This window comes from Tasmannia lanceolata, unplaced genomic scaffold, assembly GCF_043159265.1.
Source record: "Tasmannia lanceolata isolate RefF3 unplaced genomic scaffold, GAP_Taslan_0.1 ptg000023l, whole genome shotgun sequence".
In the NCBI taxonomy this organism is placed as follows: Eukaryota; Viridiplantae; Streptophyta; class Magnoliopsida; order Canellales; family Winteraceae; genus Tasmannia; species Tasmannia lanceolata.
In genome coordinates this window covers 11,166,943-11,311,121 of record NW_027518700.1, presented here as the reverse complement: position 1 = coordinate 11,311,121, position 144,179 = coordinate 11,166,943, and the positions used below count along the sequence as shown (strand labels likewise).

General features: G+C 39.1%; 2 protein-coding genes and 1 long non-coding RNA gene across 7 annotated transcripts; 1 reads left to right on the top strand and 2 right to left on the bottom strand.

The window, feature by feature from the left end:
- Positions 1-689: 689 nt before the first annotated feature.
- LOC143855682 (uncharacterized) lies at positions 690-1,632 on the bottom strand. The gene is made up of 3 exons (XR_013238056.1): positions 1,487-1,632; positions 1,131-1,389; positions 690-991 (listed from the first exon to the last, which is right to left on the bottom strand). It is a non-coding gene; the product is annotated as an uncharacterized LOC143855682 (long non-coding RNA).
- Positions 1,633-36,699: 35,067 nt separating this feature from the next.
- Positions 36,700-76,942, top strand: LOC143856096 (calcium-transporting ATPase 5, plasma membrane-type-like). 2 transcript variants are annotated; one of them, XM_077366152.1, is made up of 34 exons: positions 36,700-37,139; positions 41,494-41,610; positions 41,698-41,740; positions 45,236-45,348; positions 45,451-45,582; positions 45,685-45,774; positions 48,476-48,545; positions 51,174-51,244; positions 51,339-51,422; positions 51,515-51,592; positions 51,705-51,776; positions 59,704-59,787; positions 59,866-59,948; positions 60,039-60,147; positions 60,493-60,548; positions 60,644-60,686; positions 60,770-60,853; positions 62,141-62,278; positions 63,640-63,705; positions 63,789-63,887; positions 63,996-64,106; positions 64,193-64,363; positions 67,674-67,733; positions 68,234-68,398; positions 72,920-73,036; positions 73,333-73,431; positions 73,524-73,661; positions 73,772-73,872; positions 75,303-75,348; positions 75,427-75,561; positions 76,123-76,230; positions 76,316-76,407; positions 76,522-76,640; positions 76,744-76,942. In XM_077366152.1, the coding sequence occupies exons 1-34, from the start codon at positions 36,987-36,989 to the stop codon at positions 76,779-76,781; spliced, it is 3,285 nt and encodes a 1,094-aa protein (XP_077222267.1). In that variant the 5' UTR covers positions 36,700-36,986; the 3' UTR covers positions 76,782-76,942. The 2 variants fall into 2 exon arrangements, with proteins under 2 accessions (XP_077222267.1, XP_077222266.1); XM_077366151.1 differs by having other exon boundaries at positions 45,233-45,348.
- A 3,086-nt stretch (positions 76,943-80,028) lies between these two features.
- LOC143856077 (choline monooxygenase, putative (CMO-like)) lies at positions 80,029-133,279 on the bottom strand. Of its 4 annotated transcripts, XM_077366124.1 has the most exons (12): positions 132,911-133,279; positions 118,842-118,887; positions 106,386-106,521; positions 100,977-101,051; positions 100,631-100,843; positions 99,451-99,546; positions 88,235-88,356; positions 88,046-88,139; positions 86,217-86,267; positions 86,079-86,146; positions 82,250-82,380; positions 80,186-80,321 (listed from the first exon to the last, which is right to left on the bottom strand). In XM_077366124.1, the coding sequence occupies exons 1-11, from the start codon at positions 133,218-133,220 to the stop codon at positions 82,287-82,289; spliced, it is 1,305 nt and encodes a 434-aa protein (XP_077222239.1). In that variant the 5' UTR covers positions 133,221-133,279; the 3' UTR covers positions 80,186-80,321; positions 82,250-82,286. The 4 variants fall into 4 exon arrangements, with proteins under 4 accessions (XP_077222238.1, XP_077222239.1, XP_077222240.1 ...); XM_077366123.1 differs by lacking the exon at positions 82,250-82,380 and having other exon boundaries at positions 80,029-80,321; XM_077366125.1 differs by lacking the exons at positions 80,186-80,321; positions 82,250-82,380 and having other exon boundaries at positions 85,908-86,146.
- Between the last annotated feature and the right edge of the window lie 10,900 nt (positions 133,280-144,179).

Sequence of the window (144,179 nt, the reverse complement as noted above, 5' to 3'; positions counted from 1 at the left end):
AATTTAAAGGAAAAAAGACATGAAAAATACAATTGGGTAGGTGGCCTTTGTAAATTGGGTTCTGTGTCGGAACTCCATTCGTTTAATATTAGCACTCTTTTGCCGTTCCTTCATTTGATATTAAATTGCCATTGAATTGGCCAGTTGAAAACAAAATGGCAAAAAATTCACATTACTGATCAGGTATCCATTGATTAACCCCAACTGGTGCGATTTTTGTCCACGTCACTTATAAGGTGGATATAGAGAACTAAAAATTACATCTAAAGCTCTAAGAGCAGTAGACATTATGAGGATCTTCACTGTGAGTTAATCTTAAAGAAAGATTGCATTTGGTTTTTAGCTAAACTAATGTGTGAAATTGATAGCTAAACTAATCTCATAAAAGGCTTTGTAATATTTTTCTTTTTTTGTAATATCTCGGCCTATAAAATACAACCTACCATATCTTTGAAATTAGATCAGTTCACCCCATTTAATCTCTTTGGATCTTTACAGTCGCTTTTAAGCACAAGGAAGAAGCTTTTTCAAGTCTTGGCTATCAATTTTTTTAAAAAAAATGAAGCTTTTTTTGAACGTCAACTGTAATTAGGACCCACTTACATGTCCCACATATTGCATGGATCCTTATCCAATTCGGTTTTCCTCTATGTGATGATTTGAATTAAAAAATTAGATTAAATGAGCTATGATAACAAGAGTCCAATTAAACTGTACTGATCTTGATCAGAGAGCTTCAGCAATGATAAACACAAGAGTGGTTTTCTAGAAACCTACACTTAAATCCTACCCCCAACCAAAATATCGCTTAAACAGAGACGAAAAATTGGAGAAGAGAAGCCATGGCTGGCCTCCATCTAAAACACTCGATCTTCAAGAGGAAAACATCCTTTCTTTCATCTTCTGGATCGACTTTAAGAACAATTTTAAGCAATTCGTGAAGGCTGCAAAATGCGGGAAGTAGGTGTCATGGCACATTTTCTTGATCCAACTGTGAAGGGAAAAAAAATTACATAAAGAAAAAAAATCAAATAAAAATAGCAATTTACAAAAGAGCTACGCCATATATAATATGTAGATACCTCCATCAAGAGAGAGAGAGAGAGAGAGAGAGAGAGAGAGAGACTTACAACTATTGAGAAGAAGAAAATATGATAATAAATTAGAGGGATCTTCGGAAGGGGATTTTGGTTCACAGGTGAGGCCCTAAGTATATGAATAGGGAGTTCCTTTTCCCAGCCTTCAATCTTCCTTTACGCCTTGTTGGAGAAGGCTAGTGGTGGACACGGCTGTTGGCGTTTGCGGACATCAGCCAAAGAAAAGCCCCGATTGCGGATATGGTGCACTTGCTTATGCAAGGGTCATTTGTAGAATTCGACGGCATAGTGCCTGGACAAAGAAACAATATAAGAAGACCCATTAGTCACAAAGAAAAAGGAGCAAAAATTGAAAGGAAAAGATAAAAAATAGAGAGCTTAATTTCCACCAGACGCTTCTCTCAATTCTGGATCTTTGTCTGCAAGAAAGAGAAAATGACAAAAATTCGAACAGAATAGTGATTAACACCATTGCTAATATATGACTCCATTTCTATGGTAAACACCAGTACAGGTTTTTGGCTATGTTGCATAGATATTACCCTTCGCAAAAGGCTTCTTTTCTGATAAGGATTGGGCGAGAATATATAGGAATACAAACAAATTTGGGGACGTGGGAACGTCTGAAATCATGGAATATGAAACATCTTGTTTACTTTTTTAGGTAGTGAAAAACCAGGTAAAATCGGCAAAATATTTTTCCTAGTACATAGATGCGTGAATTTAGGCCTTTTTATTGAGACGTTATAATTTATAATGGACAAAATCAGAAAGATTTGGAAATGATTTTTGCGCTATTAATTAGGGAATAAATCTGGAAGATTTGGAAACGATTTTGCGCTATTAATTAGGGAAACAATTTGCGCTATTAATCAGGGAATAAAGCTAGAAGATTTGGAAACGATTTTGCGCTATTAATTAGGGAATACATAGAAACGGAATACATAAAAAACGGAAATGAAAAAAATTATGAAACTCATTTTAGAGAAAACGGAATACATAAAAAACAGAATTCATTTTAGAGAAAATGACTATTTAAAGCCATTATTGCCTTTTATTTGAAAGGCATTATTGCCCCTAATTACACGTTAATTGCAATTTTAGAAACCTTTGTAATAAACGGGATGAAGAGGGGCTGACACGTGGCAACACCACGGCTTAGAGGATTCCGCTTTATATATATATATATATATATATATATATAAAAGATTAGTTAGGTGCTTCTGAGCGGAATGGATTATATAGTAATTTTTTTTCTTTAGTTCTTGAATCTTTGGTTGAGCATTAGAAATTCAATTATTGATTTTGTACTGTGTGATAGTGAAAGGAGTTTTCATTGTTTCCTTCCATCTTTCGGCATCTTCCTATTATATGTTTACATGATTTGTTCACGCATGATGGTGTGTCTTGCCCACTTTTTTCCCAATGGATTGAAAATTTCTTTTGACCTATCTGTGATTGAAATCAACGATTTCCTACTTGTCTATGCAATTCTTTCGGGGGGTGCTGCCTAATTTTTTCCATTCAAAAAAAAAATCACATCTGATAATTCATTTCATAATTTAGACGGCAAGCAATATGTATTTACTTATGCAAAAAAATTATTGATTTTATAAAGTAAGTTATTTGATTTAAGTCATAAATATATTCATTTGTTAGCTATATGTTCTTTCCCTTTTCTATTAAATAACTGTAATTATACAGCTCTAAGGGGGAAAAGTAGTTCTATCACTATCTTCTTCTCTGTATGATAAGTTTGAATGAATTAAATTGATCCTATTGTATTGCACTATCTTATGTAGTGATCTTTGGACCTATGGTTCTTATTGCCTTCATCCTTTTAACTTTGTTTAATGGGACGATGTGGGTGCGCCATTTGGCACCCCTTCTATACCCAGTTTCCTTTCCTCACAGGATTCACACGACATCAATCTTTTTTCGTTTATGTAAACTCCTCCCAAACGCATCGGAAAGCAAAATTTTCGGCAAATTCCTTGCCAAAAAAATAGCATCAAGAGACTCCTAAATAGTAAAAGAAAAGAAACCTCATTGAATCGCTAAACGAAGGTTTGGCATTGCTTTCCTTTTCCTTTCTAATTCCTCTCTCTCTCTCTCTCTCTCTCTCTCTCTCTAAGTCATTGAAACACTTTTTGAAAGCAAGTTTCATGTAGAAAAGCAAAGGAGATATTGTTACATGGAATTCTATAATTGTAGCACTTTTAATGGATGTTTGGAGAAGGTGCTTGGTCAGTTTTCTCTTATCGCTGATCCCAGGAGTTATTTTTGGTCTGGTGTTTGGAGTTATTTTCTCCAACAGTTGTTTGGAGAAGTTACTTTAATAGTTTGAGGCCAGGGTTGATAAGCTACATCAGATGATTGTGAAGTGGGTCCTCCATAGAGATATGGTGGTTTCAGAGTTGCTTGCAGCCGACATTGATAACAATGGCTTTGTGTTGGTCAACATCTTTATCTACTGTCTTTCCTGTGAGATTTGATTGCATGACATTCAGTTGCCAACCAAGGCCTATTGGCATCTCAACTGTCTTTTTGTACGTTTGATGCTCCATTTTTTTTTTTCATGAAATCCTTATGCCAATGGTCCATCTCATTAACATTGGGTAAGAAACTAGTCTTTATTTACTTCTAATAGATTTATGTAAACAAAATCTCGGCCATCATTTAATCCTAGCCCTTTATCTTGATAATCGCACTCCTATTATATGAAGTTTGAGCTTTCTTTCTATGGCTCCAGGCCTTGATCGGGCTGTACACCTCTCTCTCTCTCTCTCTCTCTCTCTCTCTCTCTCTACAACCCTATCTATTATTTCCCCAAACCCATTTCCCTCTCCCTTCGAAATCCCTCTCCACCAAGGCGACAGATTTCTCTGATTTTTTCATCACACAGGTATCTTTCTCCCTCTGTTTCAACTTTCTTTTTTTGAATTTCTCTTATATCAAAATATTATTCGGGTTTGAACCATTCATCCTCTAAAACCAATTCTAGGGTTTGACACATGAAACATTTGTGCCTCTTCTGATTCTGGGGTTTCTTTTGTCTGCCATTCATGTGATCTCTACACAGAACATGTCATCTTTGTTACTTCTCCCAACATTAATAACAGTCTATATATAGATAATAGCTTCGAAAACTAGCCCAAAAACTAAAATTCCCATCTACGAAAAATGGAACTGAAGGAAGAGCTTAAAGAGGAAAAGAGAGTAAAAAGAAATACAGTCAAATCTTCAACAGTAGTATATAACAGCCTGTATTATGTTCTTTATAATCTGAAAAGCCAGACAATTCCAAGCTGCCCATGTGGTCGGAGGCTTCATCTTCTTCTACATTGGAGCCACCTCTGCTTCTGAGTTGCTCTGTTTTCTGTTCATACGTTTTGGTTATTTTGTTATAAGTCAGTTTCCATGTCCTATTGTGCTATCCATTACAAGACCTAATAGATAAATGGTTTAGATTGAACAAGTGGGCTCTATTTATACTATTAGCTGGTCATATTTTTCGGATAAAAATACGAGCATGCATTATATAACAACTCATATTTACTAGTTTCTTGAGGCATTTAGTTATTACTTTCTCTGTTTTCATTTACCAAAAAATTTGCTTCATCATAATATCTCCCCAAAAAAATTCACACAATAGTACATTTCCTGCTTTCAACCATATGTGTAATGCATATACCACCAGCAACAACAAAAAGACTTTGCTTAAAAAAAATGAATGGTACTGAGATTAACGAGTTGCCATCAACCATACACATGGCGGCATGTTTAGATGCATACGGACATCATTCCCAGTCCATCATTGACAGGCCTCCAAAATTGCGGCTTATTTTCAAATAAAATTTTTTTTTAAATGATTCGGAAATCAAATTACTTTAATTTAATCATAGTTACAAATGGGATTTTAAATCTATTTAGAAACCATTAACTATATCATTTCTAGGACTATAATAATCAATGCTGGCAAATAATCATATATGGAGAGAATGACATTCATGGATTTTAGGTTTTGCAGTTCTTGATTGCTTCTGATATTTTTGCCAACAAATTTTATGGATTACAAAATCGGGTGTGTGCACCAATAGAACAACACTTAATCTCCAATTATTCTCATTATTTTTCTACAAGTGTGCTCTCTTCATACAATTGGTATCCAAGTAGTTATTTTTATTGAGTTAGGGAAGTTCTGCAGGAAGTGAGATGGCATGCTATTCTTATTGTATTAATTAGTTACTACAAATTAGAATTTTTAAATGCCATTTTGATAGAAAAGATTATGATGATTAAATCCCGATCAATTCCGAGTTTTAGTGCCTCATTGAATGCCACAAAAATAAGCCTTTATTTTGCAAATGATTGTAACAGAAATTTTGAAAAACAGTCTCATCAAATCTATTTAGCCCCAAAGATTTGTAGCTTCTTTTTTTTAAATTTGATGATTTGAGATGATTGATTTAATATGTTTGTCGCTTCTGTGCATCGCACGGGATTTTTTATGGAAACCTCTATAGATTGGAGGGCTAGGATCAGCCTATGGAAATGATTATTGGGGCACAACCTATTTATGTTGTGTTCCATCACATGGACGGTTTGGATCGCAAACCAACCTATGATGTGGTCCGTATAGTTCTTTGTCGGCCCGTGCATTGCACGGGGTTTTTTACTAGTATATATATATATATATATAGCATAAGAGAAAATGAGAGAATTATTTGAATTTCTCCCAAAATTCTATGAAAATTACGCATTACTTTTTTTCTACTTCTTTTAACAAAGGCACCCATTCAACCCTCATATTTTCAATCCTACCCCCTCCTTTATGCTTTTAACAAAGGCACTCATTAAAGCCACATAATTTCAATCCTACCCTCCTCCTTTATGCTTTTTTAATTATGGAAACCTCTATAGATTGGAGGGCTAGGATCATGGTTTTAAATTTTGACCGAAATCCAAAATTTCGGATTCGGTGGAGACCGACACTGAAATGTCACTTTTCCGAAATGGTATTTTATTTTGGCCAAAATTTCAGAATTTCAGGCGAAATTTTGTTTTTTTTTTTTCGAAATTTCAACCAAAAAACCTGTTTTTTATTATTTTAATATATGACTGAAATTTCGACCGAAATTTTGGTAATTTCGGCCCGAAATTTAATATTGAATAAAATAGGTCTCTCTTTTTTTTACCGGATTTTGACCGAAATTTCAAATTTTCATGGGTCCAAAACTGGTACTGAAACCGAAATTTTAAACCATGGCTAGGATCAACCTATGGAAATGATTTTACGAGCACAACCTATTGATGTTGTGTTCTATCACATGGACGGTTTGGATCAACCTATGATGTGTTCCGTACAGTTCTTTGTCGACCCATGCATCGCACAGGGTTTTTTTACTAGTATATATACACACACACTGGGAGGGCATCACCCTTGATATTTGATCCAACAGCAGCCCACTTTTTACTAGTATATATACACACACTGGGAGGGCATCACCCTTGATATTTGATCCAACAGCAGCCCACTTTTCCAACTGGCAGGGCATCACCCTTGATATTTGATCCAACAACAGCCCACTTTTCCAACTTTTAAGGGGATTCTGTTGGATCAAATATCAAGGGCAGATGCCCCGCTAGTGTACGTGCCCGATTTATCAGGCACTATATAATTTCTCTATATGAGATATGTGGTTGGAATAAAATATTTTCATTTCAAAGTGAGTAGGAAAACAAACCCAATTTATCAGGTCTGTCGTTGGACTCATGTCAACCTCAAAATCTCATTAGAGGCCAGCTCTTTTTTTTTTCTTTTTTTCACATAATTAATTCTGTAAATGGATTTGGCCCATGGTAGTTACTGGATGCGAGAAGTATGAAAGATAAAAAGTTAAAAAAATAAAATAAAATTATACGACTGTATTTTTTATTTAATTTCTTAGGGAGTAGCAAGTGTCTTCTGCTACGGTCCCTAGCAAATCCCTCATAAAAATAATAAAATATTTGCATAATAAAGATTTTATTTTTATTATTATTTTCTAAAATGTTGTTTCTAATTTATTAGGCCCTGTTTGTTTTGGACTTCGATAATCGATTGTGAGACCAAAGCTTAATTATTGGACTCAAAATTTAAGGTGAATTTAAGTACAATTAACTAACGGTTCTCAAAATTCAAAACAAGCAAGGCCTTAATGTCAAACTAACACTACTAAGGCTATTCGTTTTAGATTTGACAACCAAATCTGGGCCCCAAACCGAGTATTGGATTCAAAATTATGATGTCAAATCTAAAACGAATTAGACTCGGTTTATTTTGAATTTTGAGAACCAATTGTGAGTCCAAAACGATTATTGCCGTGTTTGTTTTGGATTTTGAGAACCTAGAGAGTCCAAACCAGATTATTGGGCTGAAAATAAAGGTAATATTGAGTCTGAAAATAAACATAAAATTGATTCCAATAATCTGTTTCGGACTCATAATCAGTTCTAAAAATTCAAAACAAAGATGGCCCAAATATATTATTGCCTGTTTGTTTTGGATTTTGAGAACCTAGAGAGTCCAAACCAGATTATTGGGCTGAAAATAAAGGTAATATTGAGTCTGAAAATAAACATAATATTGATTCCAATAATCTGTTTCGGACTCATAATCAGTTCTAAAAATCCAAAACAAAGATGGCCCAAATATATTATCTCAAGTAGTGGTGCCAATGGACCCAAATGGCTCCGATGGACCATCTGAATCCAAACTTAAACGAACAAGATCTAGACACATTTCGGGACCCTATCATAGGATCTGAAATTCTTATCAATCGGATCCAAAAAACCAACAAAAGCCCTTGTGACAGTCCTAAATCTGATTTTATTATACTATTTTACAAAAATACCCTCTAATTTTTTATGACTTTAAGTATTATTTTGGGGGTATTTTAGTAAAAATAAGTCATATGCAAATTTTCAAATGATTCCCATTTTTAGTATTTGTTTAATTCATATCTCTCAAATCTCGAATCACTCTCTTCTCTTCCTTCTCCAACCATCGGACCCTTAGTCCCTATATCATTAGGCTGTCGCCGCTGCAGGTCACCCTAACATCTACTGGTCACGTTTGCATTTGCCCTCTTTTGAGAATTTTGTCTTTGTAAAATGTTAGGACATAGGAAGTAGGATCCGAAGAACACTCCAAATCCAATCCGATCGATAAGAAATTTGAATGATTTGTCACAATTCAAAGACATAGGTGGATCTGTTGATACCCCTATTCTCAAGTGTTTGTTGCGTATTTGAAAACTAAAATCTCTAAAATTATAAATAATGCAGCTCTATTCACATAACTTTTTTAATTACAGATATTCAAAAAATTATAAAATGAAGAAGGTGAAGGAGGAGAAAAAAAAGTTAAATAAAATAGAAAATCAGTTTCTTAAATAATAAAACAAATTTCTAAAATATAAAAAAAGGGTTTTAAAAATTAAATAATTGATTCCTATCCGATGACCCAAAAAGAATTTCCAGTTCATATGGGCCGGACATCATTAAAGTAAAGAAATGGGTTATTGATATTGGCACTACCATGTTTTGATAATTGCACAAACTCAGCTTGTCTTCTTCTATTTTAATTGGCTTATGAGAGCTTTTAATGCCCTGTTCGTTTGAGATTATGTCAACCGATTGTGAGTCTAAAGTCAATTATTGGACTCAATATCAAACATAAATTTGAGTCCAATAATTGGTTTTGGGGTCACAATTGGTTGGCATATTCTTAAATGAACATGGCCTTGTAATCCCCTTTAAGGAAAAACAAACAGATATACTAAGATAAATCAGAAGAGGGTTATCAATTCCTAAGAAGAAGGGGTTCTCAAGTCCAAAAAAGGGCTTATCAAGTATCTAGAAGAGGGCTATCATGTCCTAAGAAGAAGGGGTTCTCAAGTCCAAAAAAAGGGCTTATCAAGTCCCAAAATGGGTTATCAAGTCTCTAAAAGGAGTTCTCATGTCCTAAAAAGGGGATATCAAGCCTCTAAACAGGGTTCTCAAGTACTAAAAGGGCTTATTAACTATCTAATCAAGGGTTACCAAGTCCAAAGAAGGGGTTCTCAAGTCCACAAAAGGGTTTTACAAGTCCTAAAAATGGGTTATCAAGACTTTAAAAGGGGTTCTCAAGTTGTAAAAAGGGGTTATCAAGCCTTTAAACAGGGTTCTCGAGTACTAAAAGGGGTTATGAAGTCCAATAAAGGGCCAAGTCCAAAAAGGGGCTCATCAACTCTCTAAATAGGTGTCCTCAAGCATCTAAGCAGGGGTTCACAAATCCAAGAAAGCGCTTATCAAGTAGATAAATGTAGTTATCAATTTCTAGAAGGGGGCTCTCAAGTTTAAATAAGGGCCTATCATCATAAAAAAGGGTTATCAAGTACCTATAAAGGGACTCTAAAGTCTCTAAAAAGGGTTTATCAAGTCTCTAAAAGGGGGTTATCAACCCTCTAAGTGGGGGTTACCAAGTCACTAAAGAGGGGGGGGGGGGGGGGGGGGGGGGGGGTGTTGGTTGTTCAAGTCTCGGTAAGGGGTTATCAAATCTCTAAACAGGGTTATCAACCAAAATCATCCACATAAAATACATAAACTCTATCTGTTTTCTTCTTCTTCTTCCTCCCACATAAACCCTAAATCATATGAAAAACCAGTTAATCATAGTGACGAAAATAATAAAAAACAATGAATATTTTAAAAAATAGAGCAAAACCCTAAAAAGAAAGGCAAACTAAACCTAGAGAGTAAGAGAGAGGAACGAACTCTAAAAGGGGTTATCAACAATAAAAAGGGGATTATCAACACTCTAAAAGGGGTTTTCAAGTATCTAGAAGCTGGTTATCAACACTCTAAATGAGGGTTATCAAGTCTCTAAAGGGGGGTTATCAAGTCTCGAGAAGCGGGTTATCAACACTCTGAATGCTGGTTATCAACACTCTAAATGATACCCTAGCTCTAAAAGGGGGTTATCAACACTCTACAGAACCCATTTTAAAAGCATCTTCATATAGTAAGAAAGGCAAAAAAAATAGGAATCTAACTTCCAAAAAAATGATTAGAGAGAAGAAAAAAATAGGAATAAATGAAACCCTAGCTCTATACCTGAGAGAAGTTGTTAGTATTTTAATACTAAAAATAAAGAAGTCTTTTTACTTTTGAAAAAGATACCAATTGTTTGGGTTCCCCACCAAATTTGAAATATTAAAAAAGATTCTCTCTTTTTTTAGGTTTCCACCAAAAATTCAAAGTGCTTTTGAGGGAAGTTGTCTCACCTCTTAAAAAGTTTAGTCCAAGATGGGAAAGTGAGAAAGATTCCTCCATCCATATAAGAGGGATTTTTTAGCAAAGGCTTGGGCCTTTCAAGGGCATTCAATTTGTTTACCTTGGGAGTTTTACAAAGAACAACAAGAACAAATAAAAATAAAAGCACGCGCGCGCGTAGCCGAGCCGAGCCATGTCGGGTCAGGGCGTGGGCATGGGCGCGTGCGCGTGCGGGTTTGGTTGGGTTTGGGTTTGGGTTTTCCCTAAACGTATTTTTAAACCCAAAAGCCATATCTCTTCAAATGTGACCGTTAAAACCCTTTTTTTTAAAAAAATATTTTAACAAACGACTCTATTTTTTAAATAACGTTTAAAAGGTTGTGTGTTTACGCTTTAAAGGGTATGTTTACAATTTTAAAGGATGTGTTTACTATTTTTAAAGGGTGTCTTTGCCTATAAATTTGGATCTTTACCAACGTTTTTTACACAATCATTCTATGTTTCTCTCTCTGTTCATAGCAGAGAATTGATTTCTTTGCTTTTCTTCTTTCTGTTGTTAACAGAACAGTGCTATCTTCTTTCTACCGTGATAAAAAACAATACTCTACGTTTTCTTCTGTCCTTCTTTATTTTTATTTTTATTTTTGGGCAATTGGAGTGTTCCCCGTTTGGTTCAGATCTATCTGATCTTGCACTTCAGATAGATATTGACGGTGCATCAGACTGTTGTATCCTGGAGGTGATTGCGTTAGGATCTGTTGCACCGGAGGCTTTTCCACATAGGCGCAAAATCACCTTAAAGAGAGTGACTTGGTCCGTGCCTCATCTCGCCGCATCGAAAATGTTCTACTCATCAGTTTTCTTTTCTATATTTGGCAAAAATACAGGTACGCCATATTTATATTTGGAGAAAAAATTTACAACAATTTTAAGGTGATTTTCGTTTCTGTTTTCCTCTTTCTAAAATATGACATCCCATGATGACATTATGTCAGTTTCCTCAAATCCGAATAAGCCTTTTCGATTCAGTGGTGCTAATTTGAAGAGATGGAAGAAGAAAATGTTTTTCTTTTTAACCATAAAAAAAGTAGCCCATGTTTTGGAAGACCCTAGGCCTTGGCGATCAAAACTTGAACCGGTTAAATTTATTTTGAAAAAGAACTGGAAAGATTCTAATTTCCTATGCTAAAACTTTATTTTCAATTGCCTCTCCGACGAATTGTACGATTTTTATAGTAATTGTAAGGATTCCATTACCCTTTGGGAAGCCTTGCAAAAGAAATATGATACAAAAGAGGCTGGGTCTAAGACATATGCGGTTAGCAAGTATTTTAGATATCATATGGTGGATGGGAAGACGATGATTTCTCAAACCCACGAGTTGCAAAAACTTGGTCACGATATCCTTACAGAAGAAATGACAATAAGTGAACAATTTCAAGTTGCAGCCGTGATTGATAAATTACCCCCTTATTGGAAAGAATTTAGAAATTCCCTTCTTCATAAAACTAAAGAACTATCGATGGAGGGTCTTCTTGTTCATCTTCAGATCGAAGAAGAAAACCGTAATCATGATAAGAAAGAAGGGAATATGGAAAATGTAACAAATGCAATTGTTATATCTGTAGTTTAATAACTAAAATTAGAAACCGCAAGTGAATCTGAAGCCCAAAAAGAAGTTGAAGAAAAAGCAACAGAACCAAAATCGAGGTACCTTTGTAGACACCCCATTTTGACCATACCCTGAGCCATCCAATTTTGTGCAAAACCCCCATCAAATCTTTGAGCTAGGGTCCCAAATTCCACCCTTAGCTAGGTTAGGGTCCCGGCAAGGTCCCTGCAAAATCTCGTCAAAATCCAAGTTCGTTTGCCTAGCGAATGAGTCGAGCAAAGTCGCAGGTCAAGTTCAGAAGAGGGGGGTGTGTTTATCCTGAGAGGGGGGCGATTTTTGTTCTGGAATGATGTAAATTTTTATCCGAATGGGACGCGCAAAATCGCGCGCCCATCAAAGGGGAGTTGTGTCGATATCAGCACCATCATTTTCTATAAAAAAAATCTGTAAATCAGAAGAGGGGGGGGATCATTTTTTTTGGAGGTTTCTCTGGAAAAACCAGATCTGCAGAGAGAGTGCCGATTTTCTTCTCCGGCAAGCTCGCCGGAGTTCCGATCGTGCTTATATCCTCCGCGGAGCAACCATACCCTTGCTATTTTCATTTTCCAGAAAGGGGATTGAGAAAAATTTTGCAGAGAAGAAGGAGAGGGGTTTTCTGATTTCCAGATCTGAAAAAGGGAGAGGAAGAGAGAAAGTTTTCTCCGGCCAGATCCATTGAAACTCAGGCAAGATCTTGTCAACTCTATTCTTCTTTTCTTCTCCGATCTTCTCCAGCTGAAATCCGGCTAGCTCCGATCTTCTTCTCCGGGCAGTTCACACCATATCTTCCACCCTCCTTTCATTTACAACCAACGAGTAAGAGAGAGAGAGAGAGGGAGAGAGATTTCCGGTCATCTTCTCCGGTGGTTTTTCTCTGCTCCGGCCATCAATTTCCGATCTATCCAGATCTGAACCACGCCAGATCCAGCCAAATGTTTTGTGGCTCATCACCTTACAGATCTTCATTGCTAGTCTCCTTGATCTCTTGTAATCTTGTGTTCTTGGTGTTAAACCCTAGATTTTTTAGTTTTTCCTTTCTAAAACCTAGATCCCTCACCAAAAACCTAGATCCGGTTATTGTGATCCTAAATCCGGTTATGATTTCTGCAAAGAGGAACACAGCCCTCACTTCGTGCCTCATACATTTCAATTGAAAATTACAAGCAGCGAAGCAGAGAAGAGCTTCAGACGATTCATCTAAGCAGCCTTCTATCAAATCGAATTTGAGATTTGCGAAATTTTTCTTGAGGAACTCAACCAAACAGCAGCAGGCAAGAAAGGCCAGAACAAGGAATCAGATTTTATCCAATTTTATTAGAAAAGTATAAAGGTGATTTGAAGCACCATTGCAGTCTCGGAATTCAAATTTGTCCCGGTTCGTATAATTCCGGCAACGAGAAGGAAAGAGTAAAACCAGCGGCCATGATTTCAAGTATTTTCTCTAACTCTCTTTTATTTTCCCATGGTTTGTGAGATTGTTTTTTTTTTTTTTCTTTCTTTCATTTTTAGTCTCTTTGCTGATTGATTGTTATGAGTCTTTTGTTGAGTTCATGATCATTTTTTTTGCATGTCTTAGATCCAACTTCTTGGATAATCACCAATTGTTGAATTAATATTGTTCAAAGAATTACATCAGTGCAATCACATTTGATTAGTGTGCAAGATTTTCTTGTCCTTTCCTGACCTCATTAATTTGTAAGATTTCCTTTATGGAATTGCAAGGAAGAGCTTACTGATTTCATTCTCTTGGTTTTCCCTTAGTTCGGATCCATGATTTTCATTTTTGATCATTCTGCATTGTAATCCAAATGCCTCAGAATTTCTGACTAAGGTCATTGGCATCTGTTGTCATTTGATAATCTTTTAACTGATATATCTCAGGTAATCTTCAGATGGTCCTTTGCATTTTGTGGAATTTCACTAAGAGCATGCCAGGAAAATTTCTACAGTTTATTAGTTCATATGGCTTTTCACTAGTTCATTTCTACTGGTTCAGTTTCACTGTTTGATATACACTTCACTGATTCATTTTCACTGATCTATTTGATTGTTCATTGGTTCGATCTTTCACTAGTTTAGAATGCTATTGTGTTAAATAAATGAATCGGGTAGAACATTAAAGAAGTGTATTGTGGCACACCACAAGTGTTTGTTTGGCACAGCATAAGTTCTTGTTTCATGCCCCTGGGTATGCACTAAATTTTTTACTAATTATCATAATCTTTTGATATTTCTAATACTCTTCTTATCTTAAGCATTGAGTTATATTCTGAAGACAATAATGAATGGACTGCTCAGGTGAGGCAACCTTGAAAACTTATTATATTTGTCTTTTCTTTATTTAAATAAACTGTTTTAGGAAAGAAGGAGATCAGATGACTACTCTATTCGATATTATCGACGTGAGTACTGTCTGATCTCAAGGCGGGATTAGAAATATTATCATGTGTATTTGATATCAGATGATTACTTTGGCATCATCTGATTTCATTGGAGTCCCCGTATTGGGGTTTGTGGTTGGTTTTGAAGTGTTTTGATATTGTTTTTTACTTTATTAGGCTATCCAGCGGCTGGTCTGGACTAATTAATGTTATTTATCATTTTATGATTGCCGTTAAATTGTATATTCTTCTTTGCTTAACACTTGATTTATTCTTAGAATGAAATTTGCGATTATCTGGTAGCCTTTTCTTCTCTTTTTGATAGACTAACACAGTCTTATAGATTTTGTTAAAATTCTTTGATATTAGAATTCCCTCTCGTTGAAAGGGCGATGAAGGCGCTAGCCCAAGCCCATCTCTAGGGGACTTGCGCAGTCCGAATAGCATTCTATTTTCTCAAAAGACTTGCCTAGTCTTTTAGATCCAAATCTTTGGAGACGGGCTATGTCTCATATGATAAAATTCAACCCCTTTGGAGACAGGCTTTGTCTCATTTGTCATAATTGTCCTCCCTTTCTTTTAGGAGACATGCTTTGTCTCATTAGCATCCTCCTCTTTGTGCGTCTTTTGGTTTTGGGAGAACACCTTACTCGGCTTGGCATCATACCCCGACCCTTATGGGTATTGGGTTGCACATTTGTTGCACCTTAGGGCTAGGTAGCTGTCCGGCCCGGCTGGGTGTTTTACCTTTGCCAAATATGCACAAGGTCTCTTTTTCCTTATTATTTGTGAGCTTTATCTTAGTTTGATAGTCCACTAGCATAGGAATCTGTCCTTAGTCTAGGGAGTCAGTCCTATCATCATAGGGGTTAGGATTCTATTCTACCTCTCATCGTATCATGTTTTTCTATCCGCTCCTGCAAGGTATAGGATGCTGTCCAACCCTTGCAGAGCTGTGTTTCTGTTCTTTTCCCCCGTAAAGCATAGGATGCTGTCCAACCTTTGCGGGATATCGGGAGTCTGTCCTCCCCTTATGATGATAGAATTTGTCCCCCTTGAGTTAAAAACATTTAAAAACAACAAAAACATCTGAAAAACCAAAAATCTCAAAAATCTTGAGTCATTAGGAGTAGTTAGGAAATCTGTTCCGAACTACGTTGGCTTGATCCCTTTCAACAGGGTACGTAGTGCAGCTTGGATCCACATCCCAAATCCAGCCAAACCTTTAAAAATAAGCATTTTAAATCTTTCAAAATTACAAAAATCTTTCACCTTTGTATCGCCACTCATGCTGTGAGGGATATTTATTCTTTCGAGAGTTCCTTGGTAGAGCTCTCCATTCACGTGGATGATCCATAGAGACTGTTAGCACGTGGGGCCCGTTCCCTGCCCCTCTCTCGGATCGGGGTCCACAACCTTCAAGCGTCAGAACCAAAACACAACTTCTGGAAAGAATGACTATTCCAAAGTTGTTTGTTATATTTGTGGTCTCAAAGGTCATATTGCACGAATGTGTCGACGTAAGAAGAATGTGCCAATCCCTCAAGCCAACGTGACAGAAGAGCCACTTGTGGCTATAATCACTGAAGTTAATGTTGTTGGAGGATCTGAAGGGTGGTGGGTCGACACTGGTGCATCCCGTCATGTATGTTTTGACAGAAAGTGGTTCAAGATGTATGCGCCTGCAGACAATGAGAAGAAGGTGCTTCTAGGAGACTCGCATACTACAAAGGTACTCGGTGTTGGAGACGTTGAGCTTTGCTTCACTTCAGGGCGGAAAGTGATGCTGAAGGATGTTCTTCACACACCAGACATGAGGAAGAACTTAGTTTCTGGTTTTCTTCTTAATAAGGCTGGTTTTAAACAAACCATAGAGTTTGACTAGTATGTTGTAACCAAGTTTGGATCTTTTATTGGTAAAGGATATGCATTTGATGGAATGTTCAAACTGAATGTTGAAATAATGAATAAAAGTGATTCTTCTATTTACATGCTTTCTTGTGTTAATTCATGGCATGCTAGGTTGTCACATAAATGGGAAATATGTGCATAACATGAGTGTACTAGGTATGATTCCTAAAGTAGCCTTAGAAGACTTTAAAATATGCGAAACATGTACTAGGGCTAAAATTTCTAGAAAACCTTTCAAAAGTGTTGAAAGGAATTCAGAACTTTTAGAATTAGTTCATAGTGACATATGTGAACTAGATACTATCTTAACCCGTAGTGGTAAAAGATATTTTATAACTTATATAGATGATTTCTCTAAGTATACAATTATCTATTTAATTAGACATAACGGTGAAGCCTTAAAAATGTTTAAGGAATACCTATTAGAAGTAGAGAACCAATTCAATAGGAAGATTAAGAGACTTAAAAGTGATAGAGGAAGTGAATATGAGTCATTAGAATTCACTGAATTTGTTAAGTCATTAGAAATTATACATGAAACAACCGCTCCTTACTCTCCCGCCTCAAATGGGGCTGCAGAAAGGAAAAATAGAACACTAGTGGGACTTACAAATGCTTTACTCCTAAGTTTAGGAGCCCGTTCTAACTTATGGGGAGAAGCAATTCTAACTTCCTGTTATGTTCTTAATAGATTTCCTAATTACAAAACTAAAGTCGCACCTTTTGAACTATGGAAGAATAGGAAACCCAATGTGAGTTACTTTAGGGTTTGGGGATGTTTAGCTTATGTAAGACTTCCTGAAATTAAGAGACCAAAACCAGGAAGTAGAGCCATAGAATTTGCATTTATGGGTTACTCACTTACAAGTAAGACATATAGGTTTTTAGACCTTAATAACAGTGTAATAATAGAGTCGGTGGATGCTGAATTCTTTGAAGATAAGTTTCCTTTTAAATCTAGACATAGTGGGGGTACTGTGACTATTGGAGATAGTGGGAGTACCAAGGCTAGGATTGAGGCAAATCCTGAAGTAGAAATTGAACCTAGGAGAAGTAAAAAAGCTAAAATTGCTAAGGATTTTGGCTCTGATTTCTATGTCTTTAGTTTGGAGGGAGATCCTTCTTCTTTAGAGGAAGCTTTGTCCTCTTCCGATGCCAATTTTTGGAGAGAAGTCATCAATGACAAAATTGAGTCTTTGATGTCAAACCAGACTTGGAAACTAGTAGATTTACCACCAGGATTTAAGACCATAGGATGTAAATGGGTTCTTAGAAGAAAATTGAAACCAGATGGATCTATAGACAATTATAAAGCTGGGCTTGTTGCTAAAGGCTTTAGGCAAAAAGAAAATATAAATTTTCTTGATACATACTCTCCAGTTACTAAGATTACATCCATTAGAGTTTTGATTGCAGTTACTGCAATTCATAATCTGGTAATTCATCAAATGGATATAAAGACTGCATTTTTAAATGGTAGTCTAGAAGAGGAGATTTATATGGACCAGCCTAGTGGTTTCATAACTCCAGGTCAAGAGAATAAAGTATGTTAGTTAATGAAGTCACTGTATGGACTTAAACAAGCACCAACACGGTGGCATGAGAAATTTGATAATGTCATTATATCAAATGGTTTTAAAATCAATGAAAGTGATAAATGTATATATTATAAGTATATTGATACTTATTGTATTATTATTTGTTTATATGTGGATGATCTTTTAATTTTGGTTCAAACTTAAAAGTGGTTAAAGAAACCAAAAATTTGTTAATGCAAAACTTTGACATGAAAGATCTAGGAGAAGCTAATGTAATTTTAGGGATTACAATTACAATAATAGAAAGTGGTATATCTTTAAACCAATCCCATTATATAGAAAATATACTTAAAAAGTATAAGTACTTTGATTGTAATCCAGTATGTACTCCTTTGTGGACCCCGATCCCGAGGACGGTGACGATGATACGAGATCTTCGTCAATCCTCTAAGATCTCCACAATGTGAAGGAGAGCTCTACCAAGGAACTCTCGAAATGGTGCCACTGACAGCATGTGTAGCGATATAAATGAGATACATCTTGATTCAGGGACTAGCTCGGAACCAAGACTTACCTATAACAAAGAAGAGTCGTCATCCAAGGAAGTCGGCCCTGGACGCCATGAAATACTCTGCTGCAACAGATAACCAGAGATACAAAAGTCCATTCCTGATGACGAATGGGGAAGGTGTTAGGCGCCCCCAATTCGCCCAAGTGCAAGCACTCGATCTCTTATGCTATTTTTTATTAACTTCGAAGAATTTTGGGCGAAAATCATGTGAAATGGGAACAAGCATCCCTCAGAAAAAACGTCTACCACCTAAGCATGCCTGACCCAGGGATGGAAAAATAAAACAAATAAGTCATAACTCATCACATCTAATCCTAACTCAACACATCTAAGAAAGCAGTAAACAACCACATTCACAGCTACAGCTATGCAAATAATCAAAATAAGATGAACGAATAAATGCTTCAACTAAGCATGTGAATGGACAGATAAGCACAGTACTAAACAACCAAAGCAGTAGAATAAACACACTAGCATGCGAGCCTATGCAAAAGATAATGCTAAGAAAATAGTAATCAGTCCCATGCTAGAAAAGTAAGCAGGTTGAAAGTGACATATAAGAAACTAAAAACAAACACGCGATAAGCTGAAAGATGCAAGGAAAGGAATAAATCGGGAAATCAACGGTATGTGAGGATAAAAAATGCCAGAGAAAAGAAAAGGGGACATACGATAGGCTCAGGGAGCGATTCTAAAGGAATCAAGCCCAGCGGTCCTAATCCGCCAAAGATCGGATGAGTCTCACGGTCGTCATAGCCTATCGTTGGGCTCAGCGAGGACAATCCCTGTGAAGGGACCACGCTACGTCGTCACCGGTTCTAAAACCCGATAAAACGTTGGAAAACTGATGAAAAATCGAAAAACCACGATCAAAATCGAAAATAAAATGAACAGAGGGCTCCGAGTGACCTGGCAATCACCATCCTTGCCCATTTTTAGATTTTGAATTTTTTAGTTTTTTAAAAGGTTTGAAAAGGCTTTATTTGAAAGGTTTTGAAAGAATTTATCAAAAGGTTTGACTGGACTTGAGATAACGGTCACAAGCTGCCTACGTACCCTGTGGAAAGGGATCAAGCCAACGTAGTTCGAAAACAGCATTTCTGAAAAATGTTTTTAGTGTTTTGAGTTTTTTTATCGTTTTTGGATTTTTGTTGTTTTGTATTTTTTATGTGTTTTTGTGTTTTTTATCCCTTTTGATTGAAAGTGGGTTTTGGCTCAGGAGGTTTCTATACGTCGTCGCCTTAACCCAAAGAGAATGACGAAGTGTTCCCAAAATCGATGGAATCCTGAAACTCGAAAAGGATCCCGAGAAACGTGAAAAAAAAAACCCGAAAGAGAAGAGAGGCAACTCTAAACCCTATGGAAAATGATAATCTCGAAGAGGAAAGAACCCCTTAAACTTTGTAAGAAATAATGACCACGAAGAAGAGGAAACCCCTATGCCCCATGAGAGGTGAAAATACGAAAAGAGACAAAAAGGGCAGAGGGGTGGCTCAAGAAATATTCCGTCATCGCCTAAAATGGATCGACCACTTCGGTTAACTTGTTTCCTAAGAAATGAAACCAATCCGACAAAAGCGTGCGTTCTTGCTCGGTTCAAGTAATCATCTCAAGAACTACCAAAAGGAATGGGACCATATTAATAATCAAGAGGAATGGAACCACATGCAGTCTTAAGATTATATAAAGGGGAAGTTGAGCAGAGAAGTAAAAGGTGATAGGCACACAAGGACCCGAGTCAGTTGACAAATTCTATGAGCTAATATCTGAACATCATAGGTTCGAATAAAAGATGTCAAACTAAATCTACGAACCATAATATATTATTGGAAATTGATGTCCCAAAGTTCACTACAATCTGATGATCAAGAGAACAAACAAACGAGGTAGGGAAAAAACAAAGACAAGGCAAATGGGTTCTTCCACCAATAGCAAGCAGTTTAATTACATTCACCATCATAGGGCAGTATCAACATTACCAACCAAGAGTCTCTTATAGGCACTACCCTATTGCGATGATCGCATACCTCTCTGCTTTCTTTAGACCTCTAGTATATGAAGTAAATTACTAAAAAGCTGAAATTCATTAGATAGGAAATATGAAGATAAAGATTGATCATCAGGAATGCAGAGAAAATGAATGCCCTGAGATGAGCCATTTAATAGATTTTCAACTAAAAATAAAGAAAATCCCCATCTGAAGATGCCTACCACAAGCTCAAGCTTACGAATCAAGGTGCATTGAATCATAAAACACTGAGAATAGAGGTGACAAAAAGAAAACCTGAGATCTGAATTTCGAGAAATAAGCTAAAAGAATTCTCAGAGATCATACTTAAACTTCAAAACTTAACCAGACAACTAATCCCTACTGTAAATTCAGACCAAAATGCTTTAGAGGGTGAGAAATTACCTGAGTTGGGCTACCTCTTTAATTTTTCATTGCGGGTGTCGTACAAAGTTGCCAATCCGAAGACGATCCCCGTGCCACGAGAACGTAATGCACGGACAGAACTTCTCTTGGATCGAATGCAATAACAATGATGGCGATGGCGACGATGAAAGATTGGAGATCAGAGGAGAGGAAATGGTCGGATTCTGGCAAAATTGCCTGAATCGATGAAGGTAATCTCAGTAGTTGTTGGGCTGTTGTAGAGATGGTGATACAAAGGGGGTTTTAAGCTAGATGATGGGAGTAAATGAAGTGGGTTGGGGTGTCAAATTTAATGGAGCTCGCCGGATTCCGGCGGACTTGCCTGAGAAGATGAATAGCTTGGGTTCAGGTTAGAGAAATGGTGGTTGTGGTTGGATCTAGAAGGTGGTGGAAACAATGAAGATAGTGGCTCGAGGGAGTGGTGGCGAAGGTCGGCGGAAAGGGAGCTCCTCCCTCTACAATTTGAGAAAACCTAGCCGATCCCTCTTATTTTGGGAAATGATATCTTCGACCCCCTTTTTGTTCCATGGGACAGCCCTCTTGGGTGTAATTATGACCACTCTTTCACTACAAGGGGTTGGCTCGGGTAAGAATGGTCCTAAGGAAAATGATATATTCTACTTCTTTCCTTTCATTGGACAGCCCCTCTTAGTATATTTATGCGTACTCTTTCACTCTGCAGGGGTAGTCTTAGCATGAAAATGGGTTTTAGGGAAAGACTACATATTTGCTCCCCTTTTCACACCCTGGACAGCCCTTTTAAGGTTATTTATAACTAACTTTTGCACTTGGGTGGGCTGTCCCTAGGTAATAAAAGGAGCAAATACATCAATTGTCTTCACATGGCATTGATACCAACACCCTTCCCAGGTTTAAATTCACCCCCTCTTGCAAATGATACAAGTACAACCTTGCTTTGATAGTTGGCACCAAACAACTTGTCTTTTTTCTTCATTAAATGGCCAATGGGTTGATATTGACACCCCCTTCTTTGATAGGCCACCCTCCTATGGTTTGATACTTGCGCTAATTCAGCTTGTCTTTTCCTCATATCTATTCGTTTCATTTGAAAATTTTGCAACGATGCTCCTAGGGAATGACAACCTTTCGGGTAACATTTTGAATCCAAATGGACAAGGCGAGTAAGTGAAATCATCGTAGTAATGTCGTAAAATTAAGCCTCGGAACAAGGACTCAAATAGGGGTGACAATACCGAAGCTTAGGGGTCCTTTGTATTTTTTTTTAATGAAGGAAAAGACCAGGGCAACTAAACGAAGGGACGTAATGAGGTTTGAGGTCACTCAGGCTTCAAATGGATTTTGAACAACAATATGCAAATGAGGATTTTTCAGGTTTTTTGCACACTCGGGGCTCGGTTCTTCGAAAATTTATTCAATTTCAAGATTTTATTCGATTTTGGGGAAATTTGGGGTCAGGTCAAAATGGGGTGTCTACAAATGCCCCTCTTTAGCAGAGGGTGCTTGTCGCACGAATGCCAAAGCCAAAGGACGATACATTTTGATCTGCCCTGAATATTTGGTTAAAGAAGAAAAGAATAAAGAAAATAATTTTGGGAAAGATTGAACTGTTGGAAAGATCAGATGCCTCAGGGGTCTCACTCAGATTGGATGCCTGATGGGTCTTACACAAAGGGGATGCCTTATGGGTCTTTCACAAAAGGAATGCCTCGGGGGTCTTACATAGAAGGGATGCCTCAGGGGTCTTACACAGAAGAGATGCTTTAGGGGTCTTACACAGATTTGGATGTCTCAGGGGTCTTACACAGAAGGGATGCCTCAAGGGTCTTACACAAATGGGATGCCTCAGGAGTCTTACACAGATGGAATGCCTCAGGGGTCTTACACAGAAGGGATGCCTCAGGGGTCTTACACAGATGGGATGCCTCAGGGGTCTTACACAGATGGAATGCCTATGGGGTCTTACACATAAGGGATGCCTCAGGAGTCTTACACAGATGGGATGCCTCAGGGGTCTTACACGGAAGGGATGACTCAAGGGTCTTACACAGAAGGGATGCCTCAAGAGTCTTACACAGAAGGGATGCCTCAAGGGTCTTACACAGATGGGATGCCTCAGGAGTCTTAAAAAATATTCTTGAACAGTTCGGAGGAACTATCACGTGCTAACATGCCGAGAACTTAATTGAGGAGTGAAATCCTCTTGAAAAGATTGATAAGCTCTTGATTTTGATTGATTGATTGATTTGGATTGATTTCTTTGGAGATTCTTTGTCTCTCCAAAGAAGCGGGAACCTTCTTTTTTTATATGCTTGTTGGATTGATTGATTGATTTGGATTGATTGATTGAATCAGATTACTTCTTTTGAGAATTGCTTTGTCTCTTGCCGAGAAAATGGGAGTGTGAGTTCCTTGCTGAGGACTGGACTCACATGATTTGCTGGGATTTTGGATATTGACCTTTTTTGAAAGAATTGGATTTTGCTGGGAGTTGAATGCTTTGCTAGAAATTGAAGGCTTTGAGCAGTTGACAACGGACTCACCGGGAGGAAGACTCTAGACTCTACTGGGGACTGGGTTTTTTTTTTTTTGAAGAGTTAACTCTGTTGGAGAGTTGACTCGATTGGAGGTTTGGCTTGAGATGTGCTCGTGACCTCTCTTATCTCAACTTACTGGAGACATTAGCATTGATTGCCTTTGTGTGCTTGACATCTTTTATGACGCAAGTCATAAAAGATGCCCCTAGCGTATTGTGCTTCCATGACAAGGGTCTCAATGAAAGTACAATGGTGTTTGAGGAAAATGTGCTTCGTTATGTGAAGGCTTGAGGTTGCACAAGTTTTTTTTTTTTGGATGAAGAGAATAGGAAAATCACCATTATGGCTGAGTCTGAGGATATCTTTCTTGCATTGCTCACTCCTGGAGGCTTAAGGTTTCTGGTAGGTTGGAATAGGATGTCTCTTGCCGCTTCTGATACCTAAACCAGGACTAACTCTGATGATTTTTTTTTTGGAGGGCATGCTGCCACTCTTTCAACGCCAATGACTTTGACTTCGAATGGAAATGGCAACAAATAAAATAAGAGAAACGAATTTCAAATGACTCAACTAAAGAAAACTATTACTCTAGGGACTCGACTCACTTTTTACTCATCCTTGGATCTTATGAGTTATTTCTTAAGGGTATGGCCTAGCCGTTTCAGAGTATTTCTAATACTGTGTCAAAAGACATTAATCTCCTCTTTCGGTATTTCCATCATGATTATTATCTCCTTTCGGATTGCTCGGTTTCATTGCCCCTAGTTTAGAGGAGTTTCAAAGTAAGCCTGCCGGCGCTACTTGGATTCCAAGATTTTGCCCTGGTTAGAGATTCTGTCTTTGCCTCATTGATTCACTCCTTGCGGGAAGTTATTGTCATTGACCAGATTGCCTTTCTAAGTTTTCAATCCAGCGGACCGCTTGCCCTAACTTTTGCCTGAATCGCCCATTCGGGTTTTCGGTCCAGCGGGCTTAGTACCTTGACTTTTGCTTAAGATGACCTTTTGGTTGCCAACTTAGCGGGTTAATGACCCTAACTTTTGCCTAGACCGCCCTTTCGAGTTTTCAGCCTAGCGGGTCTTCAGACTCCATCATTTTTCTCTCTTCTTTCTGTTTTAGCCTCAAACCTTTGCTTGTTCACCAAAAGGACTTTCTAGGTGGGCTTGGGTTCAAGAGGGTTGGATATTTCTTTTGTTCTTACGATTTTTACCGAATCTGCTCTAGCCAAATTGCCTACGCACCCAAAAAATGGAGGATTAGGTCCGCGTAGTTCGCTTGGGGTTTAGAAAAGAATGATTTGGCTTTTAGCTCAAAGGTTGACCGAACCTGGAAGACTAGGCTGCCTATGTACCTTGTAGAAAGGGATCAGGTCTACGTAGTTTAGAACAAAATGCTCCGGTTTGTGGGTGTTTAAAAAAAACTCTGATTTTGTTTAGGCTCGAAGGTGTTTGCAAAATGATTTTTCAAACTTTGGATTTTTGGTTTTCAAGGTTCAAACGGCCAAGGATGGCCTTCTGGTGTTCTGACATAAAAACTTCTAGTAACTGAGGCTCAATGGCTTTGAACTTTTTCTTTCTCTCTTTTTTTTTAGGAATCTAGTGGCATTTCCAGCCAAGATTTCATATGTACTGCGCAAGCTTGACTAATTGAATTCCCACTTTGTCTTTGGGATCTTAAACTAATATGCGGGATTCTACGACTCTGGGCCTTTTCTGTTGCTTGAACAAGACTTGATATTTGAACCACTTTTGTCGATACCGCTTTCTGGTACTTCGACATTCCTAAGGAGTTGAAGTAGGGGTATGTTCCCTCCTCCTTTTTGTTTTTCTTCTATCTTTTTTTTTCTCTTCTCTATTTTTTGCTTGTATGTCAGGAAGGCCCCTACTCCTTCAATGCTTTGACTTGAAATTCCATCGGAATGGCCCAAGTGTTCTTTTGGGGCTCAAGTCCTACGATTGTGACTTTGTTGTCCGAGAGTCTTCTCTCAATCTTTTCATTACCTTCACTTGATAACAGGTACTCATCCTTATGAATTTTTTGCTTTCTCGACCTGATATCTAATGCTAAGGGTGTGTTACATTGAACAGTGCCAGGGCATACTCCCAGTTTATCCTCGTAGGACCAAGCATGACTTCTTTGAACCCTCTAGATAGGTGTATCGATTCTTCGAGCTCTTCGGGAGATAAAGTTTTGCCAATCCATATTTCTCGAGATTTGGATTTCGATACGACTGTCCACGGTTTCGATTTCGTCTTCAAGTGGCTTTGCTTGACGCTCTTCATCTCGTTTGACCATCTTTCAGATTTCGAGAGAACTTTCGTCGGCATCCTCATTCAAGGAGGGGGTCTTAATTTATTTATTAACATCAGATCCAAGAGTGAATATGCGGGAATATTGACAACACTGGAATCACATGCTCATTTCATTAAGAATCAATGATTTTTGACACGCCACGATGGACTCTACACCAAACTCAACAGAGGACTGGACACTGACTCACAATAAGAAAGATCAACAGGCACAACATACTCAAACTTAACACTGACACAATTATTTAGACATACCCACTTTGACAAGAGAGTTGGTATGCAGCCGACAAAGAACAAATTTTAAAGATGTGACACTTTTTTTTTGCAATGGACTAGTGCTGAAAGTTTATGGACATCATGCCTTCCTCCATGATGGCGATGACTATGGAGTTTGACCTTGGAATATGAATCTCAGAAGGGGCGACCTCTTTGATTTCTACTGACCCAGCTCAAATTGTTCTTTAGCACCTGACAATGGGAAGGCTTTCTCTAGCATGATATTTTCAACGAGTTCAAGCTATGACATCTTTCCTTTTCCTTCCCATTCATTTCCCAGCCACGAGGTGGTACAGGTAAAGGTGGTAAAATCTATGAAGGGGTAAATGGGTGGAATGGTTCCAATGATGGGTGAAAGAGGTGCAACATGGTTAAGTGCAGGGTTCTCAGAGGCATTTGAGTTCGAGAAGAATAAAGGGATCCCTGTCTATCAGGTCCTGGATTTCATCATCATTTTCCTCATTTCAGCCAGGACGCGACTCTCAGTAGGCTGAGCCATCTGGGCAAGGTGAGAGGAAATAGGTACAGCAAACTGGCGAGACCAAGCGAGTTTAGAGATGGAAGCCATTTTTTTGAGATATGATGGCAGACTAGGCCAAACTCTTGTCACTGATACCACAAACACTAAGCTCAATAAGAAGTAATCACATGGCAATGTAATGCAAGTTGAAACAAAAGGTAGCACAAACACATCTTTCCCTTGGATAAAATTCGACAACATAACTGCTGTACATGGAGATGTGGTAAGGTAAGCACAAGGTTTGTCAACAAGCTTAAAAGGATGATGACCACACTCAAGGTATTTAAAGAAAATTCGACAGCATGACGGCTATACTAGGAGGTGTGGTATGGTAAGCACATGATTCGTCAACAAACCTAAAAGGATAATGATTACACTCAAGGCTTTTAGATAAAATCCAGCAGCATGATGACTGTACTAGGAGGGTCTCAGCAACTAAACATAAAGAGCACACCGACAAAGTCAAGATGAAGTAGGCCTCTCAGCAAGAACACACACTCCAGTAATGGTAATGGCATGATAGACTCACAATCGACATGTGGAACACGATCTGATCAGGATCAATCAAAGAATTAGGCTCATGAAAAATAGATCATGGCTAGAAAGATAATGGTGTGAAACCAATGATCTGATCATGATCCAAAGGATGGATAAATAGGAAGAATTGATTAGATTATGAAGGAAAACCTAACTAAGAAGCAGGCCCTAATCTAATAATAAATATATATACATATATACATATATATCATAACCATGGGCACCAGTTCTAGTCTAATCTAGCGGAGTCAAGGAAGTCTTGACTCGTGACAGACTGATGAGTGTACTAGGACCGTGTTGTAGCCACATAAGGTGAGCCACTATAGTCTATAAATGGGACAAGGCTCCTAACTCTAGGCTCTACATGTGTAAGCAACACATGTCCGTCCCTATGTGAATGCAATATATACATATAAACACATACACCTCCTAATTGGGTTTTACTATGTCAGCAAATACATTTATATACATAATATATACAAAATGAAAGTATGGCCCCGGACTCAATCTATAGGGCACTATGCATATGACCATACTCTTCTTGTATAACTCAAGTACACCTATCCTTATATAGAGTATGTTCATTGCTCACTGGTTGCAGTAGACTCAAGTACGCCTATCGTCTATGGCCGCAGCACTAGCGCATAGCTTGAAAATAGATTCAACAGCACCATCAGGGTAATGACATCCCATCTGGCACGCACTGTATCTATCCCGTGGAGCCAATAATAAAAAACAATGAAAGAAAAAAAAATAATAAAAGAAATAAAGAATATGATAATGTATGCTCTGCAGTGTGTGAATCCCTCGTTTTATTTACACACCTATTTGGTGCCCCTGGGTTTCTAAACGATTAAGTTCCCACTCATAATGATTTTAGCCTAAATTTCTTCAAAATTAATTAAAATGGCATTTTAACAGAGTTAGGCAATATCTCGAAATATCCTCAGTGAAGTTGCCAGCCTGTGGACCCCGATCCCGGGGACGGTAACGATGGCACGAGATCCCCGTCAATCCTCTAAGATCTCCACAATGTGAAGGAGAGCTCTACCAAGGAACTCTCGAAATGGTGCCAATCACAACATGGGTAGCGATATAAATGAGATACCTCTTGATTCAAGGGCTAGTCCGAAACCAAGACGTACCTATAACAAAGAAGAGTCGACATCCAAAGAAGTCGGCCCTGGACCCCATGAAATACTCTGTTGCAACGGATAACCAAGGTGAAGGAAAAAATCACGGGACCGTAGTCCACTTGAAAACTTCCACTATAGTAAATAATGGGTTACAACATCACCTGTAGGTGGGTCTCTTACAGAGTGCATACAAACTTGTGCCTTCAGTGTATGGCTATGAGTAGCTTAACATACTGGTTCTCACTATACAGCTATCACAGAGCTGTATTTCTCTCTCTCTCACTCACTCTCCCTTCTTTCTCTGAGTGCACTTCACTTGTGCTTCTGCTGATGCTTTTCTTCCTCAGCCCTTTCCTCTATTTATAGATACGTAAAGGAGAAATCACGCATGCATTCGCCGTATATGGCCATCTTTCATGCATGCATAGTTAGACTTTCTGCACCGAGTTCGGACTTTTGCGAAGCATGCGCCGAAAGCATTCGACTTTCGCGTGTGCTTCATCGAAAGAGATAAGGTTTTGTTCATGCATGCGCGAAATACATCGATATCGCGCATGCATTTCATTATTTTACTCTTCTCATTTCCTATACATCACTTTCATCATTTATTTATTATTTTTCTTTTGTCTTTTGTCCCCCCTCTTTGTCCCCCTCTTATTTCTTATGCATCACCATCATCATTAATGCAAAATCCCACTACCATTATACCCTCCCATTCTCACCATAAGTGTGGTCGGCACTCCCAAATGGGAGGGACCCACTCTAAAAAATCTCACCCTCACGACCAATTTGAGGGGGAGGGGTCATCAAGCCTGCTTCTTTTCTGCAAGCTTTCAACTTTTCTCTGGGTATGGTCTTTGTCATCATGTCGGAGCGATTGTTATTAGTGTGGATTTTCTCAAGCTGTAATAGCTTCTATTCCAACAGATCTCGTATCCAGTGATACCTCACATCGATGTGTTTGGATCTGGAGTGGAACGTTGAATTTTTGCTGAGATGGATTGCACTCTGATTGTCACAATATGGGACATACTTCTCTTGCTTCTGGCCCAATTCTTGTAGGAACTTCTTCATCCACAGGACTTCCTTACATGCTTCTGTTATAGCAATGTATTCTGCTTCTGTGGTGGATAAGGCAACACATTTTTGTAATCGGGACTGCCAAGACACAACTCCCCTACAAAGGTTAGTAGGCCGGACGTGTTGAGTGCTGGATGTACCTCTAAGATACCTTAGTATCCATTTGACTGCTGCCCAATGTTCCTTACCAGGATTTGAGAGGAACCTACTAACAACTCTAACAGCATGAGCAATGTCAGGTCTTGTGCATACCATGGCATACATTAAACTGCCGACTGCCGATACATAGGGCACTTTATCCATTTCTGACTTTTCTGTCTTACTTGAAGGACACTGTTTCACACTGAGCTTAAAGTGACTTGCAAGTGAAGAACAAACTGATTTAGCTTTGCTCATGTTGAATCTTTCGAGAACTTTTTCAACATACCGTTCTTGAGATAGCCAGATTTTGTGGTTCTGTCTGTCTCGGGATATCCTCATCCCAAGAATCTGCTTCGCCGGTCCCAAGTCCATGGCAAAGGACTTGCTCAACTCCTTCTTCAGCTTGCTAATTTTGCCGGTATCATGGCCAACAATTAGCATATCATCAACACAGAGCAAGAGGATAATGAAATCACCGTCTGGAAATTTCTTGACAAACACACAGTGATCTGCAGTGATTTTTTTGTATCTGTGCTTCTCTATGAATGAGTCAAACTTCTTGTACCACTGTCTCGGTGCCTGCTTGAGCCCGTATAAACTGTTCTTTAGTTTACACACGAGATGTTCTTTTCCTTTGGTTTTGAAACCTTTAGGCTGCTCCATGTAAATCTCCTCGTCGAGATCACCATGTAAAAATGCTGTCTTCACGTCAAGTTGTTCGACCTTCAAATTTAAGCTGGCTGCCAAGCCAAGAACAACTCGGATAGAAGACATTTTTACCACTGGTGAGAATATCTCCTCAAAGTCAATGCCTTTCTTCTGCCCGAATCCCTTCACTACCAACCTTGCTTTGTACCGTGGTTGTGAGCTAGCTTCTTCAGTTGTCAGTCTGAATACTGACTTATTCTTGAGAGCTTTTCTACCTTGCGGTAGTTTGACTAGGTCTTATGTGTGGTTCTCATGCAAAGATTTCATCTCTTCTTGCATGGCTTTTAACCACTCATCTTTGTGCTCATCGGACACTGCTTCCGGATAGCTCTCCAGTTCTCCCCCGTCAGTGAGCATCACATACTCATTAGGAGAATATCTGCGACGGGCCGTCGTACTCTGGTAGATCTCTTTAACTGAGGTTCTGTTGGGACCCGTTTTGCAATCGGTTCTGATGTTGAACCGTCATCTGGTGGAATATTGTCACCATTTGTATTTGATATAGTTCCCCCGTCATCCGAATCCGTGGGTTGGGAGACTGGTTCCAGATTAACTGGATGATCATCTGATGATTACGGATCCTCGTGTTTCTCAAAGTCCTCGATTGTCTGATCTTTAAGAAATATCACATCACTGCTTCTGATGATCCTTTTGCTGACAGAATCCCAGAGTCTGTAGCCAAACTCTTCGTGGGCATAACCCAGGAAGATACACTCTTTCGATTTTCCATCGAGCTTGGATCTTTCATCTCTCAGGATATGAACAAATGCTCTGCATCCAAACACCTTCAGATGGCCATAGGAAACATTCTTGCCTGTTCAGACAGCTTTTGGTACGTCACCGTCAAGTGGAACTGAAGGAGAAAGGTTGATCAAGTCAATGGTTGTCCTCATTGCCTCGCCCCAAAAGGAGTTTGGCAATTTTGCATTTGAGATCATACATCTGATTCGCTCACAAATGGTTTTGTTCATCCTCTTTGTGACACCGTTGTGCTGGGGTTTCTTCGGTACTGACTTTTCCAGTCTTATCCCGAAGTTTTTGCAATACTCCTCGAATGGTCCTCGGTACTCACCGCCATTGTCTGCACGCACAGACTTCAATCGTCTGCCAGTTTCTCTTTCAACTTTCACGTGAAACTGTCTGAAAACTTCCAGCACTTGGTCTTTGGTTTTCAAGGCAAACGTCCACAACTTCCTAAAGTGATATTCAATAAAAGTTACAAAGTAGAGAGCACCTCCGAGTGTTCTATTTTGCATAGTGCAGACATCAGTATGCACCAGATCTAGAAGATTAGCCTTTCTAGATGGTGGGGAACTTCAAAATGCAACTTTGTGCTGTTTTCCCATGATGCAGTTAACACAAGTATACAAGGGTGTTCCTTTCATTCTCAGCAAGAGTTCTTTTCTGGTGAGAATCTTGAGTCCTTTCTCACTCATGTGGCCAAGCCGCTTATGACATAGCTCCGTCGGTACTTCTTTCACCATTGCATTCACTTCACCTTCACATAGCTTGGCTTCTGTGATGTAGAGGGTGTTACTTTTTACTCCTTTGGCAACCACCATGTTACCTTTGGCGAACTTCCATTTTCCTTCACCAAAGTAATTACTGTAGCATTCATCGTCGAGCTTTCCGGCGGATATTAGATTGAGGCGGATGTCTGGAACATGGCTCACGTCCTTCAAAAATAGCTTGCATCCAATTTTAGTTTCCAAACAAATATTGCTGATGCCGACTATTTTAGATGCACCTTCATTTCCCATCCTTACAAGGCCAAAGTCGCCGCTTGTATAAGATGTAAAGAAATCCTCCCGTGCAGTGACATGGAAGGAAGCACCTGTGTCAACTACCCAGGTGGAACTCTGGAATGCGAGATTGACACAGTCATCATCCTGAACAATGACAATTTCATCCGCGGCTATTGCTGTGTCATTTGTTCTGTTACCTTCTTCATTAACTTTGGATTGCTCCGCCTTGAACTTTCTGCATTCTCTAATGAAGTGTCCCGGCTTGCCACAGTGGTGACATTTTTTGTCTCGTCTGAAATAGGACTTTGAACTTCCTCTTTGCTGGTTTTGGCTATAAGGATTTTGACTTTTGCTCCTCCCGCGCCGATTTTGCTTTTCTTGTCTATCAATGATAAATGCCTCTGACTCGGGATTATATCCCTCGTCTTTTCGTCGGGATTCTTCATTTAGCATTCTGTCTTTTACCATCTCCATGGCCAGCGTTCTGTCAGGTGCTGAGTTGCTGACCGACACAACTAGTGTGTCCCAGCTCTTTGGCAAGAGCTTAATAGGAGCAATGCCTGCAACTCGTCTTCTATTGTCATCTTCATAGAATTGAGTTGATCCACCATGCCTTGGAACTCGCTCATGTGTTCCGAGACGCTAGTCCCGTCCTTGTACTTCAAATTTACAAGTCTGCGCATCAGATTTGCTTTGTTTTGGGCGGTTGTCCTTGCATATATTTTCTCAAATTTCTGTCAAAGAATGTAAGCATCGTGTTCATTGGCAAAATTTTGAAAAATGCTTTTGTCGATCCACTGTTAGATTTGAGCGGCACACTTCCGGCTGAGCACTGTCCAATCTCTTTCGAACATGGTCGCCGGTTTGCCGTCTGTCGACGTTGTCGATTTGTCATCGGTCGAGGTTGTCAGTTTTTCAGTGGTAATATGCTTCCACAGATCTTTAATGTATAAAAGATCCTCCATCTTTGGCTTCCAGATCACATAATTAGATGCTGTCAATTTAATCATGTTGCCTGATCTCTCCTCCATTTAATTTTGCACAGAAAAATAATCTAGAGCAACCAGGGCTTTGATACCACTTTGTTGGGAAAAAAGTTACTGTTACAGAATTACTGGCCTGGATAAAGTTTTCCCGAGTTAAAGCTGTGAAAATTAAATAGGATAAAATTGATATGGAAGCAAAAATAAATGACAAATAACACCAGAAATTTTTACGTGAAAAACCCTCCAGGGTGAAGGGAAAAACCACGGGACCGTAGTCCACTTGAAAACTTCCACTATAGTAAATAATGGGTTACAACATCACCTGTACGTGGGTCTCTTACAGAGTGCATTCAAACTTCTACCTTAAGTGTATGGCTATGAGTAGCTTACACTCCCTCACACACTGGCTCTCACTCCACAGTTATCAGAGAGTTGTATTTCTCTCTCTCTCTCACTCTCCCTTCTCTCTCTGCAGTGCACTTCACTTGTGCTTCTGCTGATGCTTTTCTTCCTCAGCCCTTGTCTCTATTTATAGGTACGTAAAGGAGAAATCACGCATGCATTCGCCGTATATGGCCATCTTTCATGCATGCATAGTTAGACTTTCTGCACCGAGTTCGGACTTTTGTGAAGCATGCGCCGAAAGCATTCAACTTTCGTGCGTGCTTTATCGAAAGAGATAAGGTGTTGTTCATGCATGTGCGAATTACGTCGATATCGCGCATGCATTTCATTATTTTACTCTTCTCATTTCTTATACATCTTTCATCATTTATTTATTATTTTTCTTTTTTCTTTTGTCCCCCCTTTTGCCCCCCTCTTATTTCTCAAGCATCACCATCATCATTAATGCAAAAACCCACTATCATTACACCCTCGCATTCTCACCATAAGTGTGGTCGGCACTCCCAAATGGGAGGGAGCCACTCTAACAGAAACAAAGGCTTCGTCCTAAAGGAGTGGACAACCTCAACATCATCTTCTCTCATATTTTTCTTGGGTCAAAGTCAAACTAACAACGGATAAAACTACCAAACTGCCAAATGTCAGTAATTAGTTGACCGAAACATCTAAAACATTAGATATTTGGACGTGTCACACTCACTTTTAGGCGCATATGAAATTCTGCATGAAGTCCCGCCTAAATTTTGGCTTTGGCTTCTCCCATTCCACCCACTTCTTACACTCAAACATTAGAATCGGTAGAAAAGGAATCAGATGCCGATTCTGATTCCCAGTATGATAGAATAATCTTTGGAGTTAAAAAAATGTCGACACATTCATACTGAAGGTTGGTTTCGAGTGCTTTTGCAACCTTCCAGCTCCCGATTATATGTTATTATAAATGTTAGAAACAAGAGTTACTTTTTGGCTTTTTCGGGTCTTACTTTTGTTTGGCTTCTGATATTGGCAGGTCGTACTTTTGTTTGGCTTCTGATATTGGCACGAGGAGGGGCATGCACGAGGGGCAGAGCCAGGAATTTACACTTGGGGGGACTAATTTGCACTTTGCCTGCGTTGGTCATTGGGCCCGCTTACCATTACCTTCGTTCTTGAATGCCGGTAAATGTATTTCAGCCTTTTAGCGCCGGTAAAACATTTTTTGTTGTAGTGATAAAAAAGGATTTTGCAAGTCATTGGGGCCACGGGCACCCAACTCTATATGTGGCTCCGCCTTGGCACTACCATGTTTTGGTAATTGCAGTAAGTCATCTTGTTATTACAGTTCCGAGAAAGCTCCCTTAAGCCAATTAAAAAATGAAGACAAGCTAAGTTTGTGCAATTATCAAAACATGTTAGTGCCAATTTTGTTTACTCCAGCCCCTAGGTACTAGGAAATTCTTTTTGGGTCATTGGATTGAAATCTATTCCTTAATTTTCAAAACCTTGTTTTTTATTTTTTAGAAATATGGTTTACTATTTTAAGAAACTGATTTTCTATTTTTCTTTTACTTTTTTCCTTCTCTTTCACCTTCTTCATTTTATATTTTTTTAAAAATAAACAAGTTATGAGAATATAGCTACTTTATTAATATAATTTTCAGGATTTTAGTTTTCAAATACTCAACAAACACTTGAGATAATACATTTGGGCCATGTTTGTTTTGGATTTTGCGAACTGATTATGAGTCCAAAACAGATTATGGGACTCAAGATTATGTTTATTTTGTAGCCCAATAATCAAGTTTGGACTCACTCTTGGTTACCAAAATCCAAAACAAACTGCGCAATAATCAGTTTTGGACTCAAAAATCGGTTCTCGAAATCCAAAACAAACAGAGCCTTAGTAGTGTTAGTTTGACACAATGCAATGGTTGTTCGACAGTGAGTCCAGAAACTGATTATTAATTAGACTAAAATTCACCTTAAATTTTCAGTCCGGTAATTAGTTTGGGTCTCACAATCGGTTCTCAAAATCCAAAACAACCAGGCCTATGAAATTAGAAATAACAATTTAGAAAAGGGCTATGATATTTTCACTCAGTCTGAATTTGCCCACATTTTAACATGATTTGACGTCAAAAAGCTTTAAAGTTGCCCACTGTTCACGTTATAAGGGGGGCGCATGCGTACTTGGGGGATATCATCTCCCTTTAGAAAATAATAATATTATGCTTAGATTTTATAATTTTTATCAACATTATGTATAAAGTTAGGGATTTGCTAGGGACCATTGAACAAAGGCATTAGGTGGGTGGCAGTTGCATGTGAGAGCAGCCGTCTTAGATGAATCAAATGAATAAGACAAAATCATGCCTTTATGCGAAGATCCCTAGCAGATCCCATAAAGTTATGCTTATCCCTGAAAAATGACTAAATATTGCGGTTGTATAATTTATTTATTTTTTGAGAAAAGAGTTCTTACACCCTAGTGTAGATAAGTTATCTTCACTCTAGGCTTAAAATACAGTAGGGGCCACATTGTTTAAGTGATACAAAGCAGGCCCTCACATAGATAGGGTGTGCCAAAAAAATCAGCTCCATAGGGTCATCCCAACCCTACGATTTGTGGAGGTAAAAATGGCAGTGTATAATTCTTCACAAATCTGTCCATTTTTTGCCTCCCAAGTTTGAAGGGTTAGGATGATCTTATAGAGCTGATTTTTTGGGCACACATATGATTGCCCATCCAATGACCGCTTTGGACCACCCAAACAATGTGCCCCAACTGTATTTGAAGCTAGAACTCTTTTTTGGTATAGCTGAATTAAATGAATAAGACAAAATTGCCTAGAAAATCTCCTTTTTTAGTTTTTCCTCCGTGTCGTTCACGCTTCTCCGCTTTCCTTGAAATTGCCTAGCAAATCATCTTTTTTATATAATTAATTAAGAAAGACGATATTTTCACCCCCTGCAGTATGCATTCGCCCACTTGCAACGTATTTGTCGCCAAAACAGTTAATAAGTGGGGCGAATGCGTACTGCAGTGGGGTGAAAAATATCATCTCCCTTAATTAATTGCAAACGAAACTATAGACATGGGTCAAACGACAGACCTAATATATTGGGAAAGGTTTCCTACTCATTTTAAAATAAAATAAAAGGACGATGATAAATTCTCACCCCCTGTAGGATAATTCACACCACTGTAAACGTCAAAAAGAGTTAGCCTGCACATAACTCAAGTCAAAGGGGGGGGGCGAATTATCCTACAAGGGGTGCGAATTTATCATCGCCCTTATTTTAAGCCAAACATACCTAAAATATTGGGTCACGTTTCTTCTCTTGCTTATTATAAAAGCAACCGACCTACTTATCATAGTAATTTCTTTTCTCAGAAGGGGTATTTTTGTCATAAAAACCGAAAACCGTTCATACTGTTTCATTGTAAGCTGTTTCATTGTAAGCCTCTCAGAAACATCCTTTCATATCGTGTTTTCCCCTCTCGTTTGAGAAACTTCTAGGGCGAAACTCCGTACGCCTTTCCTCCCTCAGATTTCTCAATTCGAGGCTAGGGCGAAACTCCGTTCGGTTTTCCTTCTCTTCTAAGCAGTTACAAAAACCCTTCTCTTCTATCTTCATAAAAACCACCTACATTGGATAAAAACCCATTTGACACGAAACTCTTCTTTTTTTTTATGTGTGGAAAAATCGATTCTAGGGTTTACAGATTTTAAATCTGGTATCATCTCTCCTGCGGACAAAATTATAATGAATGAACACGCCTCATTTTCGCCCTACCATCGATATCATGGGGACGAAGAGCATGGCAGAGAAATAATTGATGGAGAGGAAGGAGATGAGTCCCCTTTTGAAATCCCTCAACCAAAGAAAGCGCCGATCGAGAGGCTCAAGAGATGGAGGGTATATTAATGATTCACTTAATTTATTTCTCTATTCTGTTTTCTGATTTTTCTATAGAGCGCGGTTTCTGAATTATTATTTTCTTTTATTTGAATCTGATTGGATTGGATTTAGGTTTGTTGAGATTTTTATTTGGAAGCTATGATTACGGGTTATGGTTAAATTGGAAGGATGTTTTTGTTCTTTGATGTGTGATTCTAGGCGTTTATGTGGTTTGCTTTGAGGGAAACCAAAACCTTATAAGAGACTAATGTTTTTGGGATAGAAATTTGCATGTATTTCTTATTAGCAACTTTCATTTGTGAAACTACTAGTTACTCGCGTTATTTAATCTTTTATACCTTATTACTCCCCCTCATGTGTGGTCCCTCTTTCTAGGTTTGGCGTATACGTGGAACATGTGGCCCCTCTTTTGGGTTTGGCCATTGCATGTGGATTTTTGCACGTATTCCTTACTCCAAAGCTTAAGCTGTTGGAGAAGGCGTTATTTAATCTTTTATACCTTTAACACTCCCCCCTCATGTGTGGCCCCTCTTTCTAGGTTTGGCCTACACGTGGAACATGTGGCCCCTCTTTTGGGTTTGGCAATTGCATGTGGATTTTTGCTATCCGGGAGGTTTGAACCTAGGGATTTGCTCTGATACCATGTGAAACTACCAGTTACTTGAAAAGCTTAAGCTGTTGGAGAAGGCGTTATTTAATCTTTTATACCTTAACATCATTAAGTACTATCAAATTACAAATCAGGGAGACTCTCAATCCTACTTAACTACTCCCAATGCTTATCTCTAACTTAGATTATAGAGATTCAGAAAACAAACTTCTACGAAAATGTTGTTACTTCCACTTTATTAACTTAAATAGATAAGACCAAGATAAACCAAAATAAAATCTTTCTCTATCTCCTAAGATGTTGCTAACCAGACATGCACTTATCATTCTTTGATTAATATATGTTCATTTTGCACAGTTCATCATTCTATGAGTTTGCTATTGTAGATTGGAGATCTAATTATTGATTCTTAAAGATGCTTGGAACTTCATCTCTAGACTTTACAAGATAGATCTAGGTAGTTCTAGAGAAATCGTTGATAAATGAAATAAAGTAACTATTTAAAAAATGAAATAAAGTAAAAGAGGGATGCTAGACTCACAAGAGCCCTTGCAAAAAAAGGGAACAAGGGCTCTCCCATTGGTCAATTTCCATTTATGATGACATAGAAAATTACAATCATAACTGTCATAAATGGAAATTGACCAATGGGAGAGCCCTTGTACCCTTTTTCTGGCAAGGGCTCCTGTGAGTTTAGCATTCCTCAAAGTAAAAATATAAAAATGGACACAATTGGGGATGACCTGCACATATCAAAATGCACGGTGCGAAATTGAAGTGAACTTCTGTTATCACTGGAAGAAAAAGTAGTTCTATAATGTTTTGACAATTGACACACCTCACAATTCAGATCCATTACATTATAGGAATTCACGAAACTAGGATTCAAACTATGGATACTAGAAAAGGAAACATGACCAAGGCGTGAATGCCACAAGTCCACAACATCACCCAATCTTTATTCTTGACGGATTCAGAATGCAGTGGCATTGGAGTAGATATTTCAACTTGGTCGAGGAGATATGAAATAAATGATATGAAATAAAAAATTAAGAGAACATGAACGAAATTAAAGAAAACCATCTATCTTACTAGGACATGAATGAAATAAAATGGTCTATCTTCATAGTCATGTGATCTGAAACTTCTGAATCAATCCTGTTAGGAATGTAGTTATACACCCTCTAATGTAGTTATACACCTTCTCAAATGGTGGTAGAGAATCTTTCCCTAGGACTTGAACCCTCTAAAGCTCAAGATCAAGGTTCAATCCTGTTAGGAACTCAAATATCCCCCTTTGCTATGTTTGTCCATGCATATCCTCAATATTGTGAGCAATGGGCTGCCAAGGATCCAGCTCTTCTTTTTTGCTCTTGAGCGTCCCATAATATTCCTCAATTAACATTTTCCCTTGAGAAAGATTTGCTATTCCCTAGTATAACTAATACACTCCAGCAGTATCATTCTTATGGGAATGTGTCTTCACTACTATATTCCACACTTCTTTGCTACTATTTTTCTGATTTATTTCCTCATTTACTTCTTCAAAAAAATCCTGCAAAATAAACCCTTAGACAGCCAAAAAGTTCTTGAAAAAATTGTTTCTAACAACTTCTATGCATATCAGGATTGAATCAAATCATTCCCGTTCTCTTGATTTAAAAAAAAAATGATGGGAAGGATCAGATTTTCCTTTGAAAACTGTTATCGATTGATATAAATGATATAAGTGTCTAGATATAGCTTTTAAATATTCAGAAATCTGAATTAGCTCCACGTGCTCCACAAAATCAGTCAAAAAATTGATGCAAAATGTCTAAAAATACCTTGAAGGTTATATTCATCAAGCCATTGAATCCTTTCCCAGATGTGAGGAATGGGGAGCTGTATGGATGATGATGTTAGCTGTACGACCTAAGAATGGGTCTATCTTTTCTTCATCCAACCATCTAGACCAATCCTTCGAATCTCATTTAGGTGTAGAGAAGAATCAGATCTATCCTCTATACTTGATCTACACTTGTTCCGATACCTTGTAGATAATCGAACTACAAAGTTTTGTTGGAAGAAAGAAAGAAAAGGGAGGGAGAGATGATAGTTCTAGGGAATGAGGGTTATGCCCATTGTGGGGTATGGCCCTGTTTTATGAAGTGAATAATTACAAAATGGTAAAATTGGCCGACTTAAATTATATGATAGAATATGAAAATAAATCGTAAACTCTAATATCTTTCAACAACCATCACCTGTTGAATCACTAATGGTTATCCATCTTGGGTCGATATTATTGTTTCGATCTTCTACACGATCATCATTATAGTGCGGATCTTCCTTGGAGTCTCCATACTACTGATCACTTCATCTTTTTTTGGAATGGTACTGTCACTTCATCTTAATTCGCCAAATCATAACACGAGGGCTGAGGGCATTCAAAGGTGAGATTTTCATACCCATGGCACCTATAACACTTAATAGGGATGATCTGCTACGATCAGTCCCATGCTAGCTCGAACTAATCTTGCTGGTCATGCGGCTAGGACTAGAGGTATTGCAGTCAATCACTTGAACTTTGACTTCTGGGTATCTTCTAACTTCAAAGTCAACCGGGAAACTTCTTCCATATAAGAGACCCCAAAGGCCACCAACTATTCTTGATTTTGAGGATGAAGGTTGGACACTGACATTGAGCATGTATACCTGGTTGTCACTCAAACTGTTGTGGAAGGCAAGCTATTGAAACTTTTCTGTATACTCTTTCACACTTTTGTCATTATGATGGTTCTGAAAATGGCAACAACGAGTTTCCCAATAATCAATTGGAATGGATGTTTCTTTCGACTTCTTCTATGACGGATGAACATATGGCATGTTGGTGTGGTGATTCAAAATTGATCGTGTCTGAATTTAAAAAAAAAAAAAAAATGATCGTCTGTCACCACGAGCCTTGGTTCTTTCATAGACATAAGGGGGCAACATATTCAAATGAGTATTTTAATCTTGGTTATGGTGCTCTACTAACTTAGGCTTTTATTGTGGTAACTTTTGACACAACAATGGCATTTTGCTATTTTCCTTGAAATATTGATGGGTTTTAAAAAAATTTGGAGAGCAAAAGAAGAAGACAAATATTTAATAATAACTTAATAAGGCAGTTTGGGGCACTTCAGGTGATTAGAAAAAGGAAATGAAACCACCAATTCACAAAACAAGTGTCTTTTGAATATAAATACCCATTTTTATATTTTAAAAACATCCAACACCTCCATTCAAAAGAAAAAAAAATCCAACACCTAACCCTTCTTATACATATATATGAGCCCTATGTCACTTCATAAATGTCTTATTAGGAGTAAAACCGCAACACACTAGACAGCATAGTACATTAGAAGGCATAGAAAAACATTATTACATATCATATGCTTCCTTGACAAACCTTGAAGTCGTTTTAGACAATGAGCGTTTTTATGACTATTTCAAGAACTACAATGGTGCTTGTTCATTTTAAATATGTATGGTATCATGGCATTAGCAATGTAGGGTATGTTGGGATTGGGAAACCTCAATTACTTTGACCTTCTTGAAAATTTGACATTCATGGCTGTTTTAGGTAACATAATCTTCGATCATATTTAGGAGTGTAATGTGTCTTATCATTGAATGCTAATGATTAATTATTTGAAACTGAAGCTTTCATTGTTATTGCCTGTATTTGTTTTCATCAATTGGTTTCCTTCTATGCAGCAAGCGACCCTTGTGCTAAATGCTTCTCGTCGGTTTCGATACACTTTGGACTTGAGAAAGGAAGAAGAAAAAGAACACATAAAAAGGAAGCTTAGGGCACATGCCCAAGTCATACGAGTAATGGTTTCTTAGCAAATAACTATGGTGTTTATGTCGTCGATATTATTTGCTTTGGTTTTTGACGTTGCTTTCTTACTGCACCAGGCTGCATCTCTTTTCAAAGAGGCTGGGCAAAGAGTGCCACATGGTACTTTACTATATCTTCAAATTCTTTTGATTACATTTACCCTCAATTGAAATTTAGAGCAGTGTTGTTCGAGAATTAATAGAATTTTTCATACAAGTAGTCATTTTTTTAATTTTTTTATTTCTTTTTTATTTATTCTGAGAATACTTTTGTTTCATTCTATGTGAAGAGAAATTACAATTGCTTAGCCTAATCGTTGTTTTAACTTGGGCTGGTAGAATTTACTAGCAGGGTCCATCGTTTGATCTTCTCGACTGTTCATCTCGTGGACCCCACCTTGGATGGGCCATGACCCAAGATCTCCCACAACGGCTTGCATTAGTCATTGGGGGGGGGGGGGGGGGGGGGGGGCATGGCCATCAATCTATCCAAGCATGCATGTGCATGCCGTGTACCATAAAAGAGATTTTGCTAGTCACTGGGGGGGCCATGGCCCCCCTCATGCTATATGTGCCTCCGCCCCTGTCGACACATATCAACACTCCTTTCAACACTAGTAATATTGACATTTTTTTTACCTTGTTTAAGTGAAATATTATTTATTATTGAATATAGTGTTTACCTCATCTTTTATCATTAACTCTTATTTTATTATCCCCTCCCCCAATATATTCATTGTATCGTATTGGTGTTTCTTTCTCATATTGGAGACTGAAGATAACTAGATTAGATTGATGAATGCATTGTTATTTTTTATTTTTTTTGAAATATTAAAAAGTGACAAGGGTGCAACACGAGGACTTCCCAGGAGGTCACCTATCCTAGAAATATTAACTAGATTAGATTGATGAATGTACTGTTATTTGATAATGTCATGTTTCTTTGATACTTAATAGTTGTTTAATCATAATATTTCTTGGTTTGTTAAATGAATACCATATTTATCTTGCTGCAAATTATGATTAGTAATCAGTAATATATATATTTATATATATATATATATATATACATATATATATATATATATATATATATATATATAGAGAGAGAGAGAGAGAGAGAGAGAGAGAGAGAGAGAGAGAGAGAGGAGAGAGTTCCTACGCTCGAACGCAGATAAGCTTATCTATGCTCGAGTGATGGAAACATGGTGGGCCCACATTTTTTTGGGTGATCCTAAGCATTCATTTGAAAGGCCCCGTCATGTATGGGGTGTGTACCGAAAATCAGCTCCATTCGATTAACCTAACCCTTCCATTTGTGGGGTGAAAAAATGGGCAGATTAGTGGACAAACAGTATCTGTCCATTTTCTCACCCATGAATGGACACCCTAAGATGATCCAATGGAGCTGAGTTTTGGTACATACCCCATCCATGATGGGGCCTTTCAAATGAATGCTTAGGATCACCCAAAAATGTGGGCCCACTCTTGTTTCCTGCACTTGAGCGCAGATAGCTTATCTGAGCTCGAGCGCAGGAACTGTTTGGTTATATATATATATATATATATATATGGGCGTGTCTCTATTTCTAGATTTTTCGGGGTTGCTGTGCCAGCCACCTCGTATCCATGTCGACACTTAGACACACGAATTTACGTCCACAGATCATATCTTTTTTATACTGTGGGCAACATAATCATTTCAATCTTCTTTATTGATTCATGTCATTTTAGGCAAGAAACCCTATAATTTATCCAGATTTTGTTTATAAGTCAGTGAAATAATGTAGCAGATCAGATTTTGACGTGGAATTGGAGTGGCCTGTTAAGATGAAATCCTGTCGGAAAAAAACTGAAAGAGCGCTTACTAATTGCTGTTTTCTGATTTCTATTATATTGTATATTGTGTGGCTCTGTTTGGTTTTTTAGTGTTGTGCATGCCCTTTATTCATATTGTACATAGGGCCATAGGGGTAATGAGGTCCTCCTCATTTTCTATGAGTTGGATTAGTTTATTCTCGTATTTAATCTCAGCTAACCTAATTAGGAATGCTGAACTATGATGATTCATTCTCTCAAGTTTTGAGCATTCAAATATCTTGATGCTATCAAAACCCTAGACTGTATCCACTGATTCAGAAGACAATATTGCTTTAGAGTAACAAATTCAACTCAAAGGTTTTGATTGTCTTCATCTATGTCACAAATATCGTTATCGGGAATTTCTTGGCAAGGGAAAATGTCGGGTTATTTTAATTTTTTTTATTTTTCGGGTTTATATCTGGAAAAATGATAAAATAAAATAATTTAAAAATATATATAAATTAAAAAAAATAAAAAAATATAGTAAAATTATGATAAAATTATCATGATATCATCGCAGAAAATGAAAAGATCGCTATCTTTTTCAATTTTCGGGATTATTTTGGAATTTTGTCATTTTATCTAAATATCATGATAAAATTGCTATATTTTGAAAATATTGGAGATATTTGTGACCTAGGTCTTCATCAAATCTTTGGATTAGAGGCTTGATAATCACTTTTTTTGTCTATTTTTATGGGTGGTGGATCCTCCTGGAGCAGATCTGTTGGGAAAACTATAATTTGTGAGATCCGAATTTATAATGCATTTTGGTGGATTTATTTGATTTTTTTCTGTGCTGTTTGAGGATAGTATTGGAGCTTCTGTTCTGAAAAATCGAGAAAGTGCAGTTTGGATCTGAGATGCTTGGGTGCCTGCTAAAAGAAAATTACTTTCCCAATTATAATGGTGGGAAAGATCTTCATCAGCTTTTTAAGGCATTCTTATCTAAATTTGATGTGTAACATTCAGTCATTGATGAATTGGGACTTTCATAACAATAGGTAGAGTTGCTAACTGAGGGTCAAAACATAGCACACGTATACCTTCTCAATTTTCCTCTTCATAGTGTCAAGTGTATATTAATATAGGGAAGTGATATGTCCGCTCCTTTTGATTACCTGGGACACCCAGCAGCAGTGTATCAATGACTGCAGAGGGGCTGATGTACTTCACGTCAGAAGCATTCGATGGGGCTGATTGCCATGCACACTGCTGCTGGGAGTCCCAAGTAATCCAAAGGGGCGGATATATCACTTCCCTTAATATATTGTGGTCTTCCCTGCTATGTTGGTCTCCAATATTCATGGCTAAAAAAACCAGCAGTAATTTTCTGCTTCCAGATCCTTTTCCTTACTACTACAGAATTTGAAATATGGCTTCACATCATTCTTTTATTTGTTGAGCATTTTTTGTGGCGGAGTTTGGGTTCAAAGTATACGATGTGTTCTTTGTTTAAGTAGTTTAAGATGCCCTTCTATTGCAGTAATTTACATTTTGTACTGCTATTATGAAGTTGGATCTATTTTGGCATTCATTTCATTTTTTGTTGCACTGGAGATCTTTTAGGTTACTACTTAATACTTTAACATAGCCCCAGTGACATTGTAATGTTTTCCTAGTTGCATGATTATATGCCCATTTTGCATGTCACCAAAAGTTACTTGTGTTTTTTTTTTTAAAAAAAAAACTTTGCTGCTTATGCCACTATGATTTGACCCTCTACACTCACATGTGCCTTTTCATTTAGCAGTAGATACTTCAGGAGGGTTACCTATTCCCGGTAGTGATTATGGAATTGGACTAGACCAACTTTCTGCACTGACTAGGGATCGAGATTTTTCTGCTTTACAGGAATATGGCGGGGCAAGTCCACATCACATCTTACACTCTCATTTATTTCCTCCTATTTTGTTCCATCTATCGTATCTTTGTGTGTTGCCTTATCTAATCATGTTATTACATCAGGTTAAAGGGCTAGGAAAATTGTTAAAAACAAACATTGATAAAGGATGTGGAGGTGATGATAGTGAATTATTGCAACGAAGGACTGCATTTGGAGCAAACACGTATCCTCGGAAAAAAGGACGGAGTTTCTGGGTAATATTGACTTTCTAACTGCCATTTTCTTGTTCATTACTGTCCATCTGCAGAGATTATGTTGCTGAGAACAATTTATGTCACGTGCTTTACTCAATGTAGATTTTCCTTTGGGAAGCTTGGCAAGACTTAACACTTATCATCTTGATGATAGCTGCGGTGTTATCATTGGCATTGGGCATAAAAACAGAGGTGAGCGTTGTTAGAAGGGTATTTTGGACATTGTACATGTAACCCTATTTTTTACATATACATAGTTCATTTTACGTGGGAGCTCCCTAAGAGGGACTCTCTTCTTCTTCCTCATCTCTTCTTCTTCTTCTTCTTCTTCTCCTCTTGATATAATGTTGCACTTAATAAGCATGATTTTAGGACAAGCATGACTTCTTTGTTGGAGCCATTATTGAGTTCGTTGCTGTTATACTGAGTTGTATCTTTAGCTTGAGGATGATTTGTCTCTTTTCACCATTAACTATGCTAATAAATTAGTTTGTATTTCCTTAATATTGTTGGCTAGGTCCTTTGAGCTTATCTCATACAATATAGATGAAGGGTAAATGATTGATGCAAACAATTATTTAAAGTTTCTAGACAAGTTGGCACATGTAACCTATGTCACAAATATCTCCGATATTTTCAAAATATCACGTTTTTATCGTGAGATTGTGATAAAACAACAAAATCCCGAAATAATCCTGAGATTTTAAAAATAGAGCGATATTTTTGGTTTTATTAGAAAATATCGTGATAATATCACGACAATATCACGATATAATCCCGATATTTTTGTTTTATATTTTTTCTTAATTTTTATATACTTTTTAAATAATTTATTTTATCATTTTTCCCGATATAAATCCGAAAAAGATAAAAACAATTTAATATATCCTGCGATTTTTCCTTGCCGAGAAATTCCCGAGAACGATATTTGGGCCATAGCATGTAACCAGATGGTTGAACTTCTGGATTTGCATTATAGTACTTTTTCCATTCCACGTATATTCATCTTGAAGATGAAAAATTTACAATGCAAGCTTGCTTGCAAATGTCAGCACTGAATACTAGTAGCCTTGGTAGTGACCATAGTTTTAAATTTCGACCGAAACCAAAATGTACCGAAACCGAAATCTCCGAAATTTCATATCAAATTACCGGATTTTGGCCGAAAATTCAGAATTTCGGCTGAAATATCGGTTTTGGCCAAGGTCGAAATTGGGACTGAAACCGAAATTTAAAGCCATGGTAGCAACTTTTATATAAAATGACAAAATAAAAGAAGATCCGAGCAAAAGCTGTGCTAAAAAATCTTTCTTGCAAAAGTAATGTTTAGTTTCATACTTTAATATTCTTTGGGCGAGGATATTTTCAGCCCCTTGCAGTATGCATTCACCCCCCTTTCAACGTGATTTGACTTCAAAAAGCGTTAAACTTGGCCACTGTTCACGTTATAGGGGGGTGAATGTGTACTGTAGAGGGGGTGAAAATATCATCTCCCTATTCTTTTTATATTTTATTTCTCTCATATCTAAATAGTCACTGTAGCGTACTACGTTTAAGTCAGCCTTCTCATTCTTAATGATACATAATACTGCAAATCATTTTCTTGGTATTGTGAGTGCTCCTCTTTGCATTTCTAATGTCATTGTGGCCAAGTTGTACGCTTATGTTTATTTGATATATTTTGTCCTAGCGGATTTCTTATCAGAGCTTTCATCTCTGCTATCTTTCAGTTTGGATAGTTGGTTCTTCTCTTATATTCCCTCATGGAACATTAGAAAATAAAAATAAAAAGTAAAGAAGAATTATAAACCTAACCAGAAAAGTTATGTTGCTGAAAAACTCTAGGTTGTGTTGTTCTCCGCACTGCACTTTACTATGTGCCATTTCTTCCTCATCTGTGAATCTCATGTCCACTTCGGCTATATATATATATATAGGGGAAAGTGATTGTGAGCGGCCCCTCATATAAGCTTATATGAGGTGACCGCTAAAAACATGGTGGGCCCACATTTTTGGGGTGATCCGAGCCGGTCATTTGATAGGCCCTGACGTAGATAAGGGGTGCCCAAAAAATCAGCTCCATAGAATCATCCTAACCCTTCGTATTGTGGAGGTGAAAGAGGGGGAAAATGGATGGGTAAGTGGGCAAATTTATACCCGCCCATTTTCCCCTCTTTCACCTCCACAGTTTGAAGGGTTGGGATGATCCAATGTAGCTGATTTTTTGGGCACCCTCTATCTAAGTCAGGGCCTATCAAATGACCGGTTCGGATCACCCCAAAAATGTGGGCCCACCATGTTTTTAGCGGTCACCTCATATAAGCTTATATGAGGGGCCGCTCACAATCACTTTCCCCATATATATATATATATATATATATATATATATATATATATATATATATATATTAATTCTGTTCTGCTACATAGTGACAAAATATATCTGATATCTTGAAAGTCTTGATATTTACATGAAATTTCAAAAGGTGAGGTTCATGAAAGATCTCCCTAGAAAATCCCCTGATATTTTCCATATAATATTGTGATATCAACTTATTATATTCACAAGATTGTATAATATTTATCTTTATCTTTATATTTTTTATTTTACATCTTTGCTTTATTTATTTTCTACAAGATTCTCAGATAATATCATGACTGTGAGCCTGAAAATTTTAAAATCTCTTAGAGAAATGCTAAGGAAAGATGTTCTTGATAACAATACTTGTTACTATGATCTGATGTATTCTGATCTCCTTTTGGTCTATTCGTTTGCATGGTTACATAAGGCTTATTGTTTTGGATCTTCTCCATGATGCTACTTGGCATTGTATCTCCTATGTTAGAGGTTATAACTGAAGTGTTGAGTCTCTCATTCCAAATTTTGATATAGGGAATCAAAGAAGGATGGTATGATGGCGGGAGCATTGCTTTTGCTGTTATTCTTGTTATAGTTGTAACAGGTATGGAACTTAAGGATAAGGATAGCCCTCGGAATAGTTTGATATGCAATGCTGTCCTTTTGCTTTTATGGTTAAATACTTAATTATTTGCTTTTATATGTCTAGAACAACAGGACAGGCATCTTTATTTGCATTGATTTTCAAGTTTGTGCAATTGTATCCTATTGAATACTACCGAAACAATTTTTTATTGCATTACTCTCTGAGCGTACCTATAATCATAGTTTTAAATTTCGGATTTCCCAAATTTCGGAAATTTCGGAAATTTCGAGAAATTCAATTTTTTTTTTAAATTTAATATTATTATGAAATTTCGGATGAAATTTCCAAAATGATTTGAAATGATTATTTAATTATTTTTTACTAGATTTCGGACGAAATCGACATTTAAATCCATGCCTATAATTGTGATGTGTAGGATGAGAGTACTTTTCTAGTCACTTACTAATATCTTAAGGGTCCGTTTGGATGCGAAGAAGATTTTGATTTGGAATTCTCACATTTGCAGCCCTTTTTGCAATGACATTTGGATCCGATCAAATCCTTGAATTTCCAAATCAGCAACTGACAGTGAAAAAAATCAGATTTCCAAATAAGCTGTGGAAATAAGAAATTCGAAATCCACATATCTGGCTGTTTCCGTCACCCTCTTGGCTCCTCATTCTCTCCAATGCAGCAGGAATTACCCCCTTCCTCTCTCTCCCCCTCAACATGAGCTGGCAGATCTATTCATTTTGTACTGAAAACTCAATTTCAAATCCAAATACAAAATCTGAGGTATCCAAACTGGCCCTAAAATTTTTGACTGGTACAATAAATGCATTCTAAAGATTAGATGAAAAGACAAATTGATGTAGGACCGTAAAGAGAAATTGAGGAAAGGGGAGAGAAATAGACGAAAGGGGATAGAATTAGAAGAATAGGGGAAGAAGAGACGAAAATAACCTGAAGAAGAGACAAATTTAGGGAGAAGTAGAAGAAGAAGAGAAGAATAGACGAATTTAGGGAGAGGAGAAGAAATCATAAGAGGGAAGAAGAAAACTAGAATTAGAGGGAGAATAATCTTTATTCAATAATCATCAAAAGTTACAAAATAAGCTGTAAAGAGGCCTATATATAGGCAAATAACAACTCAAAAGATAGAAACCTACTAAGATAAGAATTCCTAAAAATAACATGGAAAATAAAATCCTAGAAACTATTAACATGGAAATAAAAATACTAGGAACTAAATAATGCAAAAATAAATCCTAATATCTGTATCACCAATGCCTCCAGACATCTTATATTGGTTATGGAAGTTGATCATCTTTCATTGGCTGAGGAGATTGTACTACTAGTAACAATTGTTGTGCATGGATTATTGTTTGGGAATTAATGCTTGTTCTGCACCCTGGATTAGTTATTATTAATTTTTTTGAATGATATTTAGTATTATACCTAACATGCAACTCCAAACGCCTGACTTCAAATTATTATTTGATGGTGCAAGTCACTCTGCTTTTTTTGTGGCCATGTTGAAGTTTAGCCATGTTTTCAATTTTTTGACCAATCTCTGTAATTAGGGCATTTGAGTTTCAATTATGTGGGGTTGATTGTCAAATACTTCATTTATTATTTAAAATAGTAAACAACACATTTTACGTAGAGGAACTGTAACTTTTGTGGTTTAATTTGCGGTCTTGAAAGTACAATACTGATTAAATTATGCTTCTATCGCCTATCTGTATACATTTGAAAAATTGAATTATGCAAATACTACTCTCGTGGCAATTTCATGTTTGCCTAGGTTATTATATATTCACTGCTACATTGTGTAGGGTTCCCATTCTCTTGATCGTATTGAAATTCTTACTTCTTACTGGTAATACCTCAATTCACATCGTCATTACCTAAAAGCCACTTGATAAGAATCCAAGACGGCCCTTGAAGGTCTACTAGAGAAGACCCAACTCCAATGCCTCAATTCTCATTTGGCATGAGATTGATGGAGAAAGGCCTACATGGGGATTCCCTAGCTAAAAAGGATGCATTTCTCTTTCTTTTTGTTTTAAAGGTAGTTTGATCCTTTATTTTTAAATCTCTTATGTTGTAAGAGGGGCCCACTTATAATTAAAAGTTCACATAAATTATTGATGTAAGGAGGGCCCATCTTTCACTTGTGGTGGATTTCCTGGTTCAAGAGGGTGTTCTTGACAGTTGTCAATGTCCATCTATTTTTTAGTTTTCTATAGAATCCTTTTTGCCTTTTGTTTTTTTTGTACCTCATCCCTTTCTTAGTTTCTCTTCATTGCTCATCATATATTTTTCATTTATTTTCTTTCTTTTTACTAAATTCTTCATCACTATCTTTCAAAAATAAAAAAAATGTTTAAAATGTTTGATACTTGGGCTACTTATGTTATTTAGTACTATAAAGATCCTGTAATGGGGAGAATAACATCGGGAAGGATATCGTAGCTAATGTCACCATGCGGTGAAGACCATCTTACACTCGTCTGATGTTTTTTCTTCAATCTTCATGATAGGTTTTATGCATGTGAAAGGAATAATGGACAGTGGGCTGTTTTGAAAATCAAACTTTTTAGATTTCATATGCTAATTATCGTTACTATTTTTTTCCTCTAGCTATCAGTGATTACAGACAATCACTTCAATTTCAAAACTTAAATGAGGAGAAATGGAATATTCGAATGGAGGTGTGTGCTATAACTTGCATATGGTTTCCCTGTTTTTTCTTGATAGCTTACTAATTTGATCCATCTAAGTACATATGATGTATCTGATGCGCAGGTTATTAGAGGTGGAAGAAGAATTGATATTTCAATATTCGACATTGTTGTTGGTGATGTAGTACCTCTCAAAATTGGTGATCAAGTAGGTGAACATTAAGTATTCTGGATTGTTTTAATTGAATATTTTTGTTTCGGAACTAAAATTTTGTTGGCTATGTGGAAACTTTTGTCTAGGTCCCTGCCGATGGTATTTTAATTGCTGGCCACTCACTTGCAATTGATGAATCTAGTATGACCGGCGAGAGCAAGATAGTAAGCTCTTTTTACTTTCGTTGCTAATTTCTGCCATTTCATAAATAATGCAAGGAATTCTTAATACAATATTATCATTAAAAAAAATTCTTAATACAATATTCTATTGTAGGTCCACAAGGATCATAAGGCACCATTTCTGATGTCTGGATGCAAGGTGGCTGATGGCTATGGTACTATGTTGGTAAGCATTATTGCAATATTTTACTCTTTCAGAAAATTTTCACGAACTTCGATACTCTCATTATGTGTCTCTTCTGACATTTCTAACTGATAGCTGTACTTTCTTGGTGCATGGGTTATATTTCCATTCATTCGTTCAAGTGGGCATTTTGATACCTACCCAAAAAGAGGGCATTTTGTTGGGGATTTGTGTGTTGTCCTTAGGTTCATCTTAATCTTGCACTTATGATACCTGCATACCTATTTAGGCATATCTTGTGTCTCATCTCGGCGTGTATATTATGTCTGCATACGTATCCTTATCCTACTTTCCAAAAGCATTGAGTCATATTTCCGCTCTCATACATGTGCTTGCATATATATATATATATATATATATACCATAGCTTATCATGTATATCTGTATTTGTTCCCAAAATTTTTAATAATTTTTTTAGTTTTTAAGATTAAAATCTCGGGTTGGGTCGGGTTGAACTCGGGTTGGGTCAGGTTCGGGTTGGCATAAAGGGCTGCTCGGGTCGGGTCGGGTCAAACCTAGTCGGGTTGGAACTCGGGTCGGGTCGGGTTCGGGTTGAGTAAATGGTTACTCAGGTTGGGTTCGGGTTGGCCTCAACCCGAACCCGACCCGCCCGAGTTGCACCCCTACTTCTTGTTCTGCTCGCTGTGGATGCATCAATGGAATCAAATCTTACTTTGTTGGAATATTTTCAGAAACTATCTACATTATAATCTTGCTAGCTCATTATAACTAACCAATTGATTAAGATATTGAGATCATTGTGAAGGAAAGGAATCACACATTTCATTCGTCTCTTAAGTAGACAGAGTTAACTAGGCAATTAATTAAGATATTGTGATCAATTTGAAGGAAAGGAACCAGAGGCTATAAAAAGCGGTCCAGCTCACTTTGTGGTTCTCAATTTTCAGTGAATTTCATTTGAATATGACGAAAGGGGATCTTGTGGAAGAAGCTCCTTCAAGCTTGGGAAGATTTCATCAAGCTACAATCGTCCAATAAAGAGAGGTTTTTGAGTTGGATTCTAAACTCTTCTCTCTTTTCTTTTGATCGAAAGGGAATTTCCTGATTGTATTCTAATTGAGAAACAGGAGGTACCTTAGAGGGATATCTTTCGCTATCTTGGTTCAATTCTACATAAGGAAGGAGAGATTGAAGAGGATGTTAACCATAGAATAAGAGCAGGTTGGTTGAAGTGAAAGCTTGCCTCAGGAGTCCTGTGCGACCGTAAAATCCCAACCAAGTTGAAGGGGAAAGTTTCATAAGACAGCTGTGAGGCCAGCCATTCTGTACGGCTCAGAATGTTGGGCCACCAAGAAGCAGCACGTGCATAAGATGAGTGTAGCGGAGATGCAAATGCTTAGATGATTGTGTGTAGGGCTGCAACTCGGGTCGGGCGGGTCGGGTTTTGGAGAACCCAACCCTACCCGAGAAATATCTCGGGTCGGGTCGGGTCGGGTTTTTTTTCGGAAAACCCACGATTCCCAAATCCGGCCCTACCCATGATAAATCTCAGGTCGGTTCGGGTTTTTTCACGTTGACGCAATTTTTTAAGGAAAATTCTTGTTTGGCAAGGCAACTCAACTCATAGAAGTAGAAATTACACTCACACTACACTTGAATCAAACAATGATGTAATTACACTCACATTACACTTGAATCAAACAATGCTGTAATCAAACAATGTTGTAATTACAATCAAACAACGCTGAATCAAACACTTGAATCAACTCAACTCATAGAAGCAGAAATTACACTCACATACAATAACAGTGGGTGCGTGGGTTTTCACTTTTAACTTTTAACTAACAATAGAAAAAAATGTACATACTATAACTTATGTAACTCGGGTCGGGTCGGGTCGGGCCCCTTCAAACCCGGCTCGACCCGAGATTCATGCGGGCTTTTGAATGCTCAACCCGGCTCGACCCGAAACCCATGAAACCTGAACCCAACCCACGCTATTTTCGGGTCGGGTCGATGCGGGTCGGGTAAAACCCGGCTCGTGTTGCAGCCCTAGTTGTGTGGCCACACAAGGTTAGATAGAATTAAAAATGAAGACATTCATAAAAAGGTGGGGGTGGCACCAATTGAGGAGAAGATGAGAGAGCACCGCTTAATATGGTTTGGACATATCCAACGTAGGCCTTTGGATGCTCCGGTGAGAAGAGGCGACTTGTGCAAAATTGATGGAGTAAAAAGAGGTAGGGCAGACCGAAAACAACTTGGGTAGAAACAATTGAGGAAAGACTTGATAGCTAGGAACATAACAGAGAACATGACTTTGGATACGATAGAAATGAAGAAAATGATCCACGTAGAAGAACCCAACTAGAACCAGGATTAGAGCCGGGTAGATTCCTTTTACCTTCATGAATTTTTTTATAAAGGATTCATTTAGCCGATCCCAACTAGTTTGGGACAAAGGCTTTGGTGAGTTGAGTTGCGTATTCTAGCTGAGAAACAGATCTGTGAAAGCTCATCTGTTAATGAGATCACTGTGCTGCTTGTACTAATTTTCTCCCTGCATTTGAAGCTGCTCTGCTCATGTATTGATTTTCTTGAACGGCACTGGGTTCTAAGGAAAATCCCTTGTTATTAATATCTAGGTAAGCTGATTCTTCTATTACATGTTGATTTCAAAGATTATATGAAGTTAGACGACAATTGTGTTGGAATTTGCTGGTTCAAGACCAAATTCTTTAGATCTGAGCCTTTAGTTGTATTCTGAAGCTTATACAACTGAGAACTCATTTCCTTATTCTTGGAGCTTCATTTTGTTCTCACGTAAGGTTCTGATCTCTTGATTCCTCACATTGAATTTAGAAAACTTATAGTGGTTGTAGATCTGAAAAACCAGAGACTCGATTCCATCATTTGAGCACAAGAACAAGTTCATTGGTTTGGTCAAAGTGTTTATCGATATACAAGCAAAGCAGTTGTGACACGTTTTATTCTTTTGAATATAAGCTGGATCCATTTTCAATTGAACCTGTCTATAGATTTCCCATTTCAACTCAACACAAATATTCAGATAAATCCTCCTTATTAGAACTAGCTTTGCATGCTTGTTGCTTGACAAATTGCATATGAAAGCCTTTCTAATTTAGCATCCCTTGGAATTTGATACAGTCACAATCATTTCATTTCTTGAATATCTTAGAAGAAAACATTTCTACTAATGGTTTCATTGGGTGGATCTCTAGTTCCTTCCTAAGGAAAGCGAATGTTTGAACCGTTGATCAGTAACAAATCTATTTGGAGGCCGTGTGCAAGCCAATTGACAGATACAAAGGATTTTAGTACAGAGACAAAGCCTTTGCTTGTTGGAGTAACGGATTTTCAAAGCCTTTGCTTTTACTATCCACAAAATCTCTTAGTCTCGTCACTTCCATTTTTTGTTACCATATTCCGACGGAATATCCTTCCTCAACACTCTTCAGTCTATCATTCCTCTGATACTACTGTTAGTTTCGTTGTAACTTATTATAGTCACATAATTCGGCAATGTAAAAAAATAGAGAGAGTTGATATTCATAAAAAAGATTTAGCAACATATTTCCTACCCAAAAGAAATAACAGCTAGACAAAATAAAATACACCAATCAGAAATCCACATTCCTACTTCATAATATTGTAAAACCCAAAAAGTTTAGCTAGACAAGTATATGACAAAAGATATTTCATTGGCACATCAAAAAGCAATCGTTTAGTGAATTGGTTGTTGAGCATGCCAAATATCATTCTTCATTTATTTTTTCAAAAATGTTTACTAACTGGAGGTTGTAGTGCTTCATGGATGAGATTGGCCTGATCACTGACCATTCTGAGCTTCTTTATATGCACTTTCATATTCATCATATCCAATTCCTTTCACTGATCCTCCCACTCTTTGAGCTTTGAATCCTCGATCAAATTCAACCCTTGTTTAATCTGACTCTCATCCAAACGTGACATATCCATAATATTAATGAGACGTACGTAGAGATACTCTCGAGGCATCATGGCCATGGTAGGACTGCTCTTGCTCCGTGTAGACACAACCTTTTTTGGCCTAAGACGAAGTGTAATATTTCCAGAATTGCATTCTCGAGAAACATTACCTTGGCCATTATCATCTTTCTCGGCCCCCCATATAATTTTCCATAGCTTAGAAACCTTTTGATCATGGCACGTTGCAAAGATTGGGTCTTGCCCCTTATTTGCAGCTCTCAACATCTCGTACTTGGTTTTGGTCTTGCGAATTTTATCGTATAACTTCCTCTAGGTAAATTCAAATGGAATATATTTCTTGATGAATTGATAAAAAGGCTCAATGTTACCTGATGATGATTTAAGCCTTTGTCTGTGAATTTGATAATGCCTTCCAAGATGACAACCTCATTCTCATAGCTCAAAAAACGTTTAGACTTCTCAACTTTGGACTTCCTCATAGCCATTGAGGAAGTGGTCAGCGGGAGGAGAGGTCGAGCGTGGGGGGGAGGGGGGTGGAGAGGGAGGAGGGGGAGGGGGGGGGGAGGAAGTCCAGAGCTGTGAAGTCTAAAGCTGTGAAGTCTAACATTTTGGAGCTATGAGAATGAGATTGTCATATTGGAAAGCATTATCAAATTCACGGACAAAGGCTTAAATCATCCATTGTCAGGTAATATTGAGCCTTTCTATCAATTCATCAAGAAATCTATTTCATTTGTATTTACCCAGAAGAAGTTATATGATAAGATTCGCAAGACCAAAACCAAGTACTAGATGTTGAGAGCTGCAAATAAGGGTGAAGACCCAATCTTTGCAACTTGCCATGATCAAAAGGTTTCTAAGCTATGGAAAATTATATGGGGGACCGAGAAAGATGATAATGGCCAAGGTAATGTTTCTCGGGAGTGCAATTCAGGAAATATTGCACCTCGTCTTAGGCCAAAAAAGGTTGTGTCTACACCGAGCAAGAGTAGTCCTGCCATGGCCATGATGCCTCAAGAGTATCTCTACTTTCGTCTCATTAATATTATGGATATATCACGTTTGAATGAGAGTCAAATTAAACAAGGGTTGAATTTGATCGAGGATTCAAAGCTCAAAGAGTGGGAGGATCAATGGAAGGAATTGGATATGATGAATATGAAAGTGTATACAAAGAAGCTCAAATTGGTCAGCGATCCGTCCAATCTCATCTATGAAGCACTAAAACCTCCAATTAGTAAACTTCTTTGAAAAAAAATGAAGAATGATATTTGGCATGCCCAACAACCCATTAAGTAAATGGTTGCTTTTTGATGTGGTAATGAAAGATCTTTTGTCGTACTTGTCTAGCTAAATCTTTTGGGTTTTACATTATTATGAAGTAGGAATGTAGATTTCTAATTGGTGTATTTTATTTTGTCTTGCTGTAGCTTCTTTTGGATAGGAAACATGTGGCTAAATCCTTTTTTATGAATATCAACTCCCTCTATTCCTTAGCATTACCGAATTATATGACTAAAATAAGTTACAAAGAAACTAATAGTAGTATCAGAGGACTGATAAACTGAAGGGTATTCCATCGGAATATGGTAACAAGGAATGGAAGTGTGACGGCTCCAAGAGATTTTGTGGATAATAAAAGCAAAGGCTTTGAAAATCTATTACTCGAACAAGCAAAGGGTTTGTCTCTGTACTAAAATCCTTTGTGTCAGTCAATTGGCTTGCACACGGCCTCCAAACAGATTTGTTATTGATCAACTGTCCAAACATTCGCTTTCCTTATGAAGCAACTAGAGATCCACCCAATGAATCCACTTGTAGAAATGTTTTCTTCTAAGGTATTCAAGAAATGAAATGATTGTGACTGTATCAAATTCCAAGGGATGTTGAATTAAAATGCTTTAATATGCAATTAGCAAACAACAAGCATGCAAAGCTAGTTCAAATAAGGAGGATTATCTGAATATTTGTGTTGAGTTGAAATGGTAAATCTATAGACATGTTCAATTGAAAATGGATCTAGCTTATATTCAAAAGAATAAAACGTGTCACAACTGCTTTGCTTGTAGATCGCTAAACACTTTGACCAAACCAATGATCTTGTCCTTGTGCTCAAATGATGGAATTGAGTATCTGGTTTTTCATATCTACAGCCACTACAAGTTTTCTAAATTCAATGTGAGAAATCAAGAGATCAGAACCTAAAGTGAGAACGAAATGAAGCTCCAAGAATAAGGAAATGAGTTCTCAGTTGTGTAAGCTTCAGAATACAACTAAAAGCTCAGATCTAAAGAATTTGGTCTTGAACCAGCAAATTCCACCACAATTCTCGTCTAACTTCATACAATCTTTGAAATCAACATGTAATAGAAGAATCAGCTTACCTAGATATTAATAACAAGGGGTTTTCCTTAGAACCCAGTTAGGGGTGCAACTTGGGCGGGCTCAACCCGAACCCGACGGGTTCAACCCGGAAAAAAGTTGGGTTGGGTTGAGTTTGGGTAGGGTTCGGGTTCGGGTTCCTCAACCCGGGTTTAGTTTGGACCGGGTTCGGGTTGAGGGCTTGGGCAACCCGACCCGAGTCAACCGACATTTTTAATAATTTTTAAAATTTTTTAAGCTTAAAATCTCGGGTTGGGTTGGGTTGAAGTCGGGTTGGGTCGAGTTCGGGTTGGCAAAAAGGGTTCCTCGGGTCGGGTCGGGTTGAACCTCGTCGGGTTGGAACTCGGGTCGGGTCGGGTCGGGTTCGGGTTGAGCAAATGGTTGGTCGGGTCGGGTTCGGGTTGGCCTCAACCCGACCCAACCCGACCGAGTTGCACCCTTAAACCCAGTGCCGTTCAAGAAAATCAATATATAAGCAAAGCAGCTTCAGATGCAGGGTGAAAATGAGCACAAGAACACAGTGATCTCATTAACAGATGAGTTTTCACAGATCCATTTCTCAGCTAGAATACACTTAGAAAATTCCCTTTTGATCAAAAGAAAAGAGAGAAGAGTTTAGAATCCAACTCAAAGACCTCTCTTTATTGGACGACTGTAGCTTGATGAAATCTTCTCAAGCTTGAAGAAGCTTCTTCCACAAGATCCCCTTTTGTCAGATTCAAATGAAATTCACTGAAAATTGAGAACTATAAGGTGAGCAGGACCGCTTTTTATAGCCTCCATTACATTCGATTTTTCAATGAAAAAATGAAAACACGAAAGACATTTACTCTCAGGTATTGTGCACATGCACTTATTTCAACTCCCAATGACTAGTTAAAAACCGGAGGATCTTTATCACACTGTCATGATCTCCCTCATGCGATTGATGGGTCATAAGAGGTATTATATGATTCTTGGTTCAACACTTTGTGGTGCCAACATTGTCTCGGTGAATATGTTTGGACTGTAAGCACAGATCCCATGGGTTGAGGTATCTTGAAGTTTCTTGAAGAGATATGTGACATTACCCTTTTCAATGCAAGAAGAGAGATAGGTCCAACTATTGCAAAGAGGAATGTAATATGGTTTCCAATTGTAACTTTGCAAGAAGATACTTAGAATAGAGGAAGTGGGACTTGGGTTTGGCCATCGGCAGTCAGCAACAAGGGTGTAAGAGGTGGTGGTCATGGACGGGATGAGGTGATGAATATAGTTGGTGTGGATGTGGGGGTTGGGCTTGGTGGCAGAGGTGCAGGCCGTGCGGCACAGCAAGGCCACGACAAGACGAGAGAGACTGAATCTGTGGTGGCCAATTTCAGTAACACATCTTAATAATAGAGTGTTTTGTTGATGCTTAGTTCAGTGATATTATATTCCAGATATTGTGGTTACAAAACATTTATTTGGGGTGATTTCTGCTCAGTCATTTAAAGATGTTTATTAGCTATTGTCTTCCTATCTAATGTATGTTATGATGAAGGTCTATCATGCTTATTAGGTATTGTCTTCCAAATCTAATGAAAATTATATCCAGGTAACTGGTGTTGGAACAAATACTGAGTGGGGATTATTGATGGCCAGTATTTCAGAGGATAATGGTGAAGAAACTCCCTTGCAGGTTTGTTTTTCTATTACATGTTGTTTTCTGTTCCTATCTTGCTCTGTAGCCTATTTATGGATGTGTTTGTGAAAATAGGTACGCTTAAATGGTGTTGCAACTTTCATTGGCATGGTCGGACTCCTTGTAGCTCTGTTCGTTCTTGCTGTCCTTTTGGCCAGGTAATTAAAGAGCTAACAATTTGTATTATTGTCAGGCATTCTATTTAATATATCTTTTTATCAATTTCTAGTCCACTTCAAATTTCTCAGATACTTCACTGGGCATACAAAGAACACGGATGGAACTGTTCAATTTAAAGGAGGGAAGACAAGTCTTAGTACTGCAGTAAATGGATTTATTAAGATTTTGACTATTGCGGTATGTAGTCTGTTGTAAGCACGGATTTAAATTTTGGTTTCAGTTTTGGTTTCGGCCTTGGCCTGGGCCAAAAGCGAAATTTTGGAAAATTTTATTATTTTGAAAATTTGGAAAAATACTATATTTTTGAAAAAAACATTTCAATTTCTTGAAATTTCTGAAATTTGGGAAAAATCCAAAATTTCGGTTTCAGGGGATTTCAGTTTTGGCACCAACCAAAATCCGAAATTTTGAGCCAAAATTTCGGTATTTTGGCCGAAATTTAAAACAATGGTTGTAAGAGATACATTTTATGTGAATGTCTTTGTGAAAAGATGCCGAATAAACCATGTACTTGTGATTTAGGTTACTATTGTGGTTGTTGCGGTGCCTGAAGGGCTTCCTTTGGCAGTGACCTTGACGTAAGCACGCGTTTCTATTTTTATATTTCTATTGAATTAATTGTGTGATAAACTCAATTTAACTTTCTTGTTGCTGTAATTGATTCTATGTACAGGCTTGCATACTCTATGAAGAAGATGATGGCAGACAAGGCCCTGGCACGTATTTTCTGAAATTTACATTCATGGATGCTTACATTAACATTTTTAATGAGTTTATCTGTGGTTGGGAGTTTGTACAGGTTCGAAGGCTTTCAGCTTGTGAAACTATGGGCTCTGCGACTACCATATGTAGTGACAAAACTGGAACACTAACCTTGAATCAGGTATCTTTAGCCGTTTCACGGTCATATATTTTGCTTCTTCTTCACATTTGGAACTATGAATTGACCACTAAGGATATGTTTGGATGTGCAGAAAATTTTTTCCCTGGAAAAATCTAGTGAATTTTTTTCCTAGAATTTTTTTTCCTACTGTTTGGTTCATATCCTTCAATTTCTTGGAATTTTAAATTCTACAGTTTGGTTGATGTTGTCGACATTTTCATAAAAATTATTTAGAGGAATGATAAAGTGAAGGACTGAAGGGTGCCCTTGCAAGAACCAAACGGTAAGGTCGCCCCATTAGATCCACTTCACTCGCAGCGATCGGGGCAACTCTCTCACAAAAATGATCAAAATAGCTCTATCTTAAAGAAAATGGTAAAATAACCCGAACTCATGAAAGATGACCATAATACCCTATCTAATGAAAATAAGCAAAATATCCTCATCTTCTATTTACCTTATTTACCCCTACCTCATAGGGATTAGTTAGGGGTATTTGGTCATTATCTATGAGATAGGGATAGTTTGGTCATTATCTATGAGATAGGGATAGTTTGGTTATTTTCTATGAGATAGGGTATTTTGGTCATTTTTCATGAGTTGGGGTTATTTTAGTCAATTTTCCATGCTACATAGTATATACCTATCGCATAGAAAATGAGCAACCCTAATACCTATTCGGTATGGCTAAAAAAGAGATGAGTGTATTTTGGTCATTTTTTACGAGATAGTGGTATTTTGGTCATTTTTTGAATGGGTATTTTAATCAATTTTCCATGAGATAAGGGTATTTTGGTCATTTTATAAGATAGGGACATTTAGTTATTTTCTAGGAGGTGGATTTTTTGGTAATTTTCTATTAAAAAGGAGTTCTTTGGTCATTTTTTGATGAGATAGGGGTATTTTGGTCATTTGCTTCGAGATGGGGTTGTTTTGGTCATTTAATACTGAAATAGGGGTATTATAGGGTATTTTATTTTCTTGGGAAAGAAAATAACTTGTATGATTTGAGAAAATGTTAAACCCAAGAATAAAAAATATCTAGTCAACGTTAACGGATCAATGGAGAAATCATTTTCTAGGGCAAGTTTTTTCCAAGAAAATAGAATCCATGCATCCAAACATGCCCGAAGAGTTGGCATTTTTTTTTTTCTGACTTTCTGGAACTTTTAATTACTTATGTTCTGGTGTGGAATTAATTTCAATTTTTTTCTGCATTTTGCTGATTGCATTAGAGGTCCATACAATCTCCATTTTAACAGTTATGGTTTCACTTTGTTGTTCCAGATGACTGTTGTAAAGGCATATGTTTGTGGAAACCAATTTAACCCACTGGATGATTCTCAAGTTATACCTTCTCATGCACACACTCTATTAATTGAGGGCATTTCTCAGAATACGACTGGCAGTGTTTTTATGCCTGAGGTACACCTATTTTTGTTTTCTTGAGATTTATATGTTGGTTTGGTTTATTCATATGAGCGAGATGAAACACTTAGTACTGCAGATCAGTTGGTTTCACCGGTATAAATGTCACTTGGTTCACCGGTATAATTGTAGTTTGAATGCGTGTATAATTCTCTCTCTCTCTCTCTCTCTCTCTCTCTCTCTATATATATATATATATATATATATTGAGGAAAGGGTTCCTCCGCTCGAGTGTAGAAATAGGGGTGGGCCACATTTGGGAGGGGGGGATCCAAAGCATTCATTTGATGGGCCCTTTCATGGATAGGGTGTCCACCAAAAATCAGCTCCATTGGATCACCATAGGGTGTCCATTTGTGGGGCCAAAAATGGGCAGATTTGTGGACAAACAGTATCTGTCCATTTTTGGCCCCACAAATGGACACCCTAAGATGGTCCAATGGAGCCTGTCAAATGAATGCTTAGGATCACCTCCCCAATGTGGCCCCACGCCCCTTTCCAGCACTCGAGCGCAGGTAAGCTATCTGCGCTCGAGCGCAGGAACCCTTTTCTCATAGATATATATATATATATATATATATATATATATATATATATATATATATATATATATATATGCGAGATGATATTTTCACCCCCCCCTTCAGTACGCATGCACCCCACTTATAACGTGATTTGAAGTCAAAAAGCGTTAAAGTTGCCCACTGTTCACGTTATAAGCGGGGGCGCATGCGTACTGCTGGGGGGGGGGGTGAAAATATCATCTCCCTTTATATATATATATATATATATATATATAAAGAGAGAGAATAGAGTTCCTAAGGTGTCACCTCATGTAGCTTATATGAGGTGGCGCTCACAAAACATGAGGGGCCCACATTTTTGGGGTGATCCAAACCACTCATTTGAAAGGCCCTTAGATGGATATGGTGCCTACAAAAAATCAGGTCCATAGGATCATCCTAACCCTTCCATTTATGGAGGTTAAAAATAGGCAAATTTATGGAGGTTTAAACCCATCCATTTCAACCTCCACAAATGGAAGGGTTAGGATGATCCTATGAAGTTCATTTTTTGGGCACACCCTATCTATGTGAGGGCCTATCAAATGAATGCTTTGGACCATCCAAACAAAGTAGGCCCCTTATGTTTTTAAGCGCCACCTCATATAAGCTATATGAGGTGACACCTTAGGAACTCTATTCTCATATATATATATATATATATATATATATATATATATATATATATATATATATATATATATATATATATATATATATATATATATATATATATATATACGTGCATATGTATATGTATTATATCAAGTTTGTTCAGTTATTCACTTTTTACAGGGTGGTGGAGCTGTTGAAGTTACGGGCTCACCAACTGAGAAAGCTATCCTTTCTTGGGGGGTCAAGGTACATTAGCGTGGCCATTCTTGTTGCAAACTCCTCCTTTTCCTATCTAGAGCTGATTTGGGTTTTTGACATCCCTTCGATAGCTAGGGATGGATTTTGGCGATGCAAGGTCAAGGGCTTCAATTCTTCATGTCTTCCCTTTCAACTCAGAAAAAAAGCGTGGTGGTGTCGCATTGCTATTGGTATTGGTTTCAATAGCTCTTACAATTTGTTCATTCAAATCTCTAAGATTTTTCCTTTTAGTCGTATTTCTACCACTAGTTCTGTGACATCTCTCCTTATAATTGCAGGGTGAATCTGAAGTTCACATACATTGGAAAGGGGCTGCTGAAATAGTCCTAACCTCATGTACAAGCTGGCTCGACCTGGATGGTTCAGTGCAACCGATGGACTCAGTAAAGGTCAAAATCCTTTTTTTTTTATTTTTTGCTGAATTCCATGTAAAAGCAACGATCACCTATTTATTGAATTATTTAAATAATTGCAGGTTGCTGAATTTAAGAAGAATATTGAAGATATGGCCACAGATAGCTTGCGCTGTGTTGCCTTCGCATACAGATTATATGAAATGGAGAGTATCCCAAAAGATGAAGAAGAATTATCACAGTGGGCATTACCAGAGGATGACCTAGTTTTTCTCGCAATTGTGGGTATAAAGGTATACAGCGACATGCCATATTGTTATGATGATTTGGATGATTATTTAAGATGATTATTTAAGTTCCATTATATATATATATATATAATGGAACTTATAAGGGATTTGCTAGGGACCATGGCAGAAGGCATTTCACGGACCGGCTGTTGCATGAGAGAGCATCCACCTCAGATGAATTAAATGAATAAGACAAAAACTGTTGAAAAGTGAGCATATGTGGCTGCTCTCCCATGCAACAGCCAGTCTGCGAAATGCCTTCTGCGATGGCCTGTATCAAGTCGTGATGATAGAATTATTTCTTGATTGTGTTCCCTGATTTGTGAGTATACATGGACTGGGGTCAACAATTGATAAGTAATATCAAATATCCAACATAATAATGGTACCATTAAATGGTTTTGGGGTCAACAACTGCTTTATTTACCATTGGCATGCTAAATACTGCTTTCATTCTTCCTCAATCTCCTCACAGCAAATTACCCTTCACATCAAAGATTTTGGAAACCAGCCAATCGAGATTGGGTTTCTGTAATATAAATTATATAATTTAAGGAAGCAACCAATTATCTCTTTCTGGTCTCCCCTTTTTCTCCCACATTCTGTTTACTAATCTTGAGACATTGAATGTGGTTTCTTCATTTTTTAGCTCACTACCTATGAAAGTGGCCATGTTTCTAGTCCCCTTCTTCAATCCTATTGGCTCTTTGACTTTGTACTTATCCTTCTCAATCCTTACTAGCTTAGATTCTTTCTTTTATTTCTTCTTCAAACAATTCCATTTCTTCCTCTTACTTTATAAAGGAAATTGATCTTCAATTCTTCGCAATTGATTCTTTTTTGTTTTGATGTTTCTAAATGACTTTTCAGCTTGGACCAAAATTGGAAGTCCCTCAACATTGAATTCACTCCTCCACTATGTTACTTTCTTTCTGAAGCTCGAAACTTCCAACCACGAGATTTTGAATTCCACGACTCCACTAAAATGGCCAATTCTTAGATATTATATGGATACAATGAATCTATCCAATCTACAAAGAACTAGTGTCATCCGTTTGTTTGACCATGTGAGACCACCACCACTAACTATTATTCTTGGCCCATGTGATACGTCACCATGCTATGCATGGGTGTCAAATAATGGATCCATCCCCATCAAAACATGAGGTGTGAAATGGTGGGCTCCACCCGATACATGGGTTTGAGCGGATGGGACCCACCTTGTCAAACATGGTGTAAAATGGTGGGCCCCACCCTATACATGGATTTGGGTGAAGGTGGAGGGCCAACTCATGGTTTTAAAATCGTGGGCTCCACCATAATACTTGGGTTTGGGTAGAGATGGTAGTCCCTACCATATCAAGGTGTATGATGGTATGCCCCACACATGGTATGCATGAGTATAAAATGATGGTCCTCATCTTAATAAAACATTTAGGGAAGTGATATATTCGCCCCCTTTTCTTCCATGGGCCAGCCGTCTCTAGTTTATTTATGACTGCTCTTTTTACACTATGATGGGGTGGCTCGGGGAAGAAAAAGTGGCGAATATATCATGTCCCAACATGTATTGTAAAATGATGGGCCCCACCCATGCCATGCTTAGAAAAAAAATTCCAGTAAAATGTTTTTAGGGGGAAAATTTGTCCAATAAAGTTTTTTCTTGGAAAGAAACATGGTTAGTATATATTATAGATGGGAGGTCCACTAGTTCATTCACTTGGATAGTTAGAGAATCTTTTCATATTCATCATTGTCCAAGTGCAAACTGGGCAAAAGGAATTCTCTTGAAATCTCCTCCTACACACCAAGATAAGCTCCATGTAGCTTTAACTCTATTTAGCTTTTTCATAGCCTTCTCCTTACTCTGGGAGCTTTAACTCCATTTAGCTTTTTCGTAGCCTTCTCCTTACTCTAGGATAGGACCATTTGGCCACAAACTCCTGTGAGAGTCCATTGGAATCCATCAACCATTTGGTATGTGAAGAATGGAAACTGAGAAGTTACTGAAAAACATTTTTTTTGCTGTCCATGCACTTTGTATTCCAAGTTAGAATATTTCCTCATGTTGCCCCAACAGATGGAAGAGGTAGCCCGGCTTTGGTCTTTTTATTTTGCCCATATGTTTTTTGAAATGATTTATTTTCCCCATATTAGAGATGATTATTTTTCTCATTAAATTTAGTTTCTAATTTTGGCATCTAACTTCCTCCCATGAATAAGGTCCTCTAATGCTTTTTTTTTCTCTTTCACAGCCCCACATTCTTTGATATTCCATCCCACTTTCTTCCTTGGTCACTTATTTTTTCCCTCTGCCCCTTTACAGCTTTCTTTTCCAGTTGGCTTTCTTCTTGACATAATTTGCCTCTTGAGTTTGGATACTTCATTTCTGTTTTCCTCCAACCTTTGCTTCTTTTTGTTTGTCCATTTGTTGCTCCAAGGATGAGTGCTACCTCTTCTTGCTTGTGGATCTGACCTAGCATTTCTCTAGGTTAGGCTTCATTTTCAGAGTAACTTATCCCATACTTGGCCCATCCTAATTGCAGTCTGTAATTCCTTGTGAAAGCTTGATTCCTGGCCTTCCTCCGATACAAAATAGACAGAGCTTTTGCATCAGCCTAACTAATTGCCTTGTAATTTCTTGTAACATATATGGTAATCAAACAACTCGTTGGAACTCGAAAATAGCTCTGATGCAAAATTCAGTTGCAGAAAAACTCTAAAACAATCTTTGCAATCCCCTCTAAGCAAGTGCTAGAAGGAGGGTTCTATTAATGTTGCTGTTCCTGATAAGAAAACACAGAGGAAGCTAAATCATTTAACTCAAATTCATAAAAAAAAACTGAGAAAAAGATATCTTTGAATTTTACATATATAGACCGCTTTGTAATTATACTCTTTAATGAACTAAAACAACTTTGCCACTTCAATACAAATTTAACGTAACTTTCTATTCAAGAATTAATCTTCCAATTGAAAATTAGAATCCTTGGATGCTTCAAACACTCTCACCTATTTTCAAAATAGGAAATCTTTTCACAAAAAAATGGGACTTTCAATTCTTCTTTCTACTGTTCTTGCCGCCCTTCTTTGATGGTGCTCCTTGGCGCAGTGGCTGATTTGTGCTACACAAATAACATTGTGTTATTCAAGGATCTAGAATTTGGCAAGCTTTTCTTTTATTTTTCTACAACAACCATCTGGCATCGGTTTGCGTTTTAGTATCATCTTTCTTTATTTTTCATTTTATTTCTTAAGATTTTTAGTGCTTATCCTATTAATTCCTTCGCTAAATGAACATATCATGGTGTAGGATCCTTGCCGACCAGGTGTCAAAAATGCTGTACAACTGTGCACAAGTGCTGGTGTTAAGGTATAGTTTTGCAGCCTTTAATGAGTAAGCAACATACATGTTTGTTTGTGGCAACATTTTTCAGTGTTGGACTGTAGGGTGATGATTTTTTTTTGTAATGTCCATTTCTATAATATTTTTTCTTACGAAGAATCTAAAGATTGACTTCTCAATAGTTCTACTCATCATCTTGAAGGACCCTTTTCTGAATAATATATTTCTGATCTGCGTTGTAGATTCCTATCAAGAAGTATAAAACACTTATTTGGAAATGTGACGTGTCTATCAATTGTGTGGATACAATATTTTGTGCACATATTATTTTTGTGGATCTTTGTTTCTTTGCTTATTGCTTCAGAGAGGCAGGGAATTATATTCCATTATATTTTATGTACTTTATTACTCAATTTCTATGTCACAAATATCGTTCTCGGGAATTTCTCGGCAAGGGAAAATCTCGGGATATTATTAAGCTTCTGAAGTTTAGTTGATCTTTTGTGAACTAAACTGCTGAAGTATAGGTACGAATGGTGACCGGAGATAATCTTCAGACAGCAAAAGCAATAGCTTTGGAATGTGGAATAATTGATTCAGAAGCTGCTGCTACAGAGCCAACACTCATTGAGGGAAAAGTATTCCGTGCTCTGTCCGCTAACAAAAGAGAAGAAATTGCTGACAGTATATCGGTATGATTCAAACAATCATGCCCCTTTTACCATATGCTTTAATCCATCTAACATAGACTTTCAAATGGTTGTCAGTGTTAGACTAGTGTTCTCCAGGAACTCTAAAATGTTGATACATCCTATATAGATAATTTCAATGTTAAATGTTTTATAATGTAGCTTAAGAGTATTCGAAGTATTAAAATTCATTCATTCATACTTAAACGCGTGTGCAGACAGATATAAATATATATATATATATATATATATATATATATATATATATATATATATATATATATATAATGTGTGTGTGTGTGTGTGTGTGTGTGTGTGTGTGTGTGAGAAAAGTGTTCCTGCGCAGCTGCTCATAGAAGCGCTCAGATAGCTTATCTGAACAGCTGCTTCAAAAACTCATGTGGCCCCACATTTTTGGGGTGATCCAAAGCATTCATTTGGAAGGACCTTCCATGGATAGGGTGTGTACCAAAAATGAGCCCTTTAGGATCATCCTAACCCTACCATTTGTGGAGGGAAAAAATGGTCAGAAACAGTGTCTGTCCATTTTCCCCTCCACCTTTGATTGGGTTAGGATGATCCTATAGGGCTGATTTTTGGTACACACCCTATCCATGGAAGGGCCTTTCAAATGAATGCTTTGGATCACCCCAAAAATGTGGGCCACATGAGTTTTTGAAGCAGCTGCTCAGATAAGCTGATAGCTGCACAGGAACACTACTCTCTCTCTCTCTCTCTCTCTCTCTCTCTATATATATATATATATATATATATATATATATATATATATATATATGAGAAAAGCGTTCCTGTGCAGGGAGCCTCCCTGCTCTTAAGTGTCTTAAAAAGCCTCCCATTGGTTCGTATAGCGGGTCCACCTTTGCAGGTCCACAAAAAGTGACCAATGGGAGGCTTTATAAGCCACTTAAGCGCAGGGAGCTCCCTGCGCTCGAAAGCAGATAATCTTATCTGCACTTGAGCATAGAAACAGGGGTGGGCCACATGGGGGGGGATCCAAAGCATTCATTTGATGGGCCCTTTCATGGATAGGGTGTCCACCAAAAACCAGCTCCATTGGATCACCATAGGGTGTCCATTTATGGGGTGAAAAATGGGCAGATTTGTGGACAAATAGTATCTGTCTGTCCATTTTCTCCCCCACAAATGGACACTCTAAGATGGTCCAATGGAGCTGATTTTTGGTACACCCCCCATCCATGATGGCGCCGGTCAAATGAATGCTTAGGATCACCCCCCCAATGTAGCCCCACTCCTGTTACCAGCACTCGAGCGCAGATTCTCTCTCTCTCTCTATATATATATATCTATATATATATATATTTATATATTTATATTATATAACACCTCAAGCACACCATTTTTTTGGTGCGCTCAACACTTTTCTCTCTCTCTCTCTCTCTCTCTCTCTCTCTCTCTCTATATATATATATATATATATATATATATATATATATATATATATATACCTAAGAAAGATTTAAGTTAATCTCTCTCTATATATATATATATATATATATACCTAAGAAAGATTTAAGTTAATCTTTTATCCCAGTTTCGTCATCAATATTATGATAAGTGTGCTTGAATTGGAAGGTTATAAACAATAATTGTGGTGTTGTTCAATACATGTACCAGATATGGATTTTGAATTAGCATTTGGTTCAGTGTAGGACACTCCCACATACATGCCATCACATGTTATTATGAAAGGTTTCATGTTTCAATTTCGGTCGTGATGAAAACATATTGGTTTTGGATAAAAATTTCTGCGGAAATCCTTTTTAATTCATGAAAACGTATGGAAACATATGTAAGTGATGTACATTTTAGGCAGAACCTTAGGAAGTGGGAGAATAAATACAAATATACATTTAAAAGTATCACCTAAGCAAAAACAATCACTCATAATAGTTTATGAACATCGAACATCTAGTGACATGCACTGTCTCGCATATCTGATAATTCAGTATGTTAAAGTATAAAAGATTTAATAACGCCTTCTCCAACAGCTTAAGCTTTTTAGAGTAACTGGTAGTTTCACATGGTATCTGAGCAAATACCTGGGTTCAAACCTCCTTGATAGCAAAAATCCACTTGCAATGGCCAAACCCGAAAGAGGGGCCACACGTGAGGGGGAGTGTTAAAGTATAAAAGATTTAATAACACCTTCTCTTAAGCTTTTGTATAAAAGATTTAATAACGCTTTCTCCGACAGCTTAAGCTTTTGGAGTAACTGGTAGTTTCACACAGTACATACCGGATTTCACATGTAGTTTATAAAAATATTTATACATAATACATACACTACATGTCATATACAATTTAGATGAATATAATTATGTAACACATACTGGTATAGTATACCACTAATGCACTTACAATTTTGATTTCAGTATGTGTTTCGATTGCGGTATTCATTTCGGTTGTTTCATTCCGGTTTCAATTGAAATTTAAAACCATGTTATTATGTAATTAAATTGCTCATTGGTCTATAACATTTGCTTTGAATTCTTAACTTTTACATCTTGGTAGATTTTTCCTTGGGAGAAAATAATTAGATAAATGCACCCCTTTTGTTTATCAGGGTGGCCTACCTTCGGAGGTTTATTGCCTTAAGAGGAAAAAGGTTTAGGAGTCATATAGCAAGCATACTTGGTTAAAAGGAGTGCATTTATCATCACCCTTTCCCTTTCCCTTTCCCTTTCCCTTTCCTTTTTTCTTAGAAGTTTTATTGACAATATGTATCATAGATAACCTTTGTTGGAAGAAGAATACATTCGCATATTGTCAGAAGTGGCCCCTCATGTACGGTAGAACTAGGCTCCATAATGATAGAGTGGAGTGTAGCTCTAGAATACACATGGGTCTCATTTTGATTCATTTGAACCATCCATCGGATCGGGTGGACCTCACCTTTGATTCCCAATGGCCCAAAAGGCAGAGAACACTAACCCGCGTTTGGCCACTGAATTTGAACCATTGCATCTGTGTATTTCTTACTTTTTGGTGGGTTTTGAGTGGACATATAGGATTTTTTCCTATCAGTATTGTATGTTGGGAACAAACTATTGAAGCTAGGGCCTGCCACATGAATGATTCAAATCAACCATCATGGGCATTACATGTTTGTTGGAAACTGGGCCCCACATATTAAGGTGGAGTTTGATTGAGAGAATCTATGAAGCACGGGTACGGGTACGGGGTGCGGGTACGACACGACACAGGTACGTGGGTACGTGATTTTCCAAAAAAACTGGGTGCGGGTACGTTCGGGTACGCCGAATATAATAATATATTTTAATATTTTATTATATATATATAAAAATTAAAAATAATAATTGGAGAGCAATCAAATAATAATAACATCACCAAAATGGAAAATTCTAATATTACTCTTCATTTCATAAGTGATTAAGTTCCATATTTCATAACATGAGGCATCAATTCATTCATTTGGAAAAAATTTGTCGCCAGTGTGTTGACCAGTGCCTGACAAGATAAATAATTTTTAGAGACCAAATTATAAGATTTCTTTTACTAGACTTTTGGGATTTAATAATGTTTTGACATGATAGATTTTATGAATTTTAAAATTTGAAAAATACCCCACTGTTTGAAAGTTAAGAAAGTTAAGAAAGTTAAAATTTTGACCGGACCCTTTCTCTGCGAATTTTGTACTAGAACAGGAAAGTTGACTTATTTTCCTTTAGATTTGGGTCTTGAAACTATTTTTAATAAATCCAAATGGGGTATTCCGTTATTTACATGTAAATCTTAAGTAAAATAGTAAAGACATTTACTTAAATGGTTTACATGTAAATACTAAGTATAGGAAAGGAGAGAGAAGAAGCCAGGTAAGAGAAGCAGGACGTGTCGCGCACCCCTAACGCACCCGACACGCACCCAGTACAAGAAAAAAGCTTTTTATTTTTTTAATTATGGGGGTACGTACCCGGGACGTACCCAGGGCGTACCCGAAAGTACCCGCACCCCATACGGGTACGGGAGGCCCGGGAGAGTACCCGTGCTTTCTAGGAGAGAATCATTCCTTATATAGAAACTGAATCTTTATTTCAACCAAACTGATTGACTGTAGCCTATGCCATAAATATCGTTCTCGGGAATTTCTCGGCACGGGAAAATCTCGGGATATGTTAAATTTTTATTTTTGTTAAAAAAATAAAAAATATATAAATATATAAAATTTAAGGAAAAAATAAAATAAAAATATCATAAAAATATCGGGATAATATCATGATATTATAGCGATATTTTATGATAAAATGAAAACATCACTATATTTTTAAAATTTCGGGATTATTTCGGGACTTTGTCAGTTTATCAAAATGCCTTGATAAAAATGCAATATTTTGAAAATACCGGAGATGTTTGTGACATAGACTGTAGCCACATTGTAGCACATCCTACACCGGTAAAATGCATTACATATTTTTGTGGCCTAAGATAGCGGCAAATTATATTAACTGAGAAGAAAATATACAGGTAATGGGAAGGTCGTCTCCTAATGACAAGCTCCTGCTGGTACAAGCATTGCGCAAAAGAGGCCATGTTGTTGCCGTAACTGGAGATGGGACTAATGATGCTCCTGCACTGCATGAGGTTTGATCTTGCTAGCTATTATTTTAAATTCCTCTCGGCTATCCTCAAGTACTTTACTATGTTCTAGATGACATTCCTATCATGGTTTTAAATTTAGGCCAAAATACTGAAATTTCGGATATCAGTTGGGACCGACACTGAAATCACCTAATTTTGGCCAAATTTTCGGAAATTTCTGCCAACGGCACAAGTTTGAAATTTGTTTCTTACCGAATTTCGGCCGAAATTTCATATCCAAAACCAAAACTGAAACCAAAATTTTAAACCTTGATTCCTATTCTTCATTTGGTTTATAGGCAGATATAGGCCTTGCAATGGGTATTTCAGGAACAGAAGTTGCAAAAGAAAGTTCCGATATTATTATACTGGATGATAACTTTGCTTCAGTTGTAAAGGTTAGTCTACAGCTAATAAGTACATTGTATTGAAGTTCAAATTAGTTTTTTATTGGATGGAGATAAGGATCTATTTTATCTATTGGATCTAGGTTGTCCGTTGGGGGCGTTCTGTATATGCAAATATCCAAAAATTTATCCAGTTCCAATTGACAGTTAATGTTGCAGCACTTGTAATAAATGTTGTGGCTGCTGTTTCTTCTGGAAATGTTCCTTTAAATGCAGTGCAGGTTTGAGATCATTTTTTTCTTCTTGTCCCTAATTTGTTAGGTTTTTTTTTTTTTTTTTTTGAATAGTTAGGCTTCTGCTTATGTCCATCTTTTTCTTTTATGATGTACAGCTTCTCTGGGTTAACCTCATCATGGATACGCTTGGAGCGCTTGCATTGGCGACTGAACCACCAACGGATCGCCTTATGCACAGAGTTCCAGTTGGTCGAAGGTTTGAATACTTGGATAGGGATGAAACAATATAATGACAGAAAATTTGAATATTAGGCATTAAAAAAAAGGCAGAAAATTTGAATATTTCAGCAGTCCATTTAGAACCATGGTTTTAAATTTCGGCCGAAATTTTGGATTTCGGATGGGACCAAAACCAAAATCTCACGAAACTGAAATTTTGGGAAAATCCCAAATTTCGACCGAAATATTCAGTTACAATTTCAGAAAAATGATATATTTTTTTCAAAATTTTACTAATTTTCAGCCGAAATTTCGGCAATTTCTGGTGAAATTTCGAAATGAATATAAAATTCTTTTTTTTACCTTGTGTAGAACTAATCATCTGGTTTTGTAAGCTGTCAATATAATTTAAGGTTCTGCTAGAATGTCACTTGTTGTATCCTGTACTTTCTGTTCTGTCATCATATTTGCATTTCGATACATTGACCTGGGAAAGTATATAGGCCATACAGATAGCATAAACCATTTTAAATGTTTGTATTGTTTAAAAGCAAATAAATATCTCTATCAGTCGCTCTTCTTGATTCTTGGAACATCTCATAACATATATTAAAAAAAATTATATTTTCTTTCTCGTCTCAATATGTCTCCCGAAGTTAGAAACGTACATTATGACCCAACCGCTGATTTGTTTATTCCCAGTTTATGATCACTGTTTAAAAACTCCTCGAGTCAACCATTGACTCATCCAAGTTGATTTGGTTTTACCTTGTCCTCTTTCTTACATGTGCCCTAGATTTACCCTACCAAGTCAATTAAAAACTCCTTCGATTTGGCTGAGTTAATGAAAAATTGACCGCGTCATTCACTCCCCTGAGTCTCCTTCTTTTACCCTAGGTTAGGTTCTTCCAAGTCCAAGTTTTAAACCTTACCTATCATGGCTATTATATTGGTATGTTTTATGCGTACAAATGCGACTTGCCATTTCTAATGCCAAAATCATGGATGTCAATGCAGGGAGTTTTCCTACTTGACATGGACATTTAGGGCATGTTTGGCTGTGCTGAAACTTTTTTCCTGAAAAATTCCCTTGAAAATCAAATATTTTGACATTTGGATACACCAGGATCTTCTGTGGATACTCTGGTCTACGTACATCCTGACTTCAAAAGATCTATGCTTAGTGACCAAAAGTAAAAAAGAACAGAGATAAGGCTTAAGCACTGCTCTTGTTATACCATTGGTATTTGTGCGTGAAATTACCCTTCATGGAGTGTGAACTCTTTTGCTGACCCTCGAACCATATTTATTCTTGCGAAATCATGCTTGATGATTTTCCACACCACTATCCTAAAGTTTCTTGGATTCTACTCTCTATTCAGATGTATCTATAGTTCAACGTTTCCAATGAAAGTATGGTCATTTTTACCATAAACGTTGAGCTGAATTTATTGTATTTTTTCTCAGGGAACCTCTCATTACAAATATCATGTGGAGAAACTTGATTTTTCAAGTATGTATATTCTGTTTACTGAAGCTTGTAGAGGATTCACTTTCAGTTGTGCATTGATAAAAAATTGAGTTATTGCAGGCTCTGTACCAAGTGTGTGTCCTCCTCGCTTTCAACTTTTGGGGTAAAGCCCTCCTGCATTTGAAGCATGACAGCATAGATTATGCTGACAAAGTGAAGAATACATTCATATTCAATACGTTTGTCCTGTGCCAGGTTGGTCTAGCCTTGCACCATAGAAGGCACCCAAGTTTTCTTATGTATTTTAATATGGCTACTAAGTTGTTTAATGTGGCATTAGTATTGTGAAACAACCAATTACTCCAAAAGCTTAAGCTATTGGAGATGGTGTTATTTAATCTTTTATACTTTAACACTCCCTCTCACATGTGGCCCCTCTTTTTAGGGTTGGCCTACATGTGGCACATGTGGCCCCTCTTTTTGGGTTGGCCATCACATGTGGATTTTTAATATGAAGGAGTTTTGAACCAAGGACCTTTGCTCTGATACCATGTGAAAGTATGAAACAACCAATTACTCCAAAAGCTTAAGCTATTGGAGATGGTGTTATTTAATCTTTTATACTTGAACAATTATTTTGCTTAAATTTTAGTCGATTTTGCATGCTTCTATTAATAAGGTTGTTAATTATTTTTCCTCATCCTAATAAGAAAACCTATTTGATCTTTTACCTATCTGCAGACATGCTTTTCCATCTCAGTTATTTTTAAGTTGCTTTATCTGAGAAGTACGACAGCTAATATTTCATGTCTGCAGATATTTAATGAATTCAATGCTCGAAAGCCCGATGAAAAGAATGTCTTTACAGGAGTCACTAAAAACCATCTCTTTATGGGGATAATTGGATTTACTCTTGTAGTACAGGTAGGAACAACTCAATTGCTTATGTTTTGGGCTTTCGGAAGTTCCAATTTCTTGCATGGTATCACAAGCATTCTCCTTGCTGTAGATTTTGATCATCGAGTTCCTTGGGAATTTCACTAAAACCGTTCGTCTCAATTGGAAGCTTTGGCTTTTGTCCGTTTTCATTGGTTTCTTAAGGTCAGTCAAGGACTACGCATGCACTCGTGTTGGCGGTTTTGTATGACTTGAACAACAAATTTGAAATCGCATTCCTCATTTTCTTTTGACTAAAGACATTCATCTTTTTATCAGCTGGCCACTGGCTCTTGGTGGGAAATTCCTACCAGTTCCTAAAACTCCACTCAGTGAGTTGTTTGCATCCCTCGGAAGGTTATGCAAATTCCAGGGCCGCCGTACTGAACATTCTAATGGTAAGAGCCCTTCACTTCACATTTATGTGTGGATTTTGAACTTTTGCTCTTTTGATAATAGAATTACAAGTGTTGGTAACTCTAGTGTGCCCTGGTCTTTCAGGTCCTCAAAATGATGGGCATGAGGAGGCTCATCAATGAATCAGATTGTGAGGCTTTGCTTTCTACTGTTGGATCATTTTATTTCTTCTCTTCATACAACTGTAAACAACTTTCTTTGTTTTTTTTCTAAATGTTCTTATATTGTTTCTCTTAAGTGAGAATGGTGAAAACATATATCAGAAAAATATTCATTTTTTTAATGGTATCTCAGAAAACATATATCTGACAAATATTCATACGCAAATGCTTCATAGAAACATTGATTGCTTGATGTCTCTACCATAGAAATCTTGATGCTAACGGCGGCCTGAACTCGGTCACCAACAAACTGTTTGGAGTTGACATGGGTCAATTGGAACCAAAAGAGAACAAATGGAAATAAAACTATCCAATCTCAGATCAAGGATTCTAGCAAAAAATCCGTAAATCTGCAATTGAAAAAATGTTTTAATTTGCTTTTCTCTTATATATTCACATCTTTCTCTTTTCTCTTTTTCCTTTCTTTGAGTCATGTATTTTGATTTGTTCTCTTCTAACAGATAAATTTTTGGGCTCATGATTTGCTAGATTTTGTTGTCTGTGATGCCATTGTTTTAGATTTACACGATATCGTTGGCTGTTTTAAAATCATAGTTAGCAAAATGTGTTTAGGCAACAAAACGGATGGGGAAATTTGAGTTTAATACAGAGTATTGGTTCAAATAAAGTGTAAGTTAAAAAATGGTCAACTACACAAAACAAAAAACAAAAAAATTTAATATGTTTAAAATTTTGTCATCTACAAAATATAGCTGGTTTATGTTCGGAAAGTTGGTACAAAATGTGTTTAATAAGTTTAAAAGCAGGTTTTTTTATGCAAAAGTTTTAAGCAAATTATTGAATGCCCAACCCACAAAACGTGTTTTGCTCAAAAAACCGTAGTTTAAAGTGACGTTTTGCGAACTATGGTTTCGATCCTAAGTGGGGGTCTGCCTTGACTTGGTGGGACTCAGCCTGCTATGACAGATTTAAAGTGGTTAATCTAACACATTACATAGGTACTGGGGCTTTTGGTGTAATGGTTAGGTACCTAACATTTGGTATTAGAGCACCTATCACGTCACATGTTTAGTTACTGAAGAGGCAATAGTGGAAAGGACTCCTAGAAAAGAATAGGGTAAGTGGGTAACCTAGTAAAAAATATCCGTAGTGGAAGTAACTAGAGTTGCCGCGGGAGGCAAGACATGTGAAAAGGGCTACTGTAAAAAAATGTCAGTAGTGAAAGTTGCCAAAGTGAGCCATTTAGGACCGCAGAAGTGTTCTGGAATGTTTCAGTGCTAAGTGCTGGGTCCCGTCTAGGTATGGGACTAGGCGGAACCCAGCCTGGTACGGCCTATATTTACAGGGCTTAGTGTAACGTGTTCAGTCAGTCTTGGGTATTTTGGCGTATTGATTAGGTTCCCATACTTTGTGGGTTGTTTTTAGGCGTTCACTTCAGATTGGATCCACCTGTGTCTTAGTCACAATCCATTCAAATATTTTATCTGTCAAATCGGATTCTGACTGTTCTTTAGATCCTACTTCCTGTGTCTCATTCACAATCCATTTAAAAAAGGAGAGTCCATCGGAGTGTCCTAATAGGTCCTACTTACATTTTACACAGTTGAGGCCTAGCGTGAGCTGCACCCACAACGACGGAGTGGGGTACGGACTTATGGTCAATGGTTAGAGAAGAAAGAGAAGGGCTAGGGACTTAGGTTCAATGGTTAGAGAAGAAAGAGAAGAGGGTGACTGCAGATGCTTTGAGAGAGATGAACGAAAAAAATACTGAAAATAGGAATCGTTCAAAATAATGCATTACTTATTGTCACTAAAATGCCCCTGAAATAACATTTAAAGTTATAAAAAATTAGAAAGTATTTTTGTGAAATAGTATAATAAAATCAGATGTAGGACTGTCCGATGGGCTTTGGATAGTTTTTGGATCTGATCGGTAATAATTTCGGATCCTATAATAGGGTCGTAAAATGTGTCCATATGTTCGTTAAAGTTCGGATTCGGACGGTCTATTGACACCCCCTAGTTGTTTGAGAAAGAGATCATATGAGATATTTAGGTTTTTAGTTTTTCTTTTCGGAGATAAAAATAAAATCTGGGTAGGCCTTTTTAAGTGTCTCTAATGTTTTTGTGATCCTTATTTCCCATGCGTAGACACATGTAGGTATTGAAGCATTCGACATTGAAGGGTTTCAACAAATATCCTTTTTCTTGTACTTTATTTTCTGTTTTTGAGTTGGGGCTGTGGGTCTGTTAGAACTTCACAAGCTGAATTTGTCGAGTGCATTTGATCTCATAAAATTAAGTTAAAATAACCTAAGTATTGATGTTTCTTCTTTGTTCACTTGGGTTATTTTCCTATTCCTAAGAAAAGGATTATCGAAATGGATCTTGACCAAGACTCTTAAAGTAGGATCCAAATAGCGCCCCAGAAAGGATTAGGATTAGACTCTGAAAAGTATCGAAGTGCAAATGAGAACTCCTGTGTATGCCTCCAGGATACAACAACTCCGGTCCAGGATGTGTGCACTCATGTAGCCTGACAGCCTTGCGAATAGGGCTCATTTAGTCTTATCAGCAGAAGATATACTGAAATGTGTTTCTGAGAAAGGAGTCACTGGAATAATATCCAAATACGAATTTTCTTCGTTTCATATTCGTTACCGTGTCCTTAAGCTTTTGGAGCAATTGGCAGTTTCACTTGGTATCAAGACAAAGGTACCGAGTTCAAAACTCCTTGATATTAAAAATCCACATGCCAAAAGAGGGCCCCACATGTGCTCCATGGGTGGGCCAATCCTAAAAATAGTTGCCACACGCAAGCGGGAGTGTTAAAAGTATAAAAGATTAAATAATGCCATATCTAAAAGCTTAAGCTTTGGGTGTCATTGGTTTAAGACTTTTGGTACTGGTAATTGGATTAAATGACACAGTAAACATTTCTCAGTTGTCATTAAGAAATCGTGTCACAACGGTATTAAAATACCGAGCTAAATTCGACTATTACTGATGAATCACGATAAAATAATTTTAAGAGTGGTAACCAATTATCCGCGGTTAACGCGAGATTTTCCGTGTAAAACAAATAAATAAATTTTAAATTTCTAAATGAACTTTATTCTTAAATAAGAAAGAACAATTTCAGTGTTCAAGAATGAACATAGAAGAACTTCAAAAACTATAAACCTAACAACACCACCCTCCCTTCTTCCATGCTCCCTTGTACACCTCTAAAACTTAGGGAAATTCAGGTGCTTGGTAAAGGTCTAAGAGAGATTGATCCAAGTGAAATAGCTCTTGTTGATTGGCACTGAAAAATGGGGCTCCACTTTGTAAATTTTGTTTTTGATTCAGTTGGGCTTGTTGAGCATTGCAGACAGCCAATTGAGCTTGGATCGTCGCAAGCTCGCATTGATTTATATAAATCTCATTTTGTAATTGGGATATAATTCCGACGCACCCGTAAACAGGGTTTTGTACGCGAGAAAGCGCCTCGAAAAACATGGAATCGGCCGCAGGTGCACGTAGATGAACAGGGAGTTGCTGCCCAAAATTGCATAAATTGTTAGTGACTAATGACTGATTTTGATATATAAATATGTAGATGAATGATAGATGCAAGGGCCCTCTTCTTTATGTAAGAGCTAAAGAAGGGCCCTTGAATAGATCCATGTCATTTGGGAGTAACCAAATTCAGTTTCTCAACGGACTTTAAAAATGACATGGATCTATTCAAGGGCTCTTCTCCGGCCCTTGCATAAAGAGGGCCCTTACATCTATCATAACTCAAGTATGTATGTATAGATAAATCCCTATTAACAGATCTTGTTCTAAACAGAAAATGGAATCAAAGTGACACACCAAAAACAAATTAATGAGAACTGGGAGTAGCTGACACATTGGGCTATTAGCCTCACTCAGTTTTGTGTGTTTGGCTCAGTGGGATCCATTCCATTGGCGAATCGTGTCAGCGCTTGCCACGCAGAGTGTGTGACACTAGCATTTTTTGGAAAATAAGCATCAATAGAAGTGAAGGGATTTAAAGTTTGAGTCCTTAATTAGGCTAAAATTCTCTTGCGAGAAAAAATCCATCAAAAATAAGTTTTTTAATATTTGGTTAACTTATTTTCTTGTCTATGTTTTCCATGAAAGTTTCAACCCCGCTTGATCCTGAAATTTCTTTCCTATGGATTTTTTTTCTCCATTAAATTGTTTTAACCTACTCAAAATTACCCTACACATCTTAAGTATTGTAATAGCCTTTAAAAACTAAATAAAAGGTGTGTAAAACCAAGCGAATAGTGCCATTATCAAAGTATTGGAGGGTGGGTTTTTGCAGGGGTGCCCTTTAGGTTAGCATTCCTCATAAAATAACGCCCTTTTAAGTGCCAATATTTATCTACATACCAAATTGCACAGTAACTTCAAGTGTTATACATTTAGGGGTGCAACTCGGGCTAGGTTGGGTTAGGTTGAGGCCATAACTAACCCTCAACCTAACCCAAGTTAGCATTATCTTAACCCTAAGCCGACCCGACTCGAACATCGGGTTAAGGAGTGTCAACCCTAACCCAACCCGCCTAACCTCATGTCAGGTCGGGTTCAGGTTGGCCCAGGGCAAAATCAGAAAAACAAAATACAAAAAGATTGATATTGAGTTAGGGTTTGGGTCTCAATAAAATCACGATAAAGTTAGGGGACGGTGTCATGTTCGGGTCAGGTTGCCCAGGGACTCAACCCTAACCAAACCCATAATTAAATCGGAAGGCCAACCCAACCCAAGTAGAAATCGGGTTAAACCCGTCGGGTTTGGGTTGGGCCCGACCCAAGTTGCACCCCTATATCCATTTCCTCCAAATAAATATATTATTGTCTTATTGGATGCACAACAAATATTATTTTATTTTAATAGAGAAGTTATATGATACCCGACCGTCAAAATGTAAAGGGCATTTTATTTTAATAGAGAAGTTATATGATACCCGACCGTCAAAATGTAAAGGGCGGAAGGAGACAAAAACTGCTGCCTTGGTTTTTGAACCAAGGAAAAGTAAAAAAACGGTACTTTCCCTTGGATTAAAAAACGGTACTCTCTGCCCTTTATTTTGACGGTCGGGCATCATATAATTTCTCATTTTAATAAGTTTTTATTGCACCCACTCAAATTGTAATATCTTCCATGAAAAGGCACTGCTCAAAAGATTTTTTAGATATCTTACCGAGAGATAAGGCCTAAAGTAAGAAAAATCAATAAACGAAAAAACAATAAGTCCCATCATCTTATGCATTAATGAGATAAAGACCAAAGAGAATTTAAGACATTTAAATATCTAAAAATATTTGCTTGCTTAATTAATTTACATCAATGGTTATGTAAGTCATTAAATGAACGTATAAAGATCTTTCACTTATTTAATCTCATAAAATAGTAAGAAAATCTATTGATATGTGGGATTTAAGCTCTTATATACCTCTAGCATTTTACCAACATTGCTGGAACCAAAGACCTTATGAACGCAAGCAAATCTTTGAGGATCTGTTGAAGGAAAATAAGGTTTTAAAACGCAATCTTCTTGGCATCTTCTTCGTAGATATTTGCAAGCTGCACAACGAGTATAATTAGACATGGTTGGATTCTGTAAAATATACTAAAGATTTCTCAATCTTGTGATTAGATTAATGAAATCTGTAATGAGATTTTGTTACCCATTGAAATCTTTTGAAATATATAAGGAGAGGAGAAGGTGTAGGAGTCACAACGGCTAGAAATTTCAAACGTACTTCAGAGAAAAGGCAAGTTGGTATGTGAGGAAAGTTGGTATGTGTTTTGAGAGAAATGAAGGTGGCCAGAAAAGGAAACCAAATGTTTAGATGGAAAATGATATTGGATAGTAGTGAATGACTGATTTAGCTTTTAAGTAATTTACATTTAAAATACTTTTAAGGAAAAACTAAAAAGGGAAAGCTCTTCTTTCTCACATACAATATTTTTATTTTTGTCAGAAACAAGTCTTTTCATTTATGTCTATTTACATCCATTATTTATTCTAGGATAAATTAATAACAAGAGACAAATCTCTCTTTAACATAAGTTTTCACCCATCTCTTCTAGAATATAGGATCTCCCTTTATATGTGGGTCTCAAGCCAGTTTAAGTACAGAGATTCAAGCTTTGCAATATGAGATCCAATTCTCTTGTTATGGAGTTTTACACTCCTTAAGCTTTCAAGTCCCCCTTGTAGTCAATACCCACATAGTAGTATATAGAATTTTTCTCCTCCCAGTCCTCAGCGTGTATGCTGCAGCCATATATTTTTCTCTGCAATGTGTTTTTACTCGCTACATGAGTAAGGTTCTCCCTCCAAGTTAAGGTTCACAGGCCCATCATTTAAGATCTAAACCGTTCAGTTGTTAGGCGCCAACGTAAATACATCGTCCCACGAAAATCATCTCCATTAGATGGTCCTACTCTTCGATCATTGAGGATTCTATATGGTATGGTTCATCTACAAATTAGAGGGTTACAATCATCCAATAAATTGGGGCCCAACAACTGAATGGTTTGGATCTTAGAACAAGGTCGGCTTCATTGTATTTTCCAAAATATAGATTCACCTACAAACGGACGTATTAGACACTGAGCCTATCTATATATTGCACTACATACATATTCTTCAGAAAATTCGCTAGCGCCACTTTGTTGGAAGCTCCAAACCGTTCATTTGTTGAGCCTCGACATAAATAGGTTGTGACTCAAAAACTATCTCCATTGGATGATCCTAACCCTCTATTCTTAAAAAGGCGACGCCTTATAAAAATTTCTGCAGTTTAAAGAGTTAAAAATCATCTTCAAAATCGTCTCTGCAGTTTAAGGAAATGATTTTTGGGCAAGGCCTATGTTAGTATGAGTCACAGCAAATGAACAGTTTGGATCTTCAAACAAAGTGAGGTCAAGTAATTTTTTTTTTAAATACGTCATTTATGTTGTCCACCTTTAAAGACCTAAACCATTCATTGATTCGCCCCACTATGAGAAGAGAGAATATTGGTTCGGAGAATAAGTATAGGTGGGGCCTACCTTGTTCAATGATCTAAACAATTCAGTTGTTGGGCCCTACCAAGGGTCCATGTAGAGAGAGCAATCAGTACACAGAGAGATTTCACAAACAGTAAAGGGGGTGAATTTTTCACCGCCCATCTATAAAAGCACAGCCCAGTGCACGAGGCTCCAGCCATTGTGGGGTCTAGGGAGGGCTACATGTATGCAGCCTTACCCCTGTTTTGCAGAGAGGTTGTTTGCGTGACTCGAACCCGTGACCACTAGATCACAATGGAGCAACCTTACCGTTGCGCCAAGGCTCACCCTCATCTATAAATCTATAATTAGCTTAATAGAAGATAAGAGTAAAGTGGCCCACTAAGATATAGAGCTGCTTTTCATTTCCAATTTCCTTATGCTCTGTTCTCTCGTCGAGAAAGGAAAGGAAAGGAAAGGGAAGGGAAGGAAAAGAAACCTCACAGAAAACATGTCAGATGAGCGTTTCGTTGCATAGAAACCTGACAGAAAGCTCCCAGAAACTTCACAAAAACTACAGAAATATGTGTTTCGTTGCACGGAAACTCAATAGAAACCTGTTAAACAGAAACTGTGACAAACTAACATGTAGAATTCTGAGTAACTAATACATTAAACCCCAATTCTGTGTTAAAAAAATCAGAAATGTGAATCTCATTACCATAAACCACTAAACCCTAATCCTAACCCTTAAACCCTATTTCCCATCACAAGAGAATAAATACCAAGCAAAATAAATATCTAGCACAAGAGAATAAATACCAAACAAAACATGTTGATTTGCAAAAAAATAATACGAACAGGTACGAACAAATACCCAAAATATTGTACCAAATACAAAGAAATGAGGAACAAATACCAACCCTAGATCTACCCAAAATATGAAAAAATGAGGAACAAATACCAAAAATATTGTAACAAAACTTGTTGATTTGCAAAAAAAATACAAAAAATAATATTTGTAACAGATGTACCCAAATACAAAAAAATACCGTAACAAAAGATCTATGAACCTTATTTCTGGAACCCTAAATCCATATAAATCATAAACCCTAACCCAAATCTGTAAACCCTAAACTAAATGCATAAAACCATAAACCCTAAATCCAAACTCGGAAACCCTAAATACCAAAATATAATGGGAAAAAAATAGATAAAAACGAAACCTTAACTAGTAAATCCGAATCCCTACGCTCAAACCCCTTATCTGAAACCCTATATCCAACAAAAAAATTCAGAGAGAGAGAGAGAGAGAGAGAGAGAGAGAGAGAGAGTCTGGGTAGAGTCGGGGAAATATAGAGGTTTCCGATGTATGAGGTGGGGAAAGGGCTTTCCGTGAAATCGCGAAAAGCCCTTTTCCACGTAATTTTTTATAAATTTCCACGTAAGTTATAAAAGTTTCCGCGGAAACTAAAGAAACACGGTTTTTGGAGTTTTCCATGGAAAAAAGGGAACTTTCTGCGGAAAAGTGGGAAAAGGAAACTAAAAGAACACAGCATTACTGATCAAGGTCTGGATCTATCCTCGGTTATAGGTGCATAGAAAATTCTCTCTGAATAAAGAGTTTTCTCTGAAAATTTTCACCATTTTCAAGGAAAATTCCAATCCTACCAACCCTTGGATTTTTTTTTTCCTTTGGGTGGTGGTGAGTGGGTGAGAGACAGACAGAAAAATTCAGCTTTAGCACAACTTCTGTCAATGATCCAAAACATTCATCAACTATGCCCCACCAATGTCCGGAGTCGGTCCGGAGTTTTTAGAGATGTGATGCTAACCACTGATCCTCTTCCTCAAGGATTTTCGTTTTAGTTCTTGTTTCTTTCACCTTGTGTTTTTTTTTCTTTCTTTTCTTTTGTAGTTTAGACATTCTCAGTCTTGCTGTATCAGTTGATGTTCACCATTAAAAAAAAACCCACTATCCTCCACCATGGATGGGTCATGCCCCACAAAGTATTTCCCAAATCAGATGATCCTAATCCTCAGACAAAGGGGGATATGGATCGACCCACATTATTAACATGGGTGTTCATTGTTTTAAGGCAAATGGATACATATTATTTCTCTGGCAATCTGGTTGTACATATAAATAACGTACATATTTCCCATATATAAATACACAAGACAAGATTTCTTGGAAAAGTAATAAGCAGGATTAGACATGAACAAGATTCTGATGGAGCAGGCAATGGAAATGATACATGGCCATTTCAACAGTAGGAGCGTACCTGCCGCTGATGTATGCTGGTGATTCAAGCCCTTTTTGGACTCCTTCACACAGTACTGTATCTTCCATCTACAATCCATCATACTTTTGTTAGACTTGGCTTGTAGATATATGGGGACTAAACAAGGTTTGTTTATACCTGCACTCTTTCGCTCTCTACTAAACTTCTTTCGATGAAAGCTTTATCATCCTGTGGCAATGAAACAATCTCATCCTTGAGTAACATGATGAATTTGTAAAGCTATGGTGCTGAAAAAACCATGCAGATTACAAAACACTTATTTCCAAGAGTTACAGATTTATAAGTACTTTAATAGAACATAGTTTGTATAGTTGTGTCAATGTATATGATAACATCATATATTTCGGATTCCAATATTCAAAAACCTAGGCTAACATGGCAGATGACAGATTATAAAATATTAGCCAGCCAAGAACCCACTCAGAGGTTCATTGAGGGCTTTCAATTCTATCTACAACCTCAAGTACTGATACAGCCGTGTGGCCTGGCCCAGAACCCATGCAATACTGATGCAGGAGAATGACCAAAGCTGTGGAAGCTATAAGAACCATAATATTTATGGGGAAATGATATTTACGCCCCTTTTATCACCAGGGACACCCATTTGCCAGTGTACTGTGCAATCAAAGCCTCTGAATTTTTCTGACATAAAGTACATGAGCCCCCTTTTTGCCATTGATACACTGACGCTGGGTGTCCCTGGTGATAAAAAGGGGCGTAAATATCACTTCCCTATTTATGGCCACATCTCATTGGTTGAAAAAATGATTTGACTAGGGCCCAACAATGCAACCACTGAGGGGGTGGCAATCGGAATACTTAGAGATGTAACTCCATACAACTTTTTTGGCTATTCAAGACTTCTTCATCTAACTCAAGACAATGTCCAGATCAATGAGAAATATTCCAAACATTAGTAACCGACTAACCGGTGAACTAGATTGTAGACTAATCATGGACTCAAAATGGATGCGAAACAATTAAAAAACCAGTTCATGCTTAGCCATGTGTTGAGTCTTTTACCAGTGCACCCAACATCTCATCAGAAACCTAGAAACCTTCTACCCACTGGAAACATATACCCTTCAACCATCCTTTTGCCTTCTGCAAACATGTACTTTCCATCCAATACCATCTCAAATCTCGAAGAAAAACAATCATGGTCAAGCTATCAATAACAGTGAGTAAACCTCCCTTAGCCATCAAGAAACAGACCCCTAAAGCCACGCAGTAGAAGAAACAGATCCCATATCTAAGACCATGACCACACATCAACTCAATAGAACTGAATGAACCGGCATAGGCTACTAACATCTCCCTAGCACATTGTCAGTGAACCTACCAAAACTAGTAGCACCGGTATATCCCTATTAATCACATTAAAATTTAGGTTGAAGTTGAGCAAACTTCAGATGAGAATTGAAAAGACAGAAAGGCCTACTTGAACAGCAATCCTCTGCTTTCCCTACATATACACAATTTCATGGTTGACTTTCGCTACGAGCCAAATATATAAAGCCTCAATATATCTCAACATCCTAATTTTAGGGGTGGAGAAACGTAAAAATCAATGTGTAGCAATTCATTGAATGCAGACCAGCTGAAGCGCAATGTATAATCACATATTGTTATTGAACAATCTAATTACAAACCATTCAAAAAAAAATCTCAATACCATCAAGATAAAAACAAATGGTGTTAAGATGTGCCATTTTGCATGGTTAACGATGGGTTTTAAGCTTGTGAAATGACATAGAAATTCTACATCCAATCCTCAGAATTTTTTAAGATGGATGGAAAAAGTAAAATATCACATGACAGAATAGTAACTTCTAACTTGAAACTAGCATTGGTATTACAATCCCATATTTTTAAATATCTCACTCAGTTAACAACCTAGAAATGCTGCTTGAGATATTATAGATAATACATACAGCAGGTATTACCTTCAACGAAGAATCGAGAAAGTAGTCAAATATCACTTGACATTTACTCGAGCCTAGGGGGAGAACTAGATTAGTATCCATCCATGGACCATACCTAGCAACACCAATAGTCTCAAGATATCAGAGTTATAATCATCACATTATTTACAATAAAAAATGAAGAGTAAACACATCAGACAACTGGAGTACCTGTTGATCATAAAATTTGGGTAAATGAAAGCATACAGAGATTTTGAACCAAGCCTGTCAAAATTATCTTCTCTTTCTACCGAAGTACCTTCACATCTTTGGACGCTAACCTTCTCAAAAATCTAGCAATCACAGTTTTATCAGTTATTTCTAGGACAATCATCATAATAACGAATAATAATGGATAACCATAATTTATAGTTAAGAAAACAAACTGATTCTTGAAAAATATGAACAAAGGCTCAGAAAGGCCCCACCCACTGCAACTAATGGATATCAATCATAAAATCCATAAAATAATGAAATAAAGAATGTCATCCAGAAAAATCCAGTCAACTGCTAGTGATTTTAAGCAACTCTAAACCAGCAACCCAAAATCCTCTGTTTAAGTTCTGGCTAAGGTGATTTCGTATTGTGTCCAGATCACCCCCTTCCCAAACCAATTTTGAGAGGTCGAAGCACCAGCCAAAGTGAAAATGAAAGTGAAAGCATCCAACAACAACAGCAAGAAGTTTTGATTAAAAAAAAAGATTAACCCCTTTGATCCAAAATAAAAAAATCCTAATAGTTTGTAGATAGAGAATCGCAAACGTGGCAGTTTCTAAAATCTATGTTGCATGGGTACAGGTACCGCACGTATGATTCAGCAAAGCTTAGAAAAAGGATCCGTGGATTTGTTAATATATTTCAGTCAATTTTAATTGTTAATATATTTCAATCAATTTTAACATTTTAATTATTTTACCTAAAATATGGTTATGAGGTAATATATTGGAAATTTTGATAGGTTAGGTAAATATAATGTTTAATTTCCACATAAAAAAACTTACCATTAGGATGGATAAAACCCGAAACATGTGGTAATAGTATTCTGAAAAAAGATAAAAGTGATCTAAAAGTGTCGTAGAGAATTCTAAAGTATTGGAAGTGGGTACTACCTCCATTCAGCAGGATCCATGCAACATAACAGAGTGTCGGGTTCAGCAAACCTCAAAAAGGAAAAAAGCATTTGTGAATTCTACAATATATTTTAATCAATTCTAAAATTTTAATTCTTTTACATAACAATGTAGTTATAAAAGTAATATACTGGGAATATTGATAGGTTAAGTAAATATAATATTTAATTTCCATATAAAAACTTACTATTAGGATGGATACAACTTAAAACATGTACTAATTATGAATTTGTGGCACGTCTAGTGAGTTTCCAATCACTATAGGACTGCACCAAGGATAAGCTCTAAGCCCTCCTTTTTACGCTAGTTATGGATGAGCTTACGGAGGGTCTCCAGGATGAGGTGCCATGGTGTATGTTATTTTCAGATGACATAGTATTAATCGATGAAACCAAAGCAGGAGTAAATGCTAAGTTAGAGTTATGGAGAACTACCTTGGAATCCAAAGGTTTTAGACTGAATAGGACTATGACAAAGGATATGGGGAGCAACTTTAGTAATGTAAGGAGGCGGGACGAGGATGTAGTAAATATAACTTGACAAGAGGTACCTAAGAGGGAAATCTTTCGCTATCTTGGTTCAATTCTACATGAGAAGAGATTGAAGAGATAGAATAAGAGCAGGTTGGTTGAAGTGGAAGCTTGCCTCAGGAGTTCTGTGTGACTGTAAAATCCTTACCAAATTGAAAGGACAGTTTTATAAGACAGTTGTGCATAAGATGAGTGTAAAGGAGATGCGAATGCTTAGATGGATGTGCAGCCACACAAGGTTAGATAGAATTAAAAATGAAGACATCCGTAAAAACGTGAGGGTGGCACCAATTGAGGAGAAGATGAGAGAGCACTGCTTAAGATGGTTTGGACATATCCAACATAGGCCTTTGGATGCTCTAGTAAGAAGAGGCGACTCGTGCCAAGTTGATGGAGTAAAAAGAGGTAGGGGCAGACCGAAAACAGCTTGAGTAGAAACAGTGAGCAAAGATTTGATAGCTAGGAACATAACAGAGAACATGACCTTGGATATGATAGAATGGAAGAAAATGATCCATGTAGACGAACCCAACCAGAGCCAGGATTAGAGGCCGGGTAGATTCCTTTCACCTTCTTCATGAAAATTTTCTAAAGGATTCATTTAGCCTACTCCAACTAGTCTGGGACAAAGGCTTTGTTGAGTTGAGTTGAGTTGATGAGGGCAACAATAGAATTATTTGGGTAGATTGAGAAAAATCATACAATTAAACATATAATATTTGAAAAGGAACTTTGATCAGATGAATAGAAAAGAATGATGGGGTTGCTAATGATACGAGGAGGCAGATGACCATCAAGGATGTCTTCAAGAGTCGTCGGATCATTCCCCCGGGAGGTCCTCAACCGTCGTTTCACCCCTGTGATTGTGGTTCAAACCTCGAGCGACTGGTAGAACCCTACTTGTCGTGTTTAGATAAAGGATATTCCAACATTGAAGGTTTTGAGTCCCTCGGGATCTTTAATCTCTGCTGTAGAAGATCCCTTTTCTCTTTTGGGCAAGGAGCTGGTGCAGACAGACCTCCTTGGTCTCATTGGCCCCCACCGCGCTCACATGCTGGCTCCCTGGGGAGTTTGGAAGAATGGGACACTAGGGGGAGAAGATTGGATTTCGGAGCTAGAAAAACTCCTAGCCAAAGAGCAGTAGACGTAAATCGGAGACCAATACCGAATGGGAGTGACTGGATGTTCAGAAAATGCAGCTATAGAAACTTTGGGTTGCGCACCTCGTGCAGGAAGTGTTCTGAACTGCGACACAAAGAGAATTCTAGCCTTGCCTGGAGACTCAAAAAGGTTCAAGTTGTCGATGGTGGTGAAAATGATCGATGTCTGGAGATACCAGGCTCTCTGGTGGAAGAAAGAAAAAAGAACCTAAAGTGTTGTCTTATCGGAACTTTAAAATCTGGTTCATGGCTTCTGGAAGACGTTTGGGCTTGGGCCAAACATTTTTGAGGCCTCCCAGAGTTGGATAAGCCGTTCGCCATTAGTACCGTGGATATATTATTCTGTTTCGGCTCCGAGTTTCAGGCCACTTCGATCCTTCGTCGTGGTGGCGAGGCTTTTGGAGGGTATCTCTCTTCCCTCCAGCCTAGGTTCCCTGCTTACAATACAGGTGCTAGAACGATTCGGCTATGATTTTATGATATTCCTCTTCATGAGTGGTCTGCTACCACGGTGGAGATTCTGGGATCACATTTGGGCCAGGTTCTTGAAACACAACTCTTTGGGAATTATTCTCATTGTTTGGCGTACGTTTCTACCTTGGTTATATCCCCTCTGTGGAAATCCATTCCTCAGTTTATCAATTTAAAGGTAGATTCTAACATTTACTCGGTGGGAGTTAAGGTGATTTCTGAGGACAGTATAAATTCTCTGTCATTGTCGGTGGTAGGAGAGGCCAGTAGTAAAGACAATTTGCCATTGAGGGCTCTTGATGATGTAGGGTCACCGGCGGTAGATTCCTCACCGGAAAAGAAGGCAGAGGTCATTGGTTTTGGGCCGGAGCGGATGGTGGTCCCAATTCAAATTTTGAATTCCCCACCAACCCACCTATCCCTCCTGAGATTGTCCTGTTTTCGTCAGAAAGTAGGGAGGCTAGGATTAGGGGCTCTGTGAGTCTGCCAACTACAAAGAAATCATTGTTGGTACCTCCACGTGGCAACAAAAGGAAAGTGGGACGAAAAGAAGCTGTTGACACTTTTGGCATAATATGGGCAAAAGATTTAAAGGTTGTGAAAATAAAAAACAGGTTTCACGTGGTAAGGAAAAGTTACGAAAAAAAAAACACTCGCTCCGGAAAAGGTAAATTTAGGAAAGGTCTCGGGAAGGATGCTTGTGTCTTTGCAACTCGAGGAGGGTTATCTGTACTTAATAGAAAGCTTAAGCGCCTGTACAGAAAAAAGGAAATCAGGAAAAAGAGGCGTGAATCCGATAGTTTTCACTACAATCGATCTCCTCTAAAATCGCCTTCTCAAAGTATGTCTAGCAGCGATCAGATCGGAAACACAAGCAATACAGCTAAAGGGGCAATCAACCTCGTTAATGAAGACTTTGAACTTCTGAAAAATCTAAAGTACAATGAAAAGTTGGCGAGGAAAGAATCGCCTACTCTAGCCGAGGTCCTAATATCCCCTCTGAAGAAACAATGGTTTAAAGAAAGGGTGGCAGGCGCTCGAAGTTTGGGTTCGTCTCCGTCTCGATCCACCCTGAATAGTGAGGAGGAACTTCATACCCCCCTTCGCAATCTGCCCATCTTCAATAAAATTCTGGATAAGGAAAGGCTAATTCGAAGGCGTCTGTGGAAAGAGGAAAAGCAATCAGCCATTTCTTGTCTGGAATTTAGGCATCAATCTCTGGGCTCAGTTCAGACTTGGGAACGAGGGACCCCGGTAATGGAAGATACCGAGCGAATAGGCCAGCTTAAAGACTGCAATGACAAGGGTAAAGGTATTTCTGTACCATTAGTAGATGTCGACCCTGAGCACCCTGAACTAGAGAGTTTTAAGGAATTCTTAGTGATGGGAGATGCCCTGGGATTCTCTTATCAGGAGAATATAGACAAGACTAGGGCGATGTTCCTCGGATCGCAATCCAGAGTTATAAAGGACAGAGTAGATAAGGAAATGGCAAATAAAATAGAACCTAAATCGTGAAAATTTAAGTGGAAGAGGAGAGAATAGTGAAGGATTAGAGGAAAAGAAGAAGGAAGATGTAAAGAGGGTCGGGAAGTAGAAAAATGATAGAGGACGTCAGTGGAAAAAAAGCGAAACCACGTTTCTGCTTTTATGAGAGATTAGGTTGGATTCAATAGTGCATGGAAGGGCTATGCTAACCAAAGGAACAACTTACTTGCTTCAGAATCGGCAGAATGTTTTCCCCAGGATGTATTGAATAGAATTGACAAATTACGTACTCTGATTGTAGGTTCTATTACAGTATCTTGAGAGAGTGTTTCTATTGCTCTGATTGGTTTACCTAGTTTCATTGGGAGAGTAGGAGTTTAGAAGGGATGAGTTTGAAGGGGATAAATGCATCTATCTCCCCAGTCTCGCAAGTTGATACTTTTAAGGATTTAGGCTGTTGGCCAGCTTTTGAGTGGTGGCATAATCTCGCATAGGTGGTACATAATTGGGGGTTGGAAGATGTTGTAAAGAATATAGTTTTTAGGAAGTACAGGATGAAAACAAACTGATACCAATGCTCTGTTTATCTTTTGGACTGGTGTTGGCATGTCGGCCCAGTCCACCTTAATATTTTGTATTGCAGGAAGGGACTACTTGTCCCGATTGCCATCTTAATATTAATGAATTATGTCAACTTTCAAAAAAAAAAAATTTGAAAAGAATATTAAAATTATTTATTATTTTATCATGCAACTATGATATAGGCTGTTAAATTTTAACATGTATTTTTTGGGTAGCTTTTATTTTATTTTTATTTTGAGAGATGTAGTGTGGACAAAAATCTATTTTGTGTCCATGGGCATGTTGGTCATTTTGCCTAGCTTGCACATGTGTGAGCCACACATGTTTGCTCCATCTTTTCCCACTACCCACCTATTTCAAATTCAAGCCCTTGGAACTCCAAACCCACCACTTCCCTAGGCATTAAAGACTCCACTTTCCCATACCTACTACCACTTACCAAAGCCATTACCTCTCTACTTTCTTTAGACTAAGCCTAATCTCATTAACTCCATTTTGTAGAGAGTCTCCACAATCTAGCAAGAGACCTCCATTGAAGCTTTCTTATGTGCAAGCTAGTGTTTGAAGCAAAGGCCAACTTGTCCCATATTTTCTCAATGTTTTGAAGCTTTCTTGTTGAAGCTTTCTTCTCTCTTTTTGTTCTTGTCTTGTATTGTTGTTCTATCATATATTAAAGTGCATCTGATGCAGATAGTAGGCCCAATAAGAGGCATATTGGCCCATTAGGACTTATTACCATGTTATTTAGTTTCTAGGATTTTATTTCCATGTTTTTTGTTTTAGGGCTTTAATTTTCCATGGATTTTTATTTCAATTGCCTATAAATAGGCCTCATGTATAAAGGATTATTAGCTCTTTATGAATAAAGATTGATTGATTTCTCCCTCTGCAGATTTCTCCTCCCCTAATTTCCTCTCTTCTGATTCTTCTTCTTCCTCTTTCCCCTCTTTCCTCTCTTATTCTTCTCCTCCTCTTCCTCTTCTCTTCTCCTTCTCCTCTTTCTTCTATTTTTCTCCTGGTCCTACATCAAATTTGGTATCAGAGCAAAAGATCCAAGCAATCAGTCCCGAGAGCAAGCCGTTGAAGATCTGAGGATCAATCGAAAGATAGCAGTCCTTTCCATCAGTTGTAGGTTTGCAACCTCACACGGCCATTGTTTCACGTGAGGAAAGCTTTGATTTTCAGCCAAGTTGAAGAGAGGATCCATATTTGACATTGCTCGACTAGCAACAACCTATTACTGCAGGTTTGTTCACCCAAAATCTACTCACTTCCAGCCTTTGCCGTAGAGTTGTTTTTAGCCTAGACATATCACCTGATATCCCATTGTTTCATCGATCCACAATAGTACCGAACCCAACCAGAAAACACCCACAAACCCCATTTTTTCACATTCCAACCCAGCCCCCACCTACAAGTTGTCTAATGTAAAATGAGTACAAATGATCGCGCTTCAATTTGACATGCTAGATTGGGTCATATTAGCATGGACAAGTTGAAGGTCGTGATGATTAAGAATCTAGTAAATGGACTACCAAATTTAATTCATTTGGTGGTGGAAAGGAGCATGAGGGTTGTCAATACGGTAAGGCATGTCGTCTTCTATTTAACAAGTATCATTCAAGGTGCAAGGCCCCATCGAAGCTTATCCATAGTGATGTAATGAGACCTTGTAAGACACCTTCATTTTCCGGCTTCCGCTATATGTTCTTAATTGTTGACGATTTTGCTAGATTCACTTGGGTATATTTTATAAGGGACAGATCCGATGCCTTCTCTAAGTTTATTGAGTTCAAGAAGACCATTGAAGGTGCACTTTATAAGAGGATCAAGCGGTTGAGAACTGATAATGGAGGGGAGTTTTCTTTCGATGAATTTTCTACATTTTAACGTGAGCATGGTATAGAATCTCAATTGTGCCTATACACTTCAACAAAATGAAGTGGCAGAGAGGAAGATTGGACATCTTGTGGACACTTGTAAAAGTTGATTGTATGCAAAGAACTTACTCAAGGCCTTATGGGCGAAAGTATGGCATGTGCAACATATGTGATTAATCGGGTGCCTCTTAGTCCGATAAATATAAGTCTCCTTATGAGTTGATGTTTGAGGTGAAGCCTAGTGTCAAGCACTTCAAGGTATTTGGTTCAATTTGCTATGTGCATGTGCTGGATGAGAGGAGAACCAAGTTGGATGCTAAGGCAAAGAAGTGTATTTTGATTGGGTATGATGAAAGGAAGAAAGGTTGGAAGTTCATGGATTCTATAACTCACAAGTCCATTGTTGCAAGAGATATTGTGTTTGATGAAGTCTCTCTTCCTATTATGGTTTGGATGGTGGTTCCACTAATTGTGTGGGTGTAGGTGAGCACATCCTTGTTGAGTTTGAGCCTTAAGCAACAATGAACTGGTTGGTCACACCAAATGCTCCAATGGCATCCGAGTCTTGTTTGCCGATGGAGGATCAAGGTGATAGGAGGAGTGATGCTACTGGTCATGAACAGAATGAACAAGAGAATCAAATTGAAGAAAATAATGAGGGAGAGTGTAGAACATCACATAGAGGGCGAGCCTTGGCGTAATGGTAAGGTTGCTCCATTGTGACCTAGTGATCACGGGTTCAAGTCACGGAAACAACCTCCCTACAAAGCAGGGGTAAGGCTGCGTACATCTAGCCCTCCCCAGACCCCGCAATGGCAGGAGCCTCGTGCACTAGGCCACCCCTTTTTAGTGTAGCGCCTCACATCTTAGAAGATCGAAAAGAAGATTGTCAAGCCGGCAGAGTATCAAGATGAAAAATATGGTGAGCACTTATTCTTGTTTCTTTTCCGGCCCATTTGATGATAATGAGCCTTCTTGTTTTGATGAAGCAAAAGGGGTAAGAGAATAGAAGGATGCCATGGACGAAGAGATGAATGCATTTGTGAAAAATAAGACTTGGGATCTTGTTCCTAAGCCTAAGGATGTGAACCCGGTCACATGTAAATGGGTGTACAAATTGAAGCGGAAACCAGATGGGAGTATGGATAGTTTTAAAGCAAGGTTGGTGGCTAAAGGGTTCTCTCAAAACTATGGAGAGGCTTATGAGGAGACCTTTAGTCCCATTGCAAAGATGACTTCCATTCGAGTTGTTATCTCATTAGCTGCTTGTCATTGTTGGAAATTGTTTCAACCTAATGTTAAAAATGCATTTTTGTATGATGAGATTGACAAAGACATCTACATGGAGCAACCGACGGATTACAACTCAAGTGATCATCAAACCTATGTTTGCAAGCTCAAGAAAGATCTTTATGGGGTTGAAGCAAGCTCCAAGAGCGTGATATGGTAAGATTTCTGAATACTTACAATTTTGTGGTTATTTTGCTTCTAACTCCGATTCTAGTTTATCTGTGAAGAAAGAGAATGGGTTGCTTGTCATTGTGCTTCTTTATGTCGACGATATGATAGTTACCGGCAACAATGATGTGAGGTTGCAAAGATAAAGGATAGGGATGAGCTATCTATTCGTTTTGAGATGAAGGACTTGGGAGAGCTAGTCACTTTCTTGGCTTGAAGGTGGAAGCCTTAAAGGATGGCATGTTTATTTCTCAAAAAGGCTATGCGGAGAAATTAGTTAGAAGATTTTGGATGAACCAAAGTAAAAGATTTTCTACTCTTAATCCCAACATAAAGATAAGGCGAGAAGAAGGAAAGATTCTTCCGAATCCTCAGCCTTATCATGCTCTTGTGGGTAATATCATCTACTTGACAATCACGAGACCCGATATTTCATTTTTCCGTTGGATTTGTTAGTCGTTATATGCAAACACCACAGAAACCACACTTGGAAGCGGCAGAGAGAATTTTGAAGTATGTGAATTCTACCCTTGACTTTGGTTACTTTACAAGAGAGGAGTTGATTTTGTGTTGAATGGATTTACCGAGGCTGATTATGGAGAGGGGACTTGAATGATCGAAGATCTACTTCGGGTTGTGTGTTTTTGTGTGGATCGACAGGTATTTATTGGTGTAGTAAGAAATAAGAATCGGTGTCTCTTTCAACAATAGAAGCATAATATAAGTCCGCCGCTCTTGCTTCTCAATAATGTGTTTGGTTGCGGCGGTTGATTGAAGATGTTCATTTACCTATTCACAAGGTGACTACTATTCTCGGTGACAACCAAAATGCACTCAAACTTACCACAAATCCAGTTTGTCATACAAGAACAAAGCATATTGAGATCGAGCATCATTTCATTCGTGAAAAGGTACTTGATGGTACAATTGGTGTAGCGGAAGTAAGGAGCAAAGAGAACATTGCTGACAACTTTACAAAGTCACTTTCCAAATGACCATTTGAGCTACATAGGGTTAAGCTTGGACTTATTTCCAAAAAAATCACTTTAAGGGGGGGTGTTAAATTTTAAAGTGTATTTTTTGGGTAGCTTTTATTTTATTTTTGGTTTGAGAGATGTAATGAGGACAAAAATGTATTTTGTGTCCATGGGCATGTTAGTCATTTTCCTTAACTTGCATATGTGTGAGCCACACATGTTTGCTCCATCTTTTCCCACTACCCATCTATTTCAAATTCAAACCCTCACTTGCAACTCCAAGCCCACCACTTCCCTAAGCTAATAATACTCCACTTTCCCATACCCACTGCCACTTACCAAAGCCTTTGCCTCTCTAATTTCCTTAGACTAACCTGCTAACTAGAAATGAAATTGACCACCACTCTATGATCAATGAGTGCCAAAATCTCAGATCATGACCTTTTAAAATCAGAACATACTCTATTATCTGAAAATCACTAGTCTCGGAGAATCTGCACATTGCTATGGTCTTTGGCTCCCTGGTCCATACTAGTAACTTGAAGACGAACTTCCCAATTCCGACTTGACTCGGCCCTGTTATTGTACCACGCTCGGATCATAATCAAATGAGGCTATCGCTTAATCGCTGGCCAAGATTATAAAGTTCCTGCACATTTTTTATATTTTCACTTGGTGTTCGTATCAGACGTGGAAAATTTTATATAAGAGCTAGTGAAAAGGGTCACGAATAACTAGAAAGTTACAGATACATTCAAACTATACAAATGATAGCACAAAACAAGGGATAAATCAGAGTCTGGAAATAATATCTGGGAAGAAACATGGCCAACAAGCCTGCTAGACACAATGTTATAGAAAAATTGAGTGGCCTTGCTATATAGATATTTCAGACATTCAATTTAAAGATTGTAATTTAACAAAATCTGCTTGGCCTTGGGGTACTACTGGTGATGTAGCTTCAAAACCCTTATCCTTGAAGAACTATTTGAGGAAACGTTTCTTCAGTTGGTAGGCTTGTCCTCAACATCAAAATGTTAATATATAGGGTCTTGTCACAAAAGATTTCCAGGGAATGGCATATAAAGACTATTAGAAAATGGGAAGAGATAATTAAGTGTAAAGCTAAGAAACGAGCTCTAAATGGTCTCCACTGACACCGCTAACTATTAAGCTCAATTTCAGTGGCGCTCAATGTGAGTGGGATAGAGTGTTTAGAAATGATAAAGGCAAGGTCGTTTTGGCTTTCTCCTGGGTCTATAGGCATTAACAGTTCTAATGAAGCTGAAGCAACTCCCTACGAAGGCATGTTTTTCAGAAGGAGCTTGGCAGGAGGTTATGCGTAGATGACTGTCTTTCATTTTTTTCATGTACTTGAAAGGCTAGTGCTGTTGCAGATTAAATTGCACCAAAGAGATCTTTTAGATTTAGCACTTCCCCTTCCCCTATGTAATTGTTTCATATTATCATTTGGAAAAAATAAAGAAAGAAAAACCTTTTAGCCTGATAAGAAGCCATCTATATGCATCTCCATCTGATAATTGTTTTATCTGCAAAGACCCACTCTACAGTTCACATCTAAATAAAATGTGAGAGAATTTCAACTTTCAAAGCCAGCATTAAAATGCCAATTTTGACATTGTCAGAGCCAGGGGAGTGTGACAAGAATTATATGTCTACTACGAGAAATCACACCAAGGAGTGAGCATACTGTGGTAGAATATGACTCAAGTTTAAGACCAGATGCAAGACCTCCGTGTGCATATGGCACATGATAACCACCATCCAAGTAGTTGTCGCAAAAGACCTACATAAGAAAAAAGAGAGAAATTGTAACAGATGTTCCAAAAATCATCATCATCATCGTACTAAAACATAATTGGTACTGTTAAAGTATAAAAGATAAGAAACGCCTTTCTCCAAGAGCTTAAGCTGTTGGAGAAGTTGGTAAGTTAACATGGTATCAGAGCCAAAGGTCTCGAGTTCAAACCTCCCGGATAGAAAAAATCCACATGCGATTAGACCTAGCAAAAAGTGACCCGGACCCACGGGTCCACCCGGCCCGCCCGTAAATTCCAGGTCCAGGTTACCAATTTGTGACCCGTTTAAAATTGACCCGCGGGTCCACCCGGCCCGTCAAAACTGGGCCGGGCCGGGTGGACCCGCGGGTGCCCGTTGAGAAGTACAAAAGTTTTATTTTGGCCTTCTTTTCCCGTAATTGTCATAATTTTTTAATTTTCTTTGTAGGTTTTTTGGTAATTCTCATATTTTAATACATTCTTTTGGTATTTTTTTGGTAATTTTTCTACTTTGCTTCCATTTTTCCGTAATTTTTCATTTAAAACTGAGTACCCACATGATTATTATAAATTGCTATTATTTATTGCTAGCCACCTTGCGCAAATCATACTTCTGCCGAGCTTTGCAGCAAAGGATGGACGACAAGCCGAAAAGTAGCCTCGGCGAAAGTGGCTAGCAAATCCCTATACCAAAAAAAAAATCTTAAAAACAAATACGTCAAAAATCCGGGTGATCCGCGACCCGTCCCGTGCGGGCTGGGTGCGGGTCCGAGCTCAATGACCCGTAAAATTTTCCGGGTCATTTTGACCGGGACCCGTACGGGCCGGGTCACACCCGGCCCGGCCCGGCCGTTTGCCAGGTCTACATGCGATGGTCGGCCCAAAGTGGGACCACATGTGCCACACGTTTGCCAAGTGGGCCACATGTGCGGGGGAGTGTTGATGTATAAAAGATAAATAACACCTTCCTCCAACAGCTTAAGATTTTGGAGAAGTTGGCAAGTTAACAGGTACAAAACAAAAAGAAATTTTCCAATAATCAGAAATCCAAAAACACAGTTCTAGTGAAATTATCAACAGACAGGATCAAACCTTCCAGTTACATTCAATTGTATATTCACGTCTACAGACATGTCTTAGTGAAGAATCAATCCCATTCGAACTCAATATCCGTGAACAGCTCCCAAGCCATTCATTTTCCACTACCTTGCTATCCACTTTTGGTTGAGGCTTAATGTCTTTGTCCAAATTGATCAGTACAAATGGCCCCCAAGTAGCAATATTCAATGGAATAAGCCCAAATTCCTATTTCCCATAACCAGAACAAGAGACAAGATAATTCCTCCATCAGAAAAAGTACAAGGAAACAGAGAATGAAATATTTGAAAAGATAGAAAACAGAGAATGAAATATTTGAAAAGATAGAACTACTGCATACATTTGTTTCAAAGTTCTGTATTCCTGCAATTCGAGTAGCCTTCAGGAGTACTCCATCTAACCCATAGGTCCATCCCTACAAAACTCAGATGTTAGATATTGTATGAAATAAAACATATGTAAACTTTAGACAACCATGCAGAAGTTCATTTCAGCTAACTACTTTTTCCTGAACTCATCCTTTGAATGAAAGACCTAAAACTGTAACACAAGTTCTTGTTAAATAAGATAAGATTCATGAAAATTTGAGGAAGAAAAATAATAAATTAGTAGCGAGCCAAATAGTAAAATTTAACCACGCTGAAACACACTAATGAAACATTAACACAGCGGCATGCTTAGTAGGAATTGAAACAGGATAAATGAGAGAGAGAGAGAGAGAGAGAGAGAGAGAGAGAGAGAGAGAGACCAGAAAAGATAACCAAGAGCATAGTACCTCAGGCACAACATTGTGACAGTGGTAGATCAGTTATGTGGGCGCAACCCGATATACAACCAAATATAGCATATGACTGACTGTTTAACATTAAACAGAATATGGACATAAATTGTAGGAAGAGGAACTAAATTTTTTCCAAAAAAAAAAAAACAACAAGAGAGGCTAGAAAAATGTGGCGCATTGCATTTCTTCCTTTGCTCTTTTTTTTTTTTTCTAACAGATATGAAGGCCTGAGGCACATTGCATATGAGAAATGAAAGTATGGGGAAAGAAGAAAAAAGAACAAAGTAAGAATCTGATCAGAAGTGGTCAGAAAGGAGAAAGCGTAATGAGAACTGAGGAATAAAGGAGAACCTGATCATGGACAAAAAACTAAGACTAAGTGAAGCACCATATGGAAGAATACACGGATCAAGAATCACATGTTTTTCCACATTTTGGAAGCCACAACTGCATAAGATCCATACAGGATTGAAATATGATAGGTCCAATGGTCAACTATTTAGTCAATTATACAAGCTTACCAGGGTTTTAAATTTCGGTTTTGGTTTTCGTTTTGGTTTCGGTCGCCACGGAAATGGAGACGTTTTAGTTTTGTTTTTGGTGGAAACCCTATATATTCAAGGAAACATATGCAAATAATAGAATTTAAAGATGCAAGTTTAGGAAATGTTAGAATAAGCACAAATACACACTTAGGAACTGAATACATAAGAAAGTTAACAATCCATGATAGTTTAAAAACACCGAACACCTAGAGGCATGCACTTTCGTGCATGTCTGATAATTTAGTACATACAAATTTCACATGAAATTCATATAAATATTTATCTGTAATACATTCACTACATTTTGCACGCAATTAATATAAATATAATTATGTGATGCCATGGTTTTAAATTTCGGCCGAAACGTTTCGTTTCGGCCGAAATATTTCGGTTTCGGTGGAAAACGAAACGAAATTCACAGTGAGTCGGAAAAGTACCAAATTTCGCCGAAACATTTCGGAAATTTCGGCCGAAACGTTTCGTTTCGGTAAAATTTCGGTGAAATTTCGGAAATCTCAGTGAAATTTCGGAAATCTCAGTGAAATTTCGGAAATTTCGGTGAAACGTTTCTGAAATTTCGGTGAAACGTTTCGGTGAAGTACAAAATTTCACCCGAAATTTCGGAAATTTCGGTGAAACGTTTCGGATTTCGGAAATTTCGGTGAAACGTTTCGGAAATTTCCAAAATTTCACCGAAATTTCGGTGAAATTTTTACAAGATTTCGTCCGAAATTTCGTACCGAAACCGAAACCGAAACCGAGATTTAAAACCTTGTGTGATGCATACTAATATAGTATACCACTACTACACTTACGATTTTGATTTACACATTTTGGTTGTTTCGGTTTCGGTGTGGATGGAAAGGGAAACACTTAGGTCGTTTTGTGTCGGTTTCGATGGAAATTTAAAACCATGAAGGTTACATTAGGTTAGTGTTTCATGACAGGAAGTCCAGTGCACCTAGTCTACTGTACATATACTTGACGAAGGACCCATCGTTAAGCGGACTAGGAAGTATAGGTTCAATTTGATTTCTACAATCCATCAGTAAATTCATTTACAACCAATGTTAGAGTGATCCTAGATAGTAATTGAAAGCTAAACCAGCTATGCTCTAGCTCATATAAACTAGTAAATTATACATGGTTACATTTGGTTAGTTTTTCGTGACAGGTCTACTGTACAAATACTTGACGAAGGACACATCCTTAAGCGGACTTGTGAGTATAGCTTCTATTTGATTTCTTTAATCCATCAATAAATTCATTTACACCCAATGTTAGAGTGATCCTATATAGTAGAACGAAAAGCTAAAACAGATACATTTTGGGTTCTGGCCTTTCGCTCCTCTATCTACTTGCTTAGCCTTTTCTCTAGGGTTTCAATTTTGAGGTGTAGAGGCTAGATGGAATGCCCTCCTCTTGTATGTCCATTATCTCTTATATACACTTTGTAGTCCTCCCCGGGCCTGTTAAATTCTCCGGGTTAAAAAAATAGCTATGTTCCAGTTCATATAACTTGAAAGCTACCATACTGAAAATACTTATTTTTTTTTTTGAAAGTGACAAATTATGTTTATACCATGAAGACATTGGGGACCAGAGGTCCCGCCTTGCATTTACATAGTATTATGGCAAGGAGCGTGCTCCTGAACCATCAAAAGAAACAGATAAAAGTAATCGTAAATACATCAAAATAGAGTATAGCTTATCCAACCTGTCAATTTTACTGCTCCTTACAAAACTACAGACCCCATGGCAACCCCAACCAAAAACTATTTCCATACCTCCTCCCCAATTAATCAAAAAGAATTCTTCATCTCTCCGAATCATCAAAGGACAAATACATGTACAAAGGGGTAACTCCCAAAAAAACTAGAATCTCTCAAGCTAAGGGGAGCAGAATTTAATAACAACGATTCACTGCTTCGGAGTAGTGCCTCTGATAACCATGCCTAAGAAATTGAAATTTTCATGAATATCTTCATCATTTCATACATTCACTTGCTTCCTCTAAAAAACTCATCGAGATGAACTTGAACAAAGCAGAACAACTTCTGAAGACGAACTTGAACAACTCTCTCAAACCTAACCTCGACCTTCCATGCTAACATTCCTCCTGCGGCCTCTTCCGAGGACTATAAACGGGCTTCTTTAGACTACCAAATAATCAACACAAAAGTTTTCCTTCTTTTAATCCGAAACTCACAGCAGGAGTTTATGAAAGTTCTGAGTTGGGAGAACTTACTGCCTAATCCCCCTCCCTAGTCTTCTTTTCAGACTCTCTTGCTCTCACCTCTTTTTCTTCCTTGTCTCTTACCGCCATTGTTAGAAACATGTTTTTGGTGGCCCCCAAGTCTTCACCATACTCAATTCCAAAAACGTCCCCCATTGTTAGCAAATCATTGAATTCTTCCAAGAACGATCCACGACTTCCTGACTCTTCTGAGCTATCATAAATCTGCTTATCCTTACCTTTAGAGACCCCACTAGGTCGCAGTAATTCCCCGGCCCGCTGATCAACTTCCTGCCCCCATTACCGAGATCGCCATACTATTAATACTATCCTTAGATATCACCTTGACTCCTATAGAGTAAATGTTGGAATCTACTCTCAGATTGATAGATGAGGGAATAGATTTCCAAAGAGAAGTTATGACCAAAACCGAGGCAACAGTCGTACAGTGGTCATGGTTACCATAAAGCTGAGTTTGAACAACCTGACCCAGGTGCTGTCCGAGTGTCTCCATGGTTGACATAGACCAGGCATGAAGAGGAATATCATAGAATCTGAATCTAATGGTTCTGGCTCCCGTGTTATAAGCTGGGAACCAAGGATGAAGGGAGGAAAGGTATCCCCCCAGAGCATCACATCCACGCCTGAGATTCTGACTCAACGCAAAATAATATGTCCACTGAATTGATCGAATAAAGTTTTTGCAGCTTAGATAGGCCCCAACATCTTTTAGCCCATTTCAATACATCTTCTAGCAACCAAGCACTAGATTTCAAACTTTCGATAAGGCAATTCTTTAGACTTTTCTTTCTTTCCTCCACCAGGCCGACTGGGATCTTGAGGACCAAAGGATCGTCATGTACGTCAACAAGAGAGGGGCCGACTTTAGGCCTCCAAACCATGGCTGGAGCCAGTTTGGTCTTAGGCTTTGAGCAGGTCCTACATACATTGCGTGAGCCAAAGTTTCTGTAATGGCATTTCGAGCACATCCAATCACTATCATCCGTGGGCATGCGACGGTTAAACTCAGATGCTCTACGACCCGGGTTTCTTCTGGCCCCAAAGTCCAAACGCCTCGCTCTAGTGTCCGATCCTCAATACTTCCCAACAACCCCGAATGGGATCTGGGGGGGAGCCCACCGAGGCTTGACCGGATGATCGCCTTGCCCGAACAAACTTAATGTCCTTCGGCAGCAGATGTTAAGGACCCCCAAGGATTCAAACACTTCCAGAGCATGATACCCTGATTCGATAAAGTTTAAGAAATGTTCCACTATATGGTCAAGATAAGAAATCCCTAATATTCATTTTTAGTTTCCTCCTCTGTCCCCTTCTCCTCTTTTTTCTCACCAGATATTCTTTCACGAGAGAAAGTTCACATAGAGATCATGGCAATTTTAGGACCAAACCTATTCTCGAATTTCTTCTCCTCTTTTTTTTTCTTTTCTCTTCCTCTCCTCTCTTTCCGAAAATACTTGTTTTGAGTTCCTATAGTGGGCCCTATCTTGATTTAAAAATCACTTAAGAGACCTAAGTGACATAAAACAAAAGAACCGGAATGCTTTCAAGTTACGGTAGAAAATTGAAAGCATAAGTCGGTAGAGTGACTAAACTAATGACTAAAATCACTACTAACAAAACTCTGATGAACTAATGATGAGCCCCATCAGCATGTTTAGCCTCTTTTCTGATTTGTGAAGGATTGTCCCCCATAAGTCCATAACCACCATGTCATGCACCATATCTAAATTAGAAAAGATGGGGCAAATTTCATTCAAGAATCATTTCAGTATAATCATCCAAATATGTCCAAACATTAAGGTATACGAATATTCAGCACAAACACCAGAACTGATATGATTGTGCTTTCAAAACAGTATGTACACAAATTAGGAGTGGTAGAATTGCAGAAAAGAAGTTCAAAGCATAACTAGGTAATATTTTCCATCCAGACCTCATCTAATGGAGGACAAGAAAATAATGAACTCATGAGTATACAACGAGAAAAACTTGAAAATATAGTAGTCCAAAAAAACATATGTTACCTGTAACCATCATCCAATGCTAACTAACAGAAAGTTTAAGAGGATCCAACAAATCATTATTATATAATGGAGGACATGCAAATTTAGCTGTTAGAAAATGGCTGCATCAAGATGAATAACCATGAAGAATTGAAGAACTCACGTGATAAGGGCATACAAAGCAAGATTTCTGCCCACTGCCAGATGCAACAAGTGAGGCGTGATGGCGACATACATTGTGAAAAGCATGAAGGTTCCCATTAGCATCTCGACAGACCACAAACTGTACACTTCCCAATCTGCTGTTTCTATCTAATTAGTTACCTTAAAATGAAAATGGTATTTGTTAAAATCATGTCTAAAATACAGACAGACTATGATTCAACCAACAAAGCAACTGTATGATCGCTGAAAATAAGAAAGTTGCTCCACCTACAGGTCTAATCAAGCACATATTGATGATAGAAGGTTACAATTACAGCAATAGTGTAGACAGCACGAGAACCAGATGTTAAGACAAAAAATATATTTTGATATATTCCTAAGATTGGTGTTAAGAATACTATCTTGAGGGTAACATACAAATGTAATGGTCAGAAAAAAAAAAGGAAAATCTAAAGCATTAAAACAAATTAATAACAATACGTGAGGTGTACATTTCATATTTTATGTTTGGTTTTATTTTATTTTTCTATGTAGTTGGTGCGTATCTTTTATTTTATTTATCAAAGTACTGAGTACAAAATTATGCAAACCAGAAATTGGCAAAGGATGGCAAAGGATGGCAAATGAAGACGGAGATTTTCTTTAATTTTGTGATTTTATTTGAATTTTCGGAATATTTTTTATGGGTTTTAGAAAGTCCATGTTCTCCAAGAAAGTTTGGATGCTCAAAGCTTCTAGAGTTATTTAACTTGAAGTAGGAAGGTTGAATTAGGACTGGTTTATAACCAGAAATAATTTAGTATAGAAATTAATGCTCTTAAGGTAGATTTGGGATTGCTTTATTTGGAAAGTTTCATTTTATTTCATGGAAGACTTCTAGGTTACTTGGGACTGTTATAGAGGTGTTCTAAAGTTAGAAAGTGTGGAGGGAAACGTCCATGATGTTTGTGTCCAAAAAGGAAGGTGTTTCAAAAATTGAAGTTTATACAAAGAGTCTATCTTTTATCCACTATTTTCTCTTTCGGGCACCACCATATTCTGCTCTCCTTTTGTCAATATTGAGATATGCGCTTTGTTTTGTTTTGGGCTGAGCTTACACTTGAAACATATGATTGTTACTCTATTTAAGCTGCATTGAATTATGAAGAAATGAGTATTCTAGACAAATTAAAATGAACTAAAAAACACATGATTCATTATGTTAAAATTCTAAAGCAGAAAGTTCACGTCTAGGCTGTTATATAATCATCTGGCAGAGCTCTCCAAAGGCTAGAGACATTGTTGGATACAAGTATGAAGCACAGTACCAATTCCAGTGGGAATTTTGCTTGCTAAATTGCATTGCGGTTGCAAGTTAAGAATAATATTCTCAGCTAACAAACCAAGGATGGTATGTTTCCAACCCACTCAGCTTTCAAGAGTTGGTGGGATTTGTTACTCATCCAAGCATAACCTTTGCTATTGGTTAACTTTAAGGGTTACTGCCCCATCCTCAAGAATGTGTATATGTCAAGAGTAACATATAGCACCGGTGCGAACCTATGCTCTAATACCAATTTGATACGAACCTATATTGTGGTACCACTTTGATGCAAACCTAAGGTTTGCGGGTCCTTTTCGGAGAACATTGGAGCTCAAAGTGTCTAAGGTTCAATTAAATTCAATCCTATCAACCCCAAATCAGATTTAAGTTCAGAAACTTGATCAAATCTTAACTAGGGTGTGAACACATGTGTTAGCCTTAAAGATTAGTCATCAACAAACTTAGCAAGGTTTTAAATTTTGGTTTCGGTTTCGGTTTCGGACACCATGGAAATGGAAACATTTCAGTTTCGATGGAAATCCTGTAAAATCAAGAAAATGTATGAAAACATATGCAAATGATAGAATGTCAAGATGAAACTTAAGGGAAAGCTAGAATAAGCACAAATACACACTTAGAAATCATCATATAAGCAGAAGACAACCATCCATAATGGTTTAATGACTTCAAACACCTAATGATATGCACTGTCGCGCATGTCAAACAATTTGGTACCTGCGAAATTTCACATGTAATTCATACAAATATTTATAAATAATGCATACAACACATTTTACATTCAGTTCGTATAAATTTAATTATATAATATATCTAATATATCATACGACTATTAAACTTACGATTTTGGTTTATGCATTTCGGTCATTTCGGTTTTGGTTTCGGTGGGGACGGAAATGAAAACATTTCGGTCATTTCGTGTCGGTTTCGGTGGAAATTTAAAACTATGATTAATTGCACACGTGTTAGCCTTAAGCCCTTATAGATTAGTCATCAACAAACTTAATTAATTCCAGGCAAAGTATGCAACAATAATCTCACATCAAATGATATCAGATTTATAAATAAGAGCAGAAAAGTCTTAAATGTCTGTCCACGATCTAAAAATACAGAAAATCACAAACACTTAACTAGGGTAAGGTAATTTCAAGTCAAAAGATGGGTGAAAGGATAGTTGACCAGAAGGGTGAAGACAGCAAAATATAATCAAGAAGGCAGCTGAAATAAAATAGGACTGGTCTCATCCGATAGTGTACGCATTAGCCTCAAATCCCATGATGAAGGAGGCCCAAGAGGAAGAGAAATAGCAGGAACCACGATCTGAACAAGGGCTGCCCCAATCATGTCGATCGTATACCAAAGGATGAAAGCATGGTGAAATATACATGTGGACAGTCGCAGCAGCAATAAACAAGTAGGTGGTAGAAAACTGCAATAGATGGAGAGGGAGGTAAGAAATAGATGGAACGGCCCCTATAATCAGCAGGGAATCTCAGGTAGGAAAGGAGACCTAAGAATAGAAGGGGGTGAAAAAAGGAGGGGATAAATTGACTGTAATCAGCAAGATTAGCAGTCGGTAGATAAAGATAGACTAAAGGAGCTGGATGGACTGTTGGCTGCACCAAAAAGTGCAGAGAGCGGACGCCAACAGTCAGGGAAAAAATGGGAAAGACCAAAGGAGGATGGAGGAGGGAGTAGGGAAGTTATCTACTGTAACAGATTGGGAGTGTCGGACAGCAACCTGCTGTTCGCAGGTCAGCAGGGAGAAAAGAAGAGGGGAAAGGGAGAGGAAAGAGAGAAAGAAGAAGAGAAAAGGAGGAGGGAGGCGGGGAAATAGGAGAAATGTGGGCTGAGGGGAGGTTCATACTGTTGGGAAAGTTGTCTTATTTCCACAGCCCGAGTGGGAAGGCAAAGGCAGAAATAGAAACTGCCGGTTTTGGATTTTTGGGTTTTCTTTAGAAAACCTAATGTATAAATGCCTTATGCAGCAAGAGGGTTGGTGTGGCAAAATTCAGGAAGCCTTTGTGTGTCGGCTGCACAAGGGACGGCAAAAGAAGAGTAAGTTTTCTCTTGCTTGAGGTAGGAGAGAGAAAGGAGAAGAAAGGAGAGAGAAAGAGAGAAAGGGAGAGAGAAGGGGTTTTTCTTCATGGGATTTTCTCTTAGGTTTTCTCTTGGGGTTTTCTCTTGGGTTACTCTCTTGTACGGTTTTGGGTTGAGAAGCAAGGAAAGGGTTGCGGGTTTCTGGGTTTCTGATTAATCCATTGTAATCCTTGTATTTTGTTTTTCTCATAGTGGAAGATCGTGTTTCTTGCCCATGGGGTAGGTTTGGCCGAACCACGTAAAATCTTGGTGTTCATCTAGTGGCTTGTTTGTTACTTTTACTTTTCCGTTTAATTTGTGCACGATCGGATCGTTTTGCCAGGCGGATTTTCTCAACACATACTATTTTTAGTAAGTCTTCACTTACTAAAAATAGTATGCTCGTGCTTCCTAAAAATAGTTGGCCGCACTTAATAAAAATATTGTATTTTGAATTAGTGAAGGTTTTAGATTTTGGTTTCGGAATGCGTTTCGGTCCTCACCGAAACCAAAATTTCGGCCCAAATTTCAAAATTTCAGGCAAAATCAGACGAAACCAATAAATTGAAAATTTATCTTGTCCTAAATTTCACCCGAGAATATTAAATAATGTTAAAATTTTGTAAGGTTTCGGGTTTACCGATTTCGGTTTCGTTCTCCATCGAAACCCAAAATTTCGGTCGAAATTTAACACCTTGGTGATGTGTGGGCCCTAGGTGATGTGGACAGCCACACATCTAGGGATAATAAATACCACAAAATGGAAATAAATCCCATCTGAAAAGATAAATTAAAACCTATCTAGAATATCTCAAGTAATTGAATGGAGAAAATAAAATCCTCGAGTGGGTCGTTACATATCAAGCACTGACTTGCTCTCTATCTATGGCGATCTTCAGGTTCTTTTTTTCTCCAATGCTAACTAGAAGGACTCGGATAGTTGGATGTAGGTCCAAGTCAGGTTTGTACGAAATTTAATAGCATATTACCTAAGGATGGGTATTATATACAAAACAGCAGCAGGACAACGAGGGAGGCATGAAGCCCCATAAACAAACACTAGAAGGTGCAATGAAGTGGTTTAAAGTATCTGCCAATACCAAGATATATAGGCTGGTACGTCTCAGCTTTCCAGTTAGACAATACAGAACAAAGTAAAGGCGTACCATATCATCAGAGTCAATATTTATCTCAGACAATGCAACATAATATATCAGATTTTGAGGTGTCCAATTCCAATACATATCAGAAATCCAATACACACGCTAACTAGCAAACCTTCCAGTCATGTGTTTGCCCCCACAAATGAGAACGTAGAGTGCAAACACCTACATCTGCTACTTTTCAGAGGTAATTGAGAAACCAGAAAAAATATGGAGAAAATGGTGAAGTGGCAACTAAGGAATTTTTTACGACTCACATTTCCTTTTGGAATGGCTTACGTTCTAGAATATAATCAAATGTATAAAACTATAAGACAAGCCGAGCCGGAGCAACTGTTCACCCACCAACAACTAGCGAGACAAGTATCACAGCGGATGAATCAGATGAGGAATTCACAAATGGGTGCGTAGGTTTAAGGAAAGTACATGGATGAGAAATATGCTTTCGAACATAGCAAAGATGGCCAGTTTGACCTGATGAGGTGGGTAGATATACTTCATTGGGAGACTTTGATGGCCCTTAACACTCATTACAAGTAAACCTACACTTCCAGGGACTTGCAGTTCTGGTCAGTTATATATTCACATTTTCTGGTGTGACGTTTGCATTTTGTAATTAGATGCTACTGTTTTTGTCTAAAAAGATTTTGAAAGTTTCTATTTCTTACCTTTATCTTAGCTTTTGTGAGTGTATATCTCCCTCTCAATGCTACCTATGACTAATAGATATTATTTAGCCCTGATTATAAACATGTTTATTGAAAACGTTTAACTACAGTAATAACACATTTTTACGGCAGTTATAAGAAATTCTGAATAAAGGTATTTAAAATGAAAAAAGAAACTAGCTCTGAAGTTTGGTGGGGAGAATATATTTTTTTAATGGGAAGAATAAAATCTTGCTAATAAAACTAAAATAACATACTAAATAGAAATTACGTGATATAAAACATCTCTGGACTTTAACTAATCTCAAGAAGTTGTTTTTAGTCTTTTAACATTCTTAAATCTTTCAAAATTAAGTAACCTTCTATCAAGCAGAACCCAAGAATCTCAATTATACGACCAACATCAAGTTGGTTTGTTAAAATATTATAAAAAAGGCAGCAAAAATGAACTACAAGAACAAAATCTAAATTTAAAATATTGTAGACACCCTCATTTTGCTACACTTTAACCAACAATAACTTAATATATTGATCCATGGAATTTCATTGGTAAATTATGCATCCTCACATTCCCTGAAAACCAAAATGATAAAGAGATGTACCTGGTAAGATGATTAGATCCGAAAAATTGAAAAAATACCCTGATTGGTGACTTTAGAGTATTAAATCCATAAAAGAGTCCATCTATCATGGATTTATATGTTTTAGGTCATTATGTTTCGATCTGACTTTACGGATCTTCAATCAGGACAAAATAAGCTAGGATCACTTCACAGCCCGGGACCTGATTCCATTCCGAGACCCGATTTTCGTAAATCGTTAGATCAAGGGCAGATCTTGACCTGGGTGTCTTTCCTTACCAAGAATTTGTGATCATTTAGTCAAAATAAGATCGATCAAGGTTAATCTCAAATTCAGATTAAACATTGTGTCACTTAATTGAGCAAAAACCCAGTGAAAAATCACGGATCAAGGCATGATGAATGAGAACCGTCGAAATTATTCCATTAAATCATCGATAACAAAACTTTTTAAAGTCTTAATTGGTGTTGATGTCATGGTTTAATAGTTTTAGCCGTTGATCCAAAATTGATCGAATCGGTTGGTTCATTTGGATCGCCGATTTGCTCAATCTTTGGAAAAACGATATGCCGAGGAAGATCGACGGCTCTCATTCATCAAAATTTTGAAATCAATATTTCTAAGGCAATATTGGGCTTCAACGAAAGAGGAAAAATCAAGGATTCCAAAGGCGAAAAAATCATTGAAAACAGACACCAAAATCTCCCAAAAATTCGCATTTTCTACATTTTCTATTCCCATTTTCTCTCCTTTATACACGTTTTCCCACCTTGCTGACATCATCCATATTCTTATAGAAATTGGGAGGATTTTGGAGATTTTGTGAAAATATGTTGCAAATTGGAAGAGACATGTGTTGAAAGCTCATTAGTTCAAAGCATTGCCCAAAATTGAAAATGACACTTGTCCTCATCCTATTGGAAGAAATTATTACTAGAAGTTCATCATATCTCTCCATATGGGACGTTTCCTTTTGCTCTCTAATTGTTTCTAGGTTGAAAGATTTTGTGGGGACAAGTGGCATCATCATAAACCTTGAAGTTGTTTCCCAATTTTTATGAGTAATCCTAGCCTCACAAATCCTTTCTAATTTTTCAATGCTCACGCCCAATTTGGATGTATGTGTGGTTATCAAAGGAAGTTGCCCAAAATAAAAGAGGAACATTCTACTCTTTTTATCATCCCACCATTGCCTTTATTTCCAAAAATTGATCCTTTCAATCACAACCCTTGATTTTCCTCTCCTCCTAACTTAGTAACCTTGCTCACCCATTCTCCTATAAATACCCCTTCATTGCTCCATCCAGAAAAGAAAAGGGAAGAGGATTTTCAGCCTTCCCTCTCTTTCAAATTCGTTCCCCCGTCCCTCTCTTTTAGTTCTAGCAAAGCCGCTCAATTTTCAACCCACCTTCTCTCAAATTCGTTCAGGCCTCTTCTCCTTTGGTTGCGGCATTTCGTATCAAAAGCAAGGAATCACGAGGAATCATCATCATCATTTGGGGCAAGGATCGACACCAAACAACGGAGACGTAGGCCAAAATTCACTTGTTATTCTAAATTGGATTCAAATTTGATTTCTTCTATTTCTCTTTTATTTTTCTCTCAATTGGCTTCTCTTGATTCAATGCCTCAAAACCTCCATCTCAACCAAACTCTACCCAAACCAACTCAACCCATTCCATGACTCGACCCAACTTACAACCTGATCCTACCACCTAAACCTTTAGCCCAAACCACCATTTTAACCCAACCCAATATCTCTAACCCGATTCACCTAACCCCAGCCTGACTCAACCTGAGTCAAATCAAATCAACCCGCGACCCAACCCCAAGGCGAACCCCGCAACCCGTCCCCTAACCTACAGCCCAACCCGCGCCCCTAAGCCGTACCCCTAAAGCCGCACCCCAACCAGGCTCAACCCGAGCCGCACCCCGACTGGGTCTAACACTTTTAACCTCACTACCCGAACCCTTGCACTGTGTGCCCTCTATGTGATTCTTATATGTAAGGTGAATATCCATGAACTCAAATCAAATCCATGGTCCCTTTGTATACAAGATCATTATGTGCATCCTCGTGCATATGTGCACTGTTACCATCCTAACCGAGCCTAGTCATATCCCAACTCAATAAGTTGAATCGAACTTAAGAAATCTCATTGCTTACACATCCATGCTTGTATATGCTGTACACATCAATGAGTACCCATGAATTATACATTCTATGTACATCAATACATGCCATGCTTTAGATAATTGATTATGTGTACAGTGCATACACATGGATGATAAGATTCATCTCAAACACCATGTGATGTACGCATGAGATTTCTCACATGAACCATTCCTATTCAACTTTAACCATACCACATAGGCCTTGGACCCAACTCGGGTTGCACCCCTAGGCTTGACCCAACCCAACTCGGGTTGCACCCCTAGGCTTGACCCAATCGAATTCGGGTCACAGCCGTAGGCTTGACCCAACCCAACTCGGGTTGCACCCCTAAGCTTGACCCAACCCAACTCGGGTTGCACCCGTAGACCTCGGCCCAACCCAACTCAGGTTGCGCCCCTGTTACCTTCCTCTCACCCCGAGTCAACCCTTGACTCCACCCCTGACTCACCCTTATACCCTCTTGGTCCTAGCGAGCCACAAAACTCGGACCCACTTGATCCAACCTGAGTAAACCCAATACATCAAATCTAACCCATTGCCCCAGCCCAATTTAACTCGGGTCCAACCCAAGCTAACCCGAGTCAACCCGGTTCAACCCAACCCAACTCGGACCCGCAACCCGACCCCAACCTGGTTCAGCCCAATCCAACTCAGACTCGCAACCCGGACCTAATCCGGTTCGACCCGAGTCAGCCTAACCCGAGCCAACTTGAGTCAATCCGAGCAAACCCGAGTCAACTCGGACCCAACCCGCACTAACCCGAGCCAAATCAACCCAATCCTACAACCCGAGCTTAATCTCATAGCCATTTCCCTGGATCATCCGAGTACCTTGCTCACCTTACTTTATTCCAGCAACACGATGTTCCATCCCATTAAGCCCATATTATTACAAGACTAAACCCCCATCCCATTTCCAAATACCTCATCCGACCCCAATAGCTATATCCCATCCCCATAGAATCAACTGTCCATATACCACCTATATCTCCTTTAATGTCATCATCCCCAAACCAACCATGCCATACATCCATATCCATGTCCAGGTCATTTCTCCAAATCTGATTTGGCCCCATATCCATGTCCAGGTCATTTCTCCAAATCTGATTTGGCCTAATCCGGTACCCCCATCAGTAGGCTTCCTATCCAAAACAACCCTACTTATTTTACCACATCATACACCCCAACAACACTATCCTGAAGCCAACCTAATTCGACTCAACCCCGCCGGACCTACCTGGTCTGACACAAACTATCGAATTAGTTTAACCCAAGTTAACCGGACCCACTCAGTCCAATTCAAGCGGACCCACCCGATTCAGCCTTGACCCAGACTCAACCCGATCCAACCCAAGCCAACCCGGACTCAACCCGAGTCACCTCGAGTCAGCCAAGCCAACCCAAGTCGGTCCGGGCTCAGCCCAAGTTAACCCGAGTCAGCCCGGTTCGAACCCAAGTTAATCCGAGTCGGCCTGAGTCAGCCCGGTTTGATGCCCGAGTCAGCCCAATCCCCATTCACTTTGCCAAATTTCCTAAGCTCATCCATTGAACCCTCAAATCCATTTCCTCGAATATGGGAGACTCTTTGTCCAATTCTTTGAAGCCCAATTCCAAGTTCCAATCCCAAATCTAAGCTTCTGATCCAAAGTACAAGTTCAAGTACTAATCCTACCATCTATTCCATTCTCAAGATCCAACCTCCTCCAATGGAACTACGTGTGGCTTGATCCCCACCACGGGGTACGTAGGCAACTTGGCACTCTCAAGTTCAGTCGCACCTTTCTCCATCTTTCTCATTCCCTCACACCATTCTTCATCTCTTCCATTCCCTTTTGATTTGACTCAGGTTGAGTCAGGCTGGGGTTAGGTGAATCGGGTTAGAGATATTGGGTTGGGTTAAAATGGTGGTTTGGGCTAAAGGTTTAGGTGGTAGGATTAGGTTGTAAGTTGGGTCGAGTCATGGAATGGGTTGAGTTGGTTTGGGTAGAGTTTGGTTGAGATGGAGGTTTTGAGGCATTGAATCAAGAGAAGCCAATTGAGAGAAAAATAAAAGAGAAATAGAAGAAATCAAATTTGAATCCAATTTAGAATAACAAGTGAATTTTGGCCTACGTCTCCGTTGTTTGGTGTCGATCCTTGCCCCAAATGATGATGATGATTCCTCGTGATTCCTTGCTTTTGATACGAAATGCCGCAACCAAAGGAGAAGAGGCCTGAACGAATTTGAGAGAAGGTGGGTTGAAAATTGAGCGGCTTTGCTAGAACTAAAAGAGAGGGACGGGGGAACGAATTTGAAAGAGAGGGAAGGCTGAAAATCCTCTTCCCTTTTCTTTTCTGGATGGAGCAATGAAGGGGTATTTATAGGAGAATGGGTGAGCAAGGTTACTAAGTTAGGAGGAGAGGAAAATCAAGGGTTGTGATTGAAAGGATCAATTTTTGGAAATAAAGGCAATGGTGGGATGATAAAAAGAGTAGAATGTTCCTCTTTTATTTTGGGCAACTTCCTTTGATAACCACACATACATCCAAATTGGGCGTGAGCATTGAAAAATTAGAAAGGATTTGTGAGGCTAGGATTACTCATAAAAATTGGGAAACAACTTCAAGGTTTATGATGATGCCACTTGTCCCCACAAAATCTTTCAACTTAGAAACAATTAGAGAGCAAAAGGAAACGTCCCATATGGAGAGATATGATGAACTTCTAGTAATAATTTCTCCCAATAGGATGAGGACAAGTGTCATTTTCAATTTTGGGCAATGCTTTGAACTAATGAGCTTTCAACACATGTCTCTTCCAATTTGCAACATATTTTCACAAAATCTCCAAAATCCTCCCAATTTCTATAAGAATATGGATGATGTCAGCAAGGGCACGTTTTCCCATGCATGGGAAAACGTGTATAAAGGAGAGAAATGGGAATAAAAAATGTAGAAAATGCGAATTTTCGGGAGATTTTGGTGTCTGTTTTCAATGATTTTTTCAGCTTTGGAATCGTTGATTTTTCCTCTTTCGTTGAAGCCCAATATTGCCATAGAAATATTAATTTCAAAATTTTGATGAATGAGAGCCGTCGATCTTCCTCGGCATATCGTTTTTCCAAAGATTGAGCAAATCGGCGATCCAAATGAACCAACCGATTCGATCAATTTTGGATCAACGGCTAAAACTATTAAACCATGACATCAACACCAATTAAGACTTTAAAAAGTTTTGTTATCGATGATTTAATGGAATAATTTCGACGGTTCTCATTCATCATGCCTTGATCCGTGATTTTTCACTGGGTTTTTGCTCAATTAAGTGACACAATGTTTAATCTGAATTTGAGATTAACCTTGATCGATCTTATTTTGACTAAATGATCACAAATTCTTGGTAAGGAAAGACACCCAGGTCAAGATCTGCCCTTGATCTAACGATTTACGAAAATCGGGTCTCGGAATGGAATCAGGTCCCGGGCTGTGAAGTGATCCTAGCTTATTTTGTCCTGATTGAAGATCCATAAAGTCAGATCGAAACATAATGACCTAAAACATATAAATCCATGATAGATGGACTCTTTTATGGATTTAATACTCTAAAGTCACCAATCAGGGTATTTTTTCAATTTTTCGGATCTAATCATCTTACCAGGTACATCTCTTTATCATTTTGGTTTTAAGGAATGTGAGGATGCATAATTTACCAGTGAAATTCCATGGATCAATATATTAAGTTATTGTTGGTTAAAGTGTAGCAAAATGAGGGTGTCTACAAATATGTACATATTTTTTTTTCCATTTCAAAAAAAAAATATGTACATATACACTCTACCATTCTGTCCCCAAACAAGTACGCATCATCTCTACCATCCCCCCTCCTCCCCACAACCCCCCCCCCCCCCCGGCAAAAAAAAAAACTAGTATGCATCTCACAGGAAAGGATTATAATACCTCCGCAACAGTATGCAATACTCAACTCAACAAAGCCTTTGTCCCAAACTAGTTGGGGCAGCTAAATGAATCCTTTAGAAAAATTTCATGAAGGTGAAAGGAATCTACCCGGCTCGGCTCTAATCCTGGCTGTAGTTGGGTTCATGTACGTGGATCATTTTCTTCCATTCTATCTTATCCAAGGTCATGTTCTCTGTTATGTTCCTAGCTATCAAGTCTTTCCTCACTGTTTCTACCCAAGTTGTTTTCTGTTTGCCCCTACCTCTTTTTACTCCAACCTGGCACGTGTCGCCTCTTCTCATATAAAATAAAATATATTGTGTGTTTATTGGTGTGCTAAAATTAAGAGAAGCATCTATTCCACATGCCTATATAGACTTTTTTTGTGGTACATTTATCCATGTTTTCCTCCACCTAAACATGTGAACTAAGAAGTTGATTATAGAAGCACAAACATGCATACAAATACATAGGCACACCAATTAATACATTCCACAAGCACATCGATAATCCATAAAGAGATAAGTACCTTCCGGTGAAGAAGTCATGAGGATTCTTGATTTGTTCAATAAAGCCTGGAAGTTAATAAATGGAAAACATTGACGTTGTTGAAATCAGTAAGATGCTTAAGAGCTATTCTTTGCAGAATGGCAGATTAGCATAAAAAGGGACGAGTAAATATCATGATGAATATTAAATGGCGAAACAATATTGAACATTGTATCAAAAGCAAATACTATATATAAACCAATCAAGAAATAACATTTTAAGTTGGACATGAAAACGCAAATCGGTCTTGTATTCAGTAGATGGGCATTATTTTTGTACTTGTTAGATATAACTCATTAGTAATCAGTCAGTGACTCATTATTGTAGGGAATTTAACCGGGTAAAACTCACCCCTAAAAGCTAGCTGTTAGAGGGAGGGTTCCCATTCCCTTATAGCCAATCCCCATCCATCTCACTTTACCGATGTGGGACTATTTTGCTTTTGCATGGAACCCCAACAATCTCCCCCTCCACGCGGAAGCAACGTGGACAATCTCACCCCTCCACGCGGTGGCAACGTGGGAACCACGAGATCCTACACCGGGGTTTCTAATATCTTCCCTGAGGGACATTCCCGCCCTCGGAGGCAAACCGGGGTTACCACGCCCTGAGCTCTGATACCATTTGTAGGGAATTTAACCGGGTAGAACTCACCCCTAAAAGCTGGCTATTAGAGGGAGGGTGCCCATTCCCTTATAACCCATCCCCATCCATCTCACTTTACCGATGTGGGACTATTTTGCTTTTGCGTGGAACCCCAACAATTATGTTGGTCCATTTGTAATTCATAGATCTCCTTCCCAAAGTTCTTATTTGTGGTAAAAGAGAAACACGGAAAAACCCATAGTTTCACCTCCCTCAATCATTTCCTGAAGAGTAAACCATACGGCTATACGGCTGACATCAGCTCTATAACTGGAAAGTTCAGCAAGACATATCTTGACCCTACGGCTATACGGCTGATATCAGCTCTATAACTGAAATTTTAACATAAAAAAATGGAATAAATAATCTATCATGTATACTTGGTTAGTAATGAAAAAATGCAATCTAAATCAAAGCCATGTCTGTATAAAACAAAGTAGATGTAAGGTGTATTGTATCAAAGATGTTTGTAGCACTCATTTGATTCAAACAACTGTGTACCTCTTTGTGGGAATTCTGTAAGCATTTCTAGCCTTCATTTAGCACATGTACCAAAAGGTAACAAAAACCAGGGGAAATACACCCATTACCTCCCATCGATGTACATAGCAATCTCTCTCATTCCAATATTCTTTACTCCACCCCTTCTTTTCCTTTTTGTGCAGAGACAATTTTGTAAGGCATAAGAAGATTCCCTGCTCCAAGAATATCCCAAAAGCTTGAACTTTCTTTATTAGGTTTTTCATCAGATCCACAGTAGCATTATCAAAGATTCTTTTCTTTTCTTTTTGAATGGAAGCATTATCAAAGATTCTCCGCACAAAATTTAGCAACTTGTTACTACACTTTTTTTTTAATGATAACTTGTTTCTACACTTTACCACCAATATAACAGTCATTCAATCCCACTTCGAAATGAATATCATTGCATAATACTTTCAGCAACAGTATCAAATTCATCAATTCCAAACGTTTTATCATTTACTTTCTAACCAAAATAAATATTCTTGTAATTTTTTTCCAAATATTATAACCAAGAGATCAATATATTCTTCTGACTTTCAATCATATCTCGCAATTAAGAAACATATGATTTATGTCAGTTGTTTCAACTACCATTGCCACATTCTACAAGAAATCGAGAGAAATCACAAATTAATGTAATGCAGGAGCATCAAAAAAGCCCTCCATGTTTTAGATGTGTCTGCCTATGACTCATGGTATGGGTGGCGGCAAGTATGTCGTAGCATGGAGGTGAAGCCAAATGTTGTAGAGGTGTGGGAGCCTCCGGATCTGGGATTTTTGAAGTTTAATTTTGATGGGTCTAGTTTGGGGAACCCCAGCCCCGCTGGAGTGCGGGTGTCCTAAGAAATGATAGTGGGGAGATGAGTTGGCCTTTGCGGATCCCATTGGTGTTGCAGATGCCAATGAAGCGGAGATTAGGGCGGTGCATCAAGACTTAAAGTTGCTAGATAAAAATAGCCTTGATAAGGTAGTGGTTGAAAGGGATTCATTAAATGTGATTCGATGGCTTAAGGGCCTTCATCCGTATCCATGGAGATTTGCTAGATTTTTTTACGAGATTCAAGATTGGGTCTGATATTCCTCTATTGCCTTCAGGCATGTGCACCATTTTGCTAATGGGGAGCCAATGGACTTGCGAGGAGAGGGGTTGAGAAGGAAAATTTGGAGTTTTTTTATTATTTACCGCCTTTATTTTTTCTTAGGTTTTTGGTTGTTGCTTCGCCTTCTCTCTCTCTCTCTCTCTCTCTCTCTCTCTCTCTCTCTCTCTCTCTCTGTAACTGACCATCTCGGTCCTTTATAATGAAATTTGTTGCCATCCAAAAAAAAAAAAAGTGATGCAGGAGCATCCCCTTGGAGTCTTTACACTGGCCTAGACATGCTCAATAGCATAGGACTTTTATGTTTGTCTCATTAGTCATGTTAGCTTACTCATTTTGGTTAGTCCGTTTGTGTCTTTTAGCCTTATTAGTTGTAATTTGTTATTTACAAGTTGTTCATGTCATTTTAGTCATTTAGCATCAAAGAGGGCAGTTAGGCCATGTCTCATTGTAGAGAAACTTATATAAGCCCATTGTCTCTTGTTTTTATGGGGGATTAACTTGTATTTTTGGAATTGAACTTTGTAATTAGCTTCTGTGTGCTGGTTGTAATTTTCTTTTCAAATATTCAAAGCAAGGGATCAATATATTCTTCAGACTTTCAATCACATCTAACAATTAAACTATCAAACAACCTGATGGGGTGCGAAAACGCGGCAGCCTGTTAGCTTCCAACACGTGGCTAGAGGAGGGCCCACTGCAGAACCCACGTCAGCAGGGGTAGTTTGGTAATTCCCTCGGAGTAGGTGAACCTGAACCTATAGCTGGTCGACACCTGCTTTGGGGCATTAACTCCCCACCTACCCCAAACTTTCCTTATAAAAAGGCTTCCAAAGCTCATAAATCAAGGTATTGAATTCTTACCCACCACTCTAAAAACCACCCCTTCACCCCAGCTCTTACTGACTTGAGTGTCGAAGGGTCTGTCCGGAGTACACTCCGGGTCGGCCATTCTGACCTCGTTTGCTTCTGTGCAGGACACAGTTAATCAGGACTCTAACCTCCATTTCACCTCCTCGAGCCCTCCAGCTCGGCTCTTACGTCACTGTCATATTTGTTAACCGATTTCGGGCCTAACAGATTGGCGCCATCCGTGGGACCCCAGAACTAAAGGTTGTTCCAATCACTTTACAAAAATGGCAGGGCGCAAGAGTGCGCGGGTGCCAACCGCACGGACTACCCGAGCCATGCTACCCGGCAGGACTCGGAGTGAGCGACTCGCCTCGCTGGTGGTGGCAGCTTCTGCTACGGCCGAACAGAGCCAGCCTCGTTCGGAACACCTCAACCCCATGCCCACTCCAGAGCAAGTTCAAGCCCTCTTTCGGCAAATGACAGCTCTCGTTGGGCAGTACCAGCAGTTACTCCAGGCGCCCCCCCAACCTCCTCCGGAAGCTCCACGACTTGTCCCTGAGAGGCCAGATATCCACAGGGGAGAGTCGTCGCGCCATGGTGAGGACCGAACTCACCACCCCACCAGACAAGTCCGTCACCCCGCGGCCAGGCACGCACAGACAGAGCCGCACCACCGTCGAAGGTCGCGGTCTCGCTCACCGCAAAGGCACCGAGCTCATGAAGAGCGCGTGCCACAAGCAAAATCCCGGTCCCGTCGTAGAAGTCCGGAAAGCCACTCCGGCTCCGCGGCGAGCCCATTTGCGGAAAGAAACAGGTCCCCAGACCGTAGAGTTGACCCGGTGCTGCGGAAAATAGAAGAGATGGACTACAGAATCGAAGAGCTGGCTAAAGATCAAAGCCGGCCTGTTTCTAGGGCGTTCACGAGCAGAACGCCATTCACCGACGACGTCATGGCCGCCCCAGCACCCAGGGGATTTAAAATGCCAACTATTCCGCAGTATGATGGGACCACTGACCCCGTGGACCACTTGGAGACGTTCCGAACAATGATGCTCCTCCACGGTGCGTCAGATGGCTTCCTTTGCAGAGCATTCCCGACGACCCTGACAGGTGCAGCAAGGGACTGGTACTCAAGGATCAGACCGAACTCCATCAGCAGCTTCGATGACTTCGGGGAAGACTTGGTCCGCCACTTCATGAGCAGCCGCAGGCCAAGGAAAACAACAGCATCCTTAATGGCCTTGCGGCAGGAGGATAATGAACCTCTCAAAGACTTCGTCAGCCGATTCAACAGGGAGGCGCTTCAAGTGCCAAATCTGGACCCCTCGGCCGCTACAAACGCACTTCTCGCAGGTGCTAGATCTAATGATTTCCGCCGAGCAGTGGCCCGCCGGAATCCACTCTCCCTAGCGGACCTAATGGCTGGGGCGGAGGAATATATTTCGGTAGAAGAGACTTTGGCAGCTCTGGACTCGAATCGGAGGAGGGCCTCTGATGATATGAACCGAGACAAGCACCCTGCTAAGCCGCGTAGGGATGACAAGGTTGTCAGAAGAGACAAGTCCCCCCAAAGAAGGGAGGAAAACTTCACCCCTCTCAACACATCCCGAAGGCACATACTAGCTGCTATCAGCAGAGAGGAGTTCATAAAGTGGCCAACCCCAATGATCTCCAAGGGGAACAGGAGAGACAAGTCAAAATACTGCCGTTTCCACAGGGACCACGGCCACGACACGGACGACTGCTGGCAACTGAAGGAGGAGATCGAGCAATTGATCAGCCGGGGCTATTTGAAAAAGTATGTCCGAGGTGACACCCACAGGAACAAGCCCAAGGAGAGAGGTCCCCAGGGCCGGAGTCCTCGGCAGTCTCAACCGCCCCCAGCCCGAAGACAATCTCCTCCACCGCCTAGTCCACAACCAGAAGTACCCCGCTCCCAGCCAAGGGGAGTCATCGGCACAATCATGGGCGGTCCGGCAGCTGGTGGCACCTCATCCGCTGCGCGAAAAGCTTACGCACGCCGAGTCAATACCGTGCACGCATGCGACAAGAAGATGAAGACGGAGAATGAGATCTCCTTCTCTGATGCAGACCTCGACGGCTTGATATTACCACATGACGACGCCCTAGTCCTAACCATGCTCGTCGCGAACTGGGAGTTGAAGAAAATCCTGGTAGACAATGGGAGTTCAGCCGACATCCTGTACTACCACGCCTTCGAAAGGATGATGATAGGTGACGACCGCCTAAGGCCGGCAAACTCAGATCTCTTCGGCTTCTCGGGAGAGGTAGTCAAGGTTGAGGGACAGATCGAACTCCCTGTCCTCGTCGGAGAATCACCCTGCTAAGCCTTCGCCATGGTCAACTTCCTAGTAGTGCGGGCCACTTCGGTCTATAACGTTATTTTAGGACGGTCGGGCCAGAACCAGATCCGCGCCGTCGCATCTGCTTATCACCAGAAGATGAAGTTTATTACGCCCAACGGCGTTGGAGAAGTAAGGGGAGACCAGCCGCAGTCTAGGGAGTGTTATGCAATGGCACTGAAAGGCAAAAACGCGACAGAGTCATTTCCGATTGAGCTACTCGATATGAGGAGCGAAGCTCAGGGAACTCAACCCGCAAAAGACCTTATCTCCATCCCCCTGTGCAGAGATGATGATGAAAAGGTCGTTAAGATCGGCTCCTCTCTAGACGACGGCACCCGGCGCAGCCTCACCCAATTTCTTCAGAACAACGCAGATGTCTTTGCATGGACCTCCGCAGACATGCCCGGTATTAATCCGGAGGTCAGTACGCACAGGCTAGGTGTTGACCCAACCTGCAGGCCAGTAAAGCAGAAAAGAACACTTCGCCCTCGAGAGGCAGCGGGCGATCAAAGAAGAAGTGGAGAGGCTCCTGAAAGCCGACTTCATTCGAGAGATCCAATACCCGGACTGGTTGGCAAACGTAGTCCTGGTAAAAAAGGCAAATGGGAAATGGAGAACCTGCGTCGACTTCACTGATCTGAATAAAGCCTGTCCCAAGGACAGCTACCCACTCCCAAAGATCGATCAGCTCATCGACGCCACTGCAGGTCACGAGTTACTGAGCTTCATGGACGCCTTCTCCGGATATAACCAGATCAGAATGTATAAGTCAGATATCCCGAAGACCTCCTTTGTAACAGACCAGGGGACCTACTGCTACCGTGTTATGCCCTTTGGCCTGAAAAACGCCGGGGCCACATATCAGAGGCTCGTAAACAAACTCTTTCGGACTCAGATCGGCCGCAACATGGAAGTCTACGTTGACGACATGCTGGTCAAAAGCCGGAGTACGCAAGATCATGTCTCCGACCTGGAAGAAACGTTCCAAGTTCTGAGGGAGCACAGGATGAAGCTCAATCCCACTAAGTGCACCTTCGGTGTCAGCTCTGGGAAATTTCTGGGGTTTATGGTTAGCCAAAGAGGCATAGAAGCCAATCCAGAAAAAATTAAGGCCGTGGTGGAGCTCACTCCGCCCAAAACCATCAGAGAAGTGCAGCGACTGACAGGGATGATAGCCGCGCTGGGGCGCTTCGTATCAAAATCTGCGGAGAGGTGTCTCCCTTTCTTCAACGCAGTCAAAGGATTTAAGACCGCGCCCTGGACAGAGGAATGCCAGGCCGCCTTCGAGGAGTTAAAAAGATACTTGCCTCTCCACCGCTATTGACAAAGCCTGAGCCTGGTGAGGAGCTACTCTTGTATCTATCTATAAGCCCCCTTGCTCTGGCAGCAGTCCTAGTTCGTGAGGATCACAGTCAACAAAAGCCGGTCTACTACGTTAGCAAGGTCTTACACGATGCTGAAATAAGGTACCAGCGGGTCGAGAAATTGGCTTACGCGCTGGTGATGGTGGCTAGGAAGTTGAGACCGTATTTTCAAGCTCACACGATAAAGGTCCTTACTGACCAGCCGCTCAGGCAAGTTCTCCATAAGCCGGACACCTCGGGGCGACTCGTTAAATGGGCCGTGGAACTGAGTGAATTTGACATCCGCTACATGCCCAGGCCCGCAATCAAGGCTCAGGTATTGGCAGACTTCGTAGTTGAATGCTCCATCCCCCGACAGGCTGCCGAATTTGAAATTGTTCAAACCCCAGTTATGGAAAAGTCGGTAACTCATGAGGAGCGAGCGGCGGATGAGGCTGAGGCAGAAATCGTCCCCGCGCCAGCAGAACAGGATCCATCAGCCGCCGAGCCCCTCTGGGAAGTGTACGTGGACGGGTCTTCGAACAGGGGTGGCTGTGGCGCCGGTCTGATTCTCACCGGACCAAACAGCTTCACCGCAGATTATGCCCTACGGTTCGGATTCCGCGCATCTAATAATGAGGCAGAATACGAAGCCCTCCTCGCCGGGATGAATCTCGCCGTTCAAGTCAAGGCCCAAAGGCTGAAAGCCTACTGTGATTCCCAGTTGGTTACAAATCAGATCCAGGGAACGTACGAAGCCCGCGACGAGCGTATGATCAAGTACCTCTCCCTGGTCCAACAATTATCCACCAAGTTCAAAAGTTTCGAGGTCATCAGAATCCCCAGAGCAGAGAACACAAAAGCAGACGTACTATCTAAGCTAGTCGCGTCCGGATATACGACTCTTGGGAATATATGTATGGAGTTCCTACAGAGATCCAGTATCGATAGAAGGGCCGCTGAAATCATGGAGGTAGAACACGAGTCTTACTGGATGGACGAGATCGTCGACTACCTGCGTAGTGGGAAACTACCTGAGGCGAAGAAAGAAGCCCGCAAGGTGATCCAAAGGGCAGCCCGGTTTTCACTCGATGGCGAGAGCCTGTTCAAAAGATCCTACACCCTCCCATACTTAAAGTGCCTCCGGCCCAGCGACGCCGCGTACGCCCTGCAAGAAACACACGAAGGTATTTGCGGAGAGCACCTGGGGGGCAAGGCCCTGGCGATCAAAGTTTTGCTGAGAGGTCTGTACTGGCCGACCCTGAGACAAGATGCCCTAACCCTGGTCAGGAGGTGCGAGAGATGCCAAAAGTTCTCCCCCACCATCCATCAGCCTGCTGTATCCATGGCTCCAATCATCAGCCCGCTACCCTTCGCGATTTGGGGGATGGATATCTTGGGCCCCTTTCCACCAGCCTCCGGAAGGCGCACCTTCGTAGTAGTGGCCATTGATTATTTTACCAAATGGGTGGAGGCCGAACCTCTAGCCCAGATCACCGAGCAGAATGTACAGAACTTCTTCTGGAAATCAGTGGTCTGCAGATTCGGGATTCCTCGCGCCTTGATAACAGATAACGGCAAACAGCTCGACTGCCGAAACTTTCGGAAGTTTTGCTCCGACCTGAAAATTGAGCAGAGGTTCACCTCCGTAGCACACCCACAAACCAACGGGCAGACAGAAGTCACAAACCGAATCCTACTGCAAGGGATCAAGAAAAGACTAGACGAAAAAGTTGGTCGATGGCCAGATGAGCTCTACCATGTCCTATGGGCTTATCGCACCACCCCGCGCACACCAACGGGCGAGTCTCCATTCAACCTGTCCTTCGGAACAGAGGCGGTAATACCTGTCGATGTGGGCACCCCGTCCACTAGAATTTCCAACTTCAACGAACAGCTCAACGGTGACGGGCTACGCGCAAATCTTGACTTATTGGAGGAGGCCAGAGAAGAATCCCGAATAAGAGTTGCCGCCTACAAGCAGAAAGTATCTCGCTATCATGACTCGAAGATACGCCCTAGGGAGTTTCGAGTTAGAGATCTGGTCTTAAGGAAAGCTGCTATCTCCCAACCCAAGAAGGCCGGAAAGCTTTCCCCAATCTGGGAGGGGCCTTACCGAGTAAAAGAGGTGATTCGCCCGGGAAGTTATAGACTGGAAACACTCGAGGAAAAACTACTACCACATGCCTAGAACTCAAAGAACCTTCGCAAATACCATCAGTAGCGAAGCAGCCGGCACAAAAAAAAAAGAGACTTTGTAAATATCTCCTGAATGTGAATGAAAGAACCTTCTTTTTTTTACAAGTGCCTTCGTGTCCGTCAAATTGGAAAACCCAGTTCACTGAAACTAGGGTACTCGACGTTTGGTTCGCCACGGCTCGTCTCCGCAAAGACCGGGAGCCCACTCCTGGTCCGGAACCAGCCCGGATGCAAAAACCAAAGCTCCTTCAAAACCCAGTTCACTGAAACTAGGGTACTCGACGTTTGGTTCGCCACGGCTCGTCTCCGCAAAGACCGGGAGCCCACTCCTGGTCCGGAACCAGCCCGGATGCAAAAAGAAAAGCTCCTTCAAAACCCAGTTCACTAAAACTAGGGTACTCGACGTTTGGTTCGCCACGGCTCGTCTCCACAAAGACCGGGAGCCCACTCCTGGTCTGGAACCAGCCCGGATGCAAAAACCAAAGCTCCTTCAAAACCCAGTTCACTAAAACTAGGGTACTCGACGTTTGGTTCGCCACGGCTCGTCTCCACAAAGACCGGGAGCCCACTCCTGGTCTGGAACCAGCCCGGATGCAAAAACCAAAGCTCCTTCAAAACCCAGTTCACTAAAACTAGGGTACTCGACGTTTGGTTCGCCACGGCTCGTCTCCGCAAAGACCGGGAGTCCACTCCTGGTCCGGAACCAGCCCGGACGCAAAGACCCAAGCTCCTGAAAAACATAGCACGTCAGGACCAACCTAAGTCCATGACGCCTACCTAGAGCGATAGCTACGCAGCATACGGCCAAGCAGTATAAACTAGAGACGGACAAGCATAGAAGAGGTAGACAATAAAAGTTTGCTTTCCATTCATATGTTGGGGCCTCAGAGGACCATTACAAAAGAGACGCCTCAACGGGCTGTTAAAAAAAAAAAAGGAGTTGGGCCTCTAAGGGGCCGTTACAAAAAGGAATCAAGAAATCGCCAAAAAAGGGGAGAAAGAGAACTCAAGGCGCCCCATTGCCCCCATCCGCGCTGAATCTGCCCCCGGGGGCAAGAGTGCGTCAGCTGCGGCCGGCTCCTCGCCAGTAAGCGTCGGTGGGTCAGTTATAACCATCCTCGACAGGTCAACGCCCGGATTGGAATCCTTGACCTGCCCAAGGCAGTCAAAAAACCCTATCTTGTAGGCCTCACTGGATAGAAGAAGGAGTTCGTCCTCCTTTTCCTGAACGGTCGTCGCCTGCCTCGATAGGGCTCTCTCCCTCTGAGTGTTGAGGGCTTCCGTCGCTTCCTCCTTCTGCGCGGCCAGCTGAGCGGCAAAATCCTCTCTCGGCCGCTTGATCTCGTCGGCAGATTTTTCGACGGACTTCTTCAGCTCCTTCACATCCTTTTTCAGCTTCCCATTCTCCTCCTTAGACTTGGTTATAGCATCGGAAAATTTCTTACTCTTCCCCCGAAGATCATTGAAGTACACTCCGATCTATAAAATACAGATGAGCAAGTGTTAACACAGGTAAACGAAGTAGAAGGCGAACAAAGAGTGAGCGTACTCGTCAGCCATCTTACCTGATAAAGAGAAGAAAATACGGCCTCTTCGGCCGTAGCTGGCGGCTCGTGGAGAACCTGTTGCTTGTCTTTGTCAAGAATACATTTACTTTGAATCTCTACAGCTACCCGGCTCTCTCCAAGGCCGGTATCAGTCTTTTGGACGGCCCAATTTGGCCGAAAAACGTTATCTCCGGACCTCGCCGGGGGCGGGAGGGTGCCAGCAGATGTCGCCACAGTCCTCGAAGACCCTGCGCCCCGGCCGGATGAACTCACCAATTTCACCGAACTCTTGGCCTTGGGTGGGGGCGGCGCGTCCTGGGTTGGAGCCGGACTCGCCGTCTCCGGGGCGTTCCTTTTCTGGCCCTGACGGACCGTCCCAAAGGCCCCCTTCCTCATCTTATCGACTAACGACTGCTGCTGCATCTCTGAAAGATAGACAAAAACAAAACCAGTCGGAGACAAGAAAAAAGGAAAGACAAATTTTAAAGGAGGCTATCTACGTACGTGCCCGGGTCGCAGTACTAAGGCCCAACCCAACCAAAACCTCTTCCCCTTGGAAGTCTGAACAATCACCAGGCCCCTCCCGGTCCAGCACCTCCCGAAGTAGAGCGAGGGTTCTCGCATCTTCACCCTCAAGGAACGGCTTGCGACTCATCCCGACTGTATCCGGGGTTTCCCATTTCAAAGGGACCAGCCAAGGCTCGCTGGACTCCGTGTCCTCGACATAAAAGAACCTACTCCTCCACAGGTGTATGGAGGAGGGAATGCCAGTGATCATTTTTATCTCCGGACGCTGGCTAATGTAAATCCAACCCCCACCCTTGTGCTTGTTCAATTGCGCACACGCGCGGAACAACGGTACTGACAAGTTCCTCTGAAGCCGACCCTGAATGAGGTATACAAACCCCGTCAGCAGCCTCCATGAGTTCGGCGCCACCTGGGCCGGGGCCAGCCCGTAGTGCTGAAGCACCGAGGCGAAGAAGGGGTGCAGAGGAAATCTGAGTCCGGCCCTCAGTGACTCGTCATATATGCAAATGTCGGAGCTTTCATTACAAGCTCTATCTCCCTCCATCGCCTCCCTCAGTCCAAACCTGGATGGGATGCAGTACTTATCCCTAATCACTGCCATGGCGGACTCGTCCAGGTAGTTCTCCTCATTGAGAGCCTGTATGTTGTATTTAGGATTGGCATTCATCCGAGCCCTTGCCACGACCTCAACGGCCCGGCCCGGGTGAAACGTTGTGGACGCCTCGCCGGCGTCACTACCAACACTCCCCCCTTGTGGGACATAGCTATCCGTCAGAAGCGGAGCGGTGTTCAAGTCCAATATTGCCTCGTCCTCCACCTCCTCATCACTACCTATAACAGTCACACTCACCATTTTCGGGGCCGGTGACCAGGTAGGCCTATCCTCTGTCCTAATCAACGATCTAGACCCTGAACTACTAGAAGACGACTCCCCCAAACCGGACTCAGAACTAGAGCTACTAGATATGAAAGCAGGAAAAGAAATGAATGAGACGCGCTCAAGAAAAATTACCGGTCACACTGAATGCTCCTGAATCCACCGCCGTTCACAAAAACTACACGATCCGAACTGGCCTTCGCCGAACTGGGCGTCGCCGAACCGACAAAGAGAAAAAGAGGAGGAGAAGGAGGAGAAGTAAAAAGTGAAAATGAGAAGGTAAAACCCACTCTTTATAGATTTCTCTGAGGCGGTGTGCATTAAATGAAGGGCACACGTTTCGAGGATGCCCGAGTGGTGCCGCGTGTCTTCTATTAATGGCGGGCACAAACTTCGAGACAAGGGCGTAAGCGAAAATACGCGCGTACCTCTAAAAGACCAAGGGGAGTCATACAAGTGCTCGTGCGGAGAAAGGCAGTCCAGCTCAAGCCGGACTGAAAAAGCAATCCGGCCCAAGCCGGACTGGATATGACGCGTTCCGCAAAACGACAAAAAGCAGTCCGGCCCAAGCCGGACTGGATATGACGCGTTCCGCAGAACGACAAAAAGCAGTCCGGCCCAAGCCGGATTGGATATGACGCGTTCCGCAAAACGACAAAAAGCAGTCCGGCTCAAGCCGGACTGGGTCGTAAAACGACAAAAAGCAGTCCGGCCCAAGCCGGACTGAATATGACGCGTCCGCAAAACGACAAAAAGCAGTCCGGCCCAAGCCGGACTGGATATGACGCGTTCCGCAAAACGACAAAAAGCTGGGTGGCTAAATGACAAAAAAGCAGTCTGGCCCAAGCCGGACTGGATATGACGCGTCTCGCTAAACGACAAAAATCAGTCTGGTCCAAGCCGAACTGGATATGACACGTTCCGCAAAACGACAAAAAGCAGTCCGGCCCAAGCCGGACTGGGTGGCTAAACGACAAAAAGCAGTCCGGCCCAAGCCGGACTAGATATGACGCGTCTCGCTAAACGACAAAAAGCAGTCCGGCCCAAGCCGAACTGGGTGGCTAAACGACAAAAAGCAGTCCGGCTTAAGCCGGACTGACAAAAATCCGGACTGCCCCAGAAGCCGGACTGCTCCAGAATCCGGACTGGCTCAATTTCCGAACTGCCCCAGAATCCGGACTGCTCCAAAATCCGGACTCCGGACTGCTCCAAAATCCGGACTGCCCCAAAATCCGGACTGCCCCAGAATCCGAACTGCCCCAGAATCCGGACTGCTCCAAAATCCGGACTGCCCCAGAAGCCGGACTGCTCCAAAATCCGGACTGCCCCCAGAATCCGGACTGCTCCAATTTCCGGACTGCCCCAGATTCCGGACTGCCTCCATTTCCGGACTGCTCCAGAATCCGGACTGCCTCAATTTCCGGACTGCTTCAGATTCGGGACTGCCACAGGCCAAGCCTCGACCACTTCCAATCAGAAATGTACTCTACCACATTTCCCCAAGTCACCATAATAACTTGGAGAACTGGGGGCCAACTGATGGGGTGCGAAAACGCGACAGCCTGTTAGCTTCCAACACGTGGCTAGAGGAGGGCCCACTGCAGAACCCACGTCAGCAGGGGTAGTTTGGTAATTCCCTCGGAGTAGGTGAACCTGAACCTATAGCTGGTCGACACCTGCTTTGGGGCATTAACTCCCCACCTACCCCAAACTTTCCTTATAAAAAGGCTTCCAAAGCTCATAAATCAGGGTATTGAATTCTTACCCACCACTCTAAAAACCACCCCTTCACCCCGGCTCTTACTGACTTGAGTGTCGAAGGGTCTGTCCGGAGTACACTCCGGGTCGGCCATTCTGACCTCGTTTGCTTCTGTGCAGGACACAGTTAATCAGGACTCTAACCTCCATTTCACCTCCTCGAGCCCTCGAGCTCGGCTCTTACGTCACTGTCATATCTGTTAACCGATTTCGGGCCTAACACAACCAATTACTCCAAAAGCTTAAGCATTTCTATAAGAAATTGAGGAAAAAAAAAAACACAAATTAATGTGAGATGAAGACAGTCAGTACCTACAGCCTGCCAACCTCGGTAGAACACGCGCTCGAATTCTAGGGCAAGGAAAGAGGGATCAGTGTACCATGAGCTAGGGGGAGTTAGGGCTTCTTGTAAGGGAATTCTAGGGTTGAAATCTTCTACTGAGCGGAGAGATTCTATGGGAATTTCAGAATTGGAAGCAGAGAAGAATCTAGAAGTAGAGTGATTGTTGTAGATGCAATTGTAGGATGAAAATTGAGAAGGTTTAGAGATTGAAGTGGGTTTGAATTGCTTTTGGAAGTTTAGGGTTTCTAAATTGAGAGAGATCGGTTTGAGCATCGCCATAGCTTTTTGGGTTTTTTTTTTAAAGGGGAGGAGTTTGTGATCCTGTTTTTCTGTCTCTTTTGCCGCAATCCGCTTCTAAATATTCGCTGGGTTTGATGAAGGAAATTACGAAAATGTCCTCCTATTTATTGGATTTTGGAACAGACAGTATTTGGCTTTTGAGAAATAACTTTCAGTCCAAGACTGATTTTTTTTTTTTTAAATATTCAGTCCAAAACTGATTAGTGTACTCAAAATTGCATCGATGCCCAATTAAATTTAGATTTTGAGAATTTAGCGAAGTGATAAATCGACCCCCATTGTCTTTCTCTCTGGGTTGATTTATCACAAAGGGGGTCGATTTAAGATATATGGGGGTCGATTTATCACTCCCTAGAATTTATTTTTAGTTTAAAACTGAATATTAAACTATATTAAACTTAAAATTAAGTGCAATTTTTAATCCAATAATTACTCAAAATTGAAACTGAATAAGGCTAATTTTGAGTTTAATAATCAATTTTGGACCCAAAATCAATTTCCAAAATTCAAAATAAGTGAGGCCTCACTTTTTAGGGAATTAATTTAAAGGGAAAAATACAGATACACCCCCTCAATTTTGAGTCTAATAATCAATTTTGGACCCAGAATTAAAAAAAATACAGATACACCCCCTCAACTTTCTAACGTTTTCAAGGATAACCCTAACTTTTCGAAGTCATCAACGACACCTCTTAGTTTTCAATAATGCATGTTACGTGACAGGGTTGTCTTTAATGAATTTTGAATTATAAGGTGAAAGTCAGAGGGCCTACTTCATGGACGGTGAAAAGCCAGGAGGTGTCGTTGATGACTTTGAAAAGTCGGAGTTATTGTTGAAAATATCAAAAAGTTGAGCACTTGTCCCTAATTAAAATAGTTTTACCAAGTTTTGAGTGGAGCATGTGAATTGACACACCCTCTCACACCTTGATGAAAATCCTAAAACCTGCTCTCTCTCTCTCTCTCTCTCTCTCTCTCCTTTATAGGTCATGTGTTGGCAACCTTGAAAAAAAAAATTATATGGAATATTGGTTTAAATAGTGTAAGAGAGAGGCATGGACGTGAGAAAGATTGATCTGATGAGGGGGTGAATGAGGTGAGCATGAGTTGGGGTTGGAAAACATGGAAAAGAAAGAAATATTTTTAAACAGAAGTTTTTTTTCCATCTTCTTCCAACACTATAATATACTCTCCTCACTCACCTCACCCCCTTTGTGAATTCTCTTTCACCAGCCCCATGTACCTCTCTTTCACCTTGGTTAAATATATATTCCATGAATTTTACTATCATTGTTGCCAAACATTCCCTGGGGCTGTTTGGATACTTGGATTTCAGAATCCAGGTTTTAGTTTGAAAACAGTGTAAAATTTTGGATTTGACAATCTATTATCCTGGATTTTAAGTAAGAAATCCAGGTTTTGGAAATCTCCCCCCATCCTGATATTTTAAGTAAGATCTCCAACTCTCTCGATTGACAAAAAAAGGGCGAGCGATCAGAAAACGACTAACGGTCTCCTTCTCTCGTCTCTCATCCATGATTTTGAGGAAATCCAAGATTCTAAAATCCACGTATCCAAACAGCAATAATTGTGGGGAAAAAATTCAAAGCAAAATTGCTGAGGAAAAAAATTCCAAGGAAAATTTCTTCATAAGAAATATTTTTCTTGCAATCAAAACAAGGCCTAAGGAAATGAATCTAGCCCACTTTTTTGAAATGGTGAATCTAGCTCACTTTGACTGACTTATAACACAAAAATGCCCTTTTTGTATGCCTGGGGCATCTTGATAGCTTTCGTCTTAAGCGGACAGAACCACACATAAGCAAAAGTACAACTGGGGTTCACTTGTTCATTGATCCAAACCATTAATCTGCCATGCATCAAAATCAACTTCCATCAGACAATTCTTACCTACCAATTTTTTGTCATGAATACAAATTGTTGCTTCCTTCTTTCTCACCGTTTATTTAATGGCTCCAAATTGAGCCATAGAGCTTCCAATTGTACAAGAGTTTATTTTGGTACATGGACTAAGAGACAAATGGTTTGGATTATTGAAAAGGTGGGCTCTACTTGTACTTTTGAAATATGGAAAAAATAGGCTTCTTATAGCTATTTGTAAACATGTGATTGTTCCCCGAGTCTCAGCATGCTCGAAAAGTAAGCCTGCGTTTGAGTTCATCAACCAGTTTGATGGGCCTATGAAAGTCAAGTTTCACTCTATGTGAAATTCTACCGAGGCATAAGCCCCATCCTTGATATTGATTAAAGCCTCTTTATTTTTTTGAATGGTGATTAAAGCCTCTTGTTTTCCTTTCTTTATAATAACCTAATGGAGAGAAGAACAAGAAGGAAAACACACAAGAAAACTTGAGGAAGAATGAACAAACAATGGGAGCAATGCCCTACTACCAAAAGGGTTTCTTTACTTCATTCCAATATTTTCTTCAATGCCCAACATACACAATAACTCCCTTTTACAAATTTTTCCATTAACTATGACCCCCATTACAACTTCCAAATACAGTATTAATAACCTAAAACTTTAACCCCACTTGGAAACTATAACAAAAACAACTTCCAAAATACCTTGTAGCTCTTATCTCCTAAGTTCCAATATATCAACTTCCAAAATATTATAACTACAAGCAAAACCTTTTTAGAAAGCAACTGCATGCAAAACTTTAGTTCCAAAACTTCATAATTCTTTGACCACCATTATAACACTAAATCAAGGTCCACTATTGATGCAGAACGTGCGGCGTGTATCAAATCTTTTATTTTTTATTTTTTATTTCCGTCATTTTATTTGTGGTATTTTTTTGGGACGTCAAATCTTGTTCTTTTAGCATGATTTTGGTGTTTTCAGAAAGGTTTTTCGATTACCTATCTAAAGAGCCCAAGATTACTCTATTTGGAGTTGATTTGGCTAAGTTATAGGCAGTTTTAGGATATTGTAAGTGTAAATTATGGGATTATTATTTTAGGATTATCTTAGAGATATTTCTTGCTTTTATTTTTGTTGCTTTAGATAGAAGATAGAGAATAATTGGTAGGCATTTAGGTTTGCTATTCTTAGATTTTAACTCTTTATATTATGTAATGGCATGAGGAAAGAAATATAGATTTGAATAAAGTTTATGTTTGGGAAATCACTTGTGAAGAGAGCATTGGCTCGTTCATGTGGGTGAAGGAACTTTGTTCCTGTCATCTGTTATGTTGGAGCTTTTCTCTGAACCATGGCATGGGTTTTCAGACCCCCAGGAGATCATTTTAGTTGCTACTTGTGTCAATCTCCATCTTGGTGTTGCCGCTCTCACGCTCCCTGCGTCAGTTGGTATCAGAGCTCAAAGGATCTCCGACGAATGCATGACGGGATGAAGAAGTCTCTACGCCTAACGTCGACCAGCCTGATCTAGCCGCGGAGAACGAAGAACTTCAACAACGGGTGAAGACTTTCACACAGTAAGCACTACTCGAAGCCCACATCCATGAGAATACGGCTATGAATCTGAGAGTGCCTTCGAGAACCCTTTTCATGGCTAAGCGTCATGTAAGGGATTACAAAAAAATTAATAAAGGGGGAATGAAGAAAAGAAGATTGATGCGGTGCCGAAAATCAGATTTGGAGGATGATGGCCTAAACTTGAGGTCGAGTTTTCTTCAAACGGGGGTGAATGATGCAGAACGTGCGGTGTGGATCAAATCTTTTATTTTTTTATTTTCGTCATTTTATTTGTGGTATTTTTTTGGGACGTCAAATCTTGCTCTTTTAGCATGATTTTGGTGTTTTTAGAAAGGTTTTTCGGTTACCTATCCAAAGAGCCCAAGATTACTCTATTTGGAGTTGATTTGGCTAAGTTATACGCAGTTTTAGGATATTGTAAGTGTCAATTACGGGATTATTATTTTAGGATCATCTTAGAGATATTTTTTCTTTTATTTTTGTTGCTTTAGATAAAAGATAGAGAATAATTGGTAGGCATTTAGGGTTGCTATTCTTAGATTTTAACTCTTTATATTATGTAAAGGGATTAGGAAAGAAAGATAGATTTGAATAAAGTTTATTTTTGGGAAATCACTTGTGAAGAGAGCATTGGCTCTTTCATGCAGGTGAAGGAGCTTCTCTCCTTTCACGTGTTATGTTGGAGTTTTTCTCCAAACCGTGGCTTGGGTTTTCAGACCCCCACGAGATTATTTTAGTTGCTACTTGTGTTGACCTCCATCTTGTGTTGTTGCCTCTCACGCTCCCTGGGTCAACTATTCTAGGCACACATGCATGCCACCACTCGAGCTACATCATCCTCCCAGGTTGGAGGGAACTCGCCCTCGAGTTCGCATCAATTTCACCATAATACTTCCATAAATCTTGCACATTGAAAGTGAGGTGTGCGTACTCCCGGTGGGAGTTCAAATGGAAAAGATTTTTTTCTTTTTCACATAAATCTTGCACATGAGCTACTCCATAATACTTACATATTTATTTTCAAAAGGGAAAGATTTTTTATTTTTTTTATTTTTGAATGGTAAAGAGATTCCATTAACAAAAGCAGAGACCGAGAAGTTCCCAAAAATTTCCTCTCACTAACCCTTTATTTTCTCTTTCATTTCCAGCAGAAGAAACCTTGTTTAATAGGTCTACAAGCATTTGTGTTACTCTCTAATTTCATTGTGCAACTCCCGAGAAGTTTTCTACTTCTTTTGCTTCTTATATATTTATTTTTGAACGGAAAAGTTTTTTTCTTTTTAATGGTAGACAGATTCCATTAACAAAAGCAGAGACCAAGAATGTCCCTCATTTGCATCTCTCACCCCGATTGGCCCTCTAAATGCCCATATCACCACTCCCTCTTCATTCCTTAAAAGGCCTCCGATGTCAGAGGGCCCAGGATTCCCCATGCTAGATCCAACGAAATTCATCTTTAGAATCCCATGGGAAGGAGGCGACCATGCTTGAATTACTTTTGGTTCGTTAACTGCTCCACAGCATACTTATTTCCATACGCGCCATAAATCATATGTAGATACAAATCTAAAGCGGCAATGTTTTCACCCAAGATATACTTAAGGCAATCACTTTGTTGAAGATGAACTGGGCTCCCTTAGACAAACCCATGAAAGTCCTAGCATTTCTCTCTTTCCATAGCACCCAAATCATGGCTAGGAAGGAAACTTGCCACAATAATTTTCCTTTCCCCTTTCAAGCTGCGCACGCCCAACTTTCCAATACTTCCAGGATTTTTACTGGAAAAACCCATGATATCCCAAACCTGTTTAATAATCCGCCCCATACTTCTCTAGTCATTTTACAATGTACAAGAAGATGATCCGCTGTCTCCTCTACACATTATCGATGATCAACATTTTTCTATCTCTCAGGAAATCAATTGTCTGAATCCTTTCAAGAACTGCGGCCCATCCAAAAATGCGAACCCTAGGCGGTGCTTGAATGTCCCACACTTTGGCTATTTTGGAGGATGCGGGGTAACGTAGAAGATGATGATAGAAGGATTTTATCAAGAATTCCCCACCTGAGTTCCAGACCCAAAATCTCTTGCCTTCCCCATCTAGCTTGTCGTAGCATCTTTCCAATGTCTACAGTAACCTTCCCACTAATTCTAGTTCCTTGTCAAAAACGTTTCTGCGAAAAGGCGGAGACCAAGCTAACCCCATTTTTTGTTCGAGTAACGCAATCTTTTACCATTACCTCCTTTACCGATGCTAGTGCAAAAAATTGCTGAAAAGATTCCTTCAATGGGGTATCAGTACACCATTTGTTCCACCAAAACCGCACCCTATCCCCTCATATACTTTGAGTCTTACCCCTTCCAAGAATTTACCTTTAATAGCACATCACATCCCTCCATAGTGTTCTACTTGGCTTTCTAAAATTATCCTCTATCTCCTAATCACCTTGACAAGATCCATATTTCGTATCAATCACTTTCACCCATAAGTGAGAACCCTCTTCCCCGAACCTCCATAGCCACTTACCTAAAAGTGCTTGACTAGTTTCCTTTATTCTTTTGATCCCTAGACAGCCAATCTTTATGGGTTTACAGATTTCTTCCCACCTGACCAAGGGGATACCTTTCTTTCATTAGATCCTCCCTACAGGAATCACCTCTAAATCTTTTCTATCCTTAGAATAATACTCATGGGGCACTTGAAACCGATAGCTGATAGATGGGAATATTGGCTAGGACTGCCTTTATCAAAGTGAGCCTTCCTTCTTTAGAAACCAAGTTTCTTTTCCACGCCTCAAGCCTCTTCTCCACTCTATCTATTATTGGCTCCCAACATTCTTTCCTAGGGTTGCCAACTCCAAGAGGCAAACCAAGGTAGGTAGTTGGCAAAGTGTCCACCATACAGCCCATTACCCAGCGAAACCACTTGACCTTTCTGCTTGAAGATTGATTCCAAACACCAGTGATTTGTGAAAGTTAGTTCATTGATTCGTAATCAATTCATAACATCTGATGATTGCTATTAGATTCACCACTTTGAGGAGATCCGGAGATTCACCACGGAAAAGATTTTTGTGTCATTCAATCTTTACTTATTGATAAAACAAATCTAATATTTATTTTTTATTGTTGATTAATTTTGGAGTAACACTCATCTAGCTCTAAAGTTACATAATACATGCATTAACTATCTCAGTTTGGGTTTTAGGCTTTTTTAAAACCCGACTGATACAGATGACGTGGTGCAGAAGTGACGATCAGGTGGTCGGTGTGGCCAGAATTAGCTCTATGGTGGTGACAAGCAAGCTCAGATGTCCAAATTCAGCAAATAAAACAAAACCGAGAGCAACATGGCATCTCAACATTCTTAAGCACCCGATGTTAAGCTTCAGATTAGAGATATTCTAATAGACATGCTATAAACTAGTCCTAAAATTCATTTTTTTTTTCAAAGAAGGCAGAAGACTTATAGGAGTTGGAAACACAAACTGAACTTACTGTTCTTAGATTCCAATTAAAGCCAGCAGCAATTTTCGTCATAGGTTACAATGTATCCTTCCCAAGTGACAAATTCAAAGCTTCATTTACTTAGTTCCTTAGCCTTTTAATTCCATATCATCAATGCAAATACACACCAAAAAACTTCTCATATGCACATCAATTCACTCAACGTACAAAAATGGTATGACATGCCAATAGTTGAGTAGCTTGTTGAGGTGGAACAACAACCATGGTCCTCAATATAGGTTTAAGGTCAAAACACTTTAGGCGCAACCATGGAAGAACCGAGCACCAAATGTTGGATTTCTCAAGTGAGCATATAATTACACTAGCAACAGAAAGTGGCATTTTCATAAATGCCATGTCCAGTCCAATAGAAGTCTGTTAAGCCAATCTCCTATAGCATCTTTTTTTTTTTTTTTTTTGACATAAACCATGCCTCAACAGAGAGAAGGGGACAGACCCTAATGCATCTTAAACCATGTCCTATAGCATCTTAAAGGAGGAAATTGACTATAAATTTCAATAGTGGACTGCATATATCATTTAGCATATGGTGGCAACTAATATGTGACAAATTAAAGGAATGTTTTCAACAGAATGCCATCATGTTCTGCTACTTCTTTCAGCTAGTGAATAAATGGAGCAAAAACTCAAACACTTGTATTTCAATTGGCCTTAACATCAGATGTCACTTAGCTCTTTTAAAACACATCAAAGTCCAGATATTCAATTGGATTTTAAAAGAGTTTAAGCAAACATTAAGGAGGCAGCATAATTTCCATTAACAATTTTCTGTTTGGTCAAAAACTCTCATTGCCTGTCTGCGACAGAACACACATCAATCAATAACCAATGAATTTCCTAACAGACTGAATTTCAGATGAAATTTTCTTAGGAAATTCAACTTGAGCGGCTTCAATAAGCAGCTTCTTTTCATAGCTGTTCTTGCAACAAAACCAGATGCCCGATCCAAGCAGGGAGAGGCCTGGGCCTCTTCACAATTAGACCTTGCTATCAAGGGCTCAAGGCTAGATTGGCTGATGAAATGGCGGAAGAGCTTTACAGAACAGCTTTCAATGCTCATTCCACGAATTAAAAAAACAAAGGATTTCTCTCCAACGGAGAAATTCCCTCCAAAGTGTCTAATTCCTCATTTCTCCCCAAAGTTCAATATTACAATACCAAGATATCAAATGAAATTATCTCCAAAAACTGAAATTTCAAAGTGGAGGGAAGGCTTTTATAAGGCCCCCCTTTACAACTGAATTTCACATTCAAGTGAAATTTACAAGACTACCCCTAGTTGTGAAAAACATGACTATAAAAGATTAGCTTTTGATGAAATAATATTTATTGAAAATTTCTCCTTCAGATTTCTTCCTCCTCCTCCTCCTCCTTCCCCTCTTCTTCTGTTCTTCTCTTCCTCTTCCTCTTCCTCTTCTCTTTTCTCCTCCTCCTATTTCTCTTCCTTGGCCTATCACCATTCCCCTTATCTATTCATATCTTTCCCCCCTTTTGATCATGATCTCTCTTGATCTCTTTCTTAATCTTGACCCCGCTGTCCCCTTTTTTGTTTGTCTTTATTCTTCCTTTCTTTCTCCTTATATTGGCTGATACCAACCCCCTTTCATCTCTAATATAGCTATCTCGCTTCCTCTCTTGGAGACAACCTGCAGCAGGATGACGTCCAAAGCCCAATATGTCATCCCAGGTTCAGATTCAGCCTTTCTTTCTCTATTAATCTACTCATATTTCGGAAAAAATGAAATTCCGACCGAAATTCTTAAATTTCGAACTATATAAAATACAGTTTGGGGTATGGTACGTTTCGGTGTCGGTCCCGACCGAAACCCAAAATTTCGGATTTCGGTCGAAATTTAAAACCATGGTTTCAATACCTTAGTAAAAATTTTTGAGATTTTTCAGGGGGTCAATTGCCCCCCTCGACCCCCCTGCCTGGACGATTGCTTTAATGATGTCCGGTCTTCCCAAAACGCTCATCGAGCTTATGCTTGAATTTATATTTGTCTCCACATTTATTGCAGGTGAACTTTAATTGATTATGGCAACTCTCAATATGATTTTTACGTGCATTTTATTTTCAAACCATTTTTCACAACCCGAGCATTTAAAATTTTAAATGGTTTAACCTTAGGGGGTTTAGCCATTTTGTGAGTAGATGCCTGCGGGTCCATCATCCAAAAGAATCACTCTCTGTAGAAAAAAGGATGAAATGCAGTTTAGGAGAGAAACTAAACAAAATATCCTAAAGAACAAAATTAGGATATGAAGAATAGATGTTTAAAACTCGGCTTTGCTAGGCAATTTCTCGAAAAAACATTTGACGGCTATTTTTGCACCAGGAAATAGCCACACCGTCTCACTTTTTAACAGATTTTGTCTTATTCATTTAATTCATCTGAGGTGGCTGTTCTCTCATGCAAAAGTGTTTACTAAAAAGAATGGACGTTTAAAACTTGGAAATAGCCACACGTCTCACTTTTCAAAAGATTTTGTCTTATTCATTTAATTATATCTGAGGTGGCTGTTCTCTAATGCAAAAGTCATTTAATTCATCTCACTTTTCAGTATACCCATTTTTCTGCTGACTTTTGCATTAGAGAATAGCCACAGGCCCACACCTTCTTACTTTTCAACAGATTTTGTCTTATTGATTTTATTCATCTGAGATGGCTGTTCTCTCATGCAAAAGTGAATATTTTTAGAAATGGACGTTTAAAACTTGGGACTTGCTACGCGGCTGATTTTTGCACCACGAAATAGCCACACTGTCTCACTTTTCAAAAGCTTTTGTCTTATTCATTTAATTCTATCTGAGGAGGCTGTTACAAAAATTGGACGTTTAAAACTCGGGACGTGCTTTTGCATTTCCAATAACCAATCCGCGGTGGACTGAGAACCTGCGGTCGACCGGCCCTTATTGAAATTTGTTTTTCTTTTTTAAATAACTTATGAAAATTCATTTAATTTCCAATATCATCTTGAAAATCTCTTACAGTTACAAGGAATAGCCACACACCGTCTCACTTTTCAACAGATTTTGTGTTATTCATTTTGGAGACATTCAATTTCTTCCACCTTGGTTCATTTTGTGTATTCTGATTGCTTGCCTCGATCTCCAGGTAACTCCTTGGGGTTTCTTTCGTTTGTAATATAATTCTTTGCCATTCCCAAATAAAAAGTTGTTTCAATGGATCTTTTTCACTTGTAAAACAGGAATGAAATTTTAAGTTCTTTCCAAACTTTTCTTGAAAATTTCTACCATCCAAATAGGGCCTATGATCAGAACCATCACCTTTAAGAAAATCCAAAAGCACCAAACCCAAACCCAAACGAGAAGTGTCTTTCCCATGTAAAAAAGATATAAATATCCTTAGTTTCTTGAAAGGGCTAGAGTGGGCGAGTCGTGAAAGGGAGGCTTCGCCGCCCACTTTTAACGAACAAATGTAACTAAAACCTCCGATAGGAAGCTTCCTTCTAGCAGTGCAGTGAGGGCTCTCGGGAGAGGGACCGAAAGTTCCTCGGGGAGAGGGACCGAACGGCACTAGAAATTTTTAGGTCAATACCAGTACATATAAAGGCTTTAAGTTTACTTTCAATCTCAGTAATAATTATCTTGGAAAGCACAAAAAGGGAGCACCAGTAATTGCGTCGCGAGTCTACAAGCCTCATTGAGACCTACCTTATAGTCTAGTCAAAGTACCAGTGATGATGATGGTTGTCCGTGGATCCCTAACGCGAAAACTAGAACCGTTAAACTAGAAGATGCAGTCATTATCAAGAACAAATTGATCCAAAGATAATAATTTTTTTCTTAATATGAGGTACATGCAACACATTCTTCAATTTAAATGCATATGATGTAGTAGTAAGAGTTGTATCACCAGTACCGAGATCGGTAAACCCGTACCATTTCCAATCATGATTATATCCATGCCGTGATAGT

Bases quoted from the DNA above. Each gene is read 5' to 3' on its own strand.
- LOC143856096 (XM_077366151.1), top strand. From the start codon at position 36,987: ATGAATGAACACGCCTCATTTTCGCCCTACCATCGATATCATGGGGAC. The intron at 51,245-51,338 runs GTGTGTGCTATA...TCTGATGCGCAG, and splicing joins AATGGAATATTCGAATGGAG to GTTATTAGAGGTGGAAGAAG. The intron at 73,873-75,302 runs GTTTGAATACTT...ATTTTTTCTCAG, and splicing joins AGAGTTCCAGTTGGTCGAAG to GGAACCTCTCATTACAAATA.
- LOC143856077 (XM_077366123.1), bottom strand. From the start codon at position 133,220: ATGGCGATGCTCAAACCGATCTCTCTCAATTTAGAAACCCTAAACTTC. The intron at 101,052-106,385 runs GTGAGTTCTTCA...TGAGTTTTGTAG, and splicing joins GCTTTGTATGCCCTTATCAC to GGATGGACCTATGGGTTAGA. The intron at 80,322-86,078 runs GTACGCTCCTAC...AATTTTGGGCAG, and splicing joins CCAGCATACATCAGCGGCAG to CAACTCCCTGTTCATCTACG.